At 43.4% G+C, this 114,551-nt stretch overlaps 1 protein-coding gene across 2 annotated transcripts; it reads left to right on the forward strand.

The window, feature by feature from the left end:
• Window positions 1–24,578: 24,578 nt before the first annotated feature.
• SNX9 (sorting nexin 9) lies at window positions 24,579–114,309 on the forward strand. Of its 2 annotated transcripts, XM_086318542.1 has the most exons (19): window positions 24,579–24,901; window positions 63,123–63,209; window positions 64,492–64,566; window positions 65,788–65,913; window positions 74,070–74,162; window positions 79,682–79,847; window positions 82,108–82,255; window positions 83,509–83,593; window positions 85,595–85,720; window positions 85,838–85,955; window positions 92,326–92,456; window positions 96,583–96,686; window positions 97,944–98,047; window positions 100,362–100,439; window positions 105,029–105,105; window positions 106,234–106,323; window positions 108,474–108,588; window positions 110,697–110,788; window positions 112,655–114,309. In XM_086318542.1, exons 1-19 carry the CDS (start codon window positions 24,632–24,634, stop codon window positions 112,700–112,702), a joined length of 2,133 nt encoding a protein of 710 aa, XP_086174668.1. In that variant the 5' UTR covers window positions 24,579–24,631; the 3' UTR covers window positions 112,703–114,309. The 2 variants fall into 2 exon arrangements, with proteins under 2 accessions (XP_086174668.1, XP_086174667.1); XM_086318541.1 differs by lacking the exon at window positions 74,070–74,162.
• The last annotated feature ends 242 nt before the right edge of the window (window positions 114,310–114,551 follow it).

Consider the following 114,551-nt stretch of genomic DNA (forward strand, 5'->3'; position numbering starts at 1 on the left):
CTTGAGAACACCTCTCTGAGAAAGCCAGCTTTGCCATTCATCTGTGAAAATGACAAAGATGTTCTCAAGGCAAGGGCTCAGAAAACACACCATCGTATAGCTTCCTGTAAATGTCATTCAAAGACTAAGAACACCGTGCAGTAAGTATGGAAACTAAGGTGTGCATGTGTGCTAAGTTGCTTCAGTCGTGTCCGGCTTTGTGACCCTATGAACCCTAAAGTAGCCCCCCAGGCTCCTCTGTCCATGGGATTCTCCAGGCAAGAATACTGGAATGGGTTGCCACTTCCTCCTCCAGGGGATCTTCCAAACCCAAGGATGGAACCCACATATCTTATGTCTCCTGCATTGGTAGGCTGGTTCTTTACCACTAGCACCATCTGGGAAACGCTTGAAACTAATTGAATGTACACTTAGTTTTTTGGAGCTGGTGGGGGATATGGTTTCAAAATTGACTAAGCAAAAAACAATTCTTTAAAAATTCTTAAAAAATGAGCAAATGCTTAACATATGTTATACTATAACACAAAAAAACAAGGAGGGGGGGCTGAAGAAAGGAGATCTGTACATAATAGCAAATGTTGTTCTTAACTTTAATAGCCATAGAAATTTATTTTAACCATGTGGCTCTTAAACCTATAACCTCAAACAGCTTTAAATGGGTTGTCTACTTCCAAATCACTTTAAGATATGAAAGCAAATAAAATACAGCATAGGTCCCAGATGACAAGAGTTGCAAACAAAGAACATAGGGGAGCATAAGGAACAGAAAGCATACATCAAGAGGACTGAAATAGCACAAAGAATATTGTTAATGTTGTTAATATCGTTAATATTAATATTGTTAAGATATCATTTAATGACATGTCAAAATGTTTTATAATAGAATGTTAAGGGAACAAACAGGCTAAAACACCACACACAAATAGATGCAACTGTGTAAAACATGTATAGAAAAATCTAGAAGGAAAATGAAAGAATGTTTAAATTAGTTGCATCAGGGTATTTTTGAATTTCTTCCATTTCTCTCTTCTTTTCTGGTGTTTGAGTTTGGGAACAACGGAGATGTATTACTATATTAGGCAAGGCTCATTATTGCAAGCAATAGAAACTGACTTTGGCTTTCTTCAATTTGGAGGGCAGGTAGGCAGCCTGGAAACCCAGGGAAATCTTGACATTGCAGCCAACAGAATTCTCTCTGCTTCAGAGGGACATCAATATTTTTTTTTTCCTCTCAAGGCTTTCAACTGATTACATGAGGCCCATCAACATTATGGAGATTAATCTGCTGTACACGAAGTCTGCTGATTTAAATGTTAATCTAACCTAAAAATACCTTCACAGCAACATCTAGACTAGTGTTTAACCAAATATCTGGGTACTGTGGCCTAGCCAAGTTGTTGTGGTTTAATTGCTAAGTCTTCTCCAACTCTTGGCAACCCCATGAACTATAGCCCACCAGGCTCCTCTGTCCATGGAATTCCCCAGGCAAGAATATTGGAGTGGGTTTCCGTGTCCTTCTCCAGGGGATCTTCCTGACCCAGGGATCAAACCCCCGTCTCCTGCTTTGGCAAGTGGATTCTTTACTGCTGAGCCACCAGGGAGGCCCCTAACCAAGCTGACGTGTACAATTGACCATCATGGCATCCAACTGGTTGAACCCAGGCCGTGTACCAGAGTCCTGGCAGCCAGAGTGCGGGGAAGGAGGGAACTCAGGTTCACTGCTACAGTGAGAAGCAGTGCTCTGCGCCCCGCCAAAACAATCTATGGTGGGGGGTATCCCAGAAACAGGTCAGGGAGCTAGGTGTTGCAAAGCACTTTTTTAAAAAGACAAACATTTGACGCAGTTATATTTATAAACGACAAATTTTTTTTTCCTTATGAACAAATTGCAAGTTCATCAGCAAATCCTTGGTGAGATTTAGAGACCATGAGTCATAGTAGTTGACTTAATTCAGTTGCCTGCGAGCTCTGCCCCAATTTCCCCACCCACCTCCCTCATGCTTTTCACTGCCTGCCTCATCTATATCGGGGAGCCCACCTAATCACCCACACCAGGAAACTGGGCTTCATCCTTGACCGTCCCTCCATCTCACTCCATAGAACCAATCAGTCACCAAGTTCTACCATCTCAAATGTCCCTTCCCTCTGTCCGACTGGCTCCCATCCTGATGCAGGTGTTTATTGTCTCTCACTGGGACTGTTTCCTGATTCTCCCAGTGTGATCTGAATATTCACTGAAAGGACTAACGCTAAAGCTGAAGCTCCAATACTTCGGCCACTTGATGTGAAGAGCCAACTCATTGGAAAAGATCCTGATGCTGGGAAAGATTGAAGACAGGAGGAGAGGGGGACGACAGAGGAGGAGATGGTTGGATGGCATCACCGACTCAATGGACATGGAGCAAACTCCGGGAGATGATGAAGGACAGGAACGCCTGGCGTGCTGCTGTCCATAAGGTCGCAGAGTCAGACGTGACTTAGCTACTGAACAACAACAACCAATTGGTCTTGTCTCTCTTATTTTCTTTTCTACCCTCTCTAACCATGTTCACTGTGCCTTCAGAGTTGAGTTTCTAAAAACCAATATACACCTGCTGTTCTGAGCCTTGCCTCTCTTCCTGCCTTCATGTGGGTTCCCAGAGTGTGGAGACAGGAAGCACCTACTTCAACCTGGCAGACATATAAGGAGACTCTATTTTTGTAATAATATTTATTTATTTGTTTGTCTGCGTCGGGTCTTGGTTGCACATGGGATCTTTATTTGCATTAGGTAGGAGCTTTAGTTGCAGCATGTGGGATCTAGTTCCCTGACCGGGGATTGAACTCAGGCCCTCTGTACTGGGAGCGTGGAGTCTTAACCCCTGACCACCGAGGAAGTCCTAGATGTGGGGGACTCTTCATACAATTTTTCTCATGGTTTATGAGAGATAGAGGTGCTAGAATACATTGTCTCCGACTACTCACAACAGAAGTTATGATACCAGTTGAAAGATGGAAACTACAGAATTTTCAATAAATCGGATTTTCTAACCTGATGAGGTAAGTGAAGCTTAGTTCACTCCACTTTACTCAAAGTGTTTCTCTGAATAAAATTTTTATTCAATTTACAGCCTCTGTAGTAGACCTTATTATCTAAATATATGTTCATGGGATCCTAGCTTACCTTTTCATGCACTCATTTATATATGCATTCAGTGGTTCAGCAAAGCCTTATTGAGTGTCTGCCTTCCACCAGGCTCCATGGCAGGTATGTAAGAAAAGTCCTATTTGTCCCATTGTAGCACCTACATCAGTTCTTCCTGGCTGTAGGCCTGGTATTGGGGTAATCCTATCAAGTGTCTGCAGTAAGAGACAGTCATTTCACTGGCGGCCTGTGAGTTGAAATTTGTGATTTGGACACTTTATTGGAACTCTACACACAGAAAACTAATAAAAAGGCATGTTTATGTCTTTCATCAGATTATGAAGACAGATAAGCAGCCAAAACAGTATTGGCCTAAAACTGAGCTACTCTATAACTATTCATCATTTTCCAAAGAAAAAAAAACAAATGTCTCTTTCTCTTGGCTTCCTTTTCTGCTCAGTGTGGTAAATCCATCATCTAGAGATTTTTCTGTCTCTTTATTTTCATTTCTCCATTTCTGCATATGCCCTAGGTTACTGAGTCACTTATCTTCAACAGATGTAGCAGTTACTCAAACTCTCCAAAATATTTCATAATTGTGGCATGAAATGCAATTGTGAAACATTATTCCAAGGGTATAATCTTGGCTATGTGACTCTTATTGGGAAAAATAAAGAAAAACATCCTAAAGTTTCTGTCTAAACACCCACCAATCTCCCTTTTTGAACTATAAAGCGAATGAAACCACCAATCCTACGAAATAATCTTAAAATCAAGTGAAAAATGGTAGCTGGCAGCAACCACACCAACACGTTGTTTTGATGTAATCGGAAGTGGATGATTTGAATTATTACCAAACATTTATTTTCTTTCCGAAATTTAAACTTGGAATTGTCATGGCAACAGAACATTTGGATGATCTGAAAACTGGGACAGCTACATTTTTGGACCCAATTGCCTTCGTATGTTAATCTAAACAAAACATCCTCTTCGGCTTCTGCACTGGCAAAGCCCAGTACAGTGTTTGCAAAAATGCTGTTAATAATCACCTACACATGAGAATATCTTTAGGGATTAAACAGCCTTTTCAATCGGGTTCCTTTACAGTTGTTCCAACTGTGTTCCACTGTCCCACTTGCCTCCTTGTATGGTCAAGCCACTATGGAGAGCTGTTTTCTTGTTTTCTGTTCATCCCCCTGCTCGACCGGTGCCTGCTTCACTTACAGCCTACTCACATGACTAAACTTCTTACAAACTTGCTCCAGGCCCCAGCTAATGATTGTTCTAGCTTTGGATCAGAATATCTCCACTATGATAGCTTATCGAAGGTGAGAGGGGGGATAAGGGGCTGGTTTCCCTGGTAAATAATGAGCCAGTGTGTCAGACTCTCAGTTGTGTCTGACTCTTTGTGACTCCGTGGACTGTAGCCGGCCAGGCTTCTCTGTTCATGGAATTCTCCAGGCAAGAAACACTAGAGTGGATTGCCATTTCCTTCTCCTGGGGATCTTCCCAACCCAAGGATCCAACCCGGGTCTCCTGCATTATAGGCAGATTCTTTACCATCTGAGCCACCGGGGAAGCCACTAATGAGCCAACTTGATGTCTATTTCCCCTGTAACTGGTAACTTCCCCTCCTCCCATTCCCACCCCTCTTCAAAGACTGCTCGCAGCCATGTCCTGCCTGCTGTGAGCTGCACACATTGGGATGTCACTCCAGGACTTTACTTCAAACACCTAAGATCCCCCATCCATTAGACCACTGACGTCTCTGTTGCTGACTCTGTGCTCTTTCTTTGGTCTTGAAGCTGGGCAATCTTGATTCCAGCTTGTGCTTCATCCAGTCTGGCATTTTGCATGATGTACTCTGCATATAAGTTAAATAAGCAGGGTGCAGCCTTGACATACTCCTTTCCCAATTTGGAACCAGTCTGTTGTTCCATGTCCAGTTCTTACTGTGCTTCTTGACCTGCCTACAGATTTCTCAGGAGGCAGGTAAGGTGTTCTGGTATTCCCATCTCTTTAAGAATTTTCCACAGATTTTTGTGATCCACATAATCAAAGGCTTTAGCGTAGTCAATAAAGCAGAAGTAGACATTTTTCTGGAACTCTCTTGCTTTTTCTATGATTAAGCAGATGTTTCAATTTGATATGTGGTTCCTCTGCCTTTTCTAAATCCAGCTTGAACATCTGGAAATTCACAGGTCACGTGCTGTTGAAGCCTGACTTGGAGAATTTTGAGCATTACTTTTCTGGCGTGTGAGATGAGTGTAATTGTGCAGTAGTTTGAACATTCTTGGCATTGCCTTTCTTTGGGACTGGAATAAAGACTGACCTTTTCCAGATTTGCTGGCATACTGAGTGCAGCACTTTAGCAACATCATCTTTTAATATTTGAAATAGCTCAAATGGAATTCCATCACCTCCACTAGCTTGTTTGTAGTGATGCTTTCTAAGGCCCACTTGACTTCATGTTCCAGGATGTCTGGCTCTAGGTGGGTTTTTAGATAGATATTTTCAGGAACTGATTTCATGATCCCAATCCTTGAATCTCTTCACATCTAGAAAGGAGCTAAATCCCTTCATGGTGACATCAGCTCCTCATGACTAGCAGAAAACGTTTTGTAAAGTCCGTGCTTGATTGCACTGAACTCCTTTTTCACCAAAATCTTCTATATTGACCTTCTCCCACTGCCTCTTTGGAGCAGTCTCTCAGCGCTCTCTGAGGTGCTGTCTCCTGGGCTGCAGCCCTCGTTTTACCCCAAATAAAACTCAACTCACGACTCTCATGTTGCGCATCTTTTTAGTTGCCGATGTAAAAGCAGTCTGGGTTCCTGAGTCACACTTTGAGCAGATAAGCCTTAGAGAGCTGCTCAGTTAGAAGCTTCACACTGGGTTTTGTGTGAGCAATATATAAAGTTTTATTGTGGTAAATGCCTAAAATATTGGTGCTTATTTGTTATTAGAGCAGACCATAGGCTACCCTGGCAGATATAAATGTGAAAGGCAAAACTTTAAAACTGAGGTCATACAAATTATGACCTCAGAATAAGAAAGAATTCCTCAAACAAGACACAAAAATCATAAGCTGTAAGTGAATAAAACAGTAATTGAAGCACATTAAAATTAAGAAATTTTATTTATCCATAGGTATGATAGAGAGAGACAAGCCCACCTTGGGAAGATATCTGTAACGTGTGTGGTTCACAAAGAGATGATTCCCAGAATAAAAAAATTCTCCTTTGAATCAGTCAGAAAAAAGCAAATATCCAAGCAGAAAAATGGGCAAAAGATATAAACAAGAATTTCGCAGAAAAGAAAATATGAATGGCCCCAAAACAAAACAAAACAAAAATGTTTATCCTGATTGGAACTAGGAAAAAATTAAAAGCATGGTGATATATTATGTTATATCCTAAAGGAAATCAGTCCTGAGTATTCATTGGAAGGACTGATGCTGAAGCTGAAACTCCAATACTCTGACCACCTGATGTGAAGAACTGACTCTTGGAAAAGACCCTGATGCTGGGAAAGATTGAGGGCAGGAGGAGAAGGGGACGACAGAGGATGAGATGGCTGGATGGCATCACTGACTCAATGGACATGAGTTTGAGCAAGCTCTGGGAGTTGATGATGGACAGGGAAGCCTGGCGTGCTGCAGTCCATGGGGTTGCAGAGTCGGACCTGAACGAGTGACTGAACTGATACTGTATTATACCTATCAGACTGACAAAAATCAAGTAACTGGACAATACTAAGTGTCAGAAACAATAAGAACTCTTAATTCTTTGGGGGAAAAATTGATAGTTTCTGGTAAAATTGAAATATGAATATTCTGTGACCCAATAGTACCAGGCCTAAGCATATACATATACAACTTCAAAATAGTACTGCTTATTATCGCAAAAACTAGAGACAAACCTCATCCATTCACAGTAGAGTTAACAAGTACATTGTGGTGGATATTCCATGGAATACCACATAGTCGTGAAAATGAATAAGGTATAGCTATGACCGAATCTCCAAAACATGTTAAAAAACAAAGTCACATTAGAAAACATGTATTTCACTCATTTAAAATATAAAAATCAGGCAAAACTAAACAATATATTGCTTAGAGATATCTACATAGGGTAAGACAGAAAAAGTACACCCGTGTTTACAAAATTGAGGAGAGTGATCACCCCAGAAACAGAAAGCAGAGGACATACTTGGGATGAAGCATGTAGCTTCAGAGGAGCTGCAAACCCTCTGTTCTTAAGCTGCATGGTGCCAACTTTTAAACATTTTTTAATTTTCTTTTTTTTAATTGTGGTAAAATACACAAAACATAGGATTAGCTCTCTTAACCATTTTTTAAATATTTCTTTATTTGGCTGCACCAGGTCTTGGTTGCAGCACTGGGGATCTGTGTTGCTACGTGTGGGATTTTCATTGCTACATGTGGGATCTTAGTTCCCTGACCTAACCCAGGCCCCCTGGATTGGGAGCATGGAGTTTTAACCACTGAACCACCAGGGAAGTCTCTGTCTTAACCATTTTTAATTGTACAGTTCAGTGCTATTAAATGCATTTACGTTGTACAACCACCACCATCATCCTCCATTTCCATAACTCTTAAAGTTTTTAAAATATTTTAATTTAAAATGTGCATACATATTATATGCATTGTTTTGCATGCTGACACAGTTCGTGTTTTTAAAAGCCAAAAAAAAAAATCCTTGTAGAACTCTATTTATTGTTCTGCAACTGCATCCATTGTATATTCTAAATATAAAGTGGAATGATACGGTGGTATATACATACAATAAAATGTTATCCAACCATACAAAAGAATGAAATTCTGATACATACTATAACCTAGGAAGACCTTTAAAATATTATGATGAGTAAAACAAGCCAATCACAAAAGGACAAATATTGTATAACTGCACTTATATAAAATATCTAGAAGAGCCAAATTTATAGAGACAGAAAGTAGATAAGCATTTACAAGGGACTGAAGGGAGAGGAAAATGTGGAGAGATTGCTTAATGGGTACAAAATTTCTATCTGGGCTTATGAAAGAGTTTTTTAAACAGAGGTGATTGTGGTACAGCATTGTGAATGTAATTGATGACACTGAATCGTACAAGTAAAAATAGTTAAAATGGAATTATTATAAGTATTGCTGCTGGGTACTGAATTCTGTTTAAACAGAAGCTTTCTTTACCACCCTAAAAATGGCACTCCACTGATACCTATCTTGTTTATATTGAGAACTTAGCTATCAGCCATTTTCTTGCTTACTTGCCCTCTGTAGTCTCTAAAGTCTTTCTTGTTATCTTTGGGTTTTAGACCATAATGTAGCTCATCACTGTTTCCAGTGTATTTACTTTGCTCAGGGGATGCTGAGTTACTTGAATCTGTGGATTGATGGCTTTATCAACTTGGACCATGCTTGTGATTTTCACTTCTAATATCAATTGCTCTCCATGTTCTCTACTCTCTTTTTGATCACATCCCATTTATCTTTTAAATCTGTCCTGAATTTTCTGACATTATTCACCCTGTGCTTTTTTGAGATATCTACTCTCTTTTCAGCTTTATTTTTAAATTAAAAATATTATCCAGCTTTCAGTTCTGTTCAGTCGCTCAGTCGTGTCCGACTCTTTGCAACCCCATGAATCGCAGCATGCCAGGCCTCCCTGTCCATCACCAACTCCCGGAGTTCACCCAGACTCATGTCCATCGAGTTGTTGATGCCATCCAGCCATCTCATCCTCTGGCGTCCCCTTCTCCTCCTGCCCCCAATCCCTCCCAGAATCAGAGTCTTTTCCAATGAGTCAACTCTTCGCATGAGGTGGCCAAAGTACTGGAGTTTCAGCTTTAGCATCATTCCTTCCAAAGAAATCCCAGGGCTGATCTCCTTCAGAATGGACTGGTTGGATCTCCTTGCAGTCTGAGGTGTAATTGACAAATAGAAATTATTTACATTTAGGATGTACAACATAATGATTTAGTATATGTACACATTGTGTATTAACACTGTAAGTTAATTAACACATGACCCCACATAGTTGCCATTTTTGTGTGTGTAATCAGAATACTTATGATCTACTCTATTAGCAAATTTCAAATAAACAAAACAGTATCATTAACTATAGTCACCATGCTGTACATTAGACCACCAGAACATATTCATCTTATAACTAAAACAGTTCCCAATTCTTCACCCTGCTGTCTCCTCAGCCCCCGGCAGCCACCATTCTACTCTCTACCATTCTATGAGCTCAGCTTTGTTAGATCCCACATGTGGTGAGATCACACAATATTTGTCTTTCTGTATCTGACATATTTTACATAGTATTGGATTTTACATAGTATTCATTCAGGTTTTTCTGTAACATCTTACAGTATCTTCCAAGTTCATCTGCACCGTTGCAAATGTCGGGGTTTCCTTCTTTTTATGGTTGAATAATATGCTATCTGGAGAAGGTAATGGCAACCCACTTCGGTATGCTTGCCTGGAGAATCCTGTGGACAGAGGAGCCTGGCGGGCTACAGTCCATGGCGTTGCAAGAGTCGGACACAACTTAGCAACTAAACCACCACCACCAATATGCCATCAGATAACATTTCACCTGTCAAAGAACTTTTAGCTTGTTTTCATATCTTGGCTATTTCAAAATGCCACAATGAACGTGGAAGTGCAGGTATTTCTTTGAGGTCATGATTTAATTTTCTTTGAATATATATTCAGAAGTGGGGCTGGGATCGTGGCCCAAAAAATTTTAATTTTTTGAAGAGCTTCCATATTCAAAAAGTTTCACAATGAACTAATTTGTTCTCATCGACAGTGTACAAGAGTTCCATTTCTTCACACCTTCACCAAGGATTGTTATCTCTTATTTTTTTTATAATAGCTGCCCTGAACAGTGTGTGGTGACATCTCATTGTGGTTTTGATTTGAATTTCCCTGATGGTGACCAATGTTGAATATCTTTTCGTATACCTGTTGACCATTTGAATGTGTTCTTTGGAAAAATGTCTATCTACATCCCCATCCATTTTAAAATCTGGTTATTTGGGGTTTTTTTGCAATTGTGTTACATGAGCTCCTTATATATTCTGGGTGTTACTCCTTATCAGATATATATAGCTTGCAAATACCCTCTCCCATTCCATAAGCTGCCTTTTTATTTTGTAATTTTGTTGATCATTTCCTTTGCTGTACAGAGCTTTTCGTTTGATATAATCCCTGTTCTTTATGCTGCTTATGCTTTTGATGTCATATCAAAAAAAAAAAAAAAAAATCACTGCTAAGAAATGTCAAGGAGTTTTTTCCCCCTCTGTTTTCTTCTAGAAGTTTTATGGTTTCAGGTCTTACATTTAAGTCTTTATACTCCATTTTGAGTTAATTTTTATATATGATATAAAATAAAGGTCTAATTTCATTCTTTTGAAATTTTTAATCACTTTTTTAAAAGATCGACTTATTTTATTCTAGTTTTGCCTGTGCTGGGTCTTTGTTGCTACACAAGGGCTTTCTCTAGTTGCAAAAAGTGGGAGCTAGTTACTCTTCATTGCAGTGCATAGTTTTCTCATTGCTGTGGCTCCTTTTTCCCAGAGCACAGGGTCTAGGCACTCGAGCTTCAGAGCTGCAGCGCGTGGGCTCAATAGTTGTGGCTCTCAGGCTCTAGAGTGCTGGCTCAGTAGCTGTGGTGCACAGGGCTATGCAGCATGTGGGATCTTCCTGGACCAGGGATTGAACCTACCCACTCCAGCATTCTTGCCTGGGGAATTCCATGGACAGAGGAGTCTGGTGGGCTACAGTCCATGGGACTGCAGAGTTGGACATGACTGACGGACTAACAGATCTACATGGCAAGGCAGATTCTCAACCACTGGACCGCCAGAGAAGCCCCTTAATCATTTTTGAACATTTTCCTTTTGATCTTGGGCCTGTAAATTATTGAGAAAGAACTTGGATCCCTGTTTGAGGTGATCTAGTCCTACTCAGAGTACAGGTATCTGATTTCTAATACAGTTAGTATCTGCGTTACAAAAGTATTCACTTCCCCTTCATTTAAATGAATTCTATCTACTGAATATGTGTCAGGTTGGTTTTACACAAGTTACCAATAATTCCTTAATCCCCTCTCCTGCTGCTGCTGCTACTAAGTTGCTTCAGTCATGTCCGACTCTGTGCGACCCCACAGAGGGCAGCCCACCAGGCTTCCCCGTCCCTGGGATTCTCCAGACAAGAACACTGGAGTGGGTTGCCATTTCCTTCTCCGATGCATGAAAGTGAAAAGTGAAAGGGAAGTCCCTCAGTCGTGTCTGACTCTTCTCAACCCCATGGACTACAGCCCACCAGGCTCCTCCATCCATGGGATTCTCCAGGCAAGAACACTGGAGTGGGTTGCCATCGCCTTCTCCAAATCCCCTCTCCAAAAAATTACATTTTCAAAAAATATGCTGAGTTAGTCTCATTGTCCCAGAGGGAGACAACTAAGGCAGGAGGCGATTGCAGAGCACACCAGCCTGGTGTGAGTGTGTTGGGGTTTGAGGTCAGAGCAGTGTGTTTTTGACTGACTCCCCTAAATTGTTCTGCTTTTCACAACTTCTCCCCTCTTTCTACTTCTGAAACCACAGGTTCTCTAAAACACAAGCATTTCTCCTAGTAGTTCCCATGGCAATCGCATGCAAGTTTTCTTTCTAGGAAGGAGTAAAGGACTTTTGTCAAGTAAGATCGAATAGACAGTCGGGACTGTATTAGGGCCTCAGAGTATGGTAGCATTTGGAGTATTTCTTGTGATGTATCCTTGTGGTATTTCAAATTCTAGGGGAGCACCAAATGCCTCTTTTCATGACTTTGAGCTTATCTACCATAGCTCTTTGGACAAAGCTCTCAATGAATGATTTGTGAATGAAATAAAAAGCAGCTAACAGACCAATCTAGCTCTAAAAAGAGCCACTGCTTCTTGAACACCTACTGTGTGCCACGCACTTGGTCAGGTCTCTTATGAGCATTACTCTAGTCAATGACCTGACAACTGTCCCCTGAAAACCACATCATTACTTTATAGATGTTGACATGGACGGGTAACAGGCAGATAGCGAGTTTATGAGAACTACATGTGTTTCTCAACAGTTCTTTATTTAATATTTAAAAATAATTAAGTTTGGAACACCTCCATTTCTACAAAGTATAGCATTAAACTGGTTATTTATTTTGAAATTAATGCAGAGCTTATCTTTATAAGAATTGTGAGTTTCTGTGCATTTATTTACTTATAGAATATTTTGCACTTTGACATTTCCTGACTTAATCGAAGCTTTAATGATCTGAATAAGCAGAAAAATTGCTGAGGTGCCTGTGAAAATTTTGAGAAACTAGGGTAAAGATGCTAGACGCATTAGGGAAGAGATTCACTATATCACGTGACTAAATGAAACACAGTGAGGATGAAGAAAAAAGATGTTGAAGAAAGAGATGAATGACTAGGAGGGGAAAGGAGACAGAAATCCCAGAGGATTTAAAAAAAAAAAGGTACTAGTTGTGAACTATAAAATAGCTATAATCATTGTGGGCCAGCATTTTAGGAAATTTGTTGTAGATCTGAGAACTGCGATAAGAAACTTACACCTAGGAATGAAACTCACCAAGTGCATAGTTATTTATAACCATTTCACAGAATCTTCTAAGTAAGTCTCAGGGCAGTATCAGTATAAACGAGAAAATTCAGAATCAAGGTTATATAATCTGCTCAAATTCACACATCTAGTGAGCAGCAGAAATAAATTTCAATCCAAGGACTGTCCAAGCCCAGGGTCATCTGCTTACCATTCAGCCCTCAGCAGCAGGCAGTCTTCCTGATCAAAACGTGTCCTTAGAGAGGACAGAACTCTAAGGGACAGAGGCTGTAGTTCACAGTACCCAACTCCAGATCAGAGCAGTAGTGGCAAATGTCTTGCACTTGTGCCTCACAACCACTGTCACTAGACTTGCCTTTCACAAGGAAGGAATATAGAAGTGTGTGTGTGTGCTAGCATGTTATGTGGGACTCAGTCTTTAAAAGTAACTGCATAGTCTTCGACTTGAGCAATGACACATGAACCAGCAAAATGTCCTTTGCCACACAACTGTTTCTTTCTTTTTTTAAAAAAGTTATTTGTTTATTTGTTTGACCACGCCAGGTCTCAGCTGTGGATCTTCACATCTTCATCACAGCACGCAGGATCTTCAGTTACGGCACGTGAACTCTCAGTTGTGGCATTTGTGGGATCTAGTTCCCTGACCAGGGAATGCCCCCCTGCATTGGGAGCTTGGAGTCTTAGCCACTGGACCACCAAGAAAGTCCCACCACCCAACTATTCCTACTCCCACTGCTGTCAACTTTGTGCCCGGTCACTGAGCATAAATACATGTCTGAGCATTCACATCCGAGTCTGTCCATAACAGGTCAGAAAATCAAGCGACATCCTAGGATAAAGTTTTAGGGGACACTGTGATCCTGGAGGTTGGGAACTCATTTGGGAAGCCAACTAGTTGGCCAACCTTACCATCACTACCCTGCCTTCAATCTCCTGTCCAAACCATCCTTCTGGGAGTCAGTTCAGTTCAGTTGCTCCGTCATGTCCAACTCTTTGTGACCCCATGGACCGCAGCACACCAGGCTTCCCTTCTATCACCAGCTCCCGGAGCTTACTCAAACTCATGTCCATTGAGTCGGTGAAACCATCCAACCATCTCATTCTCTGTCGTCCCCTTCTCCTGCCTTCAATCTTTCCCAGCATCAGGGTCTTTTCCAATGAGTCAGTTCTTCACATCAGGTGGCCAAAGTATTGGAGTTTCAGCTTCAGCATCAGTCCTTCCAAGGAATATTCAGGACTGAATTCCTTCAGGATGGACTGGTTGGATCTCCTTGCTGTCCAAGGGACTCTCAAGAGTCTTCTCCAACACCAAGTTCAAAAGCATCAATTCTTTGGCACTCAGCTTTCTTTATAGTCCAACTTTCACATCCAGTAGTCACATGTGACTACTGGAAAACCCATAGCTTTGACTAGCTGGACTTTTGTTGGCCAAGTAATATCTCTTCTTTTTAATATGCTGTCTAGGTTGTTCATGACTTTGCTTCCAAGGAGCAAGCATCTTTTAATTTCATGGCTGCCATCACCATCTGCAGTGATTTGGGAAACAGGGCTACCCAAACTGAGCCAACAGTCTTCTACAGGATCCAGAGCAAAGAGTCTCTGCTGTGACCCAACCCTGGTTGCTGGTGCCTCCCTTCTATCTGTGCAGCTTCACCAACCTCCAGTATCTTCCCACCTTTACCTCCCACTCCTTCCTGCCTGTTCAGATCCTAGGAATCAGATTCCTATTAAATCTTCAATTCTGGACACTATTCCTTTTATTATACATGGATTGTGTCTTCCAAACAGTGTCAAGAGAGAAATGACATAGTCACAATGAAACAAGAATTAAAACCAACCAATTAGCCTACCAGCCAAAACAAATAAAAAACCCAAACATTTATATACATATTGTCAGCTATCCTAACACCAAGAGCAGGAAATGGCAATCTACTCCAGTATTATTGCCTGGAAAATCCCATGGACAGAGGAGCCTGGTAGGCTACAGTCCATGGGGTTGCAAAGAGTCGGATACGACTGAGCGACTTCACGCACTTCACTTATCCTAACACCAAAGGAAAGCCTTCTTCTATAAAATAACCTCTCCTCTCTGTATACCCTTGTCTGGCTTGATTTCCCTTCAAGGACTTGCTAAAGCACCTGACTTGTATCCTTCTCTGTAGTTTTTCATTTCTTTCCTCCCTCTGCAGGTTGTAGTTCTAAGGGAGCAGGGACTTGTATCCTCAGTGCCCGTAACAGTGCCCAGTGCTGGGCACAAGATGAAGGCTTAATACGTTTATTGTGACTGGAAAAGCACCTGTTGAACCCCATTTTGCTGTTTATTTTCAAGGCCAGCTTTGAGGTTCACTTTAACCTCATTTAACTCATACAGTGGGAAAAGGTATACCCGTGTGCTGGACCCAGGCTGACTCTGGGATCCATACTGTTCTCCACTCTTTCCATCCGCCAACATGTATGGTAGGTGACCATCATGTGTTTTTATCTTGTTCACGTTACTTTTGAGAGTTTCATATTCCCACGTTAGCTTCACAGTAGTTGACTGCCAACTGAAGAAAAATGCACAACCAAAAAGTTGTGAGTTAAGTTTTATTGGGAGACCTTGCTGAGGACTATATAGCCTGGGAGACGGCCCAGATAGATAGATCCAAAGAATAGCTCCAAAGAGGTAAGGGAGGGGCCAGCATAGAACCAAACAGACCCCTGTGCTCCTCCCCCACCAAAGTACAAAGGTCCTCCATGTCCCCTACCTCTTATTTATAGAAAAGCTGAAGACTCCCATCCTTCCTTGACTCACAAAAACGCAGGCTCAAGCAGCTAATGATTAAGATGATAGAGTCACAGACTCCGTGTCTGACACTCATTCCTGAGTTGTTTTACAGATCCTATAACTGCCACCACAGAGAAAAAACCAACTGCATGATAACCAGACTGCTTCCATGACATAAACTGCTCCATATTAAGCAGAACTGAGTCTATGGCTAGCACAATTCCAAGTACTGGGCTTAAGAGAATGAGATTACCATTGTTGCTCATGATAATCTATATCTTTGTGAGCATCAAAATAATTATAGCTTGTTCTGCCCATATATGTAAGCAAGCAGGCAGCTAAAACAAAGGTCAGCAAAGAGATGCTTCAAATCTATGTCTGTATCATTCACTCTATCTAAGACCTCAATGCCTTTTCTCAGCATGAAGAAATTACAGAAGACTGACTTTCCTCCCTAATTCCATAGAAACAGAATGATATCTGACAGGGGGGATTTGCAAGCAGCTTTTTGCAGGGAACTGCCCTCCATAGGAAGCCCTTTTCTTGTCACTTCAGCAACGCTATGAGAAATGGAGTATTTCCTGCCATATCAGTAAACAAGGATGTCACAGTCATTGGCAATTGCAAAATCACTGCAGATGGTGACTTCAGCCAAGAAATTAAAAGGTGCTTGCTCCTTGGAAGAAAAACTATGACCAACCTAGACAGCATATTAAAAAGCAGAGACATTACTTTGCCAACAAAGGTCCAGCTAGTCAAAGCTGTGGTTTTTCCAGTAGTCATGTATGGATGTGAGAGTTGGACTATAAAGAAAGCTGAGCGCTGAAGAATTGATGCTTTTGAACTGTGGTGCTGGAGAAGACTCTTGAGAGTCCCTTGGACTGCAAGGAGATCCAACCAGTCCATCCTAAAGGAAATCAGTCCTGAATATTCATTGGAAGGACTGATGCCGAAGCCACCTGATGTGAAGAACTGACTCATTGGAAAAGACCCTGATGCTGGGAAAGATTGAAGGCAGGAGGAGAAGGGGATGACAGAGGATGAGATGGTTTGATGGTATCACTGACTTGATGGACATGAGTTTGAATAAGCTCCAGATGGACAGGGAAGGCTGGTGTACTTCAGTACAAGGGGTCACAAAGAGTCGGACACGACTGAGCAACTGAACTGAACTGAACTAAATATGAGCTGGTAAGCCCTCAGGGTACTCAGGAAGGAGAATACCTGCCATTTATCAGCCAGCAGACTGTAGCCACTCCCTATAGTGAGCCTCAAGGGAGCTCAGAATGTAAAAAACACAGGATACTGGCCCCGATACCTAAGACGTATATGAAATTTCAGTGAGCCTTGGCTCTTCCATCTCCCCTTACATAGGAAAGAGCTAAATTCCTTTACTTGGGATATCTGATATTTTTAATTGACAATAATATTTTGATGTTCAGACTACCGGCCTTTGTTGTAAAACTTCTGTATAACCTGACTCCTCCCCTTACCTCCTCAGAGTAGTAATAATCTCAAAGTCACTTGAGATGCTATCACCAGGGCTTGAAGTCCTAAAACTTCCCAGTGAAACATAACTCTCAATGTTTAGGTTTTGAGTATTTTTTAAGTCGACAGCTATACTGTAACTAACCTTAAGCCAGGCACCCCTGGGCTCTGCTCATCTCTAGCCTAAACACACTTTTCAAATCTTTTGATCATACAATACTTGCCTAACCTGTTGGTTCCTTCTGTAGATCAAAGAAATAGAAATAAAGAATAAGTAATTAACAGATGACCAGTTCTCTCCCCTAGCTTCCCCTTCAGTAATCTCTCAGAAAGATTGTGGTAACAAGATAGCATCTAAAGATCGTAAGTTCACAAGCTTGCATGCAGTGAGAGATGAGTACAATCATTTCACTTGATCCCCTACCTCGGTGATCAAGATTACTTCCCCTTTAAAAGGGCTTAAAAAGGGTTTCTCTGGTGACTCATGCAGTTCAGGAGACCCAGGTTCAATCCCTGAGTCGGGAAGATTCCCTGGAGAAGGAAATGGCAAGCCACTCGAGTATTCTTGCCTGGAGAATTCATGGACAGAGGAACCTGGTAGGCTATAGTTCACTGGGTCGCAAAGAGCCTGGCATAGCTGAGCAACTCACACCTTCACTTTCACTTCACTTTCCCCTTTAAAAACCTTCATGGCTCAGCAGAATCTTCAGAGTTGGTTTTGGGGGGATATGAGTCCGCCTTCTCCCCAGGTTGCCGGCTTTTTGATGAAAAAAAACTTTCCTTTCTCCCAACATTTGCCTCTCAAGTATTGATTTTTGAGTGGCAAGCAACTGGGCTTGAGTTTGGTAACAAGGATATATATGAGTTTTTGCTGGAAAAAGTGTAGTTAAACATCAAAAGATTACTGGGGCGGGGGGGCAGGGGCGGGGGAGATGACTGCTAATCACAAGTACCAGACATCTTAAGTTAATGAGTTTAGTGCTTTTCTATATATGGGAAAATGCATGAATCTGGTCTTGGACTTCCCTGGTGGCCCAGTGATTGAGAATCTGCCTGCCAACGCAGGGTTCACGGGTTTGATCCCTGGCCCGGGAAGATTTCACATGGCACAGAGCAACTAAGCCCAGGCACCACAACTACTGGAGTCCGAGCATCTAGAGCCCGTGCTCTGCAAGAAGAGAAGCCACCGCAGTGAGAAGCCTGTACAGCACAACCAGAAAAGAGCCCACACAGCAGTGAAGACCCAGCCCAGCCAGAAATAAATAAAAACCAGTCTGAGCTCATTGAAATTATTCCTTAGATATGTGTCTTAACTATCTTGGGTCAGTGTCCAGAGCATAGAATGCTTCCTATTGTTCCCTATCCTGAATTCCCCTCAGGGTGCACCACTGAGTGGTGGGGAACAGCAGCTGCTGGCTTGATGGTGGCAACATTCCTCGTTCAGTGGAAGGGCAGGCAACATTCTCTTGCCACATGACCTATCTCTGAGCTACTGCAACATGAAGTCGCTTCAGTGTCTGAGTCTTTGCGATCCCACGGACTGTAGCCCGCCAGGCTCCTCCGTACTTGGGATTCTGCAGGCAAGAATACCAGAGTGGGTTGTCATGCCCTTCTCCAGGGGATCTTCCTGACCCAGGGATCAAACCCAGGTGTCTCACATTGCAGACAGATTCTTTACCAACTGAGCCACCAGGGGAGCCTATTGGAACATAAGGACAACCTCATTTTGACTAAAAAGTGAAACAAGAAGAATTATACTAATATTTCCTGAGTGCTTATTCTGCTAAGTCCTACAAGCTCAGTTCAGTTCAGTTCAGTCGCTCAGTCGTGTCCGACTCTTTGTGACCCCATGAATCGCAGCACACCAGGCCTCCCTGTCCATCACCAACTCCCGGAGTTCACTCAGACTCACGTCCATCGAGTCAGTGATGCCATCCAGCCATCTCATCCTCTGTCGTCCCCTTCTCCTCCTGCCCCCAATCCCTCCCAGCATCAGAGTCTTTTCCAACGAGTCAACTCTTCGCATGAGGTGGCCAAAGTACTGGAGTTTCAGCTTTAGCATTATTCCTTCCAAACAAGCTCACTAACCAGTTTAACCCACACAACAAACCCATGCAGAGGGTACTATTATTATCCCCATTTTGCAGTTCAGGAAACTGGGGATGAGAGAAGTAAGACACTTAAAGTCACACAGTATGTAAGCAACAGAATCCAGATCTGTTGACAGCAAAATCTAGGCGCATTAGGAAAAAAGAAGGAAGAGGAGAGAATGGGGACATAGGGCCGGGACTGTGTGTTTTGCTGAGTCATCATAGTTGCATCTAAGACACTTCCAAGTTTTGTAAAGACAAATTTTAAAAACAATCATTTCACTGTGAGTAAATGAGTTTGAGAGTTTCTGAACTGCAACAAGGAAGTCAATATTAACTTCTGCAGTTAAAACAAAAGTGGTTTAATATCCTGAGAGTACAGACCGTTACTAAACAAACCCAGGGCAAGCATTAACGGCCATTCTTTTCCCATCGCCACCACCTGTGTCAGGAGCACAGCCTTCCCAGGAATCTTTATCGCTGCCTCTTCCTGGACCTGAAAAAGAGAGTGCAAAGCCCAAAGGGAGCATCTCTGTTGCTCTGCCTACAGCTCTTTTTTTCTTTTGAAAGTGGAAGCTAGTTATAACCAAAAGTATCTGCAGATGCAAATCAAATTTAACTAATCAATTGCGTTCTCATCAATAGGAATAAAGGAAATAACTGAACTTGGTATGTGTTAGGCTCAATGCCAGGGCTGTGGCATCTGAGGGCCAGGATGGGAGGAACCACCTCTAAGGAAGCTTGTCTAGGAGGGAGGGGGAAGGAAGGGAGGAAAGCGGGATGAATGGGTGATCAAGGAAAGCAGAAGAGGAAACCAGCTACTTTCCAACTCTGCCCAGAGCTGTTTAGAGTGAAGTCAACTTTCTAGTTTGGGAGACGCCCCTGTTCCACTGGGCAGCTGGACTCCATGAGACGAGAGGAAAGGACGTCATGCTTCCTCTGTCCTTCTCGTGTGGGTGGGTGGCTCCTAGCACAGTTCAGCACAGAAGCCCTTGTTCTGTTTTTAGTGGTAACTGTCTTTTTCTTTGGCAGGGGGTGGGAGGTGGCATTGGGAAGTGAACATCAGGGATCCAACCCAGTGCTCCCTGCCCTGGAAGCGTGGAGTTCTAACCACTGGACCGCCAGGGAATTCCCAAAGCTATGATTGTTTTGACCATCACCAAATGCCCTCGAAACTTCTTACCTAAAATATTTTTAATTTGAAAATGACACATTTTGGAGACTGTGATAAGAGAATTAGGCTCTAGCCTCTGCTCTGGCTTAATTCATGGCCATGGATAAGTCATTTAACTATGCTGGTTTCAGTTTTAAACCCATATATGAGAGGATTGCCATTTTATCATTTCACATATATGGTAATTATATCCAAGACAAATAAAAGCCAACCAATAACTAGAAAGTACATAGGAGATGTGCACTTCAATTTTAAGTCACACTAGGGACTTCCCTGGAGGTCCAGTGGTTAAGACTTCCACTGCAGGGGGCGCGGGTTCCATCCCTGGCCGGAAACTAAGATCCTGCATGCCTCTAGTCCTGGCTAACAAAAAAAGATGTCACACTAAACAGCATCTAAAGCATATTATCATAAACATAATTACTCATTTATTGCATTTTTATTAATAAATTGGGTACTGCATTTCCAATAAATACTGCCAAGTTGAGCATTTTCATTTTCAATTATACCAGTGAAAAATCAACATTAACTCATAAAACACTGTCATAGAGGAATAACAGTTCTGAAGGGTATTTTTGCAAAAACTAAGATATTATTGATTAATAAAACATTCAAAAACTTTGTATTGTGCAATACGTCACATTAACTTACATGATGACAGAGATGGTGGGTTTTCAAACATGGTCCACAGAATTCTTTCAAGCAAGCAAACTCAGGCAAATGCCATTGAACACTGAATATATTGCTTAATTTGTATTTCCAAAACCTATCATCCATTCATTTTATTCATTCATTTCACAAAGTATTCAGTTCAATTCAGTTCAGTTCAGTTGCTCAGTCGTGTCCAACTCTTTGCGACCCCATGAATCGCAGCACGCCAGGCCTCCCTGTCCATCACCAACTCCCGGAGTTCACTCAAACTCATGTCCATCGAGTCGGTGATGGCACCCAGCCATCTCATCCTCTGTCGTCCCCTTCTCCTCCTGCCCCTAATCCCTCCCAGCATCAGAGTCTTTTCCAATGAGTCAACTCTTCACATGAGGTGGCCAAAGTATTGGAGTTTCAGCTTTAGCATCAGTCCTTCCAAAGAGCACCCCGGGCTGACCTCTAGAATGGACTGGTTGGATCTCCTTGCAGTCCAAGGGACTCTCAAGAGTCTTCTCCAACACCACACTTCAAAAGCATCAATTCTTCGGTGCTCAGCTTTCTTCACAGTCCAACTCTTGCATCCATTCATGACCACTGGAAAAACCATAGGCTTGACTAGACAGACCTTTGTTGGCAAAGTAATGCTTCTCAATATGCTATCTAGGTTGGTCATAACTTTTCTTCCAAGGAGTAAGTGTCTTTTAATTTCATGGCTACAATCATTAGCAGGGACTTATTCTGAGCTTGGCGTGATGCTAGAGGCAGGTGCAAGACAGGGGCACAGGGCTTCCTCTCCTGAACTAACAGTCTGATGGGAAAGGCAGGCAAATGAATGACAAGCTATTGTTTCCAAAGGCAAGGAAACCAGTACATGAAATTTTGTATCAACAGAACTTGACTTAGACTGGGGACAGGGAAGATATCTCCAACTAACTCTGTCTGTTGCAAGGGTTCTAGGCAGCTCTGAAGGATGAGTGGGAGGTTAGTGGGTGTTGGCGTGGAGTAGGAGGAGGGGTGGTTGGTGGGTATTTCAAAGAAACAACATCAACAACATAACTTGAGAGTCCCAGTGCAAAATGAAAATGTGAAGCCCCTTGTTCAAAACTATTAAGAATTTAAAGATGGTGAGAACAGAACATTAAAGCAAGGATGAGGCGCTGTGAGATGACAGGTCACATGCCCCATCGCCAGTCCTGGCCCTCTCCATGGAACAGAATGTAAAGATCAGGATTCAGGAGGATGTGGGAGGCCAATGTGGTTGAAGCAGAGCCTGGGGAGGGCAGTGTGAGATGGAGCTGGACATCAGGTTCGCGTGAGGATTATGTCAGTGACTACTCTTCCAGGCTCTATAAATTAATGTCCACCTCAATAACATAGGCAGTGACTTCACCTTTATTTAAACATGTATACTAATTTGCATTGGTCATTCTGAGTTTGGTGTCAACTGGTTTTCTAAAAATGAAGCCAAGCTTACAGAACTTGTCCAAGTAGGGAAAGCTTGGACTCTGATCTGCTTGCTTTCTTGGTGCCAGGTGCCCAGGATGACTGGGTATCCAGAACTTGCCAAATAAGCATACAGAAAGGCACAGTCACAGGAGGGACCCTCACTTTGCACCTTCTTATCAAAATATGCATTGCTGAACTGCTACAGGGTGCTGTAGCCAGTTTTCAAATGGAAAAGAATAAGGAAAATTCATTACTTACAGTATTATCCAAGTTCAAATCCTAACTTCTCTACATATTACTGTGTGCTTAGCCAAGGGATTTATTTAGTTGTTTGTTAAAATGCAAACTTGCTTTGGGACTTCCCTGTTGGCTGAGTGGTTAAGACTCCGTGCTCCCAATGCAGGGCACTCAGGTTCAATCCCTGGTCAGGGAACTAGATCCCAAATGCTGCAACTAAGAGTTTACATGTTGCAACTAAAGATCCCACATGTCACAATACAAGTAGCCCCAGCACAGACAAATAAATAAAAATAAATATTTAAAATGTAAATTTTTTTAAAGATAAAGCAGCACACATACATATTCTAAAATTCTGACAACAGCGTCTAGTGAATCTTCTCAGCAATTTCCTAGGTATATACAACCTGTTTTCATTTTTTTCTTTTACACAAATGGATTGTACTATACATAACGTTCCTTTTACTTTTATCATTACCTCTTTTTTTTTGGCCAAGCTGTGCATGGCATGTGGGGTCTTAGTTGCTTGTGTTAGTCTCTCAGTCATGTCTGACTCTTTGAGACCCCATGGACTGTAGCCCACCAGGCTCCTCTGTCCATGAAATTCTCCAGGCAAGAATACTGGGGTAGGTTGTCATTCCCTCCATGGGATCTTCCCACCCAGGAATGGAACCCACGTCTCTTACCTCTCCTGCACTCGTAGGCAGGTTCTTTCTCATTTGGGCCACCTGGGCTTCCCTGGTGGTTCAGTTGGTAAAGAATCTGCCAGCAATGCAGGAGACACGGGTTTGATCCCTGGGTTGGGATGATCCCCCGAAAGAGGAAATGGCGCCCGGCTCCAGTATGGACAGAGGAGCTGGTGGGCTACAGTCCATGGGGTCCCAAACAGTTGGACATGATTGAGTGACTAACAAACAGCATGATTGATAATAGCTGTAGCCCCCGAACTCAACAAACACAAAAATTCACAGAAAACGCTTTAGTACCATATCCATTTAAAACCTCTTTGTAGAAGGTAACCAGTTAAATTTCTGGAGATCAAATAGAATATTTTCGAGAGGACAAAATTTGACATTAACTGTACCGCTTTCCTCGCTTAAAGATGATTTCTGATAGTTGCCTCTTTTATGAGGTACGAATTCCAGTGATGAAATAAAATGTACTGTAATAATATTTCCATCAAGAGATGTCTTTCAGTCACATCTTTCGTACATGAGCGAAAATCTTGCTATTCAACTTATTCATTTATTATTGATAAAAAAGGCCACACATCCAACTCTGAAGAAAAATCTTTTGACAAGAAAAATGGTAATTTTTAAGACTTCTAAAATTTCCATTTCGGGAAACCTGTTGGGTCTCCCCCAAACCTCCGGGCCCGGAGGCGTTTTTTTAAATTTATCAGGAGTCCAGAAGGAGGTTAACGGGACGCCTCAGAACGAAAGCCCCAAGCGTCCGGGCCCTGAAGCTCCCGGCCCGGGACCACAGCCCGCGGGCAACTCCAGGCGGGCGGCGGGTCTTCCGTGAAGGGCCAGCGGACCTGGAAGCCATTGCTCCGCTCCGTGCCGGCTGCGTTCTCCACACTCATTTCACTCAGCCCCGAGCACGACCGGCCCCACAGCCATGCCGACGCGGGACAAAGATCCCGTCCGCGACTCGAGCCCGTCGGGGCGGGGGGCGCCCCGTTGTATCTCCACAGCGAAACACTTCAGTCGCGGTGACCGGCTGAAGGGCCGCTCGGGACTGGGCTCCCCGGCAGGCGCCCCCTCATAAGCGTGTCCCTCTCTCCCGTCCACCGTCCCCACGGCGGGTGGCCAGGCGGGTCGCGGTCGGCTGGGGGACCGTGATCCGGCCCGACCCCGGCCGCCGCTCGGGGGACGCGGCCCCGAGCCCTGCGACAAAGGGCGCCGGCGGCGCGGCCCGAGGCGGAGGCTCCGGGCGGGGGCGGAAAGTGGGAGAGGAGGCCGGGCCGGCCGAGGGCACCGGGCGCGCTTCCGCCGGCCGCGCCGCGCACGCCGCGGTAGATGGGAGGCTCGGCCGGCGGGGGCGGGGGCCGCGCAGCCGGGGAGTTTCAGGAACTGGAGGAGCGGGGCGGCGGCTGGAGTCGCCCAGAGCCGAGACTCGGGGCCGGGGCGGAGCCGCCGCCGCGCCGGGGCCCAGCCGTAGCCGCCGCCGCCGCCGCCGCCGCCCTCGCTTTCGTCCGGCCGCCTGGGGCCGATAGCCGCGGCGCGGGAGAGAAGCCGACCGTCCCGGGCCGAGGGCGGGGGGGAGATCCGCCCGCCATGGCCACCAAGGTGAGGGGAGCGCGGCCCAGGCCCCGGGCCGGCCGCTCGGCCCTGCGGCGGCGCGGGAGAGGGTCGCGGCCGGGGGCGGGGGCGCGGGCGGCGGCGCCGCGGGGGAGGCCGAGGGGTCGCGCCAGGCCCCACCCAGCCCGGGTCGGGCTCGGGGCACGCAGGGCGGACGAGGGGCCGGGGCCGGGGCGCGCGGGGGCTCGGCTGGGGGGCGCGGGGCGGGACCCCGGCCGCTCGCGGCGCCGTCTGCAAAGTTTGCGCCTGAGCGTGTGGGCCGCGGCCGGGCGGGAGGGAGGGAAAGTTCCCGCAGCTCCCCGGCGCCCGCCCTGAGGAGCCGCCCGCCCGCCCGCCGGGAGCCCCCGACTCGGTCCCGAGTGGAGTCCACTCTCCGCCGCTCCGCGCGTCCGGCCACCGCCGCCACCGCGGGAGCCGCGTTCTCTCCTCCCTCCGCAGAGGGTGGGACCCCCGGCGCCGCGGGCCGCTTTCGGGGTCCGACTCGCGCCCGGCCGGACTGGGAATTTAAAATGCAGGCCGAGAGTCAAGGCTCCTGAGGAGGGGGAAAAAACGCCAGTGAAACGTCCCGCGCGCTTCCACTTCCCTCAGTTTTCTTGTGTGTGTGTGTGTGTGTGTGTTTCTCTTTTGTTTTGCTACCTTTTCGATTTGAATGTTATTTCCAGCATGAATAAAATACCAAGAGGGAAATGACTCTGCTTTCAATTACGTTGTTTACTTTATAAAAAAACAGAAAAGGTCCAGGCCCGAATTACGTGGTGGAACTTTGACTCGCGCTTAGTTAATTGGCCAGGAGCGGTGGTTTGCTTATTTCACAGTATTGTCGGCGAAATTAGCGTTCACCCTTCGCTACCTGAGTCTGCAGGCGCCACCTTCCTCCCCTAGCTCCCTGGGGCTGGGGCGTTTAGTTCTCGACAGCCACTGACTAGGGAAAGCCACGCTCCCCTCCGGGAGCCAGGGGTGGGGTTTGAGTTGACTTTTTGTTTGATTTTGGAAATAGTTTTAGTAATGTCCCTTTTATTAACATCAGAACCCTCTACCGTGTTTATTTTTGAAACCTGACTTCTTGGGTTGGTGAAAGCCTTAGATTTGTTGCTGTTGGGTTTTTGGTTTTGGTAGAGAGAAAACTTAGAAAACGGATAAATTTAAAACCCCTTTCGAAGATCATACTGATATTTCAGTCTGAAATTTTGTGTTCTGTTTCTGTCTAGGTGCAGTGTGTTTTTTGCTTTTTTTTTTTTTTTTGATGGAGATTCTTATCCAGGGACCCTGTTGCCTGCTGTTACTGAAATAATTGTGAAGTTGCTCAATCGTGTCCGACTCTTTGCGACCCCATGGACTGTAGCCTACCAGGTTCCACCGTCCATGGGATTTTTCCAGGCAAGAATACTGGAATGGGTTGCCATTTTCTTCTCCAGGAGATCTTCTCAACCCAGGGATTGAAGCCGGGTCTCCCACATTGTAGGCAGACGCTTCACCGTCTGAGCCACCAGGGAAGTGGTACTGAAATAATTACTTTCTTGTTATTATTGGCTAAGCTCTATCTTCCCTGGTGGCTCAGCTGGTTAAGAATCCGCCTGCAATGCGAAAGAACTGGGTTCGATCCCTGGGTTGGGAAGATCCCTGGAGAAGGGAAAGGTTACCCACTCCAGTATTCTGGCCTGGAAAATTCCATGGACTGTATAGTCCATGGAGTTGCAAAGAGTCGGACAGGACTGAGGGACTTTAAATTCACTCGAGACTCTATCTTGGTTTTCTTAGACGTGATAGAACTTTGCTACCTTCGTAACATGTATCATTTCATGTTGAACTTTTTAGAAACAAAACTTTAGATCAAATATTTCTAAGGAAATTTGATTTTGAGGTTTGTTGCCAAACATTTAAATTACCAATTACACGTTTTATTTTGCGCTCATCTTACAACCTTAAAAGCTGTTTATGGTAGATATCTGTTCCTTTGATGGTTAGTGTTTTGATATTTTGCACCCTGATCTACTGGCCCATGTTAGACTGTCCATTCAGTGGAACTCAGCTTAGCAGCTAGTGCTGGTATATATAATGAAAATTTTATTTGATACTTAAACCTGAACTTGCATGCTCCTGTATGCTCAGGTCTGTCCTACTCTTTGTAACCCCAGGACTGTAGCCCATCAGACTCCCCTGTCCATGGAATTTTCCAGGCAAGAATACTGGAGTGGGTGTTTTTCCATAAAATTAGAATAGTTTTGGTACTAAACTTGAATTGTGTTTGTGCTCACTAAGCACAAGCCTTAAAGCCTGGATAAACACTTCCTACTTTATCGTCTTCTCCACTGAAAGCAGGTAACAGTCGTTCTGAGTCGGTTTCTTTCACCTTTCTAATCACTACTCCACATGGTACTCCTTTCCGTGTTTACACTGGACAAACCACTTCTGGTTTCAAAAACAAAGGAGAAGCACTTCTGTAGGAGTCTTCCTCGGTTTTCCCACTTCCTGGTGATTCTTACATCAAACCGCAATTTCATTTTTTAAATTGTTCCCAGAAAGTAAATTTGTCCTTGTTTTGTTTCCTGCTCCCTTCCATCCATACCATTACCAGCATCTGAGTAGTTTGAGGGTTTTCCTTTCCTCTCTTTAATTTTAATTGGTTAGGTTAACTTTTTAGTAAGAGCGAATAAGAATATATATTTTTAGTAAGTAATACTGTCTGACTTTTTAAAATTGGATCAAATGGCATTCAGGCTCCTGCCACAAGCATTAAGTGATGAGAAATAAACACAATATGTGGATATTTTAGGTAGTGTCAGAAAATGCCTTCAGTTGTCTTCAGATATAATTTTCTGATGTAATGCTCTTACATGTTTTCGTGAAGATAACAGTTATCTTTGAACCATCATGCTTTTTAGAAAACTACACTGGTATATTCACAATAGTAAGAAATTATCTTTTAGAAGAAAGACTTGAGTTGGCTAGTTCTTCACTGCCAAAGAAAATTAATCAGTAACTGCACACTTGAAAGAAATGATCTGTTGTTTCTTTTTTTTTTTTTTTCTAATTTTATTTTATTTTTAAACTTTACATAATTGTATTAGTTTTGCCAAATATCAAAATGAATCTGCCACAGGTATACATGTGTTCCCCATCCCGAACCCTCCTCCCTCCTCCCTCCCCATACCATCCCTCTGGGCCGTCCCAGTGCACCAGCCCCAAGCATCCAGCATCGTGCATCGAACCTGGACTGGCAACTCGTTTCCTACATGATATTTTACATGTTTCATTGCCATTCTCCCAAATCTTCCCACCCTCTCCCTCTCCCACAGAGTCCATAAGACTGTTCTATACATCAGTGTCTTCTTCTTGTTTCTAGTCATTACTCAGAATGCTGAATTCACTTTGAGTCCCCGTCTTGTCGCATTTAATAAATACAACAAAAGGCTAATATGAGTGTGTAGCCTGGACTTCTAGGAACTCCAGGTTCTATTTTTACATAGTCATATGGTAGACTGAGGAATAAATTAGTTAAGGGAAAGAAATTCTTTTTCTCTCTTTTTCTTCTGCTGGGATATAGCAAAAGAGACCTGAAATAGTTAATGGAAGTTAGTCCATAGCTGTGTAATTTAGCTGTAATTTCCATGTCACAGTTAACCTTTGAAACTAATCTGAATCCTTTTGTGCTTATGTAGACACCTTTTATGTTGTTACATGTTTAGTCTCTAAGTTGTGTCCGACTCTTTGCGACCCGGTAGACTGTAGCCTGCCAGACTCCTCTCTGTCCATGGGATTCTCCAGGCAAGAATACTGGAGTGAGTTGCCATTTCCTTCTCCAGGGAGCCTTCCTGACCCAGGGATCAAACTTGCCTCTCCTGCATTGGCAGGTGGAGCTACTGCTGAGTTACACTTTTAGGAGTAATCATTAGAACCAAATTTGAAGAATCCCTGTTTCTGGTTTTGTTTTTTTAATTTTTCTTTCCATCTCCAGTATCTGAAGTTGTGTATTTCTTACAATGCTTGTTTGGTTGAATGGAGTGAGGGTGTAATATTGAAATTACCAGTATTGCTCAAGACTTTTACGTGATATATATTAGTGAGAAGAGTTAGAAAGCATACTTTGTAGTCTCTCCCGAGCAAAAACCTGTTTAGTGTAGAAATTTATTGAAGAAGAGAGTAGAAATAGCTTTCTAAAGAGTCTTAAAGATTTAGTTGTTTTTGATAGTTTTTTTTTGTTTGTTTGTTTTTGACAGTATGGAAAATGGTAACCATTCAGTTTTGCATGACAGTACTATATGCTTCCCTGGTGGTTCAGGTGGTAAAGCGTCTGCCTGCAGTGCGGGAGACCCGGGTTTGATCCCTGGGTTGGGAAGATCCCCTGGAGAAGTGGCAACCCACTCCAGTATTCTGGCCTGGAAAATTCCATGGGATGAGGAGCCTGGTAGGCTACAGTCCATGGGGTCACAAAGCATCGGACACAACTGAGCAACTTCACTTTCACTATATTTTAAAGTGTCTTCATAAATAGAGTATCTAGACAGTATTTGTATAGTCACAGAAAAATTCTGTGACAGTAGGAACATCAACCAATTTATTAAAGAAGAAACAGATGAGAAAGCATAAAAATTTTGCAAAACTTCTGCTGTACCCTGCTTTTATATTGACCATCCATCTGAAATTTTAATTACAGTTTTAGTTTGATTGCCCACCAAAACTTTGTACCTTTGCACACGCTGTTCCTCTTTTCTGGAATGCTATTCTCTGGCCTTTTCACTTATGTGCCTTCTTTTACACATTATATCTCAGCTCAAGGCATTACTACAGAAAGCTTTCTGATCTCCCCGACCCATTCCCAGAGTCACCTCCTTCATCCAGATGGGCATTTTCCGTGTGTTTCTCTGCCCACTGTTCCTTTAGGGTGCTGTCAGCCCCTGGAGGCTGGCCTGTGTGTGTGCTCCTCTGTGTATCTTGTATCAGGCACAGACCAGGCTCTTAGTAAACTGTTTGAATGTTGAATTTTCTTGTCTCCATTCCTCCCTCTCCAATTTGAAGGAGCGAAAAGATTTTCCAGTGAGATAAGTGGCTATTAAAATGATTTATCTCCACCTATAAGCTTTTATCCTTTTAATTGTGCATTTTAGTAAAAAAAAATGTTTAACGTATGCATGCACAATGGAAACTACTTATCTACAGCTTACATACTGGCCATGTCTTTTAAGTAAAGAAATCAGTGTTTACCAATTATTACATGAGAAGTTTATTCCTATATTTTAAGGTAATTGAAACAAACTTCACAACTTTTGAGATTTTAAAAAGAGGTATCTTTAACCTGTGAATTGTTAGAAATGTCTAGTTTCCAAAAGTATAAGGTTTTTCTATTATCATTTTGTTAATGATTTCAAACTTAATTTCATCATGATCAGGGAATCTGATTGATACTAATAACCACACCTGAAAATTTGCTGATGCTAACTTTATACCTAGGGTATAGTCGGGTTTTGTAAATGTTATACCTGTGCGTAAAAAGAATATATATATTCCCTAATCAATGTATATAAATGTATTTTCTATATGTGTCCATACAGACTTAGTAACTATGCTGTTCTCATCTGTATCCTCACTAATTCTACTTAATCTGTTGTATCTAATGTCTTTTGTCTACTTGACAGAGATGTTAAAATGGTGGATTTAAAATTTAAGGTTAGGATTAATATTATCTTCCAGATGAATTGAACCTTTTGTTATTATGAAGTGACCCTTTTTATAATGCATTTTTTCTTAAAGGTAGTTTTGTCTGAAGTTAATGATTTCACTGGCTTTCTTTTGATAAATATTTTCCTGACATATAAAAGCCCACAGCTGAATCTTCCCTTTTCATCTCGTTTGGCAATCTTTGTGGCTAGAGGGTTTTGTTTGCCTTATTTGTGTTTATTCTATGTTTGGATTTCTGGCTACCATATACAGATTGACTGAGGACTCCCCACAGCCCCTCAACTTTTTAGAAGGTTTGTTCCTTACCTTCAGAAGGTTTGCTCCCATACCTTGGAGATGCTGTGGGTTCAGTTCAGTCCAGCCCCTCAGTCATGTCCGACTCTCTGTGACCCCATGGACTGCGGAATGCCAGGCTTCCCTGTCCATCACCAACTCGTGGAGTTTTCTCAAACTCATGTGCATTGACTCAGTGATGCCATCCAACCATCTCATCCTCTGTCATCCCCTTCTCCTGCTGCCTTCAATCTTTCCCAGCATCGGGGTCTTTTCCAATGAGTAAGTTCTTCCATCAGGTGGCCAGAGTATTGGAGTTTCAGCTTCAGCATCAGTCCTACCAAAGAATATTCAGGACTAATTTCCTTTAGAATTGACTGGTTGAATCTTGCAGTCCAAGAGACTCTCAAGTGTCTTCTCCAACACCACAGTTCAAAAGCATCAATTCTTTGGTGCTCAGCTTTCTTTATAGTCCAATTCTCACATCCATACATGACTACTGGAAAAACCATAGCCTGACTAGACAGATCTTTGTTGGCAAAGTAATGTCTCTGCTTTTCAATATGCTGTCTAGGTTGGTCATAACTTTCCTTCCAAGGACTAAGTGTCTTTTAATTTCATGGCTGCAGTCACTATCTGCAGTGATTTTGGAACCCAAAAAAATAAAGTCTGACACTGTTTCCACTGTTTCTCCCATCTATTTGCCATGAAGTGATGGGATTGGATGCCATGATCTTTGTTTTCTGAATGTTGAGCTTTAAGCCAACTTTTTCACTCCCCTCATTCACTTTCATCAAGAGGCTCTTTAGTTGTTCTTTACTTTCTGCTATAAGGGTGGTGTCATCTGCATATCTGAGGTTATCGATATTTCTCCCCGCAATCTTGATTCCAGCTTGTGCTTCCTCCAGCCCAGCGTTTCTCATGATATACTCTGCATATAAGTTAAATAAGTAGGGTGACAGTATACAGCCTTGACGTACTCCTTTTCCTATTTGGAACCAGTCTGTTGTTCCATGTCCAGTTCTAACTGTTGCTTCCTGACCTGCATACAGATTTCTCAGAATGCAAGTCAGGTGGTCTGGTATTCCCATCTCTTGAAGAATTTTCCACAGTTTGTTGTGATCCACACAGTCAAAGGCTTTGGCATAGTCAATAAAGCAGAAGTAGATGTTTTTCTGGAACTGTCTTGCTTTTTCGATGATCCAGCAGATGTTGGCAATTTTATCTCTGGCTCCTCTGCCTTTTCTAAAACCAGCTTGAACATCTGAAGTTCACAGTTCACGTATGGCTGAAGCCTGGCTTGGAGAATTTTGAGCATTACTTTGCTAGCATGCTGCTGCTGCTGCTAAGTCGCTTCAGTCGTGTCCAACTCTGTTTGACCCCATAGACGGCAGCCCACCAGGCTCCCCCATCCCTGGGATTCTCCAGGCAAGAACACTGGAGTGGGTTGCCATTTCCTTCTCCAGTGCGTGAAAGTGAAAAGTGAAAGTGAAGTCGCTCAGTTGTGTCCGACCCTCAGCGACCCCATGGACTGCAGCCTTCCAGGCTCCTCTGTCCATGGGATTTTCCAGGCAGGAGTACTGGAGTGGGGTGCCTTCTCCTGCTATGAGTGCAATTGTGTGGTAGTTTGAGCATTCTTTGGCATTGCTCTTTGGTATTGGAATGAAAACTGACCTTTTCCATTCCCGTGGCCACTGCTAAGTTTTCCCAATTTGCTGGCATATTGAGTGCAGCACTTTCACAGCATCATCTTTTAGGATTTGAAATAGCTCAACTGGAATTCCATCACCTCCACTAGCTTTGTTCATAGTGATGCTTCCTAAGGCTCACTTGACGTCACATTCCAGGATGTCTGGCTCTAGGTTGGTGATCACACCATCGTGATTATCTTGGTCGTGAAGATCTTTTTTGTACAGTTCTTCTGTGTATTCTTGCCATCTCTTCTTAGTATCTTCTGCTTCTGTTAGGTCCATACCATTTTTGTCTTTTATTGTGCCCATCTTTGCATGAAAAGTTCCCTTGTCTAATTTTGTTGAAGAGATCTCTAGTCTTTCCCATTCGGTTGTTTTCCTCTATTTCTTTGCACTGATCACTGAGGAAGGCTTTCTTATCTCTCCTTGCTATTCTTTGGAACCCTGCCTTCAAATGGGTATATCTTTCTTTTTCTCCTTTTCCTTTCGGTTCTCTTCTTTTCACAGCTATATGTAAGGCCTCCTCAGACAGCCATTTTGCCTTTTTGCATTTCTTTTTCTTGGGGATGGTCTTGATTCCTGCCTCCTGTACAATGTCACAAACCTCCGTCCATAGTTCTTTAGGCACTCTGTCTATCAGAACTAATCCTTTGAATCTGTTTCTCACTTCCACTGTATAATCGTAGGGGATTTGATTTGGGTCATACCTATTGTGGGTTGGTTCCAGACTAATTGGTAAAAAAACAAATATCTGAAAAGTGCAATAATGCAAAGCAAATAAAAGGAGGTATGCTAGTATGTCACTTTTTTCATATGTGTATGTGATAAACATTTATGTTACTATTTCTGCCTTAAAATAGTACTCACTTTCATCACCCTCAAGAATTACAGAGACCTTAAGATGCCTGGCTGCTGTCATCTCTCCCAGCACGCTTCGTTGCTGCCTAGTGTTTTAGTTGTCTTTTGTACCACAAATTAGACATTAGTTTTGTTTTTTTTAATACAGTTAAGTTTACTTAGATTTAATCAACTTTTACCATATCTTTGCTTACTATTCCTTTTTACATTTCAGTTGTTTCTGGGATAATTTTCCTTTTTCCCAAAGTGAATTCTTTGGAGTTTCCATTAGGAAGAGTTTGTTGTCGGTAAAACCTCTTATGTGTGAAAATGTGTTTTGCCTTGTGCTTGAAAAATAGTGTTCTAGGTACAGAGTTCTGTTATTTCCTGTTTCTTACTGGATTTCAAAGATATTGCTCAGAAGTCAGCATTTAATATTGTTCCTGAATAGATGGTCTGACTCTTCCCTCTGTATCTTCAGTATTTGGTGATACCACCTTAGCAGGTTCACATGTGGCTTTTATTTTGATAGCTTGGGATTTATTGGGTAGCTTGAATCTGAAGATGTGTGTTTTGGTAGTTCTGCCACAGTGCAGCTCCGTAGAACTTTCTGTGATGATGGAAATGTTCTACATTGGTGCAGTCCCGTGTGGTAGCCTCCTGCCACACAAAGCTAAGGAGAACTTGAAGTGTGGTTAGTGTGACCGAGGAACTGTATTTTAAATTTTCATTTAAATAGTCACACGTGGCTACTAGCTAGCACAGTGGGGAGTGCAGCTGTAGAAAATGCACAGTGACTATATTTCAGGAATATTGCCTCTTTTCTGTTCTCTCTTTCTGGAACCCTAATTAGCATGAAAAGGTCCAACAGATGTCTAACTTCCTAACTTTAAACCTGTTGTGTTTTCTTAGTGCCTCATCTAGATAATTTCTTTGACTCCTACCTTCAGTTTACTATTCTTTCTTTGTTGTTCAGTGGCTAAGTTGTGTCCGACTCTCTGCGATTCCATGGATTGCAGCCCGCCAGGCTCCTCTGTCCATGGGATTCTCCAGGCAAGAATCTGGGAGTGGGTTGCCATGCCCTCCTCCACAGAATCTTCCCGACCCAGGAATTGAACCCTTGTCTCTTGTGCCTCCTGCACTGGCAGGCGGATTCTTTACCACTAGTGCCAAACCCAAACTCTGGCTCCCCAGGGCTTGGGGGACCTCCAGGGGTGGAACCCTGTCTCAACATGTTTTCCTCCCAGGGCTTCTGCTCTCATTTCCTCTGACCTTTCTAGAGCCTTTCCTTTTGTGCTGACTCAGCATTGTGTTTTAAAAGGTATTTATTTGTGTGTGTGTCTTTTGCTTTTAATATTTTATTCAGCACTTCAGCGCTTCACTCTGGTGGCAGTTCAGGGAATCAGCCTGCCCTGCGTGCCAGAACAAAATCCAAGTCAGAACATCTTTATAACAGGCTGTAAAGTGAAGGAATGGAATATCTGCACACGAAGTGTTAATCTGTTCTTTGGAGGGAGAATGGTGGAAAAGCAGAGTTGTTAAGCATTTTACTTGAAACCAAACCTTAAACCATCAAAATAACAGACTGGGCATTGCACTTCCCAAGTGGTATTTTCTTTTTTTTTCCTCCCCTTCTGATTATCAAAAACATATGATCGATTTAGCCCATATTGATCATTTTTAGGTGTTGTAAATACAGTGCTTGAGGATGTTATTCAGTATGACTCTTTTTCTAAGCTATTTTTAGTATCTGAAAACTGAGTCATATAGTCAGTAGTGTTACCTGCAGAGGCAGGATTCAAAAGTCACCTGTTTGTGTGAGGGGGGACATTTAAATCAAGGGGACACAGAACTTTAGACATTAGTTAATGAAGTTAATTAACTAATTAACATTAGTTAATTAGTTAATCGCGTGCTGGGATTCATGGGGTCGCAAAGAGTCGGGCACAACTGAGCGACTAATCTGATCTGATCTGATCTGATCTGAATGAAGCAAAAAATGCACTTTATCCTGGAAACCGTGGACATTCACTGACGGCTTCCTCTGAGCGTAGGGTGAGCTCCCTGCCGAGTCCTGTGCTCCACCCTGGGCGTCAGTCTGGAAGGCCTGGACTCGCCTGGAAGCGATGTTGTCTGCACATGGGCTCCTGCTGGAGCTTCTCAAGCCAGCAGGGCTGCTTCCCAGGTGGTGCTGGTGGTGAAGGACCCACCTGTCAGCGCAGGAGACATAAGAGACACAAGTTCAGGCCTTGGGAAGAGCCCCTGGAGTCGGAAATGGCAACCAGCTCCAGTATTCTTGCCTGGAAAATTCCGTGGACAGAGGAAGCTGGCGGGCTACAGTCCACGGGATTGCAAAGAGTCCGCCACAACTGAGCACGCATACATGCAACTCACCCTTAACTTCTTTTTCATCTTGTTTGTATTCTCACGATTGGAGTAATGAATATTTATCGTTTTTGTAATGAGGAAGAAAACAAGTTAATTTTTTTAAACTTAAGAACTTATTGTCATTCACCAGAACCTCTGAAGCTGACTCCCAAATTTATCCACCTTCTGTTAATTTGTTTTCAATTATGCTAAGATAAAAAACAAGTTTTCCAGTTAATGCTTATACATAGTAAGGGGCGCTTCAGTAGGAAAATGCTAATACATTCAGTATTACAAATAGAAACTTAAAATGTATTTTTCTTCCTTAAGCACCATATTTTCTTCTTCCAAAGGAGAAAAAGTATGTTTCTTATGCTTTTAAAAATGGCTGAAAACTTACTGACTAACCAGCACTGAACCTGAAGCTTTTGGAAAATTGCTCTTCTTGCTTTACCTGCCTCTCTGAACTCTTTCCCTCGGGAGCTCAAAGGACGCCTTTGTGAGTCAGCAGCAGTTTCTTCACTCCCCACCTTCGTAAGATTTGAGAGTGAAGAGTTGAATTTAAAATTTTAGTCTTTTTGTTGATATGTCAGGCTTCCTTTGTCTCATGATTGCCATTTGTGTGCAGTCACTAAGTCGTGTCTGATTCTTTGCGACCCCATGGGCTGTAGCCCGCCAGGCTCCTCTGTCCGTGGGATTTTCCAGGCAAGAATACTGGAGTGGGTTGCCATTTCCTCCTCCAACTATTAAGTAAAGTATATTCAGTTTCTTGAAACCAGAAAACCTAGGAAACCAATAGACTTTACGAAATCTGTAGTTACATAAGATTGATCCATTTTAATCATTTAAAGCCATGACGATAGCAAAAACTTATGGGGATTGTTTTTGAAAATTCTGATATTAAAGATGGTTCTAGTCTTCACTACGGTATCTATAGTATTTAAAAACCCATTCCCCTTTTTGATAAGTAAAAACATCCCTCACTCTTCTTATAGTTTATATTACAAAAGTGATAGATGATTGTTCTCTAAAATGTGAGTGTTAATTATTTTCCCCAAAACTCCTTCTTCTCTGACTCGGTAGGAACCTGTCCTGTAAAGAAGATGATGGCCGTGGTAATAAACTTCCATCTAAGAAAGAAACTGGACTCTCACTAAAGCGCGTACATATTCTATGAGTGGCAATCATGTTGAGGCATTGATGGCAGAGCTGTGGCACCTGAGCTGCATCGCAGCCCCCCACCTGTAATGTGAAAGTAAAAGTGTTAGGCACTCAGCCGGGTCGACTCTTTGTGACCCCATGGACTGTAGCCCGAGGGATTTCCCAGGCAGAATACTGGAGTGGGTTGTCCTTTCCTTCTCCAGGGGATCTTCCCGCCCCAGGGGTCAAACCTGGGTCTCCTGCATCACAGGTGGTTTCTTTACCATCTGAGCCACATGGTTCAACAAATGTCCCCTACCTGGAGAGCTCCTTAAATCGCAAATTGCTGTTTGATTTCTGAGTTCCTGATTCAGGAGGTGGGACCAGAACCTGCATTTCCACCAGTTGCAAGGTGCTGCTGGTCTAGGGACCACACTTAGAGAAGCAATGTTGCAGAAGATGGAAAAAGCAAGTAAGAACCCAGGTTCTGTCCTGGGTTTATCTCTAGAACTGTGGACAGTAAAGTAGGTGGGCTCTAGTGTGCTGTGTGCAGTATTTGTTTCTTGCTTAAAGTATTCTAATCTGATGAGTTCAAGCGAGGTTGAAAATTTTAAAATTGGTATTCTCAAAAACTGTTATGCTTCTTATCAATTTGTGGTTTTCAGTAACTTTTTTCAGCGTTGTACTCATTGGTTATTTGTGTTATGTGCAAAATGGCTTCATCTGTTAGAGTCTCTGATTATTATGGTGGTGAAGTGACTGTGACTGGTTGTTACTTTTCTTGTTGCTTTTTGGTTAGCCAGAAAACATGTCATACAGTTTTGAATATCATTATAGTTCACAGAAATCAGTCCAGATTTATTTGCTTTGTATCATATGTTCCCGAAGTGGTTGTATAGTGATAATGATTTTTAATTCACTAGGGGAGATTACTATGTAAAAGGATCCTGTGTTTTAATTATTTTGTAATTGAGATTATATTTGTGTAAATCCAGTTTTTTTAAACTTGTGTAGTGTGCACCTATACTTAATTTTGATGAATTTAAATTTCACCACATTAAACTTTCCTGTTTGCCCACGTCAATGCCTCAAAGAAGTAAAATGACAGATGTTTTTAAAGTCAGAGAAAACAAAGAATATCATCCCTAACTAGAAAAACCTACGTTTGATAATTAAGTTGGTCTAGGACTCATCGCATGAACGCAAGTTTGCTTCAGAAAGTAGCCTGCATTCATGCAGCTTGCCTATGCACTATCAACAGGAGTCCGTGTGTGTGTGTGAACAGTGCAGAAGAGTGCTGTGAAACCCTTGTATTTCCAGATAATGTGGAACGGCATTTATACCATCCAGTCTCTTGCTGGTCCATAAACAGCATACACTATTAGTTATGGAAGGAATACATTTGATGTTCATGTTCTGTGGTTAACTTTAGAATATTATTGTACATAAATATCAAGGGGTATCTCTGGGATATATTAAGTATGCTACCAGACATCAAAAGCATGTTATTTCATTCAACAGTCTTTCTCCAGAATTTATAAATTCTGTAAGTGAACAGTGCAGCCATTTTTCTGCTCTCAGAGAACTTATAATCTAGTGGGGAAGGCAGACTCTGAATCTCTTCAGTTCAGAGTTCTCATTGTTGTGGTAGAAGTGCACGCAGTGCCCGGTGATGGCATAAGAATCCGGGGTTGGAAGTGAGACCTTCCCTCTGTTTTGCTGCATTTACTGTCATTGGAAATGTAAAACTTGAGTTTATAGCAGTAAAGAGGCCACAGTTTGAAAAAGTTTATGAGAAAATAAAAACTAGTGGATTACTCCGACATACGTCAGTCGTAATACAGATCATTTCTCTGCTTGAGATGAGGGCGTAGTGTTAAATAAGTGAGGACACATTTAGTTTGAGGTCCTTTAAACAGTTCCTTATTAGAGCGACTGCTTTTGCAGGACAGAGAGTACCTGTCAAAGAAGGCCTGCATTTCCAACATGCCTAGTTGTGACCTCAGTTTTTATCTGAGACTAGACAATAAGCTACTTTTGTGGTCCAGTGAACAACATGTGCCCTGCAGATAATCTGTTTCTGTGACTCAGCCCCTTCTAAATCCCTGATGGCCTTGGACACAGCATCTCCCAACGGTTAAAACGGATCTGCTTCTTTTGATTTCGACGCTAGCAGATCAGTTAAAATACTTGGAGTATTCATGTGCCTGCTTTGCAGCACCTAGAGTTTATTCTAGATTAGAGATTCCCAGCTGGTGAGTTTTCAGGAAAGTGAAGAAGGTGTTAGTCACTCAGTCATGTCTGACTCTTTGCGACCCCATGAACTGTAGCCCTCCAGGCTAATCTGTCCATAGGACTCTTCAGGCAGGCATACTGGAGTGGGTTGCCATTCCCTTCTCTAGGGGATCTTCCCAGCCCAGGTATTGAACCTAGATCTCCTGCATTGTAAGCGGATTCTTTACCATCTGAGCCACCAGGGAAGCCCGTATGTATGTATGTATGTATGTAATGAATTGATCTTGAGGTTGTTGGCATTTCTCTATGATTGAAGTTAGCTATTACATAAAAAGGTGATTGCTAACAGCTTATTGCCATTTGAGTTCCCTTGAATCTTACCTTTAGAAGAGACATTGTGTCATGTCTCCTATTAGAGATGCAATGAATGAAAAATGAGTTCTATGTGATCGTGAAATTTATGTATTTCACTGTAGTAGTGGTGGAACTGCAGAGAGATTGGGAGGCTGGGTTCAAATCCCAGTCAAATCCACGTGTATTACTTTGGAAAGTTCCTTAATGTTTCATTTCCCTCATCTGTAACATACAAGTAACAATAGGAACTCAGGTGTGAGTTCCATTGCACAATGGAAAAAAACAAAACTTCATTTCTCTGTAATAATTTACAACCATTTATGTCCTCATCCTACTGGAAGATTCAGCTATGTAATCTGTAGCTCACATTCTTCTCCTCTTACCCAGGGTTAGGTGTAATTTGAAGGCAGGGATCTTCCCATATTCTTGGGCTTCCCTGGTGGCTGAGTCAGTGAAGAGTCTGCCTGCAAGGCAGGAGACCTGTGTTCAATCCCTGGGTCGGGAAGGTCTCCTGGAGAAGGGAAATGGCAACCCACTCCAGTATTCTTGCCTGGAGAATTCCATGGATGGAGGGGCTGGTGATTCTTTTTGCCATTGCCTTGGTGTGCCTTATTATTTCTTCTAGTCAGTTACCTTGCATACATGAAAATAAGATAAAAACAAGGCAGAATGTTATCGGCTTAGAGAACAAGTGTGAATGAGATTATAAAGCACATTGGCCTTGCTGGGAAGTCTGTTATAAAACCACTGCATGTGTTTAGCAGATCCGTTTACTAAGTTCACAGATAGTACATCTCATTGGATCTTCATGTGGTAGACCACTGGGATATTTTATTACCTTCAGTAAATCGTTGCGCACCAGACATGGGCCAGAAACGGTTGGAGCATTAGGAATACAACATTAGAATAATTTTAAGTGTCTGCACTCAGACAAAAAAAATCCCTGCTCTCCTGGGCCTTGCATGCTAATGGAGGAGATGGCAGTAAAAAAAAAGAAATCAGAAAAATTCAACTGGGAGAAGAGAACTTGCTGAGAGGTGAGAGCATGTGCTGTTTATGCACACAGTGTGGGGTGGGGTGGCCAAGGAAGTGTCTGGGAAGGTGACCCTCAAGTCCAGATCCCAGGGAAGGCTTGAAATTTCCATCTCTAAAGGAAAAGGCATTACCCTTGGGGAGAGTGTACCCAGAGGTCCGGGAGGTCACCTGGCCAGCTGGGCCGCGGACGTGGCCCGGACCCTCAGGTTGCTGAGTGAGTGTGAGTGATGAGGAGGGCTTTGGCATTCAGTCTGCGAGGTGAAACCACAGGAGGGCTTTTGGCACACTAGGAACAGCTAGCTGACTTTTCTCTTTTCCTCTCTCCCCCTCCTTCCCTCTATTTCTCTCTCTTTTCTTTCCTTCTCTCTCTTTCAGTTGAGCTTACCTTTATTAGGGCTTCCCATGCGGTTCAGTGGTAAAGAGTCTGCCTGCCAATGCAGGAGACGCAGGTTTGATCCCTGAGTTGGGAAGATCCCCTGGAGGAGGAAATGGCAACCCACTCAAGTATTCTTGCCTGGGAAATCCCATGGACAGAGGAGGCTGGCGGGCTACAGTCCATGGAGTCACCAAGAGTCGGACGTGACTGAGCATGCGTGCCGCATGCCTTTATTAAGCCCAAAGCATACTGCAGGGAGTTAATGCCTTGTTCACTTTTATATTGGACTTAGGTCTTAACTTGATCCCCTCTCTAAACTGTATTGATTTTATCTAATTAAAGTCGTGCTAGGAGCATCCTGTGCTCCACTTAAGCCAATCAGTGCACAAGAGGATCCGTGGATTATCCTTTTATATATATGTAGGTGGACTATCCCAATCCAGTCGCTTGAAAATAATTTTAAAATAAAATTTAAAGCATCTCTAACATACTGAATTTTCCATTCTGTCTTTTCTCCTGGATATGCTGAAAGTAAAAGCATCCCCTTCTCAGACCATTTGCCCCTTTGGGCTATAAAACAGTGGGTTTGGCTGTCACCATCCTGTTGACTTGACCAGTGTTCACCCAGAGAGTAAGTAAAATAGCTCCAGACTGGCAGATTACAAGCAGATGTAGAAATATTTATAACCAGTTACAGCCGACTTCATTCCTTTTCTAATTGGAATCACTGCTTGCTAAAGCAGTTTCTTATGTAAACTTCCTGAAGCCTCAGCAGTTTTGAGAACAGGAGTGTAAGAAAGCAACTGGTACAGTGAGAATTGGGTCAGAATGTTCTCAGGGGCTTAGGCGAAGCAGCATCAGCCCGGCGTAGGAGTTTGAGATTCAATAAATCTTTATTCTTTCTCTGGTTCCATTATGTGTTTTTGTTTTTTTGTGATTTTTTTTTTCTTTCTGATGTGCAATATATTAATGAAATTTCATATTATTTGGGCTTAAAAACTCCACATCTGGCTGATTCATGTCAATGTATGACAATAAAATTTAAGTTAAACTCCACATCTGAGAGTTTTTAAGATATTATCTAGTTTGGTATAATTCTTTATTTTTAAATTTTTATTTATGAAAATTCCAAACATAGGCAAAAGAAGGGTAGTACAGTAAACCCTCTATGTATGCACGGGCAGATGCAGCAGTTACCAGCTCCTGGCCAATGTGGTTTCCTTTAACCTTCCTCTCCCATTTTCCCTTTCCTTGATTATTTATTTTTTTAATTGGAGAATAATTGCCTCCCTGATTATTGTGAAGCAATTCCAGATATACTGTCTCATAATAAATATTTCAGTGTATTTTAAAAACATATAAGATTTTAAAAACATATAACCATTCCTAGTATCCTATTTAAAAATTCAGAATAAATCTTTAACATCTTGAGATATCCAGTCTGATGGTGTGTGGTGTAAACACGTTCATAAATTGTCTGCTGGTAAGCATTAAGGTGAAGACAGTGACGTCTAGTTTAGCTAGCCGCTTGCTGCTGCTGTGTCCGACTCTGTGCGACCCCATAGACGGCAGCCCACCAGGCTTCCCCGTCCCTGGGATTCTCCAGGCAAGAACAGTGGAGTGGGTTGCCATTTCCTTCTCCAATGCATGAAAGTGAAAAGTGAAAGTGAAGTCGCTCAGTCGTGTCCGACTCCTAGCGACCTCATGGACTGCACCCTACCAGGCTCCTCCGTCCATGGGATTTTCCAGGCAAGAGTACTGGAGTGGGGTGCTGTTGCCTTCTCTTAGGTAATGATATTTAAAGCTATTACTGATTGGCATTTGTGTGAATCTGCCAGAGTTAATTTAAAATGGATTTTGCCATAGGTAGTATGACTATCCCTAACACAAAGGTTTTAGGGTAGGTATGTTGCTTTCCTCTTGTCAGCCCCACACGTCACAAAATCCTTAGCAGACAGGCCCTCCTACAGCTTGTGTGTCCAGTGGGTGGTGCAGGCCCCAGGAGGCTGCCCAGGATTACAGCTGAGAACAGTGGGGTTACACACACATTTTCAGGGGTAAGAAAGGCAGGCCTGGCCTTCAGCCTCCAGATGGTACCTGTAGTTGATTGAAAAGTGGATGAAAATGAAGATTGAAAAGGAAATACTAACCATCTTATTGTAACTTAAAATATTTAAATATCCATTTATTTACCAGTCCTTTGATAGAAAGCCAGGGTCTTTTCTTGGGAGTATGTGCCTCTGATTATAGTTCCAAGTGATCCATCTTGTATAAGTGGTCCATCTTCCTTTAAAGAACTTAAAGAGTTCCAAAGCAATTTCATGTATTGTGAATTCAAAAATTTTAGATTTTTAAAAATTGTTACTTCCCATTTAACTGTTGTTTCTGATGTGCTTGCTTTGACAGAAAGCTTTCTAACAACTTTTTTTTTTAATCAAGCCTCCTCCTTCAACTTGGTTTTCTTAGAAATACTCTTTTTTCTTGTTTCATTAGCTTATGTAATAATTCAATTGCTTATCTACAAGTACAGCTTCAGCTGGTGGGGTCAGAGTGGCCCCTGTATATTAGGGAGCAGCCTCTCAGGTCTACAAGTACAGCTTCAGCTGGTGGGGTCAGGATGGCCCCTGTATATTAGGGAGTGGCCTCTCAGGCAGGAGTTCATTCCGCATGCCTGTGTTTTGGGCTTCCCACGTGGTGCTAGTGCTAAAGAACCCACCTATGAATGCAGGGGACCTGAGAGATGTGGGTTTGATCCCTGGACGGGGAAGATCCCCTGGAGAAGGGCATGGCAACCCACTCCAGTATTCTTGCCTAGAGAATCCCATGGACAGAGGCAGCTGGTGGGGTCTCCATGGGGGTCACAGAGTCAGACACGACTGAAGGGACTTAGCATGCATGCACATCCTGTGTTTTATACAGAACACAGAGCACATCAGTAAACCCGACAGATCGGCCCCATGGAACACAGGATGCGTGGCACTCGTATTAATAAGCCAGTCATGGCACTCTTATTAATAAGTTAAGATTTGTGGCTGGTTACCTGGCATTGCTTAGGTTAGACTGTGGATCTCATGGACCCACCAGACTTTGAAGAAAATTGATGGTAGTAGTAAGTTCAGTGTTTTTTTGATACTGCTTTAACGTGATCAGCTGCCTTTAGTCAATCAGTATCCTAGAGCCATATCAGGATTTAAACGATTATCAGAAGTGCTTTTCAGTATCGTTTTCAAAGAAAATGGATTTTAGACAATTATCTAATGAATAACAAAAGTGTAGTTTACTTAAGTAAATGTACCATTTTCTGTTTTACTAAGAAAATGGTATCGTAACTCTTTAAATTTAGAGGATCTTACAAGTATGGGGAACTCAGTAATTACAGTTTGTGTGTTACTCTTTCCTTCTGCTCGAGAAGTAGGGAAGACTTAATCCTTTGGAAAAATATATTCTGCTGCTGCTGATGGGACAGGATCTTTCTTGGCATTTCAGTTTAGCCAGTGTTCAGTGCTTATAATAATTTGCAATTGAGGTAGTTAGGTTTACCACAGAGGAGATAAAAGAAGTAAAGACATACAGCTTTTGTTCTCGAGGCCCTCGTGCCTTCATGATTCACAGCCTCGTCGAGGCGAAGGGGCTTGCGTAACTCAGTGAAGCTATGAGCCATGCCACTCAGGGCCACCCAAGACGGACGGAAGAGTTCGGACAAAACGTGGTCCGTTGGAGGGGGAGATGGCAAACAACTCCAGTACTCTTGTCACGAGAACCTCGTGAACAGGATACAAGACCATACTCAATGGGGAAATGAAAGATCCTGGCCAAATTACAAAGGCTCAGCATCCTCTCTGATTCTGCCGTAACCTTTGGTCTTTCCCACTAGCCTTTGAGGGCGGCGGCTTGTTTTCATAGCCTCTTGGAATGATCTGTTGCGGATATTCAGTGGATGACTTCCTGAGTGGGAGCTGGGGGCCTGCTGGGTGTCCTGGAGAGGACAGTCCTGGGTTGCACTTCCAGCTTTGCTACTTTCTAGCTCACTAACCGTAAGCAAATTAGTCACTCTGGGCTGTTGGTTCCCTGTCTGTAATGATGCCTTCTTATCCCTTACAGGGACGTTAAGCTTTTTATGACTTCCAGGATCATCACAGTATAAAGAATTGTCCTCCCCTTGCCCAGTGTTAACTGCACCACTATTAAGAAATACTGGGGCCTTGGCTCATCAGGCCTAGATCAGTACCTGGAGTCAGACATGGGGTTACCTTACCTGACTCACGAGAGGGAGGGATGAAAACTTGAACAAAATGGGGGCAGATTTTAACCCCCCAGGGAAGAGGGGAGAGGAGGGCATGAATGTCGTGAGCACTCCGCAGTGCTGATTCTGCGTGAGAGAAAAAAGGTGATTGGAGAGGGCTTGGTGTTGTGGAGTGGGGAACAGGGCTAGATTTTTAGGGTGGTGTTAGATGTTGGAGGATGGTGAACACCAGGGAAATGGATCTGAGCTCGATCGCAGGGAACAGGGTGCCATTAGGACTTTTTGATATGTGACACGATGCTGGTTTTTCTGAGAGGGCCTCTGGCAGCCGTGAGCTGGGTTGACTGGCTGAGAGGAAAAATGGGGGTAGGAAGAGCCCACCCGTTCCAGGGCAGCTGACATCATGGAAGGTGCAGGGCAAAGAGCTGGTCAGAACTCCAGCTCATTGGCCAGGCGTTCTGCCTCAAAACAGGTTACTTGATGCATGCAGTTGATACGAGCTGCTGTTTCTCCTGCAGAACTGAGTAATACCACCCACCGTTGGGCGTTGTTTTGAAAAGTAAGGAAGGATACATGTGAAGTGCGTCCCACCTAGAAACACTTAGTCCCACTTCACCTTTCCTCGTCTGTGTGGTTTCCTCTTTTTGTAGGGGCTTTTAGTTGCAGGAAGGACCAACTAGAAAGAGAAAAGAGGATGCTGGCAAAAACCTGGTTGGAGGTCCACTTCCTGTGTTGTAGGAGGCATCTGGTTAGGACCCACCAGGGAGTTTTTCTGGCTTCTCCATCTTTGCATGTGATGACTCCCTCATTCTGAATTTTTCCGTCTCTTGGTGCCTGTTTAAATCTCTTCATTTGACTAAGTATGATTCATTCTTCCGTTTTTTGGTATTTTTTTATTTTTTGGTATAATAAACATTGTCAGCTCTTCAAATTATATTGTATTTCCCTAACAATTCTCTTTGGTATACTGTGTCTTTAACTTTATACTTCTGATATGATAAACAGCAGCTGTATTTCTGTGATGAGTTATAGTAGCTATATGAATTTAGAAGAGAAAGTGCCCTGAAGAGGAACCACCGATAAAAATAAACCATAGTTAAGAGTACTGGCCTTCCTCCAGGTGTCAGTTTAAAACAGCCATCCCTGCTCCTCCCGTAGCCCCGTTGTGTGTGTATTTATGTAGACGGCTTTAAGGAGAAACATCATTTTGAGTAAAGATCTATACCTTTCACTTAAGTATAGTGCTTGCGTGCGTGCTCAGTCACTCAGTTGTGTCTGACTCTGCGACCCCATGGACTGTAGCCCACCAGCTTCCTCTGTCCATGAGATGTCCCAGGCAAGAATACTGGAGTGGGTAGACATTCCCTTCTCCAGGGGATCTTCCCGACCCAGAGATCGAACCCACCTCTCCTGTGGATTCTTTACCACCGAGTCACCTTAAGGAAGTCCATCTTTAAGTATAGTAGCATCTATTAGCATCATTTAAATAGATTAATGTAAGATATGACAAACCTAGACAGTGTATTTAAAAGCTGAGATATCACTTTGTTGACAAATCTCCATATAGTCAAAGCTCTGGTTTTTCCGGAAATCATGTACCATTGTGAGAATTGGACCATAAAGAAGGCTGAGTGCCAAAGAATCAATGCTTTAAAATTGGAGAAGACTGTTGAGAGTCCCTTAGATAACAAGGAGATCAAACCAGTCAATCCTAAAGGAAATCAGTCCCGAATACTCATTGGAAGGACTGATGCTGAAGCTCCAATACCTTGGTCACCTGATGCAAAGAACTGACTCATTGGAAAAGACCCTGTTACTGGGAAAGATTGGGAGCAGGAGACGGAGACAGCAGAGGATGAGCTGGTTGGATGGCATCACCGACTCAGTGAACATGAGTTTGAGCAAACTCCAGGGATAGTGAAGGACAGGAAAGCATGGTGTGCTGCAGTCCATGGGGTCGCAAAGAGTTGGACATGACTTAGTGACTGAACAACAACAGTGTAAGATAGTTAATTTAAATTATTTAAATAGGTCCAAAGGGACTTGCAGATCATCCTGTCATTTTTTCATGTGTGACTGATGTGGTCTAGAAATCAAGTATCCGATGTCTTTTATCTTATCCAGTAATACATGGTTATGATGGAATTATACTTTTAGGGCAGTCTTTTTGAAACCAGGAAAATGTGTCATACTTATTAAAGCAGGACCATGAGGCATATATTCTTTAGGAGTTTTCTAACAAAAATTATTTTTAAAAATTTTATCCATTTTGGGACTTTCTTGGTGGTCCAGTGGTTTTTCATGCCTCCACTAAAGGAGACATGGGATCAATCCCTGGTCAGGGAACTAAGATCCTGCAAATGTGGCCCCCCCCCCAAAAAAAATTATCCATTTTGATTATTGCACTTTTAGGACAGAGATGATAAGCAGAGGCTGCTAGGAGGGCACTGCTGCGAGGGACGGCGGCTGTGTACAGACTGTGCTGGCCGATTAGTCATCTCTACCACGGGCCCAGGAAGGAGGCAGGAGGCCTGCGTAATACCCTACACAGCTTTTGCTCTGGTCTTAGTAGCGCTTAATTCCTGTAGCTCATTTTCAGTGTGTTTTATTCGTAGGTTATTCAAGTAATATACTCTTTTTTTTCCCTCCTGAATGCTAGTTTATAGACACAGTGGAGAAGCCCTGCTAAAAAGAAGGGTTGGTTTTTTAAAAACTGTTTTCGTAAATGTACCTTTGTATTATTTGACCTCCAGTCTGTACTTTTACACTTAGCTTTGCACAGCGCTCCCTCTGGGCCTTTGCGCTTGCTCCTTCTGCCATAGCTGGCCTTGCGTCCTGCCTCAGACCCTGCTTGTCACATGCCGGCACCCTCATTCACCGGTGTCAGCTCAGATGCTGTCGCTCAGTTGCTCAGTCATGTCCGACTCGTGGTGACCCCATGGACTGCAGCACGCTAGGCCTCCGTGGCCTTTCCTATCTCCCATGTTGCCTCATCAAAGTGACCTTCCCCAACAACCCCTTTCAAAGTAGCCACCAGCAGTCCGTTACTCTTGCATCAACTGACTGAGCTCTTTACCAGGACCTCCACCACCTGCTTCCCAGGTGGCTCAGTGGTAAAGAACCTTCTGCCTGCCATGCAGGAGAAAAGTGTTCGATCCCTGGTTCGGAAAGATCCCCTGGAGAAGGAAATGGCAGCCCACGCCAGCTTTGTTGCCTGGAGAATTCCATGGGCAGAGGAGTCTGGCAGGCTACAGTCCATGGTGTCACAAAAGAGTTGGACATGAATTAGTGACTAAACCACAACCACCGCCACCTGCATTACCTTGCACACCTCCTAAAAAAAACACTTCTGAGGGGAGGTAGCCACCTTGATGCTTTTCGCCACTGTGTCCACCTAGGACGGAGCCCTGCAGTAGTAACTACCTGTTACATATTTGGTTGACAAATGAATGTGTGCCTGCCCCCTAGCTTTGGTCTAGAATCCGGTCATCCGCTCTAGTAACCACAGAGGATCCCAGGGGAGTGCAGACTTTAAATATGGTCTCTGATGGCTTTAAGCAGAAAAGCCTAGAATGCTGTGGGGAAATTCTCACCCCACAGTCACAGTAGAGATTTAGGAAAAGTATAATTAAGAAATGTTCAGGATAAGCATTGGCACTTTGCGAAACAGAGCTTAGTTCATAAACTTAAGAGATGTATGATTGCCTGTTAAATGGTTTTTGATTCTTTAGCTGGGGCGGTAACCCTAGACTAAACGAAGTTTTTCGTCTCAAGAAAACTACTTTCTATAACTTCAAAACTGAAATAGGTGAAACTTACTTGGAAATGGCAATGAATGCATTAACTTGAGCGTCAAACACCTGTTATGTCGTAGATACCAAACTGTGCAGTACGTTGATTAATCATTCCTTTAATAAATAGGTATTTGAGTGCTTGCTGTGTCAGGCACTGTGCTGAACGCGATAGAGAAGGAACTTACAGTTCAGTAGAAGATGCACCACAGGTCAGCAAGCAGGAGTGATACCGTGTAAGTACAGCGCTGGGGAAGTACAGTGTAGGCCCAAAGGCAGCCTGGAGGAGAGACCCAGCAGGTTCCGGAGGTCATAGGATGTTTCCCACAAGTGAAATCTCAGTGAATTAAGGGGCCTGAAAGATGAGCAGATTTAATCAAGTCAGGGAAGAGGGGAAGTGTGTTCAGATGTAGGATTCATCAGTATAAAGATGGCAGGCAGAAGTTTTCAGGGGTGACTGTCACCTGGGGAGAGTATGTCCAGTGAGAAGAGCACTGGATCCCGGGAACATGAACTTTTTACAGGATGGCCTGCCTCCAAAACGAAGCCTGAGAAAGAAAAGACAGAAGAGGCCCCACATTGTGAAGCAAAGGGAGGAATGTTTCAAGAAGGAGGAACTGGACGGCGGTGTCCCATGCAGCCAGGAGGTGGAGTGAGCTGAGCCCCGCAGGTCCACTAGTTTCCCTCCAGGAGGGTTGCTCGTGGCCTTGACAGAGCCATTCCAGTGTCGTTACACAGGCAAAGCTCGGCTGCTGTGGGGTGAAGAGTGAGTAGCAAATGAGGTGGACACAGTGAACGTGGACAGCTTGTCTTAAAATTTAAATTTCTTTTGAATAGATAAAGAAGATATGGTACATATACAGTGGAATGCTACTCAGCCATGAAAAAGAATGAAATAATGCCATTTACAGCAACTTAAATGGACATAGAGATTATCACACTGAGTGAAGTCCAAAAGAGACAAATATATACATTATCACTTAGATGTGAAATCTAAGTAAGACACGAATGAACCACCTACGAAACAAAACCCGACTCACAGACCTAGAAAGCAGACTTGTGGTTGCCAGGGTTGGGGGAGATGGATTGGGAGTTTAGGATTAGCAGATGCCAACTATTGCAAATAGGATGGATAAACAACAAAGTCCTACTGTGTAGCATGGGGGACTGAATCCAGAATCCTGTGATAAATCATGCTGGAAAAGAATATGGAAGAGATTATATATGTAACTGGATCACTTTTCTATGCAGCAGACATTAACACTAAATCCAGCTATACCCCAGTAAGAAAGTAAATTGATTAATAAATTCATATTTCTTAGAGAAGTTAAGAGAAGGCATAGATCAGAGGGATAGAGGAGTATCTGGGGTTGAGGCTTCCCAGGTGGCACAGTAGTAAAGAATCCGCCTGCCAATACAGGAGACCTGGGTTCGATCCCCGAGTTGGGAAGATCCCCTGGAGGAGGAAATGGCAACCCACTCCCGTATTCTTGCTTGGAGAATTCCATGGACAGAGGATCCTGACGGAATACAGTCCATGGGGTCACAGAGAGTCGGACACGACTGAGTGTGCTTACACAATAAATTCAAATTTCTTAGAGATGTTAAGAGAAGACATTGGTCCAAGGAGTATTTGGGGTTGAAGTAGGAATTCTTTAAAGAGTGGTTTAAATGCTAAGGAGGAGAAGAGAGCAGAGAAGTTAAATAAAATCATGGATTAGTTAGAAAGTATAACTGGCTAAGAGCCTCTGAGCATATAGCGTAGGGGGCAGTTATCTTTGTAGTCTGTGAGAGTTTTCTCCTGGCCTCTCCTCTCCCTTCCTTCCTTCCTTTCATTCCCACCACCCCCCCCCCCCCCGCCCCTCCTCACACTGCAGCTTTTCTCACAGGGACTGAACTCGCCCCCTCAGCAGTGGGAGAATCCAAACCACAGCATCTCCAGGGAAGTCCCTGTTTTTTGAAATTACAGCCGAGGTCATGTGCTTACATGTAACCCCCCAAGAGTGCCCTAAAGCAAAAAAAATTTAAAGTGGTTTTACAGTGTGAAGCTCATCACATCTGCTTTGTATCCTTGGTGTCTACACTGAAAGTATTTTATTTTGTTTAACACTTCTGGCAGGCCACTTTTGAGATTACATTTTTGTTTCTTTGACTTTTAAACCCACATTACTGCTAGCTGCTGGTGGCTGTCCATGTGTTAGGGGGTGTACCATCAGCCACAGAAAGCTCATTCCGTAGACGGAATGCAGTGCAATTAGGGTAACGTTAGTTGTGTTCCCCTCCCCCCACCATTGTACTATTTATTTGCATGGACTTTTAAAAATCACTGGAAAAGGAAATGGCAACCCACTCCAGTACTCTTGCCTGGAAAATCCCATGGATGGAGAAGCCTGGTAGGCTATATAGTCCATGGGGTCGCAAAGAGTCAGACACAACTGAGTGACATCACTTTCACTTTAAAAATCATGGTAAAATATATGTAACGTAAATTTACCGTTTTCCAGGCAAGCATAAATGTCTTGATTTTATAAACTAAAGTCGATTTTGCAAAATACTAACAGGTATCCCACATATCTCTTAATTACCCCCTTGGAGGTTGTCCTGCGTGCTCCTTGGGCGGTTCTTCCTTGGGTGGTTTTCTTGCTTCGCGCGCTGATCAGTTCTCAGCGGGGACTCTGAGAGATGGTCCCTCCACAGGTCTCCAGGGCGGCCTGTGTGTGGCCCTTTGCTCTCCCACACCCTCCCCTGTGAACCCTGGCCTCCAGCGCCTCCCCGCTCTCATCGACAGCCTCTGCCTGGTCTCCCCTCCCCGATTCTTGGGCTTGTCCTCACTCTCTCCAGGAGCACTCTCCAGAGTTGCCGTGCTGATTCTTAGATTTTGGTCAGCATTTGACTTGTCTGAAGTTAGAGAGTAAATCCAGTACCTGGTGCACCATCTGTTTTTTCTGATGTTAGTTTACCTACTATGTGTTGTGAAATTCTTGTCTACTTTCTGAAATACTGAAATTCTGTTAAACTGGCCTTTTCCCAGGACCAGTTGTCTTCAGAAGAAAAGGGCCCCGGTGTCTTCCTTCCCTGTCTCTCGTGGCGGGAGGAGTTTTGCAGTGACATCTGCCTGCCTGCTTCTTGCACGCACATCCAAAGTCAGGTTGTACAGGCCTCCAGGGATCCTGGCTCTCGGCTCTCTTCCCCCCGGGGCCTCAGTCCTTGGGGAGTCTGTGCACTTCCTCTGCCCCCGTCCTGACCTTTATGTGAGCTAGAGCCCCTGCAGTAGTGCTGCCATCTCTTCTTAACTTTCATTCCTTTACTTCCAAGTTTTCTGTCTCTTAAAGTGAATTTCTCATCAATAGCGTATCTGCAGATCTTTTTTCTTTTATATATTTACCTCATTGCAGTGCCATCTCTTGTTGCAGAACATGGGCTCTGTAGTTGTGGTGCATGGACTTAGCTGCCCCACAGCATGTGTGATCTTCGTGGGCCAGGGATTAAGCCCGTTGTCCTCTGCATCGGCGGGCGATTCTTATCCACTATGCGACCAGGGAAGCCCAGGGTCTTACTTTGTATCAGGTTGACAATCTGTCTTTTAATTGGAGTATTTATTTTCTTCCTTCCATCCATCCATCCACCCATCCATCCATGATTGCCCTCAGGTTCACAGTATGCATTGGTATCTTAACACATTTCTAATTTCAAATAACAATACAGCACTTCGCATACTATGAGAACCTAGTACATCTCTATGGAGAAGGCGATGGCACCCGACTCTAGTACTCTTGCCTGGAGAATCCCATGGATGGAGGAATCTGGTAGGCTGCAGTCCATGGGGTCGCTGAGGGTCGGACACGACTGAGCGACTTCACTCTCACTTTTCACTTTCATGCATTGGAGAAGGAAGTGGCAACCAGCTCCAGTGTTCTTGCCTGAAGAATCCCAGGGATGGGGGGACCTGGTGGGCTGCTGTTTATGGGGTCACACAGAGTTGGACACGACTGAAACGACTTAGCAGCAGCAGCAGCACGTTTCTATATCTCCTTCCTGACCTTTGTGCTGTTTTCTTTGTACATTTTATTTCTCAGTTTTATAAACCCCACAATACACTGTGGTTATTCTTGTTTCAAAAGTCAGTTATCTGACTTTTAAAGTCAGATATCTTTTAGGGAAATTAAACGATGAGTATTTTTTTTTTTGCCTACATATTATTTCTGACGCTCTTTCTTTGGTGTAAATTCAGGTGTTTGGTATCATTTTCCTTCTGGTTAAACAGCTTCCTTTAATATTTCTGGTAGTGTTGGTTTACTGGTGACAAATTTAGCTTTCGTCTGGAAATGTCTTTATATCATGTTTAGTTTTGAAGGATGTTTTTGATGGGCACAGAATTCTGTTGATAGATTTTGTTATTTTCCACTGCTTTACAGGTGGATTTTGCTTGTATTGTTTCTAATAAGAAGCCTACAGTCTTTCTTTGTTCCTTTGTGTGTCATGAGTCTAGCTCCCGCCCCCATCTTTGGCTGCTTTTAAGACATTTCTCTTTATGGGTGATGTTGCATCAGTTCCTTTCTTTCAAGGGTAACTTCTGAGTGTGTTGACTCCAGGGTAGCCTTTAGCCCTAGCCTGCCTGGGGTCGTTACCTTGAATGCTTTGGGTGTGTTCAGTGGAATTTCCCTCTCTGGCTAGTCAGAGCTCTAGTATCTTCTGGTTCTGCCTGACCTCCGACAGTGCTTTGACCCTGCAGCTCCCAAGAGTTGACCTTTGCCGGGCCTTAAAGCAGTTTGCCCAGTTGTGTGCAGTTCAGTATTTACCAACCAGCTCAAGGAGACCTTTGCGCAGGTTTCTGGAGCCTTTTCCCTGAGTAACTCCTTTCGGGTAGTTTGTCCTCGGATTTCAGCCGCCTTCGGTTCAGTTCATTTCAGTTCAGTCGCTCAGTCGTGTCCGACTCTCTGCGACCCCATGAATCGCAGCACGCCAGGCCTCCCTGTCCATCACCAACTCCCGGAGTTCACTCAGACTCAACGTCCATTGAGTCAGTGATGCGATCCAGCCATCTCATGCTCTGTCGTCCCCTTCTCCTCCTGCCCCCAATCCCTCCCAGCGTCAGAGTCTTTTCCATTGAGTCAACTCTCCGCATCAGGTGGCCAGCCTCCTGGAATTTTGGTCTCTGGCTTGTCAACTTTGCAGGACCTGTGCTTCCTGCCTGGGGCTCTTGGCTTCTTGCAGCACTTGGTCAGACAGTGCCCCCGGTCAGAAAGACAGTGCCCCGGGTCAGAAAGCCAGAGCCTTCACAGGGCTCATCTTCCCTTTCTTTTCTCTGGGAGTTTCCTTTCCTGTGCTGTCCTTTTGCGGAGTCTCTGGAAACTGTTACTTTGTATAATTTTGTCCAGTTTTCTAGCTGTTTTTGTCAGTATGTGGTCACAGAGCAAATCTAATACCAGTTACTTCTTTGTTGCTTTTTGCTATTTGATTGGTTGATTTTCTTTTTTTCTTGGTCCTTATGGGATCATAGTTCCCCTCCCAGAGATGGAACCCCAGGCCCTCAGGCGGTTGGCAGTGAAAGAGCAGAGTCCTAACCACTGGGCCTCCAGGGAGTTCCCTTGATTAGTTGTTTTCACAACTAGATTTTGATGTATCAATTATTTACTTTATGTTCTAGTTTTTTTTTCTTTTTTAAATTTTACTTGGTCTATACTGTAGTTTTTTTAGTCTCTCCTTTTAGTAGCTTTATCCTAAAAGGCCTTGGGTCGATTGGTGTTCTATCAGGAAAATGATGACGTTCTAGGGGACAGGGTTAATTTTTTTGCCATTTCGCGTGCGGTCACAGTTGACCCACGAGACCTCCAGACAGCAGAGAAGCTGCGCCACTGCTCGGGCGCCCTTGCCTGTGCTTTCCCCAGCACTCAGTGAGCGCTCTGAAGCTCTCTGTATTTGAAAAAAAATACGGATTTAGGGGAAATTTCAGTCCCTGCAAGGAATCTGAAGCACTGAGTATAATAGAATATTTTGATAGAGTCCTTTGTGAGGACTTATTTCTCTTAACTTTTAAGAGAGATTTTTTTTTCCCCCTAAATGGGGTTGTTGGGTATTCAGTACAGAATAATCAGTGTAGTAAAGGGCTCGGTGGTCCTTGCTGGTGATCACTAGCATTAAGACAAAAAAGACTAACAGCTGAAGTAGGGACTTGTTTTAAGGGACAGTCTTTCAACCTAATGAGGAAAATGAATACTTTAAGGTACTTTGTGCCGTTTTGGAAACTAGGCTGAGTTTATATTAGAGGTGGATGAAAATGTTAAAAAGTCTTGAGAATGATCGTATGATCTCTGGCTGTTGATTTTTGTTTGTGGCCTTAAAGTGCTAAAGGTGAAGTTTGGTCATTTTTGGTTTTTCAAGTCATGGTACGTTTCAGGTGCCCTTTTTAAAGTGAGCAGAGTGCTTTGGGACAAGTTCATTCACAGTTTCTCAAAAAGAAATCTTTTGGATTTTAGATGAAATGACGTTATATTTGTGGCTGGGCATCTCTGTGATGTCCTACCTTTGTTCTCCGGAACACAGTGTGATTTATTGAAAAGGTTTTCTTTACTAAGGCTCTTCATGCATTTGGTTATCGCTTCTGCTTGGTATTTTGTTTTTTGTTGTTGTTGTTGTTGCACTTGGGAATAACCCCCAATTATCTTTGTATATACATACATTAAAAAAAATCAAGTGATTGTTTACAGAGAAACTTGATTTCTTTTTATTTTAAAATTGGTCTCCTGATTAATTTTCATCATTCTAATATTGTTTCAAATGATTGGGGTTGAGGAATTCCCTGTGGACCACCGTCAGCCTTGGTTACCCCTTACCTTCGCACTCAAACTACACGCAGTGGGGGTGGACGCTCTTTCTGGTCAGCCTCTCAGGCGGTCTGGCTCTCCTTCAGTCAGGTGAAGTGACAGGCTCTAGAACTACTTGTGTGAGTCAGTAACCTGGCACTGGCTGTTTCCCTTGTGCGGCAGCAAGTTTTTTTAGCACACGCAGAATGTATGTATAATACTCAGGGGAAACGCTGGAGGTCATGATAGCTAGCGTTAATTGAGCCCTTTATGCCAGTCACTGTTCTGAGCACCTTACATCTATTACTTCACTGATCATTTGTGTCACGAGGCATATACTGTTGGCCTTATTGCATTCTTGAGGAATTTGAGCCGGAGACTTTGAGGAATTCAGCCAAGTTTACACGGCTGGTGAAACAGTAAGTAGAATGGGCAGTTGGACTCGTGGTCTGGCTCTGAAGCCAGCTCTTATCACCACGTTGCCAGTAATTACAGTTCATCCCCACTTTGGGGGAGAAATGAAAACATTGTCAGGATGCGCTGGGGGGCAGGGGTGGCGCAGACAGCCCACTGTCAGGGGAGCGTGTGTGTTTCCTGCTCACTGTCTCTGAAGTTTGAGACTGGGGTACTGTTTGCTGGTAAACCTTTATCTTGTTTTTCTATAACGTACATGTCATTTTATAACCAGGAAACACAGTAAAGCTATTTGAATTTGGAGGGGGGTGCAGTTTTTTCTTAGCCACAGGTAAGTAGGTTTTCCTGTGCTTTGCCCTGGAGGTTGAGTGGTGATTAGTAGCCTTGCAACTCAGATAAAGAGCAGGGTAGATATGCTGATATGAAGAGTCCGAAGACTAGATGAAACATGAAATGCAGAGGTGTATGGGTGCCGTGGTTCTGGTTGGGTGTGTGTATATGTGTGTGTGTGTGTGTGCGAGTGCACACGCACACACGCATGTCAAATGCAGAACATCCTGAGGGGTACTTTCAAATCTATTAGCGCTTGTGCCCTTTGGGGTGAAGAGGAACATTTTCTGACTTTTCCTTTTTTATCTTCATTATATTGCTTTTGTTGTTGTAAAAGTGCCTTTTTACATACACACACACAGAAATAGCAGCACGCAGACTGAGAGCTCCAGGAATGTGTATAGACTTTACTCCGGATTCTGATTGCCTTCCAGCCATTTTTTGAGTTAAACTTTGGAGCATTTTGTGTTTTGTCATACCTGGGGAAACATTCTCGAAAAGACTGTGGTAATTTCAGCAAGATTCTGAGCTTCCTGGGTTAGTGGTATAAGACAGTGCTTCTGATTTATAATTTTTTTTTGACTGAACAGTAAGTTCATATTAAAAAAAACAGCACTTAAAATGGTACATAAAGATAACACTGAAAATTTCTCTCCTATCTGTCCTTCAGCCGGCTGTCTTCTCGTAGAGGCAATGTTACTTCTATATATCTTTATAGAGATAAGCAGATGCATTTTCTTTCTTTCTTTCTTTCTTTTTTTTTTGACACAATGGTGTACTTTGCTTTATTTTCTCATTTAATGTATACACTTTAGAGATGATTCCACATGTGAAAAATAAGCAAGCCCTTCTCTTTTTTTTGGCCAGAGTACTTGATACTCCCTTCCATGGCAGGGCCCTATTTGACTAACCAATCCTTACTTTCAGGCTGGCCTGGTCCTTTGCTCTGTAAACAGAGCTGCAGTGAATAACCGTTTGCACATGTGTGAATATTTCTGGAGGAAGACTTCCTGGAGGCTGAGTTGGATTTTGATAGGCACTGCCAGGCTGCCTCTCACTGCCAGCAGCTCTACGTATCTCCTCTTTCTCTGCCCCTACACCCTCACCCACGATGTTCTGATCAAAGGTTTTTGTTTTGCCAGTTAATAGTGGAAAATTCATATTTGTTTAGTTTTATAAGTGAGGTTTTACATTTTTGAGAGCCTTTTATTTTTACTGATTCATAGTTACCCTTCATAGAGTAGGAGAGCCAACTTTAGTCTGTGATAAAAGTCACATATTTTTCCTGTCTTGTCATTTGTTTTGTTTGTTTAATCTTATTGATAATGGCTTTTGCCAGGCAAGGTAGGTATGTGTTATTTTGGGAGAAGAGAAATTTTTCTCTCTTCAGGATTTCTGTTCCGTATTTGAAGTCCTCCTCCGCTGCAAGATTATTTTAAAAATTCACCTAAGATGTCCTTTGGTGCTCTTCATGGTTTTCTGTAAACTTAATGACTTAAGACAGCATGTTATTCCCTGTACCTCTGCAGATTGGCTGTGAGTGGTTCTTGTGGTCTGAAAAGCCTGCCCAGGCCTCGATGGCCGTGGGTGGCTTTGCCCACATACCGGGGTCTCGCCTTGTGCAGTTGGGATGGCTGGGGTGAGACGGTGGTCTCTCTTTTGCAGAGGCTCATGTGGTTGGGGAGGTGATCCTGGCAACTGGGAGGGCAGGCCCCACCCGGCAGGTGCTTCATGCCCTTTGCTTGTATCACAGTTGCTGTTACCCTGTCAGCCAAAGCAAGCAAATGAACGAGTCCAGAGTCAAAAGGTGGAAAAACAGCCTCCACTTGGTACTGGGAGGAGTGGCAAAGTCACCTTGCAGAGGGTATTCAGAGAGGGATGGGAAGATTGATTGTGGCCATTGTTGCAAACAGCGTGCCACACTCCTCAGCTTTTCCCATTTTCTGTGTCTTTCAGGAATATTATAAAGTTTTCCCTTACACATCTCCTTACATTATTTCTAACTAGTTCTCTTTTGCTGATTCTTGTAACCTCCCCCCCACGCCATCTTCATTTAGAAGTCTTGGGCAGGTGATACATGTACACAGTTAAAATGATAAGAAATAAACTGAGAAATCTCACTATTCTTATCCATTCATTTTCCTCTCCCATCTCTATAGGCAACCAATTTTAAAAGAATTTCTTTTAATTATCTAGTGCTTCTTTCTTCACTTTCAATTTTCCCTTTCATGCATTGAAGAAGGAAATGGCAGCCCACTCCAGTGTTCTTGCCTGGAGAATCCCAGGGACGGGGGAGCCTGGTCCCTGCTGTCTATGGGATTGCACAGAGTCGGACACGACTGAAGTGACTTAGCAGCAGTGCTTCTTTATGGAAGTACTGGCAAGTATAAGTATTCTGCCTCTGAAAAAAGTAGCATACTACATGCCCTATTGTGCAGCTAGCTAGCTCTCCTCAGTTAATGATACAGTAGTTCGTGTCAGTACATAGATTGTTCCCATTCTTTTATTGCTACATATTTTCTTGTGATGCTATACCATGGTCTATGTAACTAATTCCCTTTTAGTAGCTACCAGGGTGGTCTGCAGTCTTTTCATATTGCAAACAGTGCTGCACTAAGTGCCGTGGTACACACATGCGTGTAGAGAATGGATTCTCAAAATGAGACTTCTGGATCTAAGGGTAAATGGATCTTGAAAACTGTATTGAGGCAAAATTTCTCACTTATCAGATGAGCAGAAATACAAAGGTTGGGTGATTGATTTTGTTTGTGAAGCTGGGGAGAACCGTTTCTTTCGTATTGCTGGCAGAGGTTTAAATAGTGCAGTCCCCAGCAAAGGGAGATCTGGCTACATCTGCCGATCAACTTGTCTTCCTTCATGTGTGGGATTGAGCATTTTTTTTCCCCAGACATAAATGGTATAAGGACCATTTATTTTTTTCTGTGAGCCGTGTTTCTCTGCCCATTTTTCTGGTGGATTGCCGGTCTTTTTCTTGAGTTCTAGATGCTCTTTAAACCTTTTCATGTGAATTGCAGAGTTCTTTCCCTGGTAGCTCATGTTTTATATATTAGTGATTGAGGTAATAGTGATGCTATGTGTGATATGGCCAGTTTGATGCCACCACATCCAAGAACTGTTCAGATGCTTTCATCTGATTGTTCTATACACCAAATAAAGAAGCTTTGGTCCGGGCGAGTCTGGGTAGAAAGTCTCTTAGAGTCATCCCAGCCTCCAGCAGTTTGGTCACAACATGGCCTTTGGATTCCCTTGGTCCAAGTATTTCCAGAATCATTGTGCATGAGTGGAGTGGAGGCTGGGCGGAGTGACACGGCAGTGGATGGTACAGTTTGATTGGTTTAGTGAAAGTATTCCGAAGGATTTCTTCCCCCTTGTGATTGTAAATTGCCTTTTGTTACACAGAGACTTAAGATCATTCTATTCGTTTCTTGGAAACATATTCCTACGCAATGAATTTATGTTTACATTTCTCTTTGTCTTGGAGGTTTCTCAAGCCGCACTGCTTGTCTAGTTGGCCAGTTAGAAATCTCCTCCAAGTGCGTCATGTTTCAGGAGAACATACCTCAACCCATTTTCGGAAAAACATTTTTAAAAGCATGTATCAATTTTACTGGTAGTCTATTCTTAAAAAAATTTACAGAAGAAAATTAATTTTGGAGCTATTCTCAATGGCTGCCACCAATTCTGACTGACCAGGAACTGTGGAAATTTAGCCCTTGAAATGCTTGGAGTTGTTTCTTAAAGAACAGCTACTACTGGAAAAGGGAGTGAGAAAAATAACCTTTTCTTTCAACGACCACATCAGAAATAGTCGGCGGCTCGGCAGTTGAGGTCGAGGGCAGCATCTTTGTTTGCGTGGACCCTGTAGTGGCGGCGAGGGTGGGAAGGTGAGGAGACCTGGAGGCCGAGAGAAGACGGGAGAGGAGCTGGTGTTGGCGGGCTTCCAGTCTGCGCCAAACCTGCTCACCTAGAGCAACCGAGTTGCTCTTCTCAGCTCAGTGGCTTTTTTTTTTTTTTCCTGTTGACATTTATGCTCATTTGGGGATGTGCTTTTTAAATCTTCCCCAAAGTTAGTCTCAGTTATAATTCTTAAGCATCTCTAGGTTTAAAAAAAAAAAAACAAGTCCTAAGTCAATGTTTAAAATAAACCTACAGTGCTTATAGACATTTTCTGTGGGTAGATGTTCAGTAATATTTAAATGTGTAGGGGAGTTTCCATTTTTTTATTTTTGACTTGTTTCACATTCTGTTTCACCAAGTTGTTAAGTTTAGTAAAGGAGAGGCTTTGCTATTCTGTATCTGAGGCCTGGTTGGACTTAAGTGGATCAAAAAAATTGTTAACGGATCCTCAAGGAGCAGGATCAAAACAGTGGGTTCCTTGTCTGGCTCTTGTCCTGGGGGTGCGTCCTGGCCTGGGGAGCCCCCCTCTCCCTCCTCAGGCCTTTACCTCCTATCTGCCCTCATTGCATGAGGGATTGAGGTTGGTTTGACATGTTTTTAAAAACATGTTTTAGTCCTGAGTGGGACAAGCTGAATTCTATCTCCTTTTGCAGCTGCGTGAGGAACATACCTCAGCCCAGGGTCGCTGTCCTCGTAGTGACCTCAGGAAAACGGTGACACTTGCAGAATTCTCACTCTACCTGAGCCTGGCTCTCAGTCCCCCTTCCCAGTGTGTAAAAGTAAAGGATCTGATGCTGTGCACTACTGTTCATTTCTTTCCAACATTTTATTATGAAAAATTTCAAGCATGTAGAAAAGTTGAACTCATTTTCCATTGGACACCATAAACCCACTATCAAGATTCCATAAATAGGTTTACTTACTATACCTGCTTTATCACATTCCTCCACCAGTTCATCTTATAATTTTTGATGTATTTCAAAGTAAATTAGAATTTGGGATCTTTCCCCGTAATCTTCTGCCACCGGATGTGAATCCTTGGTCCCTGTTAGAAGCATTTCAGGTGTCCTTAAGCAGGTGTGGAGGAAGCACTGGCCAGCGCGTTCTTGCCCCATGGTCGGTGTGCAGCAAATGCGTGTTAAAGGCGTGTATGCCCGCTAGTCCTAGCTGATGAACTCTGTAGGCAGACTTCGCTTTGCCTCTTAGGACAATTACTTTTATATAGATATAATTCTGTTTATTTATTTATATTCATTCTTTGGTCTTCATTGCCGCGTGGGCTTTCTCTAGTTGCGGAAAGCGAGGGCTCCTCCGTTGCGGTGCGCAGGCTTCTCCTTGTGGCGGCTTCTCTTGTCGTGGAGCTCAGGCTCCAGGCGCAGGGCCTCCAGTAGCTGCTGCGCACGGCTCTAGAGCACAGGCTCAGCAGTTGTGCACGTGGGCTTAGTGCTCCGCGGCATGTGGATCCTCCCTGACCAGGGATCGAGCCCACGTCTCCTGCTTTGGCAGGTGGAGTCTTTACCACTGAGCCACCGGGAAGCACCAGGATGAATTCAAAACAAACCACGTTTCCTAGGTACATGTGGTCTCGATTTGTAAGATGGACTGCCTTCTATAAGACAGTACATGAAGAGACAATTATTTAGAATTTGAGATGGACTAAATGCACATAACATAAAAGTATATGTATTTTTTACAGCAGTAGTTGTCTTTCTTGGAATACGTGCATGGCAGTTATTCCAAGGAACCCACATCTCAGGGTTGGTACCTCAAGCATCTGCTTAAGGAAGGGCCTGAAAGAGCAGCCCCACCTCACATCAACCAGAACAGCTTCCCTTTAGTCTATTTTCTATGAGATTCAGATTCCATGGCAAGAAAAATTTTGAAAATCACAACTGCTCAGGTTACCTGACCCAAGTATACGAGAGCCCTAGGTAAGTCTTCGTATGGCTCAGATGGTAAAGCATCCACCTGCAAAGCAGGAGACCTGGATTCGATCACTGGATCGGGAATAACCCCTGGAGAAGGGAGTGGCTACCCACTCCAGTATTGTTGCCTGGAGAATCCCATGAACAGAAAAGCCAGGTGGGCTGGAGTCCATGGGGTCGCAGAGAGTCGGAGACGACTGAGCAACCAACACTTTCTTCTTAGTAGGAAGTATTCTAGTAGAAGAGTATGAATATATCTTGCACACAGCTCAGATTTCTGTGTTTTTAGTTGGCTAAGGTTGCTGCACCATCAAAATTTACCCTAGGTAAAGAACAGTGAGAGTTTTAATAGCAGGAGGCTCATCTAAAGACTGTGCATCTCGTGTGTACATACTTCCATGGAGATCCCTCAGTCCCTGAGAGTCCGTGTGCCCACAGTGAACAGTGTCTTTATTTCCACTCCTTACCTCCTGCCAGGAAGGCCATGCGTGCTCTTTTCCCCTTGCTGAAATGGGTTTATTCTGAGTTCTTCGGGGCCCGATCTCAAGTGCAGTGTGGGCGGCGACCAGAAACCTCCCTCCTCCCAGAGCAGAGCAGGGCTCTCTCTCTTCGTGTCATTCTTCCTCACAAACAGGGCTGATGAATCACTTTGATCCGACGTCTTCCTTTGTTCCAAAACAACCGCAACCGCGGTCATGACATGTTGTTCACAAAGTGAGCGGCATAGGTGGTTCTTTTTCTCTTTTTTTTACTGTTACGTTTACATTTGTAACTTCCTCTTTTTCTCTTTACTTCCAATAGGCTCGGGTTATGTATGATTTTTCTGCTGAACCTGGAAATAATGAACTGACAGTTAACGAAGGCGAAATCATCACAATTACAAATCCAGTAAGAGAACTGTTATGTTTAAATTGGTCTCTTAAGGATTTATGTTTAAGATTTTATTTTTTTAATAGGCTGATCTTTCAAACCCACATGAATTCCTTTCCTGTTGCTTGTGCAGTACTGATGGTTAAAAAAAGAATTGCTGGTTAGAAAAAAATATATGTAGTTTTATACAGTATGCCAGGTGTGTATAAGTAAATAGGCCCTATTTTTAATCATAGAAGACATGAAAGCTTATATTTACTTTTTTTTTTTTTAATGAAGAAGCACTCTTAATTTCTCGGTAAAATAGTATTTAAATTGCTGTTGTGGTCAAGAAATGGACAGTCATTTAAAATGACTTTTTTAAAGAATATGTTATCTAGATTCAGGTGGATGTTAATTAGGGTATGGTTTATGAATTTAAGATAGCCCTTATTATCTTAAAGGGAAGCAGTAGGATTTTTCAAAGGTAACATTAAAAATTGGGAATCCTGGCATAGAATACATTATACTGTTTAGTTTATTAACATTATTTATCTAGGAGCGCTCTGGAAGGTTGGGCCAGTTTTCTAAATAACAGGCAATCCCAAAGCTTAGTGGCTTAAACAGTCTGTTGTTGTTCCTTGGGGATCCACAAGCCAGCTGAGTGGTTCTCCTGACCTGGGCTCACCCATGGGCCTGCATCACCCAGCATGGCGCTAGGGCAGAGCAGGCCACTATGACCTCCTCTGTCTGGCATTTCTCCTGCTGGGGGTCGGCTGGCTTTGGGTGGGCCAACAGGGAGACGGACGGAGCCTTGTCTCTGTCATCATCTGTCAACCCAAATATCAGCTCTTTGGGGGAAGAAAGAAGAGTGAGCTGAAGTGTGCAGAGCCTCTTGAGGCCGGCTCCGTATTCACCCTGTGTTATCTCCACCTCAGTCTGTTGGCCGAAGAGGTCACGAAGGATAGCGCAGGTTCTGGAAGTGAGGGTGCGTTCTGCCCCTTGACAATCAGAGCTGCAAACCATGTGTAGTCTACCACAGACCAGTCATCAGAAAGAAATTACAAAATCTTGGCATTCTGTTTCTCTCTCTCTGATCAATTATTGTTGAAGTTTGATTTTTCTCATTTTTAAATTATATCCTTTTCTGGCATAAAGAGAAAGCTTAAGAATTTGACATTTTTAACAGCGTTAACCCCATAGGAATGAAAAGGTTAATGGGTTAACGTTAATTACTTTTTTTATGGATAACAATTCCCAGAGCCAAATTTCTCCAGGAAATTCCAACTATAATATTTTTTTTTCTTTTAACCTTTTTGAGGATGTTGGTGGAGGATGGCTGGAAGGAAGAAACAGCAAAGGAGAACGAGGGCTTGTTCCAACAGACTATGTTGAGGTAAGAATTTACTCTTGTTTATTAATTAAACCTGGTCTTTGTCATATGTGTTTTTACGAATTATCAACTTAAAGGACAAGAATGAAAGATAACTCTATTTTTATTTTTAATGAAAAAAATTCCATTGTAAAAATAATACTTGCTGATTATATAAAATGTAGAAAATTCACTAAAGTAGAACCAAGAAGAAATATTACCTACAGACTTATATGCCAAAGAGTGACTCCAAATACTCAGCTGAAGTTCCTTCCAAGGATAGCAACTTTCGTAGAGTGGACTCAGAGAGTTTCAGTAGCAGACTCTAAGGTCACTTTCTTCTCCCTGTGCTAGTCTAGGACCTCTCTGTCAGTTCCTTCTCCCATTCTCCAAGACCCAGGATCTTGAGTGAGCTGTTGCCGGGTGCAAGCTCTGCAGTGATAAATGCCAAGGATGGTGTGGGGACACACCCCACCCAGCTGACCAAGGCTCTCTGAGTCGGCCTCCTGGCACCCCCTGCTGGCTGTCCATAGGTCATGCAGAACGGAGCCCTGGGTCCATGGTGAGCCTGCCTCTTTCATCCCGGGTGATAGCGAGAAACTGAGGCTGCCTGGTAGCCTGTGAGTAAAACTGAAGTGTACCTCAGGAACAGAGTTGCCTTGGGTTCCCCTCCAGTAGAGAGATCACGTGCCCTGGGAGGGTGTGTGCTGGGCGCTGCCTGCAAAATGGGAAGGCTGGCTGTTGTCCTGACTGAGAGTTCAGTGGGGAATTTTGAGCGCTTTGGAGAATACTGATGATATTGCTGAAATGTTGGGTTGGCCAGAAAGTTTGTTTGGGTTTTTCTAGAGCATCTTTTCTGGAAAAACCAAATGAATTCAGGCCAGCCCGACATGTGCACGGGCAGGCACCCCACCTTTCCAGACACTATCAGAGGATTCACAGGTCCCTGAACCTGGCCCACGGGTCTCACGTTATGTCATGTTTGACCTCTGTACACCGTGCATTCAGGATCCTAAAAACTGACAAGAATGAGAAAAATGTGATAAGCTGATCCTGGTATTAATTGCGTTTTTCTAAAGAATTCTGCACACTTGCAGAAAGGAATCATTAGGGCAGATATTCTTGAGCTCATACCTTTTAAGAATAGAAACCTTTTGATAGTTCTTACTTGCCATCAGGGATTCTACCTCTGAAATAACTCTATAGTCTATGAAGTAAGTAACTATGGTCCTTCCCAATGTTCAGATTTTGCCCAGTGATGGAAAAGATCAGTTTGCTTGTGGAAATTCAGTGGCCGACCAAGCCTTCTTCGACTCCCTGTCAGCAAGTACAGCCCAAGCCAATGCATCGGCCGCCAACAGCAACAACCAGGTAAATCGTAGTCTGGCTTGACGGAACAAAGCACACGTGTGAAAGCCTGTGGTGTGTCAAGCTCTTGCCATTCCCTGAAAGCACGAACAAAATAGCTGTTAGGTGTGTGTGTGGCGTTCTCTTGCTGGGTTCTAACAAAGACCTTGCCTCTTAAGCCTGCTGCAGACTATTTTTATAGGATTGATTATTAGTGAGAAGCCAGGGTGTTCATTCAGAGTTGCTTGTAAAAGTCTGGCATGTTGAACACAGACCCGATAAACTGGGAATATCCTCGCAAGCGAGGGCGAGGAAGGAAAAGGGTCCTCTGCGGTTAGTGTCAAAACTCTGGCTGGAGCAGGGCATGACTTCTGTGGCCTTGGCTCGTGCCGTGCGTGTCCGGCGTGAGCCCCTCGTGCAGGTGCAGTGCGCGTGAAGGCAGCCGCACATCCAGTAGTTTGCACTGTTATTGTACTGGAAAAGCGGGATAATTTGAGAAAAATGTACTGAAATTTTAATATTAATTTTAATGAATTTGACCGATTTAGGTGACTACCTGATTCAGTTCAGTTCAGTCACTCAGTCGTGTCTGACTCTTTGTGACCCCAGGGACTGCAGCACGCCATTCTTCCCTGTCCGTCACCAACTCCCGGAGCTTACTCAAACTCGTGTCCATCGAGTTGATACTGTCATCCAACCATCTCATCCTCTGTCGTCCCCTTCTCCTCCTGCCTTCAATCTTTCCCAGTATCAGGGCCTTTTCTAATGAATCAGTTCTTCACATCAAGTGGCCAAAATATTGGAGCTTGGACTTGAGGAAATCAAACCAGTCAATCCTAAAGGAAATCAACCCTGAATATTTTTTCGAAGGGCTGATACTGAAGCCGAAGCTCCAGTACTTTGGCCTGGTTCAGTTATTGCTAAATGATTATCCAGAGCCAGTGTCAACAAGAAAATTGAGAAGATGGAGCTGAAAATGTTCCTGCTTCATACCTCTTTAGAAGTGAATGGGCTTTAGGAGATATCTCTTGATATTTTTAACTACATAAAAGGCTTTAAATAGTGTAAAGCCTAATAATCATCTCATTTACATTTATCTGCTCATAGGATATTTATATCTTAACCTTTTAAGAGAGTTTTTCAAAGTACTGTTACTAAATGTTAATTGCAGATTTTATATATTTTAAAGTAGCTTTTGTGGACATCCTGAATTACAAATTAGTCTGGCTCAGATATTTAAAATTTGGAGGTGAAGTTATCACCATAGTTGAGCATTCTCGTATATTTTGTTAATCTATAATACCTGAGAATGTTGGCTAGTTAAAGTTTACTCAAGATAAAATGTGAAGAAATAGTAGTTAAATCTCGTTGTTTAGTCGCTAAATTGTATCAGACTCTTTTGTGACCCCATAGACTGCAGGCTCCTCTGTCCATGGAATCTCTAGGCAAGAGTACTGGAGTGGGTTGCCATTTCCTTCTCCAGGGGATCGTCCCAACCCAGGGATCGAATTCACATCTCCTGCATCTCCTACATTGGCAGGCGGGTTCTTTACCACTGAGACACCAGGGAAGCCCAGTTAAACGTTATTTGACATTTTACCGGGGATTCTTAGCCTGGGTGCCGTTAACATTTGGGGCCTGACGCTTCCTCATTGTGATAACCAGCAGCATCTCTGGCCTGTAGCACCACCCTCACCGCAGTCACCAAAACTGTCTCCAAATGTTGCCAGATGGGCAAAGTCAACCCAGCTGAGATTCAATGAATTATACAAAAACACCGGTGAAACCACATTAATAAGGACAGCATTACAATAAAGGGGAATTATATTGAGATAATCATAAAATAAGTGAAGGAAACAAAACAGAGCTATTTATCGTATTTTAATTCAGGGACCTATTTCAACCATTGGCTCAGGATTGGCTGAAGCAGTTTAACTCATAAACACAAATTTAAAATCAATCTCTGGGGAACACGTGTATACCCGTGGTGGATTCATGTTGATGTATGGCAAAACCAATACAATATTGTAAAGTAATTAGCCTCCAATTAAAGTAAGTAAATTTATATTAAAAAATAAATACATAAAATGATTCTTTGGGACAAGAGTCCACCATCTTCTCTGCCTAAGGGATTTCCAAATAAAGTTGTTTTTCCTTACCCCCCCAAAAAAAATCAATCTCAAATTTTGTTGTATTATGAAGAAGATTTCTCACTACATAAATGTAATATAAACTGGTCCACATAAGTTTAATTTTTTTCTTCCAGGTTGGTTGAAAGAAAATATAATCAACTTATGAAGGTTGGATTTTACTAGTCCAATCTGACATTAAATCTAATCAGATCATTTGAAAGCAAAGACAAAATAAACTGAAACCAGGAGTAACAAAATACAGAATACATGACCATAATTAATTAATCTGAGCATTTTTAATAGGGTAAAAATATTTTTAACAGCCATCTATGGTCTCAGTTGTCTGGGATGTATGAACAATTTAAATGGGCCAAGACTGTGGTATGTTTTATAAATACTGTTGTTGATTGGTAGCTTCGGAGAACGTTGCTGTCAGGTTTTTCCATTTCATTTTCGGAATGTTGGTTAGAAAATACTGTTTTTGGTCCAGGGATATGCCTCTTGGGCTTTTCTGGTGACTCTGGCATTGCCTTCTCCCGGGAGGACCTTTTGTTTGGAGGCAGGTGTGTCGGAGGAGCGGGTCCCCTGTGGCTCAGCTGGTAAAGGATCTGCCTGCTGTGCGTCAAAGGAAGGAGCCAGCCCTCTCCTCTGCCCGTGGGTCAGGCAGGCCCCCGCTCCAACCCCCCGCCCCCAGCTCAGCACACCACACCACACTCTTCCTAATCAGTATCCTTTTAGTCTTCTCAGCACCACTTGTTTTGAATTTGGCTTTCTTCCCACACAGGCAGGTTAAAGCCACACATTCAGCTGCTGCTTATCCATCTTTCTGACTGTCGTGTCCTTCTTTTAAATCATATTTTTAGAAAGATCTTTCTAAAAGGTTACATTCCACCTGCAGATGTTCATAAATAACTTACTTTGAGCCTGTTATTTTTTAATTTATCTGAACCCTCCTTGACTTTTGAAGCTATACTGCATTTCAGAGTAGTTAGTTCACACGTTTTTAACTTAATATGTAAAATAGCACTTCCTTTTTTTTTCCTTAAAATTCCTAATTCTGGGTTGTTGGGGCCCCTTCTGTTCTAGCTTCTCACTGAGCAGGCAGTGACTAGTATGGTGGTGGATAACGTTCGTGCAACAGCCCCACGACCCACTGTGACCTTTTTCTTCCTTGTCCAGAACGTGAGGGAACTCCTTACCTGTAAAACACAGACTTGCCGCTTGACTGTGGCATAAACTAGACTGTAAATGTCAAAGAAATACAATGCATTATTCTTTAAATGTGCTGGAACAATTTAATTTGAACAATGATAAAGCTGTTTATTTTTTTAAATACTTGGAAAAAAATATAGGCAACATTTTTTTTTTATAACCTTGGGATATAGAAGGTGTTTCTAAACACAACAGAATTTATAGCAACCATAGGCTGGTACATTTAAATCAAAAAGTAATATTCACCTAGGAAAAGAATTTCTAACGTGCCAGAGGTACCAGGTAATTCTGTTAATAGAGAACTCTCATAAATCTATAGGGAAAAGATGAACAGCTCAGAAAAAGAAATGGGTGAAGGGGGTGAACAGATTTTTTCATTGGAAAGAAAGTACAAAGAGCCAGTAAATATTGCAAAATGCTCATTTTGAAATTCTTTTTGTCAAATTAGCAGAGAATTAAAGTGTTTTAACACCTAATGTGAGGAAAGGCATGTTCAGTAGGCAGTTCCGATGTGGAGCTGGTAAAGATAAACCGATGAAGCTTTCTAGAGGACAGTGTGAGAGTCTGTGTTAGTACGTGAAGCACGTCTGCTCTCTGACCCAGCACCTGTGAGCCTGCCCCCGGCTCTGCTGTCGGACAGGCGTCTGGGCAGGAGAGGGGGTCCCCTGCAGCGCTGTTGCACAGCAGAGCCAGGAATCCGCGTCATCAGCAGGGGCTGGCCAGGGAGAGTGCAGGACAGCTGCCCCTCGGGAAGCCAGGGCTGCTGGTAGAAGAACAAGGGTAGCTTCAGATGTGCAGATGTGGATGATCGGGCCTTTACAAAGGCATCTCCCTACGGGTAGTGTTACCTTCCTGGTGTTTAAATATATACACAGGACGGGGGAGTTTGATGAAAACGGTAATGATGACTGCACAGCATTGACAATGTAATTAATGCCATGAAACGATGCGCTTAAAAATGGTTACAGTGGGAACTTTTACATTACATTTCAGCACAATAAAAATTTTTTAAATAAAATAAATATATACATACCATAAAATACAAACATATATATACACAGAGACACCACAGTTGCAAACAGTGTAGAAAACTTATTGAAGGATATTTAAGAAATGAATTAGATTCTTGTTTTTTCTTTTTCTAGTATAATTTTAAGGTGGATAAGGACAGCTATTACAATACCTTTAAAAAAGAATAGTTTTTAGTGGTTATTGGTGGTTTCATTATTAGTTATTTATCTGGTATTTTACAGATTCAGGAGCACTTCCTATTAGTAGCTGTGCCTCCAGCATGTATTAGCCTGCTGGTGAAAATAAATCTCAGATATCATTGCTAAACATGTGTTAATACTTGTCCTCATGTTGGTTTTCGCCCAGTTGTTAGTGTTTAAATTATATAATTATAAAAAGGTTCTCAGTATAGATCTTTTTAAAAACTCTTCAATCACTGAATCTTTACAGAACTTACTTTTTAGAAATGAATGAGACGTTTTTGTTTGCTTACTCCTTGGAAGGAAAGTTATGACCAACCTAGACAGCATATTAAAAAGCAGAGACATTACTTTGTCATCAAAGGTCTGTCTAGTCAAGGCTATGGTTTTTCCAGTGATCATGTATGGATGTGAGAGTTGGACTATAAAGAAAACTGAGCATCAAAGAATTGATGCTTTTGAACTATGGTGTTGGAGAGGACTCTTGAGAGTCCCTTGGCCTGCAAGGAGATCCAACCAGTCCATCCTAAAGGAGATCAGTCCTGGGTATTCATTGGAAGGACTGATGTTGAAGCTGAAACTCCAATACTTTGGCCACCTGATGCGAAGAGCCAACTCATTTGAAAAGACCCTGATGTTGGGAAAGATTGAGGGCAGGAGGAGAAGGGGATGACAGAGGATGAGATGGTTGGATGGCATCACCGACTTAATGGACATAAGTTTGAGCAAACTCCGAGAGGTGCTGAAGGACAGGGAAGCCTGGTGTGCTGCAGTCCATGGGGTCACAAAGAACCAGACACGACTTAGTGACTGAACAGTGAGCTGTTTGAGCTTTGAGGGGGTACTTTCCAGTCAGTAGTACTTATGTGACTGGCTGCAAATAGAATTAGAATGTTGTTCTGATCTAGCCTTATTTTTAAATGAATGTGTAAGTTTTTATATTTCTGTAGATGGCTTTTTTAAATCAGTAGAGGTTCATCTGTAGAATTCAATGATGTCCTTTTAGCAAAAAATCTATAAAGAACAAAATGGGAAATTTTACAAGTTCTATCTGTATTTTGAGCTGAAATGATTAGGCTTTTTATATAAGACAATTCTATACTTTTTGTGGGCCTTTTTGAGAAAGAGAATTAAACCTTTATCAGAAACTGATTGAAATATTCTTGGCTTATAAAGGAATCACATTATTTGTTTACTATCCCCATTTCCTGACACAATTGGCACATGGTTATTAAACATCTGATGAATGAGAAATGTCAGATAAAGACGTTATGCCTCAATCAGGCAGATGAGTTACAAAAAGCAAACCAAAACACCATAACCTCGGCTTTCACAAACCCAGTTAATTTCTGTTCATTTTTGTTGTATGCCCCTGGACAAAGTCTTCCTCTGGAAGTTCCTTCCTTCCTTCTTTCCCTCCAAGCAGGAGACTGTATATTAGGGTGTAGCAGTGTGAATGACCGTGACAGCGTAACCAGTAAGGTGTAGACGTGTGTGACCGAGGCACACACGAGAATTTCCTTGCGTGTAATAAGGTGGACCTACGAATGCTTCCAAAACCTTTCCCCCAGGATGATAATATACAAGGTGGTGAGTCCCCTGATTACTGACCCTTCTTACCTGGTAGACTTGTCAAACTGAATGACCCGTGTTGACCTGTACTGAACTTTGAGTGAGCATCCTCTATAAGGAACCAGGTGGGCAGCGGGAGCTCTGCTTACTCGTCAGCCTCTGTTGAACCTTTCTATATATTCTTTGTACTCTTGTTCGCTAGTTTGGTAGAAAGCCAAGCAGAAAGCAACCATAGTGAAATATAAGTTACCTTTTTCATTAATTCTCAGACCTCGGTTATGGCCTCATAGCCGAGGTCTGACCTAGTTCAAGTGGACACAGAGAAGGGCGGGCGTCTTCTCTTGCAGCACTGTCAGTCTCGTGATCTGGGCAGTGAAGAGTGTTCTTCCTAGACTGTGTCTTGAAGAACAGGAAAACCAGTTGAACCAAAAGACCTGATTTCCTCTGAATCCAGAAGAACATCCTGGGAAACCAGTGAGGCAAGTCAGTCTTGCTGTGGTCTTCTAAACAGGCCCTTGCCCACGTTCACTGATGCCTGTTGTCAGAAGTAAGAGTTTGATTCTTATTCGTCCTGGTGGCCCAAGGATGTCATCTCAGAAGCAAAGTACAGCTAAGTAGCAAAATATAACAAAACCAGATCCTATTATTTTTGTGGCCAGCGGTTGCAGACTAGTAGGGTTTTTGTTGTTGTTGTTGCTGTTGTTTTAAAAAGGAAGTTACTTAGGAAACAGTTTAATTCTTCCAGTGTAAGCTTCTTAGGGTGGGGCCAGAGCAATGTTCAGCCTAGGGATATTTTTGCCTCTGTCTCTGAGGCAAAAGCCTTTGCGGTTCTGTACCTGATATCACACCCCATGAATCCTGAATCCTGAGGTTTTCCGTGCTGGCTGGTGAGATCCGCCCTGCCAAGAGGTTGATACTTAACCCTTCATGTGGCCGCTTTCTCGTATGTGTGTGCTGATCGGTACGCAGCCTAAGACCTGGGATCCCATCCCCACCTCTTCACCCAGTCTCTGGGGCCTCTGTGCCGCTCTCTCCTCCTCACCGCTCTGCGCCAGACTCCCAGCTCTGTCTCCTCAGTTCACGAGACCAGTGGTCTTTGTGTAGATCCCCCGTCCCTGACCTGAGGCCTGGAAGGTCTCTCTAGGTGGGTGTCAGGTCCCCTGTTGCCTGTTGGCCAGTGATTTGAAGACAGCTTCATATATAACGTCTCTTTTAGTCTTAAGTGGAAGCATAAACTGGATCGCAGTTACTCCATCATGATTGTCTTCTTGTATTATTAGTTGATTTCCAAAACCAAATTTACTTGCATTTACAAAATGGAAATCATACCACCACTTTCTTCAGAAGGAAGTTATACCTGGAAAGTGCGTTCTCGAACACCATACAGATGTCAGCAGTCATGACTTCCCTACTAGATGGTTGTGGAGCTGGGATTCGAAGCCTGCAAGCTGGGCTCCAAGGTGGTCCCCCTCAGCGATGCTGACTTGGCCACTGCCTAGCTCCGGGGAGCGTATCGGTTATCTCTTCTCAAGTCAATTCTACACACCAAGGTGGCCAGCGGCTCAGGAGCTCGCAGAGTTCACGGCCTCGCAGGCTGTTCTGTGCTCTTAGCCAGTCCTGGGTAGGTTCTTTGTGGCTCTCAGGTTCCAGGAAGCTTTGCTCATCTCACATCTGGTAGCTTTGAAAGCACTAGTTCAACATCCTGACGTTTTGTAAAGCTTGGCATTGCTTTTCCTCTGGAGTTCTTTTTCTGTGACTGTATGACTCGCATGGTATTTGTTCCATTCCTTCTGTGCTGTGTATAATTACTTTTAGTACTTCAGTGATGCTGTGTTGTGACAACAACAGTCTTCAGAACATACATTAATGCACGGAGGATAACCCGCTACTATGCACTAGGGCTTTGGTTTCTGCGTGTAATGTTTGTGCATGAGTGGCATGCTGGAATTTTCTGCTGAACTTAGCCCTGCTATGCATTTGCTTTTTTTAGCTTCGGTATACTCTTTTTTTTTCCCCCACCCTTCATTTACTGAGCACCTTTTTTTATTTTAAGGTGGATATTTTGGCTCAGATTGGTTGTCTTGAAAGTCTCAGCCAATCACCACCTTCTTCATCTTCTCCTTCTCCTTCTCCTTCCATAAATAAGGTAAAATTCAATTTGAAACCCTTAGAACTAATCCTTTTCCCCCAAGCAAGGTGTTGTTTCCGGTAAAGTAGCTAACTAAATAAAGGTCTTCTTGGAAACATGGCAACATAGAAAGTGGGACTTATAGGAACTGAAAGGGTGATTGGGATTTATAGCTTGGAGACCTTTCAGCTAAGACTTTCAACGAGACTTGATTGATGAATTTATTCCAGGGACAGTGAGGTCTAATGAAGGATTTTTAACCATGGAGTTGACAGTCTGGATGTTTTTGATGCTGTAAGGGGGGCCAGCCCAGAAGAGAATGATGACTCAGTAGAAAGGAGAAAGAGGGAAGGCCTGGGAGCAAAGGAAAAGAGAGGCCCCTCGAGACCTTAGCGGAGGAGCAGAAGGCATTATCGTGCCGCCAGATGTCTGCAGGTGAGGGACGGAAGGGGTTCTTGGAATTGAGAGCAAAGAAGTCAGAGGCCAAAGGATCGTTAAACCACTTGTTCTATAGCCCAGTTCGTTGCAACTGGGGTTAGGCTTTGAAGAAAAGCAAGATCTCAGCATTCAGCACACAGAAAATGTGCCAAAACCCCCAAGAATCAAGACTTGCTTTTGAACTTTATGGCAAAACATTTCTGTCTTCTTTCTCTTTCTTATATGTATCTGAAGGAAACAAATCTTTGGCTAGAATAGAAAGTATTTTAAGTGCCTATAATCACCTATTTAAATAAAAGTTTCTCTATTAATGTGATCTGGCATTATTTTGAAAATATAATTGATGGTCTTTTCCTCTAAAGTGTAAACTAATGGGGATTCACTCAAAGATTACCAGTCATCAGGCTTTTCTTTATATTCTAAGTGAGCCCCCGTGTAGTAAGATGACCTCTGCGGAGTTTGTGCTATGTGCTAGATAGATACTCTGTGAGATGTTTTATATGCATTATGTCTTTTAATCCTTACAAAAGTCCTGTGAGGAAGTTAATGCTGTTATATCCATTCAGTAAGTATGGAAACTAAGAGAGATGGAGTAAGTGGCCAAGTTCATACAGCTAGTAAGCGGTAAAGTTGGGATTCAAACCCAGACAGACAGCTCTAGAGCTTAAATTCTTAACCACTGCGCCCAGGAGAAGTTTACTTGAGTCTAATTGCTACAGTTTCATAAAGGGATTTAACGTTCAACCTGTGGGCTGTTTACTTGAGTCAAATTGCTGCAGTTTCATAAAGTAAAGTGAAAGTGGCTCAGTCCTGTCCCAGCTCTTTGTGACCCCATGGACTGTACAGTCCATGGAATTCTCCAGGCCAGAATACTACTAGAGTGGGTAGCCTTTCCCTTCTCCAGGGATCTTTCCAACCCAGGGATCGAACCCGAGTCTCCTGCACAATTTCATAAGGGGATTTAAAGTTGAACCAGTGGGCCAGTGTTCTCATCCTTGCCCCCCCCTTTACATGTGTATGTGAGATGCACAGCTTTCCTGCAGGCTTGGTGCACAGATGGAGAGTAGAGCGTGAACAAAGGGAAGGATGTGGGAAAGTCTGGGAAACTGCAGGCTGATGCGTAGAATGAGGATCAGTGGCGACTAGTGAGGATGGGGACGTCGTGGAAGGAAAAGGTAGGATTTTGATCAGTGGACTAATGAGCTTAGAATCCATCCTATGGTCAGTGAGGTCTAGTGAAAGGTTTTGAAATAATGCAGTTGAGTTGGTCATGGCCAGGGGGCTGGGTTGGGGGGGGGGTGTGGCGGTTGTTACCATAAAGGGAGGGAAAAGAAGAGGATGAAGACCTCGCTGGGTAGAAAGAGGAAGGAGAGCTGGCAGAAAGCAGAGGAGAGGCTTGGATGGTCGTGTGACCAGGTGCCTGCAGTCGGGACAGCAGGGTTGTTGGGGGTGGAGAGCGGAGGAGCCAGAGGCCAAAGTACAGGAAGGGCGGGTTCAGGGGGTGGCAGACCCTGGCTTTGGGAGCTGGTTGTTCAGTACTGCTATTAGAGGAGGGGCCCTAGGGATAGAACCTGGGGAGATTTCTAGTTGGTCAGGTTTGAAAGATTTATCAGCACAAGTCAAGCTGAAATAAGAAAGAAGGAATATTCCCCGGGGGTGAGAGGGGTTTGGGGTTGGGGCAGGGGGGTGGGGCGTGGGACAAAAGCAAACAGTGATTTGCCAATACGGATTTCATCACCTAGGTAGAGAGCCAAGGTCCTGCACATGACCCAGTCATGATGCACTGATTATAAACGATTTATTAACGAAGTAGTTTTTCAGAGTATCATGTTATGTGTTTCAGTTTTTTAGGATACTTGCTGTGAATTTCATGTCCCATTTGTTCCTCCGTGTTGCTAGGATGCCTCTCTCTGCCGGTTTGCCAACAGTCTTACTCTCCAGCGGGGCAGGACTTTCACTCGTCTGTTCTAGATTGCAGCTCTCTGTTCCTTTTCCTCAGTAGTTTCTAGAAATGCCAGACGAATATCTGTACTGTCATGTTACCATCCAGAATTTGCAGACCTTTTGAAGTTTTTATTGTGAAAACAAAACCTCCTGGTTTAGAATCTGGAGAGCACAGAGTATCTGTTCCCCCACCCCCACCCCTGAAGAAAGCTGTGGAGGAAGGGATTCTAACTGCGGTGTGACTGGCCAGCTCTCAGCACAACAGCCTTCTTTTCCAGAATCCACTAGAGTGGCTTGAGAGGAGCTCCTTGTCAGCTGTGTATTTGAGAAATTGACAGTCATATGGATGAAATGTCTTTCTTCTGTTAATATTTGACGTTGAGCAAAATCATTAGTAACATCATCTTGAAGGTACAAGAGATGTTAGAATGCAGTCATATTTCCTTTGTAAAACGTGTGCTTTGTTGTCGACGCTTCTGGTAGGTGGCTGGCAGTTATCCCTCCATATGTCAATTGGTGAAGAGTGAGAAAAAACCCAACCACGGTGGCATTCTAAAACATTAGAGAGGCATATGAGGCCATTTGGGTAATTCTCTCTCTCTCTAATATCAGGTTTGTTTCATTTTGTTTTGTATGTGAGAAGGAAGACTTTGCTATTCCATGTCCTTGAATTAATAGATTTCAGCATTGAAAAAAAAAAATTTTAAGGCACTATTTGTTTTCCCTAAATTTATCTACAAATTTAAGGTTCAAATGAAATCACATTTTTTAAACTTGACATGTTGTTGTTTAGTCACTAAGTCGTGTCCGACTTTTTTGCAACCCCATAGCCCACCAGGTTCCTCTGTCCATAGGATTCTCCAGACAAGAATACTGGAGTGGGTTGTCATTTCCTTCTCCAGGGGATCTTCCTGAACCGGGGATCAAACCTGCATCTCCTGCATTGATGGGTGGATTCTTTACCACTGACATACTAATCCTAAAACTGAAGGTTGTTTTAGTTTTAAAAACAGAAAACCAATGCTGAAGTTCACTGTAAAAATAATAAAAGATGTTATGGTAAAGTACAAACTTCACCATATGGCATTCTGTCTAGTGGGCTCCAAAGTAGTTTGGTATTAGAGGAATAGATTATAGGAAAGAGTCCCAGAAATAGTCCCAAGTTCAGGGTATGGTAAAGGTGGCTTTCAAATCAGTGGGGAGAGAATGGATTATTCATTAAATGATGTTAGGGTAACAGATGGCTACAGGAAAAAATTAAGCTGGATTCCTATATTATTTCTTATACCGAAGTCAATTCCATACAGGTTGAAGGTTTAAAATTTAAAAATCTAGGATGAACCTAGAGTCCATTATACAGAGTGAAATAAGTCAGAGAAAAACAAATGTCGTATACTAATGGATATGTATGGACTCTAGAAAAATGGTGCTGATGATGCAGTTTGCAGGGCACCAGTGGAGACGCAGACTAGAGAACAGATTTGTGGACTTAATGGGGGAGGAAGGGTGGGAAAGAAGCGGAAAGTAGCATGGGAACTACCATGTAAAATAGATCGCCAGTGGGAGTTTGCTGTATGACTCAGAGCTCAAACTGGGGCTCTGGGACAACCTAGAGAGGTGGGGAAGGAGGTTCAAGAGGGAGGGGACATGTGTATACCTATGGCTGATTCATGTTGATGTATGGCAGAAGCCAACACAATATTGTAAAGCAATTATCCTTCAATTAAAAGTAAATAAATTATTTTAAAAATCAAGAAAACAACAACAACAAAAAAACTGGTTGCCTCTGGCTCCTCTTACTGCAGTATTCCTTGAAATAGGGTGCCATGTATTACCCATTTGAAAATTTTATTTATAACATTAATAAACTATAAAATTATGCAAAAGAATAATGGTAGAAAATATTTTAAAAATAACTTGGCATGATAGCCCCATTTTATGCAAGACGCCACCCCTTGGCATGTAGTAGGAGTGTAGGAAGCAGTTTGACAAAATCTTATCAATTTTATTAATAAATGCACACTTTCATTACCTAGTAATTTTCTTCCGGGAATTTCACATAGATCTATTGGATATGTGAGGAAAGATGTATAAGGATGTACACTGCAGCGTTATTAGCAGTAGCAAAACACTGCAAACAAGTTAAGTGAGCATCAGCACGTGCTGTTTAGATGATGGGAAACAAAGGAATTCTGTGGAGTCGCGTAAAAGAATGTCATCGTCCACATGCTGATGTGTTAATACCTAGGAGAATGTTTCAGGCTATGGAAAAACAAAAGAGAAGTGCAGAGCAGAAAGTGTAATTGGGGCTCACTTAGAACGTGTTTAAAGCAAAGAGAGTCTCACTGCATGGCCTGTGTGAGTAAGTATGTGGCTCACTTAGAACATGTTCAAAGCAAAAAGAATCTCACTGCATGGCATGTATGAGTAAGTATGTGGCTCACTTAGAACATGTTTAAAGCAAAAAGAATCTCATTGCATGGCATGTGTGAGTAAGTATGTACAAAGGACTTTGTTAGGAGTCGTCGTCTCTGAGAGAATGACTGGCATCTTAAGGTGGTAAGAATGGTTTTATATTTCATATCCTTTTATTCTTTTGATTTTTTTTTAAACTGGTAACATAATACCTTTTGAAATAAAAATTATCAAACAGTTAAAAATACAACTGATTACTATCAAGCAGTTAAGGTCAATAAAGCATATTATTAGCATATATAAGCTCAAAAACATATTAAGTGGAGAAAAAAAGCATGCAAAGAGATACAGACGGCACAGTGTTGTTCAGGTCAGCTTTGAAAATAGAAAATAGTTGTTATTTATGAATATGTCACATATTCTGTTACACAGTGGGAGTGTCAGAGCACGAATGAGAATGAGAGCAGCTTCATAAAAGCTGTTACTTGGGGGAAGGGGAAAAAAGAGAGTTTCTCTGTTAACAGTTGTAAAGTTCCTGAGCAAACACGGCAAATTGCTAGCAGTAAAAGTCGATTGATGCTGCTTTTTGTGCTTGCCTACCTGTTTCTAAAATTTTATTTTTTTAATTATTTTACATTTCTATCAGTTTTCAGCACCCCTATTCAATTGCTTCCTACTGAATTGAGTAGTGCTTTGTAGAAGTCACAAATATCCTCTCCTTTTTTTACCCCTAATAACAGGTCAGCAGTGGCAGTGACCCCTGGTCAGCCTGGAATGCTTCCAAACCTGCAAACTGGGAAAGCTCGGATGGCTGGGGAGCCAAGCCGGAGGGGGCCACAGCCCAGAGAAGCGCTGCCAACAACTGGGACTCGGCCTTTGGCCATCCCCAGGCCTACCAAGGACCAGGTGAGGTGGAGGGCACCCTTAGAGGGCATCCCAGGACCAGGTGAGGGGGGCGCCACCCTTAGAGGGCATCCCAGGACCAGCTGAAGGGGAGGGGCACACTTAGAGGGCATCCCAGGACCAGGTGCGGGGGAGGCCACCCTTAGAGGGCATCCCAGGACCAGGTGAGGTGGGGGGCCACCCTTAGAGGGCATCCCAGGACCAGGTTGGGGGGGCACCCTTAGAGGGCATTCCAGGACCAGGTGAAGGGGGCCACCCTTAGAGGGCATCCCAGGACCAGCTGAAGGGGAGGGGCACACTTAGAGGGCATCCCAGGACCAGGTGCGGGGGAGGCCACCCTTAGAGGGCATCCCAGGACCAGGTGAGGGGGAGGGGCACCCTTAGAGGGCATCCCGGTCAAAGGGGTTTAATCACGGGAACTGTGGTCTCACTCACTAATGGCAAACTGACTCTTCTGAATCCAAATGAGGTAATTATACTCTTTGGTCCACTCTCGGCTCCCTGTCAAGGAGAACCTTGTCAGCATGCAAACGCTTGCAGGGACCAGGTTCATAAAGTGAAACAAGAGAGTGATCCTTTGGGGCTGCTGGAGGACGGAGGTGGGCAGCAGGTTGATGCGCCACAGGAGGACTGAGCTGGTGTTCCTCCAGAGAGGCTGGAAATCTCGATTTTTTTGTCAACTTCCCACTTTAAAATCCTCGCTATTAACACACATTTGTTTTTAAATCTCGGGCCAAAAAAAATATGCACAAATATGCACATGGATTGACTGTGGTTTATCACCTGCCGGTTTATGACCTCTGACTTAGCTGTTCTGTCATTTCCTGGACTACCTGTTTGACTCCCCGGTGCTTAATGGAAACACTGAGGCAAAGGAAGACTTTCTAAAAGGAGAAACAGTTAAGGAATTAAGAAAGGTTATTTATGTCTGTTCTGAAATTAAGAGACCCACCCATTGTTTTGTAATGACCCCTGTCTGAGCTCATTATGCCCAGAACTGAGTGTGCTGAACGGCAGGGGGCAGGGGGCGTGGGTCGGGAGCCTTGAAGGGCGCAGGTGCTGCTTTCTGGCTCCCACCTGGCCCTGGAGTCGGAGGCTGGGTCCAGACCAGACTGCTGACATCACTTCTGCAGTGACGTGGTGTTGCTGGAATCCTGGCCCAGATCCTTCTGATACCTTCTAGTCTTTTCTTTTTCCTTTTGACATTTGTCTCTGGGCTTCTCGTGGTGGCACCCTCAGGGAGGAGACCCCAGGGCACTTTCCTGCCTAATGTTGAAGGGACACCTTGGGCCTTCAGAGGTGGGAGACGGAGGCAGAGAACAGTGGCGGAGGGCGGGTGAGCGGGAGGAAAGCTGGCAGCACCCCATCTGACACGGAGAGGATCACTAGAATGTTAGGCTCCCGATGCTGGTTTAGTCACGACTTGTCCCTTCTCCTCCACCGCCTCATCCTTCTCTGGCCTGCGTTATTATTCGTGTTACGCAATTCCTTTTCAAAGATCTGTCACCCTTTTGTCCTCCCCAGTCTCTTGGCTTAAAGGGTATTTGACCTGTTTGTTTGCAAGTTTATAAAGCTAGGTTTATCAATGTGTAGGTGGCCCAGGGGTAAAGAGTCCACCTGCCAATGCAGGAAACACAGGAAACATGGATTAGATCCCTGGGTTGGGAAGATCCCCTGGAGAAAGGAAGGGCTACCCACCCCAGTATTCTTGGCTGGAGAATTCCATGGACAGAGGAGCCTGGCGGGCTACAGTCCATGGGGTTGCAGAGAGCCAGACATGACTAAGCAGGACAGCACAGCCAGGCCTCTAGCAGACCTTCCCTGCACACCAACGAGGGTTTGCTTGGCATCTTTTGGCCGCACCACATGGCATGTGGGGTCTTCGTTCCCTGGCCAGGGATTGAACCCGAGACCCCTGCATTGGAAGCACGGAATCTTAACCACTGGACCACCAGGGAAGGCCCTCCAGAGTGTTTTTATCGTTGACATTTATCTGAAGTTACTTGGGCCAACAGCCCTCTTTAAGTTGTTTCTGACTTGTCTTTTGTGCCAAAAGGCAGAATCCTCAAGACTCAAAACTGTAACTCACAAGCGTAACAACAGAGCCTGTATTCTTCGCATCTTTATTGTAATCCTGACCATGTACCCTTTTCTTCTTCTTTAAAAAATTGGTTAACCCAGTTGGTAGCTGTTACCAGAAAATTAAGTCATCCCGTCCTTATTTGGTCTCTCTTTACCGACAATCTTCTGTTCTCACCTCCAGCAACTGGTGATGATGATGACTGGGACGAAGACTGGGATGAGCCCAAGTCATCTCCCTACTTCAAAGATCCAGAGTCGGCAGAAGCAGGAGGTGCTCAGCGAGGAAACAGCCGGGCCAGCAGCTCTTCCATGAAGCTGCCACTTAACAAGTAGGTGTAAGAGCTGGGGGAACGGGGGCTCTCGTATGAGAGGCTGTGATGCGACAGAGAGGCTGTTTCTCTTTCCAGTGATCACAGAGTTTGGGGCGTGATTTGATCGTGTCTATTTTTTTATTTGGCTCTTAGCTTGGAAGCTTTTTTTTTTTAAGTGAAATATATGTTCCGTTTAATAATCTGCCAAATACTCTTTTTTACCTTTATCAACTCATGACATATTGTTTCATTGCTGATGTCACAGGAAAGCTAAAAATAATAATGATAACTTTCTTTTAAATGTTTTACCACGTATTGATCTGTTACCATGACCAGGCTTTGTGCAGAGCAGTTTGTGTGTTTTCTCTCGTGGTGCTCTCACACCCCTTTGTGGTACATATGATCTCTTTTACTCTCGGAAAAACTGAATCCCAGGGAGGTAAAGGAAACGATATGGGCCCCTGTGAGTGTAACATTGGCCTTTAGCTTGCTTTAGGAATGAAATCAGACGTAATACGGCTGGTTTTTGTAGAAATAAGATTTCTTTTCCTATTTTAGGTATTTTGCTTTCTGAACATTTTTACCCCCTGTTTATTTTTTAAAAAAAATTCTAAAACTCAATCTTGTCTTCTTTAGAAGTTGCGCTTTGGGTGGGTATACATTGATTCCACCTTTTCTTCCATTTTAGAACTTTGCTTTGGGTGTAGATTTGATTTCTGGAAATAGCCAAGTTTATCATGTTTGAAGTCTCTAAGAAGACAGGTTCCGAAGACAATTTCCAAAGAAAATGGCACAAGTCCTTATGAACAGTGGCAGTTTCTTCGGGGTAATTGTGGCCTCCTGAGGGAGAATGTGCACAAGCACTTTAATTTGGATGTAAGATGCTAGCGTGTGGCCTTCGCCCCATGGAGCCATCTAGACCGATCTGCTCAGTACTTTCTGTCTGCCTCTGTGCCTGGGGGACAGTCTCTAGTCTGCCCTTCGGTCTCCGTGTGGTAATAGAGTGTCTCAGATCAAGCAAATCGAGCACCCATAAATATCACACCTTCTGGAGTCAAACTTTCCTCTTACCAGATAAAGCTTAATTAAATGACTAACTGGCTGTTGAACAATCTGATTATGTCAGGTTTCATTTACCTTAGTTTCCTAGTTCCAGTACATCTGAAAGACAGAACAAGTTCAAACTGTTGTATTAAGTAAATGTGGATGAGAGCTATAGAATTCTTACAAGGAAAAGGATAAGACTCACGAACGTTTGTCCTCATGATTAGATTTCCTGGATTTGCAAAACCTGGGATGGAACAGTATTTGTTGGCCAAGCAACTGGCAAAACCCAAAGAGAAAATTCCGATCATTGTAAGTTTGTTTATTTTTTGCTTTGTTTCTAATTAAGCTCCTGTATAGTATCTTAAAGAAGGTTATTAGTCATTTAGAAAGTATTCTTAAACACATTTAGTGCTCCAGGTAAGTAACTGACAGTATACTAAAAGTATAAAAAATAGCATAAATTAATGCCCATTACTGTCTAGGCATTCTTTATTTTTACCTTTTCAGACTACCAGTAATTGAACAAATACCCATAGTATATATGTGTTTTTTATAATATTTCTTTTTCTGAAGTATCTTGAAGTTACCTTTTACATGCTGTTTTTCTACTAGCCAAACATATTTAGATAATAAACACAATTCAGATATTTAGGTTTCTACCTTGGCAGAGTACATGCATGTTATCAGAATAGTTCCCTTTTCCTCTGTGTTGGTAATAGTTTTCTCTCATTAAATCAATTGTCCAGTTCATGGTAAGGAGCTAGCAAATGAAAGCTGGCAGTTAGTGACACCATTCAGAATATCCATCTTTGAAAGGCTTGCTCATAAGATGACACAGGCTCTGTGGTTTCACCCACATGTTGACTGTGGATAGATTTTCTAAGTGTTACCTAGCTGTATATTTCCAGATAAAATTTTAGAAAAGAACTGTAGCTGTCTTCTGACCCTGTTGATTTAGTCATGTAACTGTAAGTTGTGAATAGGGCAGGAGGACAAGGGGCCTTGAATGTAATCACCATGGACTCAACTCAGGAGGAAATAATTTAGTCTTATTCTATAATCTTTGGGTCCTAGGAGACTCAATAATATTGCAAGAATGACACTATTTTTTATATTACTTGTTCCTACTTCTTTGGAATGCTTGAAATCCTGGAAAACTCCAGAGAGAAGGGCTGTGAAAAGAGCCCTTTAATCCTTCTTCCCTGAACACAAACTTGGAGTGATTATCTTCTGAATGGTTAGGTTAAAGATTTTTTTTTTCTTCAGATGTTTTTGTAAATACTGAACATGTATCCTGTTCTTTTTATTAAATTTAAAAATTCCACAGAATCAAGAGCCCATGGCCCCCCTGCCCCTCAGATTCTTGTAAGCATGGGACTTTGTCATAAGCGTGAGAGTGTTGGAACAGAGCCGAAGGACCCCGGCATTTGAGTTGTCCCACATATTTTAGTCAGGCCTGCCTGTGTGGGCTTCTTGTGTGGAAAAGGAAGTGAGGAAAGCCATAGAGGCTTCAGAAAACCAAGAAGAAGCAGAGACCTGGTCCTTTGGTTTCAAGGTGTAGCATCCCTACCCACTAGTAAAGTAATGACCTCATGGATGTCGGGCCCTGGTCGGTCAGAGTCTCCTCTCTTGGGCCCCGTCACTGAGGGAAATTCCCCAAAGCTCCTCTCAAAGGTTCCTGCCCTGCAGCTTCAGGAGGGTTTTCTGGACCTGGGTCCCTCTTGGAGAATCATAATATTAAGCACTTGTTGTCAGAGACCTATAGTCCTTTATTAAAGCTCTCTAGGCCCCAGTCACCGTCCTGACCTAGTAGCCTCTGAACTTTCATACCTCACCTCGCTTTTTCCTCCTTTCACCTTGAAAAAGAATTAGGGCATACAGAAGATGAGAGTAAGCGTTGAGGGAGTTTGATGGCAGTTTGGCATTGCTGAGACAGCCAAGTGTGTCGTTTTATTTTTCACAGAGCTATTAGTCTGCAGTAGATTTGAAATTTTTAAAAGCTAGCCCTTCATTACATAAAACTGGGACAGCTGGACTGGAGAGAGATTGTGTCCTGCCCAGCATCCTCTCGAGGAAAGGCAGCTCGGCCCCTCTCTGTGGCCTAAGATGCCCACACGGGAGCAGAAGTGCCTCTCGATTAAGTGTGTTTTTCAAATAGAACCTTAGTAAGAACAGAGAGCATTTATATAGATAATTTCTCAAAGAAGAGCAAGAATGACTCTCCTAAGGACTTCCAGCCCTAAAAAGAATCACTTGATGATTTATATCAATTGTGTTAACTGATTTTCCACCTCTCCCTGCAATGTGTAGGTTGGAGATTATGGCCCGATGTGGGTTTACCCTTCCTCTACATTTGACTGTGTGGTAGCAGATCCCAGGAAAGGCTCCAAAATGTACGGTTTGAAGAGCTACATTGAGTATCAGTTAACCCCTACTGTAAGTATCTAAGTTATCAAAACAGAACCGTGCTTACATTACTAGGAACGGCTTGCTTTTTTCTTCATTTTCTGTAGTTGATATTGGTAACTTTTTTTCTCTTTCCTTCTCTTGCAGAACACTAATCGATCAGTAAACCACAGGTATAAACACTTTGACTGGTTATATGAGCGTCTGCTGGTTAAGTTTGGGTCAGCCATTCCAATCCCATCTCTTCCAGATAAGCAAGTCACAGGTGAGTGTGTGTGTGACAGAACTCAAGACAACAAGTGAAAAGACTCCAGTGAGAGTATTCAAAGCAAATCAGAAATGGCACTTTCCATCCTCTAGTGGAGCAAGATGCAGGAGTCTGGAAACAGCAGCTAACTGCAGCCATAAATACATATATAGATACACACACATACACACACATAGTCCACATATTTGGTAATTGCCTACACACCTAACAAAAAGGTTCCATAAATTTGTCTGTCAAGAGTCCCTATGCACATGTGTGTCTTGAATTCTGACAAAGTCACCGTGTCTTTGCCGCTACACCTTTTCCAGTCCCTGTGTCTCTATTGCTCACCCTTTCCTATAAGAGAAATATATGCCTTTTTTATATGTGAAAAATGACCTGGGAAAAACAGGTATAATTCTAATTAGAAAAACAGAATACTTCTAATAGTCTAAGGTAGAAATTAAAGTGTATGACCCAAATAATGTAAACGCATTACATACTGCAGCTGTCATTTTCATTGATGGTGCTGTGCTCAGTCCTGTTGGACTCTTTGGAACCCTGTGGACTGTAGCCTGCCAGGCTCCTCTGTCCATGGGGTTTCCCAGGAAAGAATACTGGAGCAGATTACCATTTCCTCCTCCAGGGGATCTTCCCAATCCAGGGATCAAACCCATGTCTCTTGCATCACCTGCATTGGCAGACAGGTTCTTTTAACACCGCGCTACCTGGGAAGCCCCTGTCATTTTCATCACAAGTCTGTAAACACCAGATGTAGATGCCACAGAGCTTCTAAGTGTTAATGTAGGAAGTTACCAGGTTTTCTACTCAGTTATTTTGGTGACTACTGGTATTTAAATATTTTTATTTATCATTAGTAATCACCCTGTCCCTTTTCTTATTTATTTACATGTCATTCCCACCCCCACCCCCACCCCCAAGTAATCTCCTGGTAAATAATCCACAGTGCTACCAGAGCTCCTCATAAATATGCAGTCAGAGAGTGTTTTTCCTATGTCTGTTTTGAGAACGATCAGTGATTTTTTTTTAACCCTTTCGCCTAATCCAGAAACTGGAATGTTAGTACTTAGGAGTCAGTGTGTTTGTCTTAGAATAAAAGTTTGTAAAGAAGCTGAACTTCATGTAGAGATTAGAGTCTCCATGTCTAGCTAGAAAATATTGCAATACATGAAGCTCTTAAATAGAGAGAGAAGGATCAAAGATGAGAGTAAGACTTGAAAGCTGGGAGCTGGAACGGTGCAGGAGGAACGGACAGGCTCAACTGGGCCCGTGAGGAGCGTGGACGGGGAGCTGGGCCCGAGGGGTCTGGGGGGCTGGAGAGGATTCGGTCCTCACTCAGCAGGAGTGAGATAGAGACGAGAGAGGGGCTGGGGGCTGGGGGCTGCCCCAGCCCGGGCAGAGCCCGCTCAGGTGGTCCAGCCTGCAGGGAGGTTGGTCCCGATGTGCCAGGCGTCACGTGTGCCCTGGCCCCTCACGCACGGGCGCTCTCAGCTCAGACACGCACAGGTGCCACTCAGAAGTGCTGAGAAGGGATGTGATGTGATTTCAGAGCTCACACCGTGCAATGTGGACTAATCCTCAGAACCGCTGACTCAGGGTAAGGGAGTTATTCTCCTTAAGGCGCGGCTTTGTGCTTTGCTTTGTGCAGTGTGTATGCTTCTCCGAAGTGTTTGAAGAGATGAAACTGTTTTTAAAGAAATTTTTTTTATTTTGATTGTGGGGGGAACTTTTCAAAATTTTCACATTGTCCTAGCAGAACGGAGGAGTGGGCCTGCATTGCCCTCCCGGGGGTGACACCCAGGCAGCCTCTCGAGGAGCCCAGGTGGCAGGTTGGGTGCGTGGCTGCTTCCTCCCACTCAGATGTGTCACCCACCCCAGTCCTGCGCCCATTGAGTATCCTCACTGTCCCTCCTTTCTGTCATCCATATTGTTTTAATCACAGCTCTCTTTCTAAAAATTTAGATTTCTTTCCATGAAAACTTGAGTTCTGACTTTCTCCACATTTTCAAGTTTGAATTTTAAACTCTCCTTTATCAACTTGGTTAGCATAATATGTTCTCCATGGTGTTGAACTAAATGGATTAATGAGCTATCTTAGACTTGTGGGGGTTTCTCTTATTTTTTTTCAGTTTTAGTACACTGTTTATTTGGAATCAGATAACCCATGGCCTATCCTAAAGCATCATGGAGTCATGGTTCTCCCATAGTAAGGTTTTTTTTTTTTTTTTTTTAAAGTCAGGCTGAAGCCAGGGGATGTCAGAGAAAAGCACAGAAGCAACAGCCCCTCAGTCCGAAGAAAGTTGGGCTTTGATTCCCTGACTGGGCCGCGTGCCGAGGAAACCAGGAGGCACAGAGCCGCTCTGTTTCCCCCTGCTCTCGTTTGCGTCCTGCCCGAGATGCCCACAGCATCATTATTGTATGAACGCCCTTCCCTTAAATCCTGGAGAGGAGAAAAAGGAATACCAAGTAGATGATGTCATGACGTTTCTGTGCACTCGATAATCTGTCCATGGAAAGCTTAGAGCCGAGATTTTTCTAATTTGTTTATGGATTTTATTCTTTACAGAATAACATTGAATTAATCTGGTTTTATTTCTGGGGGTCAAACTGGTATATTAACATACTTCATGAAAACCCAGGTCAGGGTCATGGGAAATGGGCAGATGGAAATCCCTCCTCTCCTTTTTCTTAATTCTCTGGAACCTGATAAGCCTGTCCTCACAAGAACAAGATAATAGCTGAAGTCACAGTTTGTAAATAGACCAACTGTGTCAGAAAAAAGTTTTAGGAGAAATAAGAATGACTAATTAATTCCAACCAATGAGTAGGTTATAAACTCTTGTATTGTTGACTTGCTCGTAACGCGGAATTCAGTATAGCCCTTAGGTCTGTGCTGACTTCCAGGGTCTCTTCTGTCCGTGAGGTGGGTCACCGTCTGCACGGTGTCCAAGGTTCTGCAGTACTTATTAGCCTCTGCTCCTAGTATGTGCAGAATTTGAAGTGTTTTAACATACAGGAGGGGGTCTAGTTTTGTAGTCTTCAGTTTAACATCTAGGTCTAGGGTTTATTTTGAGTTAAGGTTTCTATAAAGTGTGAGGTGGTGGAGGTTTATGTTATAAATCTGGTCATCTAGTGGTTCTTGGACTATCTATTGAAGAGAGTATCCTTTCTCTGTTGAGTTTCCTTTGCATTTTTGTCAAAAAATCAATTAAGCATATTTGCGCAGGTTTATTTCTGGACTCTTTAAAGTTCCATTGATTTATGTGTCTATCCTTTTGCCAATACCACACCACCTTGGTTATTGTAGCCTTATAATACAGAAAGTCTTGAAGTCAGGTATATAAATCCTCCAGCTTGGTTCTGTTTCAAAATTGTTTTTAGCTATTCTTTTTCTTTTGCCTTTCCATGTAAATTTTAAGAGTCAGCATGATTCTTTTATAGTCAGATACCTATAAACAATCATGCTAGGGTTTTTATTGGAATTGCATTAATTCTGTAGACCAGTTTTGGGACAACTGAAATCTTTTTTTTTTTTTTTTCCACTGCCACCAACAGCACTGTGCAGTTTTATTAACCATTCAAGTACAGTAGCGTCTATAAGATCGGGACAGAATTGGGATTTTAAAGTGAGCAGATATTCAGCATCTAACAATTTGAAAGAAGCCACTGCATACTCGTTTCACAGAAATGTTTTCATGGAGCCAATACAGTACTAGCCGTTAGCCCAGCACTCCAGGTGTACTCAAGTAGGAAAGACGCAACAAGAAACAGCTACATTAGAAAGACACTTTAGAAAAAGAGTAAAACACTTTTCGTTTCTCCCGCTTTAGCCCCTAAAACAACATCATACCATCTGGATCTACCTATACAGTCCTACATCAGCTTGTAGAATATTTGTCAGGAGGGCAAAAGTAAAATGACACTGGCCAGTGAGCCTTTGGATATTTAGGAAGGGGATGGGGAGGAAGCCAGTTCTCAGAGAAGTCGTCTTCAGTCTCCTCAGCAGGATCTTTGGGTCCTTTGTTCTTCCGCACTGCCGCAGTGTGCTTGTCCTCCTCTCGCAAACGCTCGGGTTTGGCAGCCACTTGCGCCTCGGTTCTCTTCGCGGGCTTCCGGTTCTCTTCGCGGGCTTCCGGTTCTCTTCACCGGCTTCCGTCTTAGGGGTCAGCTTCTGTTCCGCCATTTTCTTGACGTCGTTCTCTTCTGTCGCTTTCTGAAGCTCTTCTTTCTCGTGCTCTCGTTTCTCAGCGAGTTGCTTCAAGACCTCAGCTTCATGGGACTTGCATTTTTCTTCTGCAGCTTCTAATCTCTTCTGAATTTCCTCCAGGGAAAGATCCTTCCCCTTAGGAGGGGAAAGGGGACATCCTGGGACAGATTCTTTTGGTCAAAGGCTGAGAATCAGCTCAAAAGCCTGGCCTGAGGCACGCTTCTCTGGTTCCTTCACCTCAGTACCAGAGGCAGCCATGGTGAAGAGAAGACAGGAGACCGGCAGCTACTCTACACGGTTCACTGGCAAGGAAAACCCTATTCAGTCAGTCCCAGCCGCCTGGCCACCCTCTGAGAATTGAAATCTTAATATGTAGTGTTCCAGTGCAAGAACTTACATATGTCATATTTGATTTTCACATAGGGTTTTATATGTTTCAGCATACAGATTCTGCACATATTTTCCTAGATTAATGTGTAAGACTTTCATGGGGTGGATTCTATGGTAAAGGAAATAGAATGGAGTACAGAGATGGGGTGCAGTCCCAGGCCAGAGCACCCCGGAATCCCCTCTTCTGGCCTGAAGGTCAACAGTTTGGGAGCATAGACACTTCTCACAGGCTGTGTGCCTCTGGTTGATTTCCACAGCACTAGTTTTTGTGGCTTTTGTTCGGCTTTCTAGTTGCTTTTTAGGACTAGGATTCAGTTCAGTCGCTCAGTCATGGCTGACTCTTTGCAACCCCGTGAATCGCAGCACACAAGGCCTCCCTGTCTATCACCATCTCTTGGAGTTCACTCAAACTCACATCCATCGAGTCGGTGATGCCATCCAGCTGTCTCATCCTCTGTCGTCTGGTTCTCCTCCTGCCCCCAATCCCTCCCAGCATCAGCCTTTTCCAATGAGTCAACTCTTCACATGAGGTAGCCAAAGTACTGGAGTTTCAGCTTTAGCATCATTCCTTCCAAAGAACACCCAGGACTGATCTCCTTTAGGATGGACTGGTTGGATCTCCTTGCAGTCCAAGGGACTCTCAAGAGTCTTCTCCAACACCACAGTTCAAAAGCATCAATTCTTCGGTGCTCAGCCTTCTTCACAGTCCAACTCTCACATCCATACATGACCACTGGAAAAACCATAGCCTTGACTAGACAGACCTTTGTTGGCAAAGTAATGTCTCTGCTTTTGAATATGCTATCTAGGTTGGTCATAACTTTCCTTCCAAGGAGTAAGGGTCTTTTAATTTCATGGCTGCAGTCACCATCTGCAGTGATTTTGGAGCCCAAAAAGATAAAGTCTGACACTGTTTCCCCATCTATTTCCCATGAAGTGATGGGACCGGATGCCATGATCTTCGTTTTCTGAATGTTGAGCTTTAAGCCAACTTTTTCACTCTCCTCTTCCACTTTCATCAAGAGGCTTTTTAGTTCCTCTTCACTTTCTAGGATTGGCTATTGTCACACTCACCTATAGCCAGAATTTCCATCTCCAGAAACTTTTTAACTGATAGTGATTTTATTAGGCTTATAAAAATTTTGTGTTCACTTGATGTTTGGTATGTAAGGTTTGTTAAACTGATTTTCTACTTTTAAAACAGAAATATCACCCATTAAGCTCTTGTTTTATGATGGCCTTAAGTTCTGTGATAGCAGCTTTCATTATTGCATTCATGGAAAAATTGCATTTTCTATTTTTCATTTAAGTAGTTGAAAAAGCAAAACAGGGGAAAAAAACTAGTTTGTGTTACTTTTCATAATACTTAATTTAATTCTGTACATCTGAGATTATATTGTATTTAGATACATTTTTATAAATATAGAAATTTCACCTTCTTGATAAGAATTGCTTGTTAATTTCCATATTATCACCCCTTTCTTGCCTGTAAGGCTTCATATGATCATCCAGGCACTGGCATGTTAGTTTATAAGAAAGAGAAAGTTTTTCATATTGAGATAAAATTTGCTTTCGGATTCGTGGACTACCTTTCTTCTGGGCCTTTGAACATCCACTGTGTTGCTTGTTTTTAGGTTGTTGAAAAATTACCATGGTTTACCTTTTACCAAGTAACTCTCTGCCAGTAGCCATATGAACAGCCTTTCCACCTGGGTAACAGTGATTCCTCGTAGGCAGAGTCACACATCACTCTTGGCATGTCTCTTGCAGGTCGCTTTGAAGAAGAGTTTATCAAAATGCGCATGGAGCGGCTTCAGGCCTGGATGACCAGGATGTGCCGTCACCCAGTAATCTCAGAGAGTGAGGTCTTCCAGCAGTTTCTAAATTTCCGAGATGAGAAGGTAGGACATTTTATTATAATCTTAGGGGATATTGAGAATTGTCACATTCATACCAAAGAAGTTAAATCATGTTGATTAGTTGGCTGTTTCTAAGTAATAGTAAAGTAGTCACAGCATGTGAGCAAGGAGTTTTTCAGAATGGTTTTCTGCAAACCGGGAACCAGTTGGCCCTGTGAGGACCTGTGAGGGTGAGGGATGTGATAGGATGCGGGGCTTTTTCCTCAATGCTCTTAAATATAGGATGGACGCCAAGCTATGTAGGATATTTTCAGCATGAAGTTAGGGGAATAGTGTGAATGATTTCTTAGGATCATATCTTGACCTTACAGTGTAAATAGTGTAATGAAAAGTAGATTCATAAGTGAAGCTGCTTTCTCAAAGCCGCCTTGTTTGTCCAGACTGTTGTTGTCTGTCCAGGTCTGCCTCTGCCCCGTGGGCAGTCATTGTGTCTGCAGTCACTGTTCTCATTTGAAAATCAGGAAGAAACTGGCTGCTTGTCATCTCACTATTGTTGTCTGCTTTGGAAATAGCTGTGTATCACCTTAGTCTTCTATTGTATGCAATCATTTGTTTGGTCATGCTTAGTGTAATTATAGGTTAGAGATCATTCCATTTAAATATTTGAGGTCTTTTTGCATTTCAGAGTGAATGCTTACATGTCAAAATGTAATATATAGCAGTTAAAAAAACTATGTGGAATCCCCTCTAAATTGGTGCCTTAATGCTGTTGGTGCACAGGACTTTAACAAGGGCTTGTTTGATCTGTCTAGGATTCTGCTGAGGCAGCATGTCTAGAGAATTCCCTGACGGTTCACTGGTTAGACTCCACGCTCTTACTGCCGAGGGCCCGGGTTCAATTCCTCATTGGGGAACTGACATACCATCAGCTGTGTGACATGGCCCCCAAACCCCAAAACAAACAAGAAAACAGGAAGCATTTCTAAAGGTTGTGCTTTATGCAAATTATAGACTTTTTTTTTTATATATATATACAAGAGCAACAAGAAAGAACTTGGAGCCAGGGCACTTGGTTTTAGTCTGGGCTCTGCTTCTGACTACCTCCATGACCTTGACCGAAACATTAATTTCTTTGGGCCACAATTTCCTCACCTGCTAAATGACAGTATAAAACTAGAAAATTATTAAAAATTGTGATTCTCTGGGCAACAGTAGCTCATATAGATGGTTGGACATAGAAAACCCAAAAGAACCTACAGAAAAATGTAAGTATATATTAAAATCCATGAAACACTGCTGAGAGAAATAAAAAGAAGACCTTAATAAGTGTTCCAGCACTATGTTTTATGAATTGAAGAACTGAAAAGATGTCCTCCATAGAAAATTTAAGCTCCAAGAATAGCCAAGATACTCTTTAAAATGAAGATGAAATGGAGGAAAACTTTTCTGGATGTTGAGACTCATTATAAAGCTAAAATATTTTAAAAGCAGATCAGTAGAATAGAATGGGCCCTTGATTTATGACAAGAATGGGTCTGAGGATGGGGGGGATGGGCAGTCTTGTCTATCAGTGGTGCTGCATTGGATGGCATCTCCATTGGATGGCATCTTTGTTGGCTGGCATTTCCGTCGGATGGCATCTCTGGGAAAAATAAATGTGATCACTGCCTCACAACAGGCTGTTGATTTTGTTAGGTTTGATGTTGGTATTTTGGTAATGTTTTTGAGACATGGCCCTTATCTGTTAAAGATACATAGTAAAGTATTTATAGGTGAAATGGTATTATATCTGAGATTTCCGTTAAACAAGAAATAAAAGTAGGATGGAGGAGACCAGATAAAACAGGTTTGGTGAAAAGTTGATAATTTTTAAAGCTGGATCTATAGGGGTTTATTAAAATATTTTTCTTTCTACTTTTATCCAGTTGAAAGTTTCTACTGTATTGAATCTAAAAAAATTAATTTCTGATGGTTTACAAGTTTAAATGTGAAAGACAACACAATACAGCTTCTAAAAGGTAACAGGAGAAAATCTTCATACCCCTCGGGTAGGGAAGGATTTCTGATATTAGACACATACAGGAAGAGACTGACAAATTTGACTACCCTGAAAAAAAGAACCTTGGTTTATCAGAAGTCATTAAAAAGAAAAAACAAGTCGAAGATATGAACGTTTATAGCCAAAAAAGGGCTGGATTTTAGAATATGGGAAAACCCATACAAATTGATAAGAAAGGTAAACCAGTAGACAAATGGGAGATTTGGTAATGTCCCTCACAAAGCTGGCTTAAAATTCAACATTCAGAAAACTAAGATCATGGCTTAGATGATGCATCTGGTCTTATCACTTCATGGCAAATAGATGGAGAAACAGTGGAAACAGTGACAGACTCTTGGGCTCCAAAATCACTGCAGATGGTGACTGCAGCCATGAAATTAAAAGATGCTTGCTCCTTGGAAGGAAAGCTGTGACAAACCTAGGAAGCATATTAAAAAGCAGAGACATTACTTTGCCTACAAAGGTCCATCTAGTCAAAGCTGTGGTTTTTCCAGTGGTCATGTATGGATGGGAGAACTGGACAATAGGAAAGGCAGAGCGCCGAAGAATTGATGCTTTCAAACTGTGGAGAAAACTCCTGAGAGTCCCTTGAACAGCAAGGAGATCAAACCAGTCAATCCTAAAGAAAAGCAACCCTGAATATTCACTGGAAGGACTGATGCTAAGGCTGAAACTACAATACTTTGACCACCTGATGTGAAGAGCCGACTCATTGGAAAAGCCCCTGATGCTGGAGGAGATTGAGGGCAAGAGGAGAGGGAAGGATAGGATGAGATGGTGGGATGGCATCACCAACCTGATGGACATGAGTTTGAGCAAGCTCTGGGAGTTGGTAATGGACAGGGAAGCCTGGTGTGCTGCAGTCAGTGGAGTCACAAAGAGTTAGACACAACTGAGCGACTGAACAACAACAACTCACAAAAGAAAATATCTGAATCATCAGTGAGTGTAAAGAAAAGCACTTAATCTTATGAGTAATAAGAAATGCAAATTAAAACCACAGTGAATAAACTTACCAGAAGGCTAAAATTAGAAAGACCAAGGATACTATGTGTCTTGTTGGTGAGAGAAGGAGCTTCTGAAACTCACACACTGCTGGTGGGTGTGAAAGCTGGTGAGACCAGTTTGGAAAACAGTTTGGCATTATCTACTTGAATAACTCTCCACGCCTGGTTATATCCCTACAGAAGTGCATGCACACGTGCACCAGGAGATGTGTACACGGTGGCTTTATCCTCACCAGGGCCACTGATGGCTGCCTGTAGTAGAATGGGGTAAATAAACTGGGCAACAGTCACAGGAATATTATACAGCCATGAAATGAGGGAACTCCAGCTGTAACAACAGTGTGCATGTAACTTCTCAGCATAGGTTGAGCGACTAAGGCCAGACACAAAAGAATGCCAAGTGTTGGGTTCTTAGCTAGTTCACAGAAGTAGCAAAACCATGGTGTAGGGGTTTAGGTGGTGAAACTGTATGACATGAGGAACTGAAAACCATAAAAGAGTGGGTGGGTCATGGTTACCCCTGGAGGGGAGGGAAGGGGTAGTGACGGGGAAGGGATGAAAAGGGGGCTTCCGGAAGTCCAGCGCTCTCCTCTCTCTTGCCCTTGGAAGTAGTTACACAGGAATTCATTGTATGAGAATTTGTTGTACTGCATAGTTTTGCTTTGGGCACTTTTCTGTGTGTGTGTATATATATATATATAACTTGTAATAACTTTTTAATAGTTTATAATATTGGTTCCTATCTTATATTTAGAAAAGCTTTAATCTTTTCAAGAAAACAACCTACAATGTTGAGGTGCTTTGTCAGACTCCCAGGGTGTGTTTGTATGGGTGGGTGGGCCTCAGGAAAGGAGAAGTCCTGGCTCACCTCAGTCCGAAAGGATTTGGGCTCTTAAGGACTGTTTTGCACAGCGGCACCGTTCACACCGTTCACGTGCAGGATGGAGTTGGAGATGCAGGGGTGCAGAGGGAGACGGCATGGGCACTGCCTCCCGAAAGTTAGAAGGATAAAGACGGTCAGTGAGTCGACAATAGGACGGGATTTTGAAAGAGCTGTTTGGCTCCACTCCCCACTTTAACGTCATAATGTTCCTCTTTACAGGAATGGAAAACCGGGAAGAGGAAGGCTGAGAAAGATGAGCTGGTGGGAGTTATGATATTCTCCACCATGGAGCCAGAGGCACCTGACCTGGACTTAGTAGAAATGTAAGCGATCCTGCCAGCCTCCGCTGCTTCCCCAACCAAGCCTGCCTCCTCTGCTCGCAGGCCTTGGCCCGTCTGACCACACCTGGAATTCACATCATCAGACGAAAGGGTGTGAAATGAGTGGGGTTTGTAGTCAGAAGTTAAGGAGAACATTGCTTGTACTTGAAACACTGTCTTTCTAACCATAACATCAGTTAAAGTCCACTTCCTTTTTACCTTGAAGTCAGTGATTTCATAGTTGACACAGTGGTTAGTGGTTATTAACAATAAAGCGTGATGACACGGCATGGCACCGGGCCAGCAGACACCCACAGATCAGTCCACGGGCTAGAAATCTCTTTGAACATAGCCTTGAAGAGAGTCATCTCAGGCCTGTTTGTCCAGTGTTTTTTTAATCCCTTGTTTTTAATCTTGTCATCTTTTTAATGTGGGCTTGGTTGAAAGTCTGAAGTAGTTCCTTTTTTGTATAAAGACTCATAAGAGATCTTGTGTGTGTTCATAGTAATAATTTTAAGCAGCCTTTTTTCTTAATGTATAACCATTGCTTATGTTTTACCCAGTATATAGACAGTCTTCTAACTACACAGAGAGAAAATCAGTGTTAATATGTCGACTTAGGTCTGTGTTCTTCCAAACCCTGCTCTGTACACATGTATCCGAAGGGAAAATGGTTGTGTAAACAAAAGTGACCTCGCGTTATACAGTCTCTATTATAACCTCCTCTTTCATTTAAAAGTGTATTGTGATCATTTTTTTCAAGTCAGGAAAAGCTTTTTAATCCTGAAGGAACTGGCGTCTTCTGTATCACTTAGATGCTGTGTGTGTAGGTTTATTTTCTCTGACTCATTAAAGTATCTGTTGGAATGAGTGAACAACTACCGCTAGCACCCATGCTGTAGAGTCAGCAGCACCTACAGTGATTGAGCTTCACTCGGTAAGATATTCAAGAAACGAAGATTTTATTTACTTTAGAACAGTTTTTGTTAGCATTCCCAAGGAATTGGAGGGCGAAAGGAAGCAGAGTTAAAATGTAAGTGGCAGATGTTGAAGCAGTTCTTTCAAAACCTGAATCCAGCCGGTTTTTAAGACTAATTTAGTTACAGCGCAGTTGCTAGAATGCACGACATGGGTACCTGTGGTCAGGCTTGCTGTGAGCTCCCCTGACCACACTGGACTTTTCTCCTCTTACACCTCACACTGTCTGGACGTTGGGTAGTGAAGTCAGGGACACAACCTCCTCATGTTTTTGCCCCACAGAGAACAGAAGTGTGATGCTGTCGGCAAGTTCACCAAAGCCATGGATGACGGCGTGAAGGAGCTGCTGAACGTGGGGCAGGAGCACTGGAAGCGGTGCACAGGACGTAAGTGCCGTCCCTGGCGTCCCCCTGGGAACCAGCCCCCGCAGGCACAGACGTGCTCAGTGAGCCGGAGCGGCGTCACACCCACGGCACTCTGAGGAGCCTCAGTTCCCAACCCTTGTTTCAGCACAGAAAACTGGCTTGAGCAAAGCCAGTTCAAGAACCCCCGTAAAAAAGCATCACGTTCACTTAAATATTTCCAGTTATGCGAGGTTTGTCATCTATGGAAGAGTCATCCTTTCTGCCTGCAGAGAAAGTACCCGTGGTTATTTTTAATCTCAGGATCTTACTTTTTAATAGTCATCCCTTTAGTGAGTTGTGTTTGACTAAAGCTCTAATTTTAGGAAAGCCTGGTGGCGGGTGGTAGCAGAAAGCCCGGGGCCGGGGTCAGCCCCAAGCAGAAGTGCCGCTGTCCGCTCCGCTCTCTGCCTGCTGTGCTGCACCCTCCCTGCCCTCTGTCCACTGGACTGCTTTCCCGTATCCCTAGACCCGGGCCGCTCTGCCGTCCAGCAGCCAAGGAGAGAAGCACAGTCCAGGGTCAGCTGTGGTGGTCACGCCTTGGCTGCTTGTGTGAAGGGTGGCCGAATTGAGTACTTTCAGCAGAAACCTGCAGCCCAACAAAGCCTAAAATGTTTCCTGTCTGGCCCTCTGCAGGAAAAAACCAGGCCTTACAATGGCCCTCCACCATTCACATGATATTTTATATCAACGGAACTGTTGTCATGTACCAGCTGTTCATGCTCAAGGGGCAGACGCCAGGAGTGATAACACTGGCTCCTTTCCCATGGCAGAGAAATACTGAAAATAGAACTGAGCCTGAAAACATGACCTATACAGATGCAGCATCAGAAAACAAAATCTGTTTCAGGCCTTTGGTCACAGGGAATAACTCATGAGCAAAAAAGGGAGTGATACTTCTCTAAAATATAAATGAAATAATTTAATTTTAAAAATAATAACTGTAAATTCAGCTGTTTCCCCTTTTTATTTTTTTCCTCTGCTTTTTTTTTTTTTTAATATTTACAGTCTCTTAGTTTCCCCTTTTTAAAGAAAAATTTAAAGGAGTGAAAATCTTAAAATTTTTAAGGATATCACAAAAATCCAGGATTATGGCTTCTATTAAAGAATCAAATCCCTTATGTCTAACGTCTGGTCAACTCCATGTCCTGTAAAATCCACAGACCAAAATCAGTAAATAGTAATAGCATTAGGCTGCTCTCTTGGGGGCAGGAGGTTGACATGTTTTGTTTAGAATTTGATTCAGCCATAGTTTCTTTCCTCTCACAAAAGAGTTTTTAATCCCCGGTGTAAAGGCCAAAACTGAGTTACAAAAGGGTGAACAATTTATTAACCAAGCTAATGTAATTTGAGTTTGTGTTTCCTGTTTCTTACAGCTTGTAGACCGTTTGTCACATTTCTCTGTCCTGGAATTTTTTTTAAAGAAACATTTGAATCATTTTTCTTTGTTAATAGCATAGTCTTTTCAAATGCAAGTAATGGTTTCTTTTGAAGACAGCAGATGTGTTTCAGGAAACTGTGTACAGATTGCAAATAAAACTAGCCTAAGATACAAAGACTCTTCTCTGGAGAGTTCTCCAGAGTGATCCTAGAAGCCTAGGATTTAGCACTAGAGGAGCATTGCAGATGATTTAATTAATCTTATTATTTATAAGATTAATTATATTAATTAGATTAATATAAGATTATAAGATTAATTATATTAATTAATCTTATTATTATACAGATGAGAAAGCTAAAATCCCTCCTCCCTGGTCCTATGAGGTTCCATTGCTGTTTTTTTCCACACCCCGTTGCTTTTGGTCATGTTTTGGTTTGTAAATAATCACTCATAGGTACATAGCAGAGTGGGAAAAGCAGCGGATTAGGAATAACAGGCACCAGATCCACTTTGTAGCCACGTGACCCCAGCTTTCCTAACCCAGGAAGGGGAGATAGTGCATCTGCATTGATAGAGCAGTGGTTGTGATGATCAAGTTGGTGTTGTGTACACGAAAGGACTCAAACCTAGAAATCATCTTCTAAATGAGCTTCCGGTTCGTTTTGATTTCATTCAGTGAATGAGAGTGTGGGCGCTGGTGGTGGTGGTCATAATAATAGTGTCCACTATTTATTGAACAATTGATTAATTAAAAATTGAAGAAAAATTAATTTCTAAAAACAGTTTGTCTGTATTGATATTCCGTTAAGGAATATAGACTATTTTGAGTCATTTCAGATTTACTATAAAAATACTTTGAGAAAATAGTTGGATCATTTAATTTTGCTCCATTTAGTGAATGACTTTTTTCTCTTTCAGCATTACCCAAGGAATATCAGAAGATAGGGAAGGCCTTGCAGAGCTTAGCCACAGTCTTCAGCTCTAGTGGTTATCAAGGTACATCTTTCTTTATTTGTTCTTTGGGCCCTGGGTGTCTTATCCACACAGACCAGCCTCCTCAGACTCTTGCAGACAATCGATAACTGCAATGAAGCACCACCGTCAGTGATGTTTAAACTGGCTGCACCGCTCCACTGAGGACTTGTGCCACCTCACCTTACTAGTTTTTGAGAAAAGTAGTGGGCGGTAATAGTTGGATTTCCTGGCTAGGTCCTTGCCTTTCCTGTGCTCAGATGCAGCTCTTGTGCTTTAGTGAAGCAGGCGGATGTGGTACATGACACTCTGCCCTGCTGTCATCTCTGCCAAACTCTGAAGCCGGGCCTGACTGTCAGGAGCCAGATCTTATCAGGGACATTTGGAGGGAAAACTCTTGACTGAGTAACAGGTTCATATTGCCTTAGGTCCCTTGCTAACTCATTATTGTTTTCAGCTTATCCCATATTGTATATCTCACTTGTGGTATTTTGAGTTCATTGTGGATTTCCATGGACAACACTTGCAAGTTAGCGGTTTTCTTTTATATCTTGGTTTGTTTTCTTAATTTGGCATATGGAGCTGGTAGGAAGTAAAAGTATTTGCCAGGTGAGTGGCACCTATTCAATTTGAGGACGTCCTATTGCTTACAGAAATGATAGGCTTGGTACTGTCACCGTGCCATTATTCTGATATCCAGGGAGGGTAGGTCTTTGGAGGTCAATGTCTGAGTATTTCCAGGTATAAGAAATTAGTCTTTTACCAAAAAGTAAGACCTGTGACTCCCATATTTGAATATTTTTTGTTGGCTTGGCTGAATTGTGTCTTTCAGTTAAAACTTTTAGCTTGGGCAGGAGTTTTGAGGTGGTCTGGCCCCCATTTTTTAGATGAGGAACCCAAGGTCTGGGAAGATAAGCATCTTGTGGCCAAGAGACCCCAAAAAGGTGCTCAACATCGTGAATTAGAGAAATGCAAATCAAAACTGCAGTGAGGTATCACACCACTCAGAATGGCCATCATCAAAAAGTATGCAAATAATAAATGCTGGAGAAGGTGTGGAGAATAGGGAGCCCTCCTACACTGTTGGTGGGAATTTAAATTGATGCATCCGCTATGGAGAACAGTATCAGATCAGATCAGTCACTCAGTCACGTCCGACTCTTTGCAACCCCATGAATCGTAGCACACCAGGCCTCCCTGTCCATCACCAACTCCCGGAGTTCACCCAGACTCACATCCATCGAGTCAGTGATGCCATCCAGCCATCTCATCCCCTGTCGTCCCCTTCTCCTCCTGCCCCCAATCCCTCCCAGCATCAGAGTCTTTTCCAATGACTCAAGTCTTTGCCTGAGGTGGCCAAAGTACTGGAGTTTCAGCTTTAGCATCATTCCTTCCAAAGAAATCCCAGGGCTGATCTCCTTCAGAATGGACTGGTTGGATCTCCTTGCAGTCCAAGGGACTCTCAAGAGTCTTCTCCAGCACCACAGTTTAAAAGCATCAATTCTTCAGTGCTCAGCTTTCTTCACAGTCCAACTCTCACATCCATACATGACCACTGGAAAAACCATAGTCTTGACTAGACGAACCTTCGTTGGCAAACTAATGTCTCTGCTTTTGAATATGCTATCTAGGTTGGTCATAACTTTCCTTCCAAGGAGTAAGCGTCTTTTAATTTCATGACTGCAGTCACTATCTGTAGTGATTTTGGAGCCCAGAAAAATAAAGTCTGACACTGTTTCCACTGTTTCCCCATCTATTTCCCATGAAGTGGTGGGACCGGATGCCATGATCTTCATTTTCTGAATGTTGAGCTTTAAGCCAACTTTTTCACTCTCCACTTTCACTTTCATCAGGAGGCTTTTGAGTTCCTCTCCACTTTCTGCCATAAGGGTGGTGTCATCCGCATATCTGAGGTGATTGATATTTCTCCCAGCAATCTTGATTCCAGTTTGTGTTTCTTCGAGTCCAGCGTTTCTCATGATGTACTCTGCATATAAGTTAAATAAGCAGGGTGACAATATACAGCCTTGATGAACTCCTTTTCCTATTTGGAACCAGTCTGTTGTTCCATGTCCAGTTCTAACTGTTGCTTCCTGACCTGCATACAAATTTCTCAAGAGGCAGGTCAGGTGGTCTGGTATTCCCATCTCTTTCAGAATTTTCCACAGTTTATTGTGATCCACACAATAAGGCTTTGGTTTAAAGCAGAAATAGATGTTTTTCTGGAACTCTCTTACTTTTCCCATGATCCAGTGGATGTTGGCAATTTGATTTCTGGTTCCTCTGCCTTTTCTAAAACCAGCTTGAACATCAGGAAGTTCACGGTTCACATATTGCTGAAGCCTGGTTTGGAGAATTTTGAGCATTACTTTACTAGCATGTGAGATGAGTGCAATTGTGCGGTAGTTTGAGCATTCTTTGGCATTGCCTTTCTTTGGGATTGGAATGAAAACTGACCTTTTCCAGTCCTGTGGCCACTGCTGAGTTTTCCCAATTTGCTGGCATATTGAGTGCAGCACTTTCACAGCATCATCTTTCAGGATTTGGAATAGCTCAACTGGAATTCCATCACCTCCACTAGCTTTGTTTGTAGTGATGCTTTCTAAGGCCCACTTGATTTCACATTCCAGGATGTCTGGCTCTAGGTGAGTGATCACACCATCGTGATTATCTGGGTCGTGAAGATCTTTTTTGTACAGTTCTTCTGTGTATTCTTGCCATCTCTTCTTAGTATCTTCTGCTTCTGTTAGGTCCATACCATTTCTGTGGACGTAACAGAAATGGAGAACAGTATGGGGGTTCCTTAAAAAAACTAAATATAGAGCTGCCATATGATCCAGCAATCCCATTCCTGGGCATGTATCTGAAAATTATGAAAAGGTGAAACTTCTAATTCAAAGAGGTACAGGCACCCCTTCATAGTGTTCATAGCAGCCCTTTTTACAATAGCCAAGACATAGAAGCAACTAAATGTCCATCAACAGATGAATGGATAAAGAGGATGTGGTATTTATATAAATGGAATATTACTCAGCCATAAAAAAGAATGAAATGATGCCATTTTCAGCAACATGGATGGGCCTAGAGATTATGATACTAAGTGAAGTCAGAGAAGGACAAATATATGATCCCATTTACACGTGGAATCTAAAAATGTGGTAAAATTGAACTTATTTACAAAACAGAAACAGACTCACACACATGGGGGAAAAAAAACTTAGTTACCAAAGGGGAAAGGTGGGGAGATAAGTTAGAAATTTGGAATTAACAGATACACACTTGGCTTTGTTCACTGAAAAGGCCTAGAAATAGTTATCAAGTCCAAGCACTCCCAGCATCACCCACATGGCGATTTCAAAACATTGTTTCCCTGAAATAATCCAGAGCTGGGAGGGAAAGAACTCTGATGCCAATCTGAAGAACCTTCCACTGTCCTATGGAGCAAAAATTTGAGCTTAGTGAAGATAATGATTGCTGTGAAACTAAGCTGCTGCTGCTGCTACTGCTACTGCTGCTAAGTTGCGTCAGTCGTGTCCAACTCTGCGACCCCATAGACGGCAGCCCACCAGGCTCCCCTGTCCCTGGTATTCTCCAGGCAAGAACACTGGCGTGGGTTGCCATTTCCTTCTCCAATGCATGAAAATGAAAAGTGAAAGTCACTCAGTTGTGTCCGACTCCTAGCGACCCCATGGACTGCAGCCCACCACGCTCCTCTGTCCATGAGATTTTCCAGGCAAGAGTACTGGAGTAGGGTGCCATTGCCTTCTCCCGTGAAACTAAGCATATCAACTTTAATCCAGACTTGCGATGATATTCTTAAAAAGTTAATCTCAGTCACCTTTGGAGGATGGAATAGAATCAACTTAAATTCTGAAAACTGTAAAAAGAAGGAAGCATTTAACCTGTTCTTCCTGTCCCTATATACCTCAAGGTAACGAAAAAGCTGATTAAGTTTGTCTTTATAAACGTATTTCAGCTAATAAAGAAGCAGTGACAGAAGTAGTGTAGCACCAATTTGCAAACCTAAAATACCAAATAAATACTAAAATGAAAGATCTAGGCAATACAGGAAACAGAGGACTCTGTGGTCACCACCGAGACTCACTCAACAGAACCCGATGTGGGACCAAGGTACACAGCCTGGTTTCGTCAACACGTCCCCAAAAGAAATTTGCCAGAAAAACACACAGAGGAGAAAGAACCTCTGTAGGAAGCATGTCAGCTCTGTGCCGCGTGGACGGCCTTTGCATCCTGACTCAAGCAGCCAGCTTGGTTGGAGACACCAGGCAGCTGCACACTGGCTGGACGGTTTATATCAGGACCAGTGGTCGTTTCTTAGGTGTGAGATTGGGGTTGTCTCTATTTCTTAAAGAAGCCTTGTCTTTTAGGTAAAATGTATGGATGAAGTGTTAAATGACCAGTAAAAGGGAGAGGAAGGGAGGGGACTGAAAGATTGGACATAGGCTGTTAGTTGGGAAGTCAGGTGATGGGTAGATGAGGATTCATTCTACTGTTGTATAGTTTGCAAAGTTTGAAGTTTGCTATAATAAAATTTTAGAAGTAATGAAAAGGAACTGTAAGTTATAACACTCATACAATGTCTTAATTCTCAGGTGAAACAGATCTCAATGACGCGATAACTGAAGCAGGAAAGACTTACGAAGAAATTGCCAGCCTTGTGGCAGAACAGGTATATTAACGTAGCCACATGGTTCCAGTTAAGATTTTATGCTACCTAATCCACATGTTTTATTTAAAACCTGTTTTAAGACAAGCTTTCCAAATGGCTGTTCTCTTCTGTCCCTATGCATCTTTATTAATTACACCAAGTAGTAGCATTTCATAGGCCAAGCTAAAGTAATGGATAATTCATCTTCAGGAAGACTCAATAGCTCCCAGTGCCAATGGTCTGGATCCATCTCAGCCACCAGGGGATTAGAACGTACAGGGAAGAGCTTCACTCTGGTCCCTGTTTGGAGTCTTGCTCAGCCTCCAGAGCAGGGGTTTCCTGGTCTGTAGATAGCGATGGAAGCACCTGCCTGGGAGTGGTCTGAGGATCAACAGCTAATAAAGAGAAAGCCCTGGTCAGGTTCCTGGCAGGCAGCAGATATCGTTGTGGCCACCTGGCTTTTATTGGAGTCTTTAGTAGCCTGATTTCAGTTATGTTTATAGATAACAGATAATGTTTTCTTAAGGGGACTAACCATTGAGGTTGTTTCAATCCCTTAAATTAAAAAAAATTTTTTTCTTTGCAGATGACAACTTGAAATATATATTTGAAATATATTTGAATACCCATACATTCATGTGGTCATTAACTATTCTCCTGATACTTGTAAAAAAAAAAAAAGGTTAATTTTTAGAATCATGCACACCAAAACTTTAAATATTATCACAGAAAAATGGAAAAATTTATAGTTGCCACTTTTAATGATTACCAGATTTTTAGCAATTTTTTTATTTTCTGCTAAAATTTATACACTAAGCTATAACATCTTATTTGCCTCTGTGTAAACATACAGTGTTAACTAGTTTTTTTAAATTTTGTTCACAGTGTTGTCTTTTGGGCCAGTTCAAAATAGCTAATTTTACCAACCAACCCAAAAATGCACAGTTTTATCATTTTTTCACAGCCTACAATGACAGTATATAGTTCTTGGGGATTATTTTCTTATAGGAGAACTAGGCTGACTACTTCACACTCAGTAACTTTGTGTCATGCCCAGCAGATTCGGCTGATACAGCCCTTAAATGTAACCGTTTTCTCTTTGATTGTCTGAATTCTTCCACCAATAATAGCCAATCTTTCTTGTTACAGCCAAAGAAAGATCTCCATTTCCTGATGGAATGTAATCATGAATATAAAGGCTTCCTTGGCTGCTTCCCTGACATTCTTGGCGCTCACAAGGTAACTTGATCCTAGGCGTTCACAGACGAGGTCCCAGCTGAAGCAGGACCCAGGTGCAGGGCCACCTGCGGGAGCTTCACCACACACCCACACACACAACACGCATGCACACACACACAGACACGCACACTCACACCCTCACACTCCCCCACACACACCCCCCCCCCCACAAACCCGCACACACACACAGACACGCACACTCACACCCTCACACTCCCCCACACACACCCCCCCCCCACAAACCCACACACAGACACACACCCACATACCCCCACCCCCCCCCACTCACACACCCACACCCCTCACACACAGACACACGCACACACTCCCCACACACACACCCACACACACACACCCCCCACACACACAGACACGCACACACACACCCACACACACGCGCGCACGTGCACACATCCCTCACACACACACCCACACATGCACACAGACACACATACACCCCACACACATATCCACACACGCACACACGTGCACACAGATGCACACAGATGCACGCAGACACACCCCACACAGACACACACACCCCACACACACACACACCCCACACACACACCCCCCACACACACATGCACGCACACACACACACTCCACACACACACACCCCACACACACATACCCCACACACACACGCACGCGCACACACCCACACACTCCACACACACACCCACACACCCACCCCCGTTAGGAGCTCCTCTCCAAAACCAGTCAGAGTGGCTCTGCGGGCTGACGTCGTGCAGTCCTGTCACATTTAGATGCCTGAGTGGTTGTTGAGTGTCTTCTGTCCTGGAGAAAGGTTATTTGGAGGAAACTAAAAGGATGATAGATGTTCCTTTATGGACACACTTAGGTTGCAGCGTGGTAATCATGGTGTCTGGTGTGAAGTCAGTGTCAGGCATGGTTCTTAGCCTCACCAGGAGCCCTCCCTGCACACTGCGTGGGCAGGTCCTCCCAGGGCCTTTCCTGTCCAGGCGAAATCAGATGTCCTGTCCCCGAGCCTGACAGTCTCTCCCAATTACGACCAGAACGGTCAATGTCGATTTTATTTGTTTACGTTGATAGAAAGGAAACTATATAGTTCCCATCATAAAGGTGCTTTTTTAAAACTAAAGATCGATTTGGAGTGTCCTCGGATTTTGATTCTGGTTCATTTTTCTCTTTCAAACCTCATTACTGTGGGTTGTACTCTAGGGTATTGTGATGTGCTTGGGTTTATTTTGAAACATTGTTTTTGTTTTCTTTGGATATATACCCACAGGTGGAACTGCTGGGAGAGTAGATCTTAAAAATTCTCATCACAGGAAAAAACTAGTTTATAACTCACTGAGGTGATGGATCTTAAAACTTATGGTAGTAATCATCTTGCATTATACACATGTCTCAAATTCGTTATGTTGTACACCTTAAACTAATGTTATCTGTCAGGTACCTTGCTGTAAATGGGGTGGGTGGGAATAAAAAAATAAAATTAAAATCTCAGAAAAAAAAACCTCAGAGCAGTTAGCTTGTTGTAGGAGTTTGTGCCTGCCTTGAGAGTTCTAGGTGGGGAACCTGATTTATACACAGGCGTAGAGTTCTTCCCACACAGCGCCCGTGAGCCGTGTGATGACATGAGTGTGGGAAATGTTTGCAACGTTTACAGCTGTTTCCACCTCAGTGTTAATTTGAAGTTAGTCCAGAGCTTCTTATAGAAATCACAGTAAAGCTTATGATCAGCACAGCGAGGCACCAGCTTATGAAATACTCTGCAAGTGTACCCAGGCACATACCCTCGACTGTCCCAGATCAAATGACTTCCTAAAGCTAGTGCCTGTTTTCCAATCATGTACCGCTCTCACTTGACAATGACTTACTCATATTACAGATAAGGAGTGCTGTTTAGTTTTCAGCCTTGTTGTAGCATAAAAGTGTAGGTTTCAGCTCAGCTGTATTTTACGGAAATAGCAGCATTTTTGTTTCCAAGCGACTTACAGGAAGTTACAGTGAGATGCGTTCCTCATGTTCTCATTTTGTGGGGACATTTTCCTATTCAGTAGCAAGACAATTGTAGACTGTATTGGCTTTGTTACATTTTAAGCTAACGACTGATCCTTGAGATTTGTTCTGTGAACGCCACCGCATCTTGTATTTCACAGGGAGCAATAGAAAAAGTGAAGGAAAGTGATAAACTGGTCGCAACCAGCAAGATCACCCCCCAGGACAAGCAGAACATGGTGAAGCGCGTCGGCACGATGTCTTACGCTTTGCAAGGTAAGAACGGTGAGGTCTCTGTGTAGCTAGTGGAGATTGTTTTCCAAGAAAATTTCCTATTTTCCTTGCTGGAGAGAAATTCCAGTATGAACAGCAGTTAAGTTAATAAGAACTGATTCAAAATATCTTCCTAAGCCTGTTGTTTGTGGGATCCCAGTGTTAAAAGCTGTAATATTTATATTTAGTTTTTCATGCATTTACCTGACGTAACTACAAACGGCAACGTGATTAAACCTGTACGTTTCTATTTCTTCTTGGAGACCCTGAAGATTCCTTTCATAACCTTTAATAGCAGGTCCTATCCAGACTAGATTCCCGAATCCAGCTCTTAGCAGCATGTAACCTGCAGGCCCCAAGACTATAGAATGAGAAGGGAGTTTGGACATAGCATTTTTGGCATGGTTTGACTGTTACTAAAAAGAAAATACTAATTTTTCCAGCAGATAGGAGTAGTGAATGGATTTTTCATGTTTTGGCGGATGGATGGAATACATGGGCCAAGGAGGGAGTGGAAGGATGTTCTAGTAGGAACAAAGCACACAAAACAAAATGGGACCAGATGATGTCCTTGGTCTTTGGGAATAAAACACATTTGCAGGTTATCGGGAGGAGAAGGCAATGGCACCCCACTCCAGTACTCTTGCCTGGAAAATCCCATGGACGGAGGAGCCTGGTAGGCTGCAGTCCATGGGGTCGCACAGAGTTGGACACGACTGAGCGACTCACTTTCACTTTTCACTTTCATGCATTGGAGAAGGAAATGGCAACTCACTCCAGTGTTCTTGCCTGGAGAATCCCAGGGACGGAGGAGCCTGTTGGGCTGCCGTCTATGGGGTCGCGCAGAGTCGGACATGACTGAAGCGACTTAGCAGCAGCAGCAGCAGGTTATCGGGGGAGACTTTGGAGATTCTGGGAGGCCTCAAAAGCTAGGCAGAAGAGTCTAGACTTGCTGTGGGCGTTAGGAAGCCATGAAAAGGTTTTGATGGAAAAACAAACAGAAAAAATGCTGCTCAAGGAAGAGGATTTGCTCGTGACGGAGGTGGGGGCGCAGATTGGGGGCTGATGTTAGACAGCCCAGCCGGAGACCTGGCTCCTACTCTCTGAGGCTTTTGAGGACCCAAAGAAGATGAGGTGCTGGGGGAGAGAATGAGGGTACTTATGGGCTTTTCCAAAGGATCCTCAGGACTAGGGAGGAAGTAGGAGAAGGGAAGAATGAATGTGTGAAAGGTTTCCAGAATGAGAGCAGTTCAGGGCAGAGACAGGCCTGAGTGAAGCTGGGGGCTTGGAAGGGTTTTGAATGGGAAAGTTCTCTTGACCTTTTGTTTGGAGTTATCCAAACACACGAATGAAAGCGTTGTACAACTTCAGATAACAACCTAAAACAACAGTGAGCTTTTTACAGGAATTTATGCCAGCAGCAGTTGGCTTTGCAGGTGTGGCGTGTAGGGAAAAGGCAGAGGTCATATGGGGCCTGATAAGGAAGCCCTCTCCGATGTTGGGGATGGGATGGGGGTGGCACTGAGAGGCAGAGCTGGAGAAGGGGTTCATTTGCTGAGTCGAGACATCCAGCAAACACAAAGGATGGGCATCCGACCCTCTGCCTGGGAGGAGGCCGAGTTCTGCCAGTGCTGGTGCTCGGCAGCATCAGGCATCAGCTGCCCTGAAGAGGGCCTTCCTCAAGTCTCACTGCCTGCCCAGCCTTTCAGAGGTGCCTGAGGAAGCCTGCAGCCTGGGCAGTCACTGCAGCAGAGGTGGTGGTGCCCAGCGGGCACCTCGCGAGGGCCTCTGTGAACAGACTTGACATTCTGGACTGAGGTCGTCGGTAGCCAGTGGGCCCAAGTCAGTTTCCTGCTCAAACGAGCCGTCATTTGGGTGATCGTGTTGGGCTTTAGAAGATTTAACATGCAAATCGACAGTAATCGTCCGTTTACGGAAAAGTGTTTTTGCCGTTACCCACTCAAATTGTTTTTCTAGCCTCTTTATAGCATTTTTGTCAGGAACTGGCACAGGCCAGCCTGGCTGATGATGAATCATAACTGGGCCAGAGACACAGCTGTGTTTGTTTGCAGTCCAGGGGGCACTGACCGATGTCTTGCTCTTGGTTGCAGCCGAGATGAATCACTTCCACAGTAACCGGATCTACGACTACAACAGTGTCATCCGCCTGTACCTGGAGCAGCAGGCGCAGTTCTACGAGACGGTGAGTCGGCCTGTCCCCCGGGCTCCCCATGCACTGCCAGGGCTCCCTGTGAAGCTCGTGCTCCTGTGGTTTTTAACCCTAACTAATGAGCTAACTAACGGGCATCCCTGGTGGCTCAGAGGGTAAAGTGTCTGCCTGCAATATGGGAGACCCCAGTTTGATCCCCGGGTCCAGAAGATCCTCTGGAGAAGGAAATGGCAACCCACTCCAGTGTTCTTGCCTGGAGAATCAAATGGACAGAGGAGCCTGGTAAGCTACAGTCCATGGAATTTCAGAGAGTCACACACAACTGAGCAACTTCACTTCTCAGTAAGCCAAAGGAGGCTGAATACTGAGCAGGGACTTTTTTCCCAATCTCTTTTAACCGTATCTGCGTTTTCCTTTTGAAGAACACTGGGCTAAAGAGGGCATTGTTTTTTTCAAGAAGGAAGGGTGTGGGATGCTGGTGGTGAGCCCCCGAGAAGCCCCTGTTGTGTGGTGCCCACCACTCCCTGCACAGGGACGCTGTGAGATGAGGTCACCCTGCCGGCTCAGCTGGGGCAGGCGCCTGGCACCGCGCGGGACGCACAGGCCGGCTTTGTGTGTGAGCGGGGGTTTCGCAGTGTGCCAGAGGGATTTCCAAAGGGAAACCAAAGCAAGAGGGGGAGTGAAGCCTCAGATGGTCCCATTCAGGAACCGGTAGTGAAAATGTAGATGTTCACACCTTTGCAGAGAAATTTGGTTATTTATCAGGGTGTACAGAAAACAAAGATCTAGCCCATAAATGGAAACCCAGACCTCAAAGACAAGTTCTGTAACTTATCACGATTGACCGCAGGTTGGCCGCCATGTTTCTTACTAAGTTTTCCACTGTTTCCATGGTGTCATCTCCTGTACGTTCAGGGATCAGCAAGCTCCAGACTCACGTCCACACACGCGTCCTCTTGTCTGTGGGTGGGCACTGCCACTCCCGTATCTGCCGCATGGGTTCTTGGAAGGGAGCCGTGGCTCATGTGCTTCATGCATACTGTCCATGTGTGGTGGAAACAGATGGTTTCAGAGACAAGCTGAAGGTACAGCCTGTCTCCACACTGCAGCAGCAGCAGAGCCTGTCTCAGAAGGTCACAGGTGTCCGGGAAGGCAGGGGAGTCTGGGCCCAGCACGGAGATCGGATCCCGGGAGGACAGGCTGGTCTAGAAATGACGCCGCGTGGTTGGAAGGAGCTGGGTTTCCTTTGAGCCGTGCACCGCCGCCAGCAGTCCCATCTGGGAATTTAGGAAGGTCTCTCCACTGCCAGGTGGCGCTGGTCGATGCAGGAGACGTAAGAGACATGAGTTTGACTCCTGTGTCAAGAAGATCCCCTGGAGAAGGAAATGGCAACCCACTCCAGTATTCTTCCTTAGAGAATCTCATGGACAGAGGAGCCTGGCAGGTTACGGTCCATAAGGTTGTGAAGAGTTGGACACAACTGAAGCGACTTAGCACGCACTCCACTGCCCAGACACTTTCACTTTTATAGGGCTTTCCTGGTGGCTCAGACAGTAAAGAATCTGCCTGCAATGCAGGAGACCTGGGTTTGATCCCTGGGTCAGGAAGATCCCCTGGAGAAGGGAATGGCTACACACTCCAGTGTTCTTGCCTGGAGAATCCCATGGACAGAAGAGCCTGGCAGGCTACAGTCCATGGGGTCACAAAGAGTCGGACACAACTGAGTAACTAACACTTTCGCTTTCCACTGCTCAGAGGCTGAGCTGGGGCTGGGAGGGACTGGGAGCGTCTAACAGTGACAGGATTTGAAATGTGTGGAGTGTTTGAGAAGAGATGGAAGTAATAGAGAAGCACAGGGTCATGAGGGGAGACATCTCACGCTGTTCTGTTTCTCACCAGATTGCGCAAAAGCTGAGGCAGGCCCTCGGCCGCTTCCCGGTGATGTAGGACAGGTGGAGTGAACGTGGAGAAACGCCGAAGTGCTTCCTTCTGACTTGGGACAACGCAATTGGATTTTTTTTTCCACCATCGTCCAAAAAGAAACAAAAAGAAAACCAAAAAAAAGAGAGACTTGGAAAAAAAACTTCATTTCCTTTATTAAGCGCCTAAATGCATCAGTTTTTTAGGAATAGTCTTTCATTCATCTCCAGATCCATTATTTAAACCAACGGAAATGGTCTATTTTGGGAAAGTACTGAAAGTTACCAGAATTTTAATGTAAAATTAGGGATTTGCCCCCCTAATATTTTACATAAAATTGTAATTTATGAGTCAGCCGCAGTTCTCCTGTTGCCGCCCAACGTCAGATAATTACTAATTGCTTTCTTAAAAAATGCAAAATATGCCAGAGTAAAAAACATAATATGTTTGTATATTTTTATAACTTCTTTCCACCCTTTGAGAGTCATATCTATTTAGGAAACTCTGCATGCCTTCCACTGAGATGTTTATAACTCGGACACTCAGTTTTCTCTACAGAGGAAGCAGGCAGGGGCTCCCGCGGCTCCTGCCCCTCATGTGGCCCTGCCACACGTGTCCCTCCAGAGGACCGGCTCGGCGGAACCCCGGGATCAGAGCCCCCATGCCTACCGCCCGAAAGTGCCGTCTGCCTCGCAGTCCCTCCTGAGCCCGGGTGAGGCTGGAAGGATTCACCCCCAGAAAGCCCCAGGGTCTGGGGGGGAGGCGCTCTGGCTCGGTTCCCGGGGAAGGAGCAGCCACGTCTCTGTGGGCAAGCACTCCTCCCAGGCTCTCTGTTGGCCTCGCAGTCTCGAGTTGCTCAAGGAGGCGTCGTGAGAAGTGCTGGGGAAAGTGTGATTTTGCCACTTGATTTGGATTTTAGACTAGCGGGCCGGTGGAGGTTATTATCTGAAACGATGAAGCACAGGTGAGCAAGCCTCGCCCGGCCCCACCAGATGGGAAGGTTTTAAGGGGCTGAGGAGGGTGCTAAGTCACGTGACACGCGGCCCTCCCCAGGCTTTTACGTGCGAGAAGAAGAAGTTGAGGGCGATGCTCTTTCTGACTGTGTCCTGAACTTCAGACAGAATTTTGTCATCACTCGTACTTCACTTAATGGCATAAAGCAAAACAGGGTCTTGGCGAACCGTCAGCTTTAACCTTGGATGCTCGCAGACATGGTCTCAGCCCCGCAGACCTCGCCACCCTCCACGGCTGCCTTACGCACCCTCTCACACCACTCTCCCTCTTCTGACCTGATAGTCATGTGATAGGAATTGAAAGTTTTGGGCCAGCACAAACAAAGTGAAACCAAAAAATAAATAGAAGAGGAAAGCAAATGAACACGAATATGAGAACTTCTTGTTCTTCAATATCACGGGTTATTTTTTGTTGTTAGTGTTTTATAAGTAATTTTCCCTACTTGATTTTTCTTTTATAAAATCTCATAGAACAGTGTTTATGATACAGCCATTTAATATATGTACAAATTGTAAAGAATATGTATAAATGTTTTACACAAATGCAAGGTCATGTAGAAGCCAACATATAAATAAATTGTTAAAACTGTACAGTAAATTCTCAAGCACTTTTTCTAAACACTTTCTGGTGTTTTTGTGTGATTTTTTTTTTTTGATCATTCTTTCATGTTGCCAGCTGCTGAAGAGCGTCTGGTAATGAGTTTTGCCCCAGAACTTATTTCTCCTAACACGAATTAATAATGCTAATTGCTTAAATGAGCATTATCAATCCAGGAAGCATGTCATAGTCACCTGGTGAGGCAGTAAGAACAAATACCGATGCCCAGTGTGTTAGGGTTCTCCAGGGAAACAGAACCTACAGG

The sequence above is a fragment of the Bos grunniens genome, chromosome 9 (assembly GCF_055505025.1).
Source record: "Bos grunniens cultivar Pamir isolate PY7600 chromosome 9, Bosgru_T2T1.0, whole genome shotgun sequence".
Lineage (NCBI taxonomy): Eukaryota > Metazoa > Chordata > Mammalia > Artiodactyla > Bovidae > Bos > Bos grunniens.

What these genes read in the sequence shown, in the direction of transcription:
- SNX9 (XM_086318542.1), top strand. Translation starts at nt 24,632, where the DNA reads ATGGGAGGCTCGGCCGGCGGGGGCGGGGGCCGCGCAGCCGGGGAGTTT. An exon ending in CGCCCGCCATGGCCACCAAG is followed by an intron (nt 24,902 to 63,122) that starts GTGAGGGGAGCG and finishes TACTTCCAATAG; the next exon opens with GCTCGGGTTATGTATGATTT. An exon ending in CCGCCAACAGCAACAACCAG is followed by an intron (nt 65,914 to 74,069) that starts GTAAATCGTAGT and finishes TTTTATTTTAAG; the next exon opens with GTGGATATTTTGGCTCAGAT.